Source organism: Callospermophilus lateralis, chromosome 16 (assembly GCF_048772815.1).
Source record: "Callospermophilus lateralis isolate mCalLat2 chromosome 16, mCalLat2.hap1, whole genome shotgun sequence".
Lineage (NCBI taxonomy): Eukaryota > Metazoa > Chordata > Mammalia > Rodentia > Sciuridae > Callospermophilus > Callospermophilus lateralis.
This window is the reverse complement of record NC_135320.1, coordinates 24,223,544-24,367,722: the sequence shown is the minus strand read 5'-3', so window position 1 is coordinate 24,367,722 and position 144,179 is coordinate 24,223,544. Positions and strand designations below refer to the sequence as shown.

The window sequence follows — 144,179 nt, the reverse complement described above, 5'->3', positions numbered from 1 at the left end:
AGAAAGGTTTATTTTGGCTCATGGTCTCAGAAGTTTCAGTCCATGGTTAGCTGGCTGAGCTGCTTTTGGACCTGTGGCAACCACACCTTCAACACATGGGCTTTTGGAAGACATTCAAGATTCAAACTATGGTAGAAAGGAAACAGCAATTCTAATTTTGGGCAACCTAAATCTTTCAAATTATTTACTCTCCCTTTTGGGAAAAAAAAGCAAGCTTAGAATATGTAAGAAATCAAAGAAAGTTGTTACTAACTGGATGGTTAATAATTGCTTCTTTGAAGTAACATATTAAACATAAGTAAAATGTTTGGCATAATAAAGGTCTATTTTATGTAGGCTTTAGGGACAATTTGAAGTAAACCTCTTGAATATAAATCAATATATCTCTATTTCCATTTTTAATAATAATATCTAGTACTTATATCATATGCTATGTTTTTTAAAAATATTTTCAAATGTATAAGCTCTGTAGATCATTCTAAGTAATCAAGTCTAACCTAGACCACAATTTTTCTATATTCAACTATTATAATCAAATTTACTATTACCTTTATTTTTATGATATTACCATAGAAACCCCCAGGTATAATATTGTTCCTATTGAAAAAATATTATGTGATTGATAATAATCTGTCTACAAAACAATTTACAAGAATGCTTTGCTGCAAAAAAATGACAACTGCCTTCAAAAGCCAGCTTTTTAATTCTGAAGCCCTACTGATTTTCATTTACTTGGCTCAAAATAGTATTGATGCATATTAATTAGAATTTCCTCATTTCTACTTTTTGCCTTCATTGCCAAAAGAAAACTAATTATTAGTTATTTAGAAAATTTTCAGTGAAAGAGAATGACAGAAAAGATATTGTACAACACACATACAGATTTCTCAAGAGCATAGCCCTCTGTTCTCATATATTATACCCATATCACTTGGTTCCAAGCTTTCAAGCTGAACAGTCTAATTCCTCTTCAAGACAGTTCAATAGAGACCCAGTCTGAGTTGCTCCCCTAATGACTGAGAGTGGTTAATACCTTTGGCATAGGGGTAATTTCATCTAGGGATATGGGAGCAGTTTCCTTTGCTTCTTCATCTTAATCTTCAATTCTCTCTCAGTGCTATGCCAAACTTTAGCATACATTCAAGAGTCAGAACTGCTGAATTAATTGTCATTGCTCTAAGCACACCGGCAGTCTGGCAGCTGACAGAACCACATGAGCACAAAATGGATAATTTAGAACATCAGCCCATTGTGGTGTGTCCCCAAAGGGAAAATGACCGGAAAAGGCCAGTCTCAATTTATCCTTGGCCTTTTATGACATCCTTATAACACTTGACTCAATACATTTGTATTCTCTTTGTGCCAAATAATACAACTAGTCAGCCCAGAGAGTTAATTGTTCCAATTTACATGAGCTTTATCACTAAGACCCTCGGATGATCACAGATATTGTTTCAGCTCTAAACTCATCCACTCACACTGACATCTTCCTATCCCTATCTGCATAAAGTAAAACAGCCTTGTCTATTTTTCATTGGGGTATCTCTTCCATAATGCCCTGATACCATCAGCCCTGCCCCGAATTAAAGAGGCAGAGAAGATTCTGACAGCTATCCATCTGATTCAGACTAGGAGACCTGAAGACTCATTCACTCACTCACTCACTCATTCATTCATTACAAAGTGTCAGACATTTAATAGTGTGGGACAGCAGAGATGATTCAGAATCAAGATTTATCCTACTCTGAAGGGGTTCAGAAGTAAGGGTTGCCTGCCTACTGGTAGAGATAAAACCTACATCTTTTTTTTAGTTGTAGTTGGACACAATACCTTTATTTTACTAATTTTTTTAAATGTGGTGCTGAGGATTGAACCTAGTGCTCAAATGTGCTAGGCGAGCACTCTACCACTGAGCCACAACCCCAGCCCCAAAACCTACATCTTAAAAACTACTATAATATCAGGAGAGAGTGGGATACAATCCATTGAAAATGAAAGCCTCCATAGAGAGTGAAGACAAACAGTTCTTGAGTGCTAGCTGATGGATCTGACAGAGCTTCATAGAGATGATGGATTTGTGGATAAGTAGGGTTTGTGTTGGTGAAGGAAGGGCACTGAAGCTGAGCTGTGGCCCTACCAAAGGCTCAGTGTTGAGACAAGGCACCAGAGTATATATCATCTCCTGACGGTTTAGAAAGCAACAAGAATCATGGACTCAGAATCAATGCCATGGGTCATGCCCTAGCTTTTCTAGCTTTTGGACCTATAACCTTAGTTGCTTTTTTGTTTCCAGTGCTGGGGAAAGAACCTGGGGCCTCACAAATGCTGACCAAGCATTCTACAGAACTATATCCCCAGCCTTTTTTTTATTTTATCTGAGATGGGTTCTCACTAAATTTCTAAGTTGCTAAGGCTGGCCTCTAATTTACAATCCTCCTGCCTCATTTTCCAAGTTGCTGAGATTACAGCCATGTGCCACCACACTCAGCAACCTTCCTTCACTTCTCTGAGCTTCAGTTTCCTTCTGTAAAATGGGTAAGATAACTAGTGTTCTAACTCACTTGCCATTGTGCATATTGGGCATGATTGTAGTTGAACTCACAAACACTTTTTTCAAGACTGTTCTCCACATTTGCCCTGCATCCCTGCCTGATTTCTTCCCCCAGTTTTCCTTACTTTGCATTCAATAACCCATCTTCTTCCAATAGAAAAATAAAAGAATCTAATTAAGTATTTATCCTACTTCTTCCAAGACTGAGTAGCGGCAGTATTATTTCCCTTTTGAAGATGGCTTCAGATTGACAATCTAGCTAAAACTATCCACTTGCTTTCATAAATTCCAGTGGGAAACACAAGGCTTCCAAATTCCAGAACATTGGATCTGGTATTTTTGGCTTTTCTTCAGTGCAATTTTACTGTGTTAAAAAAGTAAATGAGATGACCTATTTATGGGTCAAAAGTCAAAGACGTAAACATCCTCTAACTATTTCTTCTGATGATTAAGTCAGATTTAAATTATAAATTTAAAGCAATTATACATGATAATGAGACTAACTCTAATACAAACATAATAATCATCATAGTAGAGCTGAAAAATACAAATATCCATGCACACTAAAATAGGCATACTGTTGATCTTGATCATATGGAATTATACATCAACAAAGGTACCTCTTCCTAAGGCAAAGAGCTAAATAGAAAAAAAGGGAATTCTTAGGGGCATGGTTTATGCTTTTAATCTTTGTATTTCCAATACATGATATAATGCCTAGCATATGATAAATAGTCACTAGAAGAATGGATGAAAGAGTGAAAACTGTACCTCTAATCCTTCCTAATCCCAAATTCTATTAGAAACTGGACATTCCATTTTGGGACTTTAAACTCAATAGGTTACAAACCAAATTCATATAACCCTCAAAAACATCCTCTTTTTATGATTTTCTATTAATTATACTGCCATTTTTAGAGTCACACAAGCTCAAATCTGCATTTGGTTCCTTGTCTCAGTCCCTTCCCAGCAGTTTTCAATTCCTGTTGATGGTTTCTCAAGGATAATCCTCATATCTGATTCTCCTTTTTTCATTCATCTCCATTGCAGATCTCTTAAGACCAGAGACCAGTGTTTGTTCTTATGACAGTGCTCTTTTGGCTTCCTGCTGATAGGTTGTCAGACCTATGTTCCTTTGTCAAACAAGTTGTGTAAACTTTTAAAATTTTAGAAAATGCAAATAACCACTAAAAAGAAATCATTGTGACACTGCTAATCTTTGGGTATGTGTCATTTCAGATTTCTATACACTTAAGTTAATATCTGTCTTTATCAATCTCATTTACAAATATCTTCTTTCAGAATTGAGATCTGTAAGGGGATAGGAGTATGAGCTTAGTGGTACAGCACATGCTTAACAGGAACAAAGCCCTGGGATCAATCTCCATCATCCCCCCCCCCCCGCCCGCAAAAAAAAAAGATCTATATCTAAATTCTTTTTTCTAAAAAATATGTTTTGAGTATGTTTCTGTATTAACAAAGATACTGTCACATAATATCTTTAATTATAAAATAGTATTTTATTATTTGAATACAACACTAAATAACTTCTCCTTCTAGGATATTTTGATTGGTTTCTTGGTCCATTTTCTGTTGCTAGTAATACAATGCTAAAGACTAGGTAAGTTATAAAGAAAAGAGCTTTATTTTGACTCACAGTTCTTGTCCAAAGTCAAAGGGCCACATCTGGTGATGGTCTTCTTGTTGGCACAATCCCAAGGTGGCACAGACATCACATGGTAAGAGACAGGGAATGTGAAAGATACCTAGCCAAACTAGATTTTAAGGCAGACCCACTCTTGCAATAACCCTTAATCCATTCATTATTAATCAAGTAATCAAAAGAATGATTAGTCCATTCATAAAGGCAGAGTCCTAATCCCCTCTTACAGATTCTATCTAGTCCAACCTCTTAATATCTTATAATGAGATTAATATTTAACGTAAGTTTCACGGGGACAAATCATATTCAAATGATAGCAATTGGTTTAAATTTTTTAAAGACCATGACATGTGTGTGTGCGTGTGCACATGTGTATATGTTTCTATGTATGTATCACTAATGATGCCTAGATTTTTATAAATTCCTACATAAAAATTACTAGGTTATTTCAATACTTCCAAAACGGGCACCCCTAACAGCAGCCCATGAGAACTGACACCTCAATTTTTAATATGTACTTATTTCCTGACCTTAATGTTCACCACGGTGTTAGGACTATAATTAAGAATTGACCAAATACTTTTTGATGCATGAACCAAATTCCTAATGCTCATATTTTATTCAAAGACTGAATTATCATTCATTCTAAAAACAACCTTTGTAGACTATTATCCCAATAGGGACACCAACATCTTTACAAACAACAGAGACAAGTTGCTGACCTAATATCACCAACAATAGCTGATGCAGGGTTCCTGAAGCTAAAGTTGACAATGGCTCCCAATGTGTGTCCTAATGCCTTCCCAGAGTCATATCCTCTTTAAAAAGTTGGCCAACAGGACAGGTGGTTATGTCTAAAGTAATTTTTCACTCCCTGAACAGCATATTGGGCTCCCACCTCCATTCTTTGATTAACAGAGTTTCAAGGACTGTTCAGTCTCTAAGCCATTTTGCTTTAGGAAGAAGCTTTGATCTGAAAATAAGAAAAGTAGTTTCAGGGCTGTCATCAATAGAAAATTAGGGGATAAAAAGAAATCTATTTAAATGGCTTTTAAATATTCACAAGGAGAGCCATCGGTCTTTGCCCAGTGCTTCTCAGCTGTCTGCCTTGCCCAAAACCCTGTCATATCAGTATAATGACCACAGGCTGTGCCACATCAGCAAATGCTGAATCCAGTCACAAAAGTGCAGCGTAGGATGACCTGAGCTCTTGCCTGCAATAGGAACTTGTTTCTTTAGAAAAGGGTCTTTAACTGGCTTCTCTCAAACAACCACAAAACAAGATTCTCTGGAGACCAACAAACACAAAGAAATAAAAATCTTATTTAAAAGAAGCCTGTAATGGTATATAAGTTGGTATAATCTCTTTGCATACAGTTTGTGAAATGCATCAAAATTTAAAATATGGATTCCTTTTTAATCTAGCAGTTTCTCATCTAAGGCACTTATCAGAATAAGTATACAGACATATAAGCAAAGATATTTGTGGACACACTTTGTAACTTGAAAAATGGCAAAGTACGTGCGCATCGATAGAGGAATAGTTAAATAAATTATAGTTAATCTATGCAATGGTACCAATTATTCAGAGAGTGAAAAGAATAGGATACTTGTGTCTTAACAAGGAGAAGGGGCCACAAATACTATTGTGCAAAACAATTGGATGCAAGACAATATATACATTTATATAAAATTTACAGACATATGAATATATTTTCACTTAAAAACCCAGAATGATACACAGCTTGCAGTTAACTCAGGGGAGTAGGATGGGGTTGGAGCTGGAAAAGAATGGTCCATCACTCTTTACTCCACACAGTTCTATTTCATAGAATTTTGACAAGCAAGTGATATTTAAAATTTGTAAACTAAAAAAATTTTACATTTGAGAAAAATTAAGCAAATCAGATATAGACACACTAACAAAATTTTAAGCATATAATTATACCTATCATTTCAGCCCTTTCAACAGAATAAAATTCAATGTAGTAATAGAATTATGAAAACACTACTCTGGAATTCACACTACCCATTCGATCTCAAATCATTTAACTTAATAAATATATACTAGGTGCTCAACCTTATCAACACAACCTTAATTTTATTTTCTAGAATTCCCTCATGAACTGGTGGAACTGCCTGATAGGCATTTTTACCTGGATGTTCCAATGGATTGAAAACTAACACATCTAAAGCCAAATCTATCATCGTCCAAAATATTATGTCTTCTAAGGATGTTCTCATTTTCCCCACCAGCCAGGCTTGAAACTCTTATCCCTGTCGATAATTCCTGTCTGGCTATCAAATATTCTGTTCTTTGTCCACAGTGTCTTACCTGACTTCCTTCTTTGCCATTCCCAAGGCCAGACCTAAATGCAAATTTTCTACCTCAGTGTTACCTTGATCTTTATTACATTATCTATAACACTGTTCTGTGTACACTTGTGTGCCACCAAACTATCCCCACCTTACCCCACCACCTTGACTCCTTATAGAACATAACCTTAAATGAAAATCTATGTTCTTTTAATCTCAGCACCCAGCATCCAGCCTCACACACAGTGAGTGCTGGATCAATACCTTTTCAGTGAATAAACATAAGTATTTAGTCTTATTTCTAGCAGGTTTACCTTTTCCAATCTCATCATCTCCCACCCATTTTCTTTAATATTCCTCCCTAGTTGATCATTCAATAGCTGCAGCAGCAGCAGCAGCAGCATTGATAATTTGCTACTTCTCAGATGAGAGCATAATCCTTTCAAATTCAGTCATGAATGGAATTTAAAGAGTTTGATTTTTATATATTCAGTGGTTTTCAAAGAAAACTTGAAAAATTCAAGGCTATAGAAACTAAAAACATTCCAGAGGGCCTTAAACTTCCATTGAGACTCTTACAAACCGTAGAGATGAGCATTTCTGAATCACTAGTCCCTTAATTATCAATCTTTAAATATTATTTCATGAAGAAAATGCATATGCATTAGGAATGGAACCATGTAATTTACAAATCATTTTGAAATAGCTCTCTATGATTTTAGCCTATTAGGGGTTGTTATTATCCTATTACTCAGGGGTCATTAGCATATTCAGCTAGCAGTATGGATCACATAATATCAAGTGACAAGGGAAGAACATGAAGTATCCCAATTATGATTTCTTTTAAAAAGGGTTGTCATGACCTTCTCCCTAGAATATGAACTTCTTAAGTCTAAAAATGTTACCACCTTTTTCCATTAAAAGGGATACCATGGGGGAAAGGGGAGATTATCTAAATAGAATTAATAGCTAACATTTACTATATGCTTACTATGTGCCCATTTACTACATGCTTACTATGTGCCAGGCACAGTTCTAAAGGTTTTATAATAATTCACAAAATTCATATGAGAAAAGCTTATTTTACACACAAGGAGACTCTGAGTCCCCCATTGAGGTTAAGTAAAATGTCCAAGCTTCTAAAAGACGTAGCTTCTAAAAGACAACCCAGCTGTGGTGGACATGGAAATGCACCACCCAGTTCCCCATTGAGAAAGGACGTGTGTCAGCCCTTAGGAGTGTTGTCAGTTCCTTTGGGCTCAGCCTCAGCTGCAGAGGGAGACTTGCCTAAGAGTACACCTTTCACAGGGCAACCTGAACAAATGGCTAACAACAGAGGTAGAAGAATCTGCCCTTTTCCATTCTCAGGAACAGCTGTAATGCATAACATATACTCCAGAGTCCCCAATGGGGCTGGCCAAGGCTTTGCTGGATCTACCCTACAGTTCCACTCCTCCCTGGGCCCAAGTCTGCTTCTCATTCCTCTCCTCTTCACAGGGGTTGTTCTCTATTGAGTTTTTTTTGTTTTGTTTTGTTTTGTTTTGTTGTTTTTTTGCATGTCAAACTGTCCAGAGCCTCAGCCCATGACATAGGGATTGAAACCAAGTTGTCTGACCCCACAGCCCTCACTCTTAACTCTCTATAGCCTTCCCAGATCAAATGACAGACAGAAGAAATCCATACATCATTCCAAAGCCTCAGTCTTAGCTAATCATATCTATCTCTGTTTATACCATTTTTTTAGAACTGTTAAGCATAAGTCACATAGTGCCACACTTTGGCCCAAATTCTAGAAGTTGGAGGGGGAAAAAAACTTGAAATACTTGCTATTCTCTAAGACAATATCAGATTCCAAAATATAGTTTTATGCACTTTTAATACCCTGTTATAGACCTGTTTATTATTCTTAATTCTATAGTCATCTCCCCAATCTGTGTCCTGCTCTCTCCTTCTCTTCACTGTATACCACCCATTATTTAAATGTGGACTAAAGGTAGCCATGCTGACAAACTGTAAGGTTTCCATGCACTCTAAATGCTGACTGTACACTCACTGTCCTTATTCAAGTAACTTTAAACTTTTCAACTTTTTGTAGGAAAATTCTAATATGCAAAGGAAACTACAGTGAATTTACCTGCTTTTCTCCTAAATATTAATGGGACATCTTAGAAACAAAAGGTAAAAGAACAAGCAGAGCCTAGAAGTTCCTGGAGAATTTTGCTAATATCACAAGCTCCTGGGTAGAACACAAATATACCTCCCAAATTCTCGTGGAAGGTCAAATAGGCAGTGATTCATGTTAAGGTGAAGTATATTGTTGAAAACCCCCCAAAATACTCATCCTTTAATACACATTCATTTTTTGGATTTCGTATTTATAATATTTATAATAATGCAAATAGAGAAGAAATTGCTAAAAGTGCTAGTACCTATTCTTCATGGTTCACCAGGAGAGTTCACATAAGTCATTTCTGATTTCTGTTTCCTCACTGCTGAGGACCCACAGACAGCTCTGTTCACTCTCAGGAAAGAATCAGTCAATGCCCACAGAAGGTGGGCATTTTTTGATGAGAAACAAGCCAGTGTTTTTCAACCTCATGGGTCAAAAATCAAATTATTAACACTAGAGACAATGCACCAAGATAAAGAACATAAATAACTTAAAAATTTTTTAAACAATTAAAAGAATACATAATCAGAAGGAAAGAGACTGGGAGAGAAGACAATAGCAGATGAGATGTCCCAACACATTTTTAGAAGATGGAAATCAGGTGAAAGCTAACTGTCTTAAAAGAGTGGACAAAATTCTAACTTCTTACTTTCAGAAAGTGAATTCAGGACAGACCAAAGCTCTGCATAGTCACTGAGAAGCTCAGTGGGGATGAGGCTAAAAACAGGCAGACACCTTAAAAAACCTGGACCGATGGGCTCATTTCCAGCTTCCTTCCTCTATACAGCACAGCAAGAAAGCAGAGAGAGGACTGTGGGAGAGGCAGGGAAAAATGGAACTAACATATACTGTCTGATATGTTGAAGATCTTAGAAAAAATATAAGGCTACTGCCAGCATAATATAGCACCCAGTTTTATACTAAACTATTTTTATAAGTAGGAGTACACTCTAAAATAACAATAGATGTATAGTACAGTAAATACCTAAGTCAGTAACATAGTCATTTTTACCATGATCAAGTATTAGATACCATCAATAATTATATATGCTATACTTTATCCAGCTGACAGTGCAGTAAGTTTACTTACCCCAGCATCACCACAAACACCAGCGGAGCACACAACACTAGAAAATTACAATGGTGAGTTTAAGCCACTAATATTCAGGGTTATTATTGAAACTTGATTTGTATTCCCAGCCATTTTTGTTTATTTTTGGTATTTAACTTGATTTGGTTTTGCTTTGATTATTTTTTCCTTTAGTGTAATACCTCACCCTGCTGATTTTCATCAGTATTTTTCATTTCCTCTTCATGGGATATTTTGCCGAGGATGTTCTGTGGTGCAGTCTTTCTAGTTGTAAATTCTTTTAACTTTTGTTTATCATGGAAGATTTTTATTTCATCATCAAACCTAAAGTTTAATTTTGCTGAATATAAGATTCTTGATTGGCATCCATTTTCTTTCAGAGTGTGGTATATGTTGTTCCACGACCTCCTGGCTTTGAGGGTCTGGGTTGAATAATCTGCTGAGATACGAAATGATCTCCCCCTATATGTGATCTGATTCCTCTCTCTCGTGGCTCTTAAGATTCTATCCTTATTCTGTATGCTAGGCATTTTATTATATTATAATGTGCCTTGGTGTAGATCTTTTGTAATTTTGTGCATTTGGTGTCCTGTAAGCCTCTTGTATTTGGTTTTCCAATTCATTCTCCATGCTTGGGAAATTTTCTGATATTATCTCATTGAAGAGATTGTGCATTCCTTTGGTTTGAAACTCTGCCTTTCTCTATCCAAATAACTCTTAGATTTGGTCTTTAGAGGCTGTCCCATAATCCTTGGATATTCTGTTTATGGTTTCTTACTATCTTCACTGTGTGAGCAACTTTATTTTCCAGATTGTATACTTTGTCTTCATTATCTGATATACTTTCTTCCAAGTGATCTAGTCTGTTGGTTATGCTTTCTATTGAGTTTTTTATTTGGTTTATTGTTTCCCACTACTCTAAGATTTCATCTCACTCCAGTCAGAATGACAGCTATTAAGAATACAAACAACAACAAGTATTGGCAAGGATGTGGGGGGAAAGGCACCCTCACACATTGCTGGTAGGACTGCAAATTGATGCAGCCAATATGGAAAGCAGCATGGACAATCCTTGGAAAACTGGGAATGGAACACCATTTGATCCAGCTATCCCACTCCTCGGTCTCTACCCAAAGGATTTAAAAACAGCATACTACAGGAACACAGCCACATTAATGTTTCTATCAGCACAATTCACAACAGCTAAACTGTGGAAGCAAACCAGATGCCCTTCAGTAGGTGAATGGATAAAGAAAATGTGGTATACATATATACACAATGGAATGTTATTTAGTATTAAAAGAATAAAATCATGACATTTGCAGGTAAATGGATGAAGATGGAGAATATAATGTTAAGTGGAATTAGCTAATCCCCAAAACCAAATACCAAATGACTTCTCTGATTTAAGGATGTTGATCCATTATATGCTGGGGGGGATGGGAGAAATAAATGAACTCTAGATAAGGCAAAGGGGAAAAGGGAATGGAATAGAAAAGTTGGTGGAATTCGATGGTCATCATTACCCTAAGTACATGTAAGAAGACACAAAGGATGTGACTCTACTTTGTGTACAACCAGAAATATGAAAAATTGTGCTCTATATGTGTAATATGAATTGTAATGCATTCTTTTGTCATATATAACAAATCAAAAAAATTTTTAAAAGATGTTTCTCACACCTCAAACTACCTGTGAATATTATGTTTGTTTAAAATCAATGCACTCTGTATTTGCAGGTTATTAATACATTCTTTCATGTTAAAAAGAAAAAGAAAATTACAATGGCTATGACATAATTAGGCAATAAGAGTTTTTCAGCTCTATTATTATCATATGGGACCACTGCTGCAAATGCAGTGTGTCGTTAACCAAATGTTGTTATGCAATGCATGACCAAATATGCTAGTCTCAGGCAGCTTAGAGCCTGGTGAGTAAAATGCAGTCTTTTCCAGTCCCCTTCTCCCCAGTGTGACCCCCATTACTGACTTCCACTCAAATCACACACTAAGCTCTGCTTATCATAGAGAGATTTTCATAAAATATACCTTGACAACGTTTATCAAATATATGTAATTACTTCTTTTGAAAAAATAAAGGTATTTTTAATGCCTAAGTGAAAATAAAATTTTTATCATATATTACTTAGATATCAACAAATAAAAACTTTTGAAGCAATAAAAACAAAATAAATTTACAAAATAAATAAAGTAGAAGAGCTAAGAAATTGGTCTCTAAAATCAAAATGCCTGAGTTCAAACTCTAGTTCTACCATTTATTAAACTGTGTCTTTCTGAATTCTACTTAAACTCTCCAAAGTTTAGTTTCCTAATCTGTAAAACAAAGATGATATTAATCCCTATTATATAAATCACTTCAGGATTAATTTAAATAATCTATATAAAATACTGAGTAGTCACTTAATGTTAATCATACAGTAACATTACTTATATTACTATAAAACCAAATGAAATGCACATTGAATTATATAATATAACACTTGATATGAATATGATACTGAGCTATGACATAGGGTTCTTTAAGTCCCAAACTCATGAATAAACCACCTGTATGATGATTCAGTTTATCCACTATATTCGTACTACTGGGAAAAGTGCATTTGCTGAGTGCCCCATAATGACATATGACATTTCTAGAATGAAATACATCATTTGTGCATTGTATTTCTCCATTCTATTTTTATCAGCTTATAACAAGGTAGCATCACAAAGGTAGGCTCTAAAATTGTGCATTTATATTGGAAATAAGATGGTCATACAGATAAGGCAGAAAATGCTTATATCAGATTTATTAAATGTCATCAAAATGAAAACATAATCAAGAACCTACCAGCAAAACTTCTGAGAAACACTAGCCTGTGGTTGTCAGCTAGGAAGAAAGCTAGTGGTGTTGGGTGCCCAGATTTAGATATTAATTGAATAACCAGCTATTATAAGATGAAACTTAATAAATATAATGGCAAACTCCTATACTCATATCCAAAAAAAATAAATCATACAAGTACAATTAGAAAGAAATATCCTGATAAGAGTACACACATATATTAAGAACCAAGAAGTCAGGCAGGCATGGTGATGCACACCTATAATTTCAGTGACTCAGGAGGCTGAGGTATAAGGATCACAATTTAAGGCCAGCCTCAGTAATTTAGCAAGGTCTAAATAACTTAGTGAGATCCTGTCTCAAAAAAAAAAAAAAAAAAAAAAAGAAAAGAAAAAGGGCTGAAGATATATCTCAGTGGTAAAAGCACCCTTAGGTTTAAACCCTAATAGGGAAAAATAAATAGAATCAAGGAATTGTTTGATGAGCAATAGTGTAATGTACTTGCCAGAGAAGAAGTAAGAACTCAGACACAATATCAAAAGCAAAATCTTCAACACAAAGGGAGTTCTACTCTGCTCCACATGGTTGGGATCATACCTAAAGTCATCTATTTGCCTCCAGATAAGGCCCTTTAATGGGCTCCTAGACAACTTAGAATGAATGTATTTTGATCATTAAAATCATAGAATTTAAAATCAAAAAAATAGAAATTGAAATTATCAGTTCCAGCAACACAGGCATATTGGCCCACTGCTCTGGGCTTTAGTTTATCTGCCAAATGAAGATATTAATAACACATCTCATGAGATTGTTGTGAGAAATAAAAAATACCTGGTAATATTTACTAAAATCTGAAGGTAAAGTGCTAATAAACACAATGCCTAGCAAAAGTCTCAAAAAATAGTTGAAACATTTTTAAGTACAAGGAAAACCCCAGGACAATGAATTTTCTTTGAATTTGTTTCACATAAGTATTAATAGAACTTGGAAGAGATAGCTGTGAGAAGAGTTATATTGAAAAGAACAGAGGGTTGCTACATTCAAATATTTGAAGATTGTTACAAAGATGAAAGAAGTAGGATTAACAAGTCAAAGTCACAGGGAGCCTTTTTAAAACTCAACCTAAGAAAAACTATTCAATGATGAGTTCAAAATCTAAACTGCTGCCATAGGAAGAAGTGTTTTTCACAGTAAAGAGAAATTCCACAATTACCTGAGATCCCCTAATACTCCTCTAGTACAAATATCTCTGTGAATGTATCAATAAATTTAGCAGTCATTTCAAGACTACAGAAGTCTAAAGACCAAAATTCTGTATCTGCAAGTCCTAAACCCTTTCCATTGTTCCCTTGGGTCATAGTATTTGTTTTTACAAACTAAATTCACCAAAAATCATACATTCATTTGGACAAAAATTGGGAAGATGTTAGGAACCTAAAACAAAATTATCACCTCCTTCAGTGTGTATAGCCCAAACTAAGCCCAGTTCTCTTTCAGATTAGTCTCACCCCACTCAGTACAAACTTTTAACTTCAGGCTCAGTGGCATTTAAACAGTCAATCGAAGGTCTACCATTTTTGCTGCTGTTGGCACACTATACTTTTGTTAATCCAGACAGTAAAGAAAGAATCTATCTATAGAAATTCAGTTATAGCAGCTTTTAGTTCCTTTTTTAAAAGAAAAAAAAACTTCTTATTTATTTTTTATTTATGGTGTTAGGGATTAAACACAGGTGCTCAACCACTGAGCTATAGGCCAGCTTCAAAAGAAAGAATTTTTTAGGCTTTAGTGTTATCCAGTGGAATAGGCTGCATCAGGGAGAGTAATGGCATTGCCAGTGCAAGTATTAGAATTGAGGCTGGTTGGATGTGGAAGGTTCATACTTATTACCTTTAAAGTCTCTTCCAAACAAAATAAATCTATCCTTCTAAGTGTATCATAGCTTTCCATGGAATCAAGGGAAAACCTTACCTGAACGCATAAATAAATGAATCCACACTGAAATGATACTCACCTGAACACTTTATAAACACTTTAATTTAGAAAATACAAACAAAACTTCAGTTTCAAGTAATGTTTCAATTTTCTCCACCAAGTATTAGTGTATTTTAATGATAACTTCTTTTAGCACATTACAAGGAAAGAGGATTTTTCTTAGGATACACAAATAGATGGCAAAGAAAAGTCTTTGTTTAAGCTTCAAGTGAAATCCTAGGATGTGAATTATATAACATCCTCCAAAAAACTGTGACAAACTTGACTTTGATCCCTGCTTCCACTTTCAGACCATGAAAAAAATTACCCAGTAGGACATGAAATTCAATGCATAGAGCATATGTGGACACCAGAATGTATATTAAAAACAAGCTTATTGCCAGATCATCCCAAAACTATACTCATCGTAAAACTTTGCCTTTCTGACTTTCTTGTACAAAGAGCAATGGATATCTGTCAATGTCACCAAGCACTTATATAAAGATGCACATGGCGGCTTTTAACACACTTGCTTCATATTTTTAAGAGTACACACCCACTCCTCAGAGAATGTTCATTCTCTTCCTTTACAAAGAGCATGATAGTCTCAACCCCTGGCATTTCCTCTTTAACAAACAGCAACTTGCACATAAGCTGAAAAAGTCATTAAATGCACTTTCTTTAGTCACACAGTAATTTAGTTGCCATGGTAATCTTTGGCAAACTTGAAAAATACTTTGAATGGGTCATTTCTAATGCTTATTTCTAAAATTCTAGAACTTTAAAAAGTCCTGGAGGACAAAGAGACTTAAAAATGCTTTCCTCTTCAATGCCTAACCACAGACTCAGTGAATATAGCACAGTTCTTCACAATATGATATCCATTACACTTCTGACAATGATCACTTCATTATATCCCACCTCAAGATCATTCTTATAGCTATCCATGTCTTCCCAACTGAGTAAAAGCACTAACTTGGGTCTCCATAGCAGAGAAGGAAATTAATTCATGAAATAAGCACTTTCCTATAATAGCCCACAAAGCTTTTCACAATGAACATTGTCATTTTGACCTACCATCAATAATAGAGAGACAAAGTACACTCTGAGGCAGTTTAACAAAGGAACAGCCTACAACTCAGGATTTGAACACATTCAGGCTGTTACCCAAGGAAGCCAATGTTCAACAGGAGGCTCTAATGATTCACAGCTCTACCTCACTCTGTTCATCAACCATGTCAGGACTCAAAAGGTTTCAGAAAATACTGTCGGGAAGACTTTTTGGCTAATAGCTACATTTGACAACTGACCTTTAATCTTTATTTCACATTATCATCCTATCATTAGCCAAGGATAATACATGAGCAATTTTTCAAATATGACTTCATGGCCCAAAGATATTCTAAAGACTTTTCTTCTGAAGAAAGCATTATTATTGGCTTTACCAGATTCGGGTGACTCTACCCTGGATTTTTAAAAAGAACTTAATTAATTAAAATCAATGGTTTCACTGGAATTAAATAATCAGTCACACACTATGTGTTTCCTTCTTTTCTAAAGAGCTCTGTTAGCCATATTAGAAAAGCCTAACATGAGTTAAATACCCAGGCTATGTGGTATAAAAAGCACTAACCTGGAAGAAAAGAGACTTCTCTGACCTTCAACAGACTATTTCATTTCATCCATTTCATATCCTTTGGTCTGTTGCCTAATCTGTAATATAAGAGAATAGAACTAAATAGAAAAGTATGTGGCTCCAGTTAGTGTAGCTGTAACAGAGGAAGAAGTGAAAGACAAGGGAAGATGAGACTTGGCCAAGTAAGCACAGGTCACATGATGCATTAAAGATTCTGATATTTACCCTAAGAGAACCAGAATTTAATCCACTGAAGGATTTAAGCAAGTGGATGATATGATCAGAGATGTTTTGGAAAACTCATTATTTGGAGTTTGGATTGGCAATCAGAACAGAGACATGAGAACAGTCAGTAGACCACTATTGTAGCCCAAATGACATACTGTAAATGCTAGAGTCATGGCAATGAAGATGAAAATAAAAGGATAAATTTAAGAGGTATTTATGTAATGCTTTAGTCCATTTTTGTTGTTACAACATAATACCTGAAGCTGAGTCATTTATAAAGAACAAAAAAATTATTTCTCAAATTCTGGAGGCTGAGTCCAAGATAGAAGTACCTATCAGGTTTGGTGTCTGGTAATGGCCTGGTGCATGTCCAAAATAGCGTCTTATTGCCCTATTCTCCAGAAGGGAGGATAGCTCTGTCCTCATTTAGAGGAAGGGGTGGAAGAACAAGACAGCAGTAAACTCACTCTGTAAAGTCCTCTCACAAGAGCGCCTAATTCCATTTATGAGGGTAGAAACCCCATATATAAATCCCTTCCTAACACCACACCTCTTAATACTATTGCATTGAGAATAATTTCAACATGAATCTTGGAGGGGAGACCATCATTCATGCCATTCACAGATGATGATAAAAATGACAGAACTTGGTGATAGAAGGTAGAAAAAAATGACTTATCAAGAGCATCTCCAAAGTTGAGGGCTGGTTGGTAATGCCATTGACTAGACTAGATACTGATATTTATCCTAAGAGAACCAGAATTTAGTCCACTGAAGGATTTAAGCAAGTGGATGATATGATCAGAGATGTTTGGAAAACTCATTATTTGGAAGAGAATCAGTTTGGGATAGGTCTAGGAGAAAGGTTACAAGTTCAACTTTGGACAAATTAGTCAGAGGAGTTTCTAAAATATCCAAATGGGGATGCCAAGGCAGTAGATGAGTCTGGAACTTAGAGAAGGGAACTGAGCTAGAGTCGTAATTAAAAATTCATTGGTGTAGGAGGAAGACCAGGAAAGTAGAAGAAGGGGAAGGAAGGGGGACTGGGAAGGAAAATGGGATATTCTGGGGAATGATATTGACCAAATTATAATGTTACATTGTGTGCATGCACAAATGTCACAACAAATCCCATATAATGTATAAATGCACTTCACCAATAAAAAACATGGGAAAAAAATATTTAGTTTGGGGGTATATTCTTCCATGTTACAGTAGAAACTGCTATAAAAATGATGTGTAAGTGAACTTTTGTTACTAGTAATCAACTGAATCTATTGATTGTTTTTAAAAATTCATTGTAGTCAGGTGTGGTGCTGCACCCCTGTAATCCCAGTGGCTTGGGAGGCTAACGCAGGAGAATTGCAAATTTGAAACCAGCCTCAGTAACTTAGTGAGGTTGTAAGCAACCTAGTGCAATCCTGTCTCAAAATTTTAAAAACTTGAAAGGGCTGGGATGTGGCTCAGTGGTTAAGCACCTATGAGTTCAATCCCTTGGCCTACTGCCTAATCTGTTACCAAAAAAGATTTTTTTTTTCATTGTTATAGGAAGACAATTGAAGCCTGAGTATGGAGCAAGTAGAGAACAAAAAAAGAAGCCCTGGAGTCAAGCTCTTAGGAACTCTGACATTTAACCACTAAAGGAACTGAGAAAGGAAAAGCCACATAAGCAAGAGGAAAACCAGAATACACTGGTATAGAAACTAAAAGGGAAAGTATTTTCTTGGATGGAGAATTCAACAGTGAAATAAGTGTCTAAAGGTCACTTATGATCTTGACTTTTTCAGTGAAGGGATGAATTTATAAGCAAGATTAGAATTAGTTGTTTGATTATTTTAAAATTCCACAAATTTGCACACAGTAATTTATCCTAAAAGGATCTTAGATAAAGGGAAGTTACAAAAAGAACCTCAAATGAAATGATGTCTTTAAAAAAATTTTTTTGAATGATTGGATTCTGAGCAGTGTTCTTTTAAAGACCCAAAAACAAAAACTACAGTGGATTTTTACATCCTCATAGGCAGTACCCCTTGTTAGAGAATTTAAACTCCAATCAAGTATAGGATAGTCTTCATGATTCACAATCTCAACAAATCTTAGGGCTTTATCATATCATGTTGGCAGGATCTATGACAGATAATCATGAATACATGAAATTGACTTACCAAATGAAATTTGGATACTTAGACATCACAGACATCTGAAAAGCACATTCCATAACTGAAACGATGTTAGGTGCTAGAGCAGGAAGAAAAGATATGTAATTGGTTCAACCAATGGAGGAGTCTGGAGCGCCCTGCCTAGATGTGACACCATACTTACTCTCTTCCAGTTCATAACCTGGGCCAAATGGGAGATAACTGGTTTTTGGAGGCACCGGAGCTGGTTTAAGCACCTCCTTAATTGGATGAAATGATCTTGGAAACAACAAACACCTCCTTCCTCCCCCAAGTCTTCTTTCACAATTTTGCTTATTACTTATTCACCCACTTTTTCTTTCATTCATTTTTTCTATCAATCTCTAGTCTTTCAACTATATACCAGGCTCTGGGAATTCAATGGTGAGCAGGACAGACACGGTCCTTGACCTTTAGAAAATTACCAATGGGAGGCTATCTGTTCCAACAGTTCAGGACATATTTGCTTGCACAAAGTTAAGAGATCAGAAGCTTTGATTGTCAGAGCGGTCCAATCAGCCAACCCTTCACAGACTGCTGTGTTTAGGATCAGTCCATCTGAGGCCATTATGGGAATTGGTTGGGGAAATAGTGAGAAAGCCTCTGAGGAACCATGAGGTGGGTGAGACAGGAAGGGAATGTTGAGGGATATGACGAGGTACCTTGCAGGTACCAAATAAACCCGCTGATAAAGAAATGAAATTATACCAGCAGCACTTTACTTTTAGGATTATAGATGTTGCAATTTGGAAGGGACCTATAATGTCATGTCATCTCCTTTTCTTCCCCATCTAGGGCTCTAGCCCCATCTTTGCTGTAGCTCCTGCATTCATCCTGTTTTTCAAAACAACTGTTTTCACACTGAACAGTGGTGCTATGACATTTAGACTTTATCCTACCCCTCTGCTTGGTCCTGGACCATCTGCTTATACTCCTTCCCCTGTGGCAAGAGCAATTCACTACAACCCACAATAGACCCAACTCTGCCGTAGTCCTGAACTAATATTTTTTTAAACAAAGGTCATAATCTTGCCTTCACTGGATTGTTAAAAAGTACTCAGCATGATGCTTTTATCAGTCTGCTTCTAGATTCCCATTCTTCCTAACTTGGCCCCAGGTTCTTCTGCTTTATGTGGTCCTGGGATAATTATTTGCCACTAGAGGTCCTTCTAAACAAAACATCTACCAACAAGTTCCAGCACCTGTTTAGTCTTAAGAATTGGGAGTCTTGAGTTCCAGTCTCCATTTTGACACTTTCCAGCTATGTGAGCACAGGCTCACATATTGCTAACTACAGCCTAGGAGTCCTCAACCACAAAAAGAGGGTGCTGTGTATTAGGGTTCTCTAGAGTAACAGTATCATTAGGTATAATTATAAAAAGGGGGACTTATTAGGTTGGCTTATGCAACCAGAAGCTGGATAGCCCACAATGGCCATCTGCAGGTTGCAGAGCTGGAAGAACCAGTAGCTGTGCAGTTCAAGAGTATGAAGCCCCAGAATAAAAAGGATCAACGGTGCTACCCTAATCTGAGATGGAAGGCTTCTGGAGAATCATTGTCAGAGTCTGCTTTGGAGGAGTGAAGAAGTGAGAGTCTGATATCCTCAAAACAGCAGGAGCAATCAAGAACCGGTTCAAGAATCGAGCTTGCATCTGCTGCTGCTTCCTTGTTCTTCCAGCTTTTACTCCATCCAAGCCATCATCCTATTGGACAGTGCTGCCCACACTTAGGGAAGATCTCCATTTCAGTTGGCTATCCCACATGCCAACTCTCCCTCATTGACATACCCATAAGCCTCTTAATCCTAGGTATCTATTAACCTAATCAAGTTGACAATCAAATTAACCATTTCAGGTGATAACACCTATCTATTTCATGGTGGGGTCAGGATTATCAAATGCGATGATAAATGGAGAACATGTTGGAAATCATGGAACACAAAGTGTATACTAGATTTCCCTCATCCCCTGTCCCCAGAGTCAGTCACACCATGGGCCATGGACATTTTAGCCCCTCTTCCACTGTGATAACATCTACACTGCAGGCTCTACTGTGTCCTCCTGAGCAGTACTAAAAACATCATTCCTTTCTTCAAATACATGAAACCAGCCATCACATCAGATGATGGCCCTTCCTCAAGGTGCTCCTTTGGCTCACTCCTATTTAGTAATACCACTCTTAAATATTCCTTCTTTCCAGCAATGGCACATTCTCTCATAATTAGCTTCTGTTTTCATCAGATTGCTCCTTCTATCCTCCTCTACCAGCTTCCAGTTAAAGAGACTAAACTAAAGTCTTCTTTTATGGGAAGTGAGGGAAGGAAGTCAAGCAGAAGCTATAACATCCAGTGAAAGTGCCTGATATACATGTGCCACAAAGAGGGTGCTGCTGCCTGAACAAACCTCATTAGCTTTCCAGCTGCCACTACATGTTTATCTTTCTATTGACGGTGATTATGCAAATGTGATATTTGTTTTAACGAGCATGTCAGGTGTGTTTTGCTGTAACATTATATATGATTGATTGTGGTATTAAAGTAACAACTTGTTGACAACTGCATAGGAATAGCTAGCTAGAGCTGGAAAACTAAAGGTCTAGCAAACTTCTTTCTTCTAACAGTAGCCCAACCCATGCTGGACAACCGAAGTCCAAATTTCTGCAAGGAATTCCCATGACGTGAAAAAAATCCAGACACTCAGAATCCATAGCTAGTCATTTTTGCCAAACTCCTTTGGAGGCATGAGAGTAGTCTGGTACTCTAGCCATTTGTCTAATCTAAGAGAGGTTGTCTAGAGGTGGGGGCTTTCTCCAGAAAGTCCTGGGGTTGAGAAAGGGGTATACTTTATTTTTGAAAAACAGAATGACAGAGTGGTTGGGGAAAAAAATTTAAAAGAAGAATGGCAGAGTGGTTTTGAGTCAGACCACACCTGGGTTTAAATTCTGGTTTCTGCCCTTTCTTGCTATGACATCCTAGAAAAGTCATTTACTCTCTATGGATCTTGGTTTCATAAGTGTTGTAATGAATTTAATGAAAAGCACTTAACATAGCACATGAGCCAAAAAGTCATTTATTACAGACTAGAATTACCAAAGAAGCTTGCTTTCTGTTCAGTGTCTTAGTTAATTGGGAAAATATTTTAGCTTTGACTTCCCATATTCTCCTCCAGCTTCAGTTCTCCCTCCCACATTTTACATGGATTCTCCATGTAAAATTCAAAATGGCCAGCTCTCTTTTGAAGGATACTGTTGGGGAATTGCTGAGCTGTCCTCTCACAGGCTCTGATAGTTGCATGGCAGATTCAAGGGAGGAGCTTACTACAAGGAAGGGTCTCTTGCTCGCTCATTACCTGTAGTTGAGTACAGAGGCAGAATGGTAGGCTGCAGGAAGAGACCCAATCATTCTCTAAAACACAGGGGAAACAACAAATCAAGACTGAGTCAATTGCCAAGACAATTTTGACCAAATTCCATATCAATGTCTTTGATTTTACCATATGACCCCTGCTTATTGCTCTGATCCTTCCTACTACAACACATACCTGTTAATATTTCATCAAAATCATGTAAGGTTGGGTAGTGAAGACGTAACATTACAGGCCACCAGTTGGCCATTTCAACTTTTTACTCATGACTCTGGAAAAGAGTACAATAGGAAATGAACAAAAACAACAAAATTGATAAAATATCTACATTCTTTTGACAAATACAGTAAGTGTGAAGGCTTCTGAGCATTTCATAGAGCCAAAAATATTATCAAGAAAGCCTAAGCATCAACAGGAGCAACAAGTCTGACTTTCAATCTTATTTTATTTTCAACAGTCTCCAAATCTTTTATAACTCTGGGATCCATACTAGGAGAACTGGGAAGAGTTCACCCTGATTTCTTTATGCTCTTCTGGAGAATTTCTGCTCAATTTCCTCTTCTAACAATGTCAAATACCTTGTATCTATACACAAAATCATCTGCCTTTTGAACTAAGGTCATCTACTCTTTGTACCATTAGTGGACTGTTGATAGTTTCAGGACTTGATCAGCTAAGATTAGGCATGAGTTTAGTCTATACTCTCCTGGGAATTCCAATCTGTGTTATACTCAGTTTTATTATAAAATGAATTTACACAATTAAAATACTGAAGGTGTTCTTGAAACTGAAATATGTGAAATTTTTAAAAATAGTTTACCTTTAAGATACACAAATAATCCAAACACTTTTTAATAATTAAAGGTCTCAACTTCTCCCTCATAAAAAATTTAGCCAGAATTTCTAATGAAATAAAGTGATTAAACTTCAACTTATATAGCACAGGATTAAATGTTTACAATCCAAGTTGCTCAAAAATATACAAACAGAGGCTAGGGGTATGGCTCAGTAGAGGAATATTTGCCTGGCATGAGTAAGGCCCTGGGCTCTATCCCCAGCACTGCAAAATTAAACATATACTCGTGCATGTGTGTGTGTGCATGTACACACACACACACACACACACACACACACACACAAGAACTAAATAATTTATTGACAGTCAACATTTTGGAATCGTTTCCAAATCCCAAGAATGGAGTTGAGCTGAAGGAGCACTGAAAGAGTCAGACTGGTGAAGCCCTCCCAAGCAGCAGCTCAGTTACACCCCATCTCTCACAGCAAAAAAAGCAACTTATCATCATAGGCTACTATCTTTTTAATTTAAGAATAGCATTTAACAAGCTTATTTTAGAATCTGATTCATTATCATTTTTAGGAAATTCAATGGCCCTAAACCTTCTCCATACCATGTGTGATTACACCTAAAGTTCACATCTTTCGCAGAAAGGTGAGACATCAGTTCTAATTTTATGCACTAGTGTGATCGAGGACACAAAGCATCAGATTGCAGAGCAAGAGGCCCAGGTTCTATTCCTGACTAGGTCACTACTTTTCTGGCTTTTCTTCAATGCCTCAATTTTTCCATTCATAATATATAGGTATTAATGCCTGGCTGTTGTCAGATTTCTTATGTCATCATTCCTCATTTAAAAATTACTGAGCCCATATGTATGTGCTAGGCATCATCCTGTTTGCAACAAATACAATAGTGAACAAGAAAGGCATAATTCATAATCTGACAACCTTTATATTTGTTCAAAGTGTGTTTACTGCTATCCAATAATTGATCATTGATATGACACTTTCAGGAACAACTGAGGATACATTAAGTCACAAAGTCAACAAATATATCAACAAATATTTGTTGAGTATTTACAATGTATAAGACATTATACTATATAAAATAACAAAAATGTTCCTCACTAGACACATGCAGCAAGAAGGTAGATATCATGTTCATCATTGCACCTTGTCTCCCCAAAGCCTAGCATAGTCTCAGCACTCAGCCGTGTTCAGCATACACTTGTTGAATGATCAAATGTATGAGAATGTTATGTGACAATGCATAATCACAGGCCCTGATCTCAAGAGGTTAGAATATAATACTAAATTAAGCCATCTAGGTACCCAATAAATGACAATATATCATAAAAAGATGAGAAGGACACAGAAGAATTTGAAGCAAGAATTAAAACAGATACTTGTATGTTCACAAAAGCATTCTTCACAATACTCAAAATAGGAAACAATCCACATGGCCATCAATGGATAAATGGATAACCAACCTTTAAAAGGAAGGAAATTTCGAGACATGCTACAACACTGATGAACCTTGAGGACATTATACTAAGTGAAATAAATCAGACATAAAAGAACAAATACTGTATGATCCACTTGTTTTTCTTTTAATATTTTTTCACTGTAGATGGACACAACACCTCTTTTCTTATTTATTTTTATGTGGTGCTGAGGATTGAAACCAGAGACAGAAAACAGAATGGCAGTTTCCAAGAGTTGGAAGAAGAAAGAAATAGGGACTTTTTTGTTTAATGAATACAGAGACTCAATTTAAGTTAATTGAAAAGTTCTAGAAAAGGACAATGATAATGGTTGTACAACATGACTGTACTTAATACCACTGAACCATACACTTAAAAATGGTTAAAATGGCAATTTATTTTTCAAAGCCACAAAAGAGTTTGGAAGACAGAAAGAATATCTGCCTCAGATACTAAAGAAGGAGCTCCTAGAAGTAGTCTTATTAGAGCTTATTCTTCCAATGAAATTTGCCTACAAACTAAGTTTTCATTGTTAACAATAAGCAAGCATTCATTTTCTTATGGCTCAACAGCTTCAAATGACTACTTATACAAGAAGCTAATAAGACAGATTACTCTGGATAGAGGCATTAGAAATCTAGAGGTTTAGGGATCTGATAGCTTGGATAAAAAAGAACTTGCTTTTCATTGTACACTAATTTTTTTTCTAAAAGTACAACCATGAAAATAATTTTAAAATAAATGACTTCTGATCTTTTTCACAAAAATTTCCAAAATTCAATCTGAAAAATAGATCAATATTATCTCAGTTTCCTTATTTAAAGACAAGTTTATTTAAAAAGACATAAAGACAATTAATGTTCTATATCAGAATTATTCATCAGATAACTAAAAAAGCACTTTTCCCATTTAAGACTCTACCGACCCTTCTGGAGACATCAATTTTGTAACTAAGAAATTTGCTTCCCTGTTAATCACCCCTCAACACACCAATATTTATTTCCCATCAGTCCAAGGACCAGATTTAGGTATTGCTACAAGTTTTTCAAGTCCTTTTCTATTTCTATTTCAAGCCTAAATATAAGAATACCAGTCAGGCTAGGCTGGTGTCTGCAAGCCTCTTTTTTTTTTTTTTTTTTTTTTAGAGAGAGAGAGAAAATTTTAATATTTATTTTTTAGTTTTCGGCGGACACAACATCTTTCTTTGTATATGGTGCTGAGGATCGAAGCCGGGCCGCACTCATGCCAGGCGAGCGCGCTACCACTTGAGCCACATCCCCGGCCTCTGCAAGTCTCTCTTGCCTTTTACTTACTAGATGCCTGCTGCATCTTTGGCTGCTATGGTTGCTTTATCACAAAATGTTTCTCACCACACCATTCTGCTGTATTATAGTTAGTTCCCACCAGGATTGTCAACTCTAAGACAGGAATGGTTTAGTTTATAGCAAATATTTCTAGAATTTATAATAGTACCTGACATTTAGTAACTATTTCACAAATATTTTATGCACTCAGCAAATATTTGTTGAGCATCTAGTATGTGCTAAGCACCTTTATAATACTAGAGACATATGGGTGAAAAAATAGATAAAAATGACTTCCCTGTGGTGCTCACATTCTACTGTGGTAGAAAAACAATAAACACTACGTTGATCTATTCATTAATGAAAAAATTGAATAAATAATTCAATATGTTAACAGAGGAAAGATGCTACAGAAAACAAGAGTGAGGAAAAAGAATTGGGAATCACAGTAAAGAATGGTGGGAAGGGAAGGGGGTCACATTTTTAAAAAGGAGTAAAGGCTGCCCTTAGAGAAAGCAATGTTTAAGAAAGACTCAATGGTGGTAAGGGAGGGAGCCATTCAGAAATCCCTGGAAAGAGCACTCTAGGCAGCCAGTACAAGAAGGGAGCAGCTACTATAAAGGCTCTGTGACTTCAAGGAATAGTGAGAAGGACACTAGGCCTAGAGAGAGTGAGCAGGTGGGAGAAAGATGTAAGAAGAGGTCAGAGAAATCTTGAACCTTGTACGTCTTTAGCTATGACTGAGTGATATGAAGAATCACTGCAGGACTTGGAGCAGAGAGGGTCAGATTGTGGTTTTAACTTTAGAAAGACACTCGAGCCGCTGTATTGGTAACATATTATAAAGGGACAAGAATGGAAATAGAGAGACACACTAGAATAACTACAATAATCTTGGTAAGAGAGAATTAAAGCTAGGATCAGGATGTAGCAAAAGGTGGGGGGAAATGATCAGATTCTAGAAGCAAAGGAATTTACTGGTCATTTGGATATTAGGCAAGAAAAAGAAAGAATCAAGGATGACACCAAGTGTTTTGGCCTAAGCAGCTAGAATAACAGTCATGCCATTAACAGAAATAGAGAAAACTGCAGGCTCAGAGGGAGGATTTCAGTGTGGCTATGTGAAGTAGGAGACATCTATTAGACATTCCAACAAAAGTGTCCAGCAGGCACCTGGACATACACACTTGGAGCCCAAAAAGAAGTTTTAGGTTAAAAGTACAAACTTTGTAATTATGAAAAGATGAATATAGACTCTAAGCAATGATAAAACATATTTTCCTTTCTTCAAGTAATCCTAACATTTTGTAGCTGAAGGAATGGCTTCCAAAGAGTGTGAACAAAATCATTTTTCAAGGTAACAAATCAAAACCTCACTCTCTGATCCTTCCCATTATTTTGTTTTTAAAGTAATGTCTCTTCAAATGTGGCCTACAGACCCTCTGAATCAGAATAAGGCTACCTTTTGTAACAAGCACCTGAGGTAATTTCATGCATATTCAGATCTGAAAACCACACATTCTGTGTGTAGAACTCTAGGGCATAGAATGTTGTTTGGAAGTTCCAATGTTTATACCTATCATGGCAATTAAGTGTGGATCAAAAATAATGAGCACATGCTAAGGACAAGATCACTAGGAATCCCTGATAACCAAATTATCTAATAATATCCACAGACTGGTACATGTGAATGGAATTTATTTAATAAATTATTAAGAGGCTCAGGTTCTATTCAAAGAAATATTCAAAGAAATGATTTCTGGGCAACCCTTTGATCCATATCCTGCATTATCTCCTTAACAACCCTTATTATTTGTCTTTAAAATGGATCTCTCTTGCTCTGAGTTGTAACAAGTTTGGTTTGGATGAGCATGATGTTTCAGAAATACACTACAGTTCTGCTGTGGTCATATTTAATTCTCTGCTGTCAACATTTAGAAACCAAAAAAAAAAAAGCTTTCTAGTTCTGTATAACCTTGATTTTTTTCTTTTATTATTTTTTTGGTTGCTCAGTACATTATTTTGGTTACTTAAAAAAAAAAAAAAAAAAAAAAAAAAAACACCAGATACTTGCAAGGATTCTCAAGTTCCCTTGCAGCTAGTTCCAGGAGGTTGTGTGCAAACATATTAACAGTTTCTTCCGATAATTATTTAAGGCCCAGGTTAAACAATAGTTACTAACTAGAGTTTCCAAATTTTCCAGAACAGGGAAGCTATAAACCCAAAGACTACTACAAACAAAACTTGAGGTACCTAAGAGTTGGCATCCAGTGTGGCAGGAACCAATTGTGCTGAGTGGAGTCGCCTGAACATTCCTGTTGGCTGTGGCTCATCAGACTTTGTTCATGCACATTTCCTGCCTGGCCCTTTTAATATTGGAGTTATCATTCTTACAGAAATTAAACATTTCACTGATCTAATACTGTGAAACAACACTTTCAATTTACTAGATCACAAAAGAAAAGTCACCTGGTATGCTATGCCAGGGAGAATCTAGTGTTAAAGGACACTTAGAAAAAAATCTCTATAATTTTTAAATCATAAATCCTAAACTTCTGGAATCTCTAGGGCTGTTTTCCAAAATACTAAGTATTTCTGACTTTAGCTCTACCGAACAGATTTACATTTAAATTATAGTGGTCACTTTTCATTTGTCTCAAATCCTAAAATAATACATTACATTTTTATAATTTAGTCATACAAAACATTAGTATGTTTGATTTATAGGTTGCACCTAAATTCAGCAAGAGTGCACAAGGACTCAGAGTCCAAAACAGAAATAAGAGATCATAAGGAACTGTGATTAAGTGGTTTTAAGGGAATCTGCAATCACTGGCTCAGAGCATCATCAAAATGGGCTCAGACTTGACTTTCATAACCTAAAGAGAACAGAACCCATGAGGAGGAAGGGCAGACTGTGGAGTTATAAAGTGCCAACTCTGACCCCTTTCTGGGAACATTCCAGGCCCCATTCTGGCCTTGTCTCTGGTATTGGTAGAAAGAGAATACAGTCCAGGTCCCAGCCAGCCACTGTAATTGGAAGGCATAATTTCCAAAAAGAGGTCCATCAATTCTACTGTATGCAAAAAAGAAGGCCACAGCATCACCAAATGAGGAGACATTAACATCTGCTAAACTCTTAAACTTAAGACTCTTTCTTGGCGAGTAACAAATTTGTAAATTGTTATGATTTGGATGTGCTTTGAGGGTGACCCCAAAGAATTCAGGTGTTAGAAGTATGGTCCCTAAAGTGGCAATGTTGAAAGTATATTGGACCTTTAATAGGTGAAGCCTAGCTATTGGGTCAGTGGGACACCGCCTGTCTCACCATTTGATCTCTTCTTATACATGCTACTGCCATGATGCCACCTGCCATGATGTGACATAGCTGGAAGATCTTTATAAGAGCCAAGAAGATGTCAGGACAATGCTCTTGAACCTCCAAAACTGTAAACTACATAAATCTCTTTATGATGATTGCCCTTCTTGTTTTACACATGATGTGTGGGCCATACATTGACAATAACGATCATTGGGGTATGTTGGGGTATTATGGGTAGGGATTAAATACGTACGCCAAAGTATATTACAGTGTCTGGGATGCTCTGCCAAACTTTTCATAATAGATGCCTTCCCGTGGTGGCATTTTATTTTCAGTTATATTAACAGTCCCTACAATGCAGGTGTCTTATTTCTCTTCAAATGTGAAAGTAAGGGCCCCGAATGTGGTATTCTGTTGCATAAGACATTCACCAAGTATTTGTTGGCTCGTGACTGATACAAGATAGAAAAGGGGAAAAAAAACAAAGATAACCTATTATATGTCCATTTTCAAGACTGCAAGTAGCACAAGATGCTGTCATGGAGAGGCTTAGTAGAAAAGCTGTACCATGAAGTTTATATATGGCTAATCTGGGAGCTATAAACAGGGAGAAAATTTATGAAATGTAAAAAATGTTCTTAACAGTTATTTGCTTAAAAAATGGAGAAATTGAGATTTGGAAGGTATTGGTAGTGTCTGCTAAATTGTCTGTTATTAAATATATTATCAAGGGAATAGACTCTTTTGTTGAATATTGCAAGAAAATAGCTTTAAACATAATATCAAGAGTAGGGAAAGACAGAAAAAAAGTTATTTGTTAAAATATCTTTGTTAAAACTGTAGTTGCCATTTCCCTTTTATTTCTATAGCTATTGAAATACAATGACGGCAACAAAAACAAATAGTCTTTAACTATTTCAAGCTACATTTTTTTTTAATTCAAGGATACAATATTATCTTATTCAGTAATTTTTTACAACAGCTATATGAGATAATTTACTGTATTGCCTCAAATGATCTGTTTTAGTAAAAACCTAGAAAATAATTTAACTCTTCTACAAGAGCATTTCCAGTTAGTCAATTATGATAAATCATAACCTTGCTGAGCAGAGGACAACAGCCTCCTGCCACACCTGATTTAAGGAAATATTGATGTGACGCTGCAAGCCATGGGAAACAAGTTGGGACTGTGTGTATGTATGGGTGTGTGTGTGTGTGTGTGTGTGTGTGTGTGTCTCCAAGAACCCACAAGAAGCACAAACAAGAGCTGCAAAGCAACATTACAACCTTTATCTTTAGGCCAGACCATGAAGAATGCAGCTAGAGGTGACTGGCTCTCCTTCCTCTCTAGGTCCAGTCACCTCAATCTTCTCCCATCTCACACATGTCTATTATATCTGCTCTGCCAGCTGCCATCCCTCTCCATAGTCCAGGCTTGCATCATTACTCCCTTAAGTAAGGCAGTTGTCTCCTATCTGGACATCCTACTGACTGCTACAAGAGTAAACTTTTCAACAATTTATACACTTAAATTACCTCATTCTATTACAGACTCCTTAAAGCCTGTAGTTCCAGGAGATCAGGAACACTGCCTTTCTCACTCCTGCATCCCCAGTGCCCAGCACAGAGTACTAGCACACAATAGATTCTTAATAAATGTTGTAGAATAAATATAGAGCAAAGCATGGCATTCACACCCTTCACAATCTGGCCCCACCTACTCTTGGTAGCCTCATTTCCTGCTGACTCTTCAAATAATTCAGAAGTTCTGAATTACTGTGTGTTCCAAACACATGACACACTTTTACATTTCTGATCTTTAATGAGGATACTTGCTGTTTAAAATACTCCTCACCTGGGCAGAGGTTATAGCTCAGTGGTAAAGTGCTTGCCTAGCATGTGTGAGGCCCTGGGTTTGATCCCCAGCACCACATAAAGGTAAATAAATAAGATAGATATTGTATCCATCTACAACAACAACAAAAATTAAAAAAAAAAAAAAAATATTCCTCACCCATGATGAAAGGACTAGGGATGTGGCCCAGTGGTAGTTCTTGTCTAAGCATGCACAAGGTCCAGGCTCGGTTCCTAGCACTGAAAAAAATAATAATAATAAATTAAAATATTCCTCATTCATTTTTATTCTGTCACCTCCCAAATCATCTTGTGAAGTTCATATTCATACACATTTCAAGAATGAATGATGGCTGGGCACGGTGGTGCATGCTCAGAAGGCTGAGGCAGGAGGATCGTGAGTTCAAAGCCAGCCTCAGCAAAAAGTGATGCCCTAAGCAACTCAGTGAGACTCTGTCTCTAAATAACATAGGGCTAGTGTTATGACTCAGTGGTCAAGTGCCCCCAAATTCAATCCCTGTACGCAAAAAAAGAATGAATGATGAATGAACAAATGAACTAACAATTCTCCTGAAGTACTTTCTCTATTCCTACATCTCACTGGCATGAATTCCCCATTCCCACAATTCTAGTCTCTTTCTGTTTGAGATTTATATTACATCACATGCTAATAATAATTATAACTAACTGATAGGAAATAAAACTGAGTTTCCTTGTTTGCTTTAAAAATTATAGTTGGTGGACAGATTCTAGGGTGTTAACCTGGGCCTACTCTTCTAATACTCTTGTTCTGATTTCTTCCACTTTCTGATAGAAAATACAGAAATGAGATAATATGTCATGTGTTCAGGAAACAAGAAAAATTCAAAATTTATAAAATACTATGGGTAAGGCACAGTGGTGCATGCCTGTAAGCCCAATGACTCAGGAGGCTGATGCAGGAGGATATAAAGAGTTGACTTTAAAGGCAAAAAATATACACACACACACACACACACACACACACACACACGCTTGTATATGTGTATATTTTTTTTCCAGGAAAATACAGAGAACTGAGTGAAAATCAAAATACCATATTAAAATATTTAAGAAGTCTTGAAAGAGGGAAGGAATTCTTATATATTAAAAAAACAAAGTCAGAAAATTAGTGAACTTAAGTTGAGCATGCACACATTCTTTAAAAAAGAATTTAAAAATTTAAGTTGAAAGAAAAATTAATAAGAACATAAATTAATGTTAGAAATTTATTTTCAAAAGGGTACCAACTAAACCAGAAAAATGGATCTTTGCAAAAACTAATAAGATAGAATATCCTTTGATAAAATTGATCAAGAAATAAATAGAAATGTCTAATAATATTAGCACTGAAATAACAGACATAACTACAGTTGAAGAGGAGAATTGATAAAAATTTTAAGCCAAAAACTTGAAAATTAGAAGAAATAGAATTTGTAGAAATTATAGGAAACAGAATTGTAAAATTTTGTAGGAAAAAATCTTATCAAGAATTATTAAAATTGAATTATTAAAATGAAGTCAAAGACATAATTTTTTAAAATAAGAACAAAACTGTAATCTCTTCACAAAGTAAATATCAAGCCCAAAAGATTTTACATGTGAATCCTACCAAATTTTCAAACAATCACATATTCCAATCTTATAAATACTCCACCAGAGATCAGAAGAAAAAGAACACTCCCCTATTTACCCAATGATATTACTGCAGAATTAATATCCAAACTGCACAAGGATAGTACAAAAAAGAAAAATTATAAGCCCACATACCCATGAACAGGAAATGCAAAAATACAAACAAAATGTAAGCAAGCCAAATCAAATACTTCATGAGCAAGCTGGATTTATCCCAGAATGCATACTCTATGAAATGTATAATTTATCATATCAACAGATTTTAAAAGAACTATATAATAATTATAATTTATGTGAAACAGATTTAATAGTATTTTACCCTAACATATTATTTTTTAAATCTCTGAAAATTAGGACTTGAGTAGACTTTTCTCACCTTATACAGGGCATGTACCACAAACCTACAGAAAACATTATTTTCTATGGTGAAGCATTATAGAAGATTTCCTCTGGGACTTGGGATGTAATTCAGTGATAGAGCATTTTCCTAGTATGATCAAGGCCCTGGATTCAATCCCCAGAAACACAAAACAAAACAAGCCAAAAAAAAGGATTCCTCTAAATGTCAGAAACAAGACAAGGACACTTACAAGTACCCATCCATTCAACATTATACTCAGGGCCTAACAAGTGCAGTAAAATAAGAAAATTAAAAGGTATTAAGTTTCAAAAGGAAGAAACAAAAAGAAAACATTATTTACAAATCATTTTATACATGGCAAATAAAAATTTTAAAATAAAATTATGCACAAACACATATATGTACATATATGTGCTATATATGTACATAAACACACATACCTACATATTCATAAAACCTCCTATAAATGAATAGGAAAAAGAAGGAAACATAGAGTCAATATAGACAGAAAGATAAAGGACGTTGATTTCACTAGTGAACAAAAAAAAAAGTAAAAACAAATGAGATTTGAGATGGCTTTTTTTGTTTTGTTTTGTTTTGTTTTTGGCCACAGCACTGGCAAGAAATAAAAAGATCGATATTATTGGTACAATCCTTTGGGATAAATAATTTTGGAATGTGCATCAAAACTAAATATACAAGTACCCTTTGATCCAGGTGTTTTATTACTCAGAATCTATCCCACATGTGTACAAAGAAATATACGTAAATATGCTCATTGCAACTGTGTAAGGATGAGAATGACTCTAATGTCCATCTATAGGAATGCATTCACATTATGAAATGCTATGCAGTTATTGAAAAACTTGATAGATTTTTATCTACTTATACTGAACTAGCTATAAGACATTATCAGAGATTGTAATATTCACCTTATATCATATATACGCCTATTTCTAATATCCCTTACAGTTAAATGAGGCCATGGGATTAGTTCTGGCCAATGGACTTGAAGTGAAAGTGACGTGTCATGTTTGGACTGGGAGAGCAAAAAGCTCATGTTCTTCTCTCTTCTTGCACTTCTATGAAAACAACAAAGGATGGTGCAGTTGTAAGATGTGAAACCTCCAAATGCATTCATTTTTGGAGAAGCTGATTATTCCCACTGATCCTTTTAACAATTTATAGCATAAGTCCCTGCATAAGAGATTCTACCAACACATGAAATAAGTATGAAAAATACACTTTTGTATATGTAAGCCACTGGAATTATGGCATCAATTTGTTACTCTGGTACAACCTAGCCAATCCTAATTAATATGTATCATCATAATAGGAAAACAGCCATGCACAGTGGTAGACACCTATAATCCCAGCGGCTCAGAAGGCTGAGATAGGAGGATTGCGATGTAGTGACATCACCTCCCTCCACTACAATAATTGTTCTTAGACTCTCAGCAAAAACTCTGCAAAAGAATTTTCAGGCGGGGGGATATGTCTGCAGAAGCAGAGCATGATAAAAAAGACTAACCCAAGGTCTTCACAGAGACCTTTACGTTTCAAAGTTAGGCCCTTGAAAGCCAGCTGGTGGAAAGGGGAGGAAAACTCTCTTTCCCAGGCACTGATTTTTACAGAGAGCTTCCTTGGAGGTTATTTTTGTAAAACCTGGTCCGAGTTGGGAGCTGAAAAGAGTAGAAGAAAATCTACTGTTATATGGACTTCTGTAGACTGTGAACCTCTGAGCCCCTCCCCCTATACACTTGGTATAAAGAACTTGGCATTCAGGGGGACTGATTGATTGTAATGAAAGCTTTTCCCTTCTGAACTGGCTACAGCCAATAAATCTGCTTTCTGCTACTTCCTTGGTGTCTAGGCTCATCTGTCTTACAAAAGCAAGTTCAAAGGCAGCCTCAGCAAAAAGTAAGGTGCTAAGCAACTCAGTGAGACCCAGTCTCTAAATAAAATACAAAATAGGGCTGGGGATCTGGCTCAGTACTCAAGTACCCCTGAGTTCAATCCCCAGTACCCGCCCCCCCGCCCAAAAAAAAAGAAATAGGAAAACAAAGGCAAATCAAAACTTCAGAGTATTCTCCTATAAATGTTTTTTAAATTATGTGTGTGTTTATATATAGAATGTAAATTTATCAAGAGTAAATTTTTATCTTGAGAAGGGGACATAAGAATCTCAGGAAAAGGAGAGGAAGATGAGGGATCCTATGCTTTTTATTGCTTGAGTTTTTCAAAAGCATATATTCATGTATCACTTGTGCAATTAAATGTTTTAAGGAAAAAATCAGATGGTTTCTTAAATATAATCTAGGATTTATTACAAATCTTCTGACATTTCACATGTATCAACCCCACTAACACCTCCTTTCTACCTCTCCTCCCTTCCTCAAAGTAGAGTTGAAGGGCTCCTGATTAAGAGGAAAGCTCTTTAATATAAGCAACTTTGGAAAGGGAAACAATACATTAGTTTTGTTACCTTACAGCAAGTTTATGGTTTGTATCACTCTTCTGACAATGCCTGAGATCAACAAATTAATTAGACTGAGAGAATCCAATTTTGTTGTGTTAAGAACACACTATCAGAACACTACCAGAAACGAGTCATCTAGTCTAACCTCCAACTCTCATGATTAAAAAAAAGTCTAATAAGACCTCTACTGAAAGATATCTGGTACAGTTAGAATAAACTGGGGAAAGGAGAATGTGATTCTTTCAAATGCATTCATTTTGGGAGAAGCTGATTATTCCCACTGATCCTTTTAACAATTTATTCTAAAATACTTTTTCACTAGGTTTTTCTACTATATTTTGCTACACTTTTATAGATTAAAAAGTCTATGACATTATCGACTACTTCAAAGAAAGCTTTGTACAAAGTAAATGGAGATGACTTTTTATCTCTAAAAGGTATATGACTAAGCAAGTTCAATATTTTGCCTCAAAATTAATATAGTACATGAGATTTGCAATTTACTTATGTATTACATGTGAATCATTTACAACCATTTTTGCCTCTTTTAAGTTCCTTCTTTAATATTTAGAATATAAGTCACATTTGACTTCAGATCTTCTTCTCTATGTGGACTTCCATGGAGCTGAGATAATAATCTTTTACTACTTTTAAAAACCACACTCTTGTTGTAATTACTTACATATATTTTTAGAGAATAATTTGAACCATAATAAGAAAGAAAAAAAAACAACTCTGGTTTTATTAAGCTCAGATTTGGGTACCTTCAAATGAAAGGAAATGTGAATGCCTGAAGACACTTCCAAAATAGTAAAAAATAAACCAGTCTTCTATTTAAAAGATGTAGCAAACACAATGAATACTGTGTTCAATACTAGTAATAAACATTCACCAAATATGTTCTAGTCAGCAGACACTGTACATACACTATCATACTTAATCTTCATATAATGATGAGAAAGATGCTGTAATTTTCCTTCATTTTACAGGTGAGAAAATTAAAATTTACAGAAGTTAAGTATAAGGATAGGAAAATAAAAGAACAGTAGAAGGGATCTGACCTAACTTTCCAAGGAACACATATGAATGTCCCACAGTGAATCTCACCTTCATATACATCTACAAGGTATTAATTCTTTTAAAACAAAACTATAACTAGAAAAAAGATCAGTAAATTAGAGGTAAGAAAACAGGAGAGAGAAGAAGGGAAGGAAAGAGAAGTTCTGGGGACTGAATTAAGCAAATTATATGCTATGCTTGTATAATTATGTCATAATGGACACTAATATTGAAGTAATGAATAAAAAATTTTAATAAATAAAAAAAGAATTTAAGTATATAGAGTCAGTGTAAGTAGTTTTCTAGGGCTACCACAACAAAGTACCACAAACTGGATGGCTTAAATAACAGAAATTTATTTTCTCATAATTCTGGAATCTAAATGCCAAAAATCAAGGTGTCAGTAGGGTTGGTTCTTTATGAGGACTGTGAGGGGAGGATCAGGCTTCTCTCCTTGGCTTATAGATGAAGTCTTCTCTGTGCCTTCATAACATCTGTCCTCTGCGTGTATGTGTAAAGTTCCTCTTAAAACAGCACCAGTCAAATTGGGTTAGGGACCACACCAATGACCCTATAAAGGAATTATCTTCGTAACAACCCTATACAAATAGTCACATTCTAATATACTGGGGAATAGGACTTCAACATAAGAGTGGAAGGATGGGGAGACACAATACAGCCCATAAAAGCTAGTTCAAAATGAGGACTTGAACCAAAGTCTGCAACTTCAGAGCCTAAACTCATAACCACTCTACTCTACTGCTTTATGGTAGTTGGTTACTCATATTTTTTCCTGAATGCTATGTATTTCGTTTGATTTCTCTACTAGACCAAAAATTCCTTGAGGGTAAGGACTGTATCTTATTCACTCAAAAGGCCATTTATTGAGCATCAGTCAACAACCATTCTGACACTATTCTAAAATGTTCTAGGCACTACAGTGACTGCATGAACATGACAGAGTTGGTATTCTCAAAGAGTTTACTTTCAAAAAGTGTCAGAGGACAAAAAAATAAAATAAATAAAACAAAATAAAGTGTCAAAGGACAATGAAAAATAAATAAATGTTATAAAGACAATAAAATAATGTGATGAGGGTGGTAGCTTCTTCAGACAGTGCGCTAACACACAAGAGCTAATTTTCAAATTAAATTTCCATTAGCCAGGAATCTTATACAGTATCAGGCTTCATTAGTAATTTGAAGGATACAGGCAATGAGGAAGCTCATAAGAAAAAGTCTGAAACATTCAGTGAAGTCCCTCAGGTTCTTCCATGTCAGACATGCACTCTCTAGCCTAGAAAAATAGCCAAGGTTTCTAAATGGAGATTCACAGATCACCTCACACCTCAGGAGAAATGTTTGTATGACAACTTAAGAAGAGGTTCGTTAAAAAGGGAATACTCATCAAAAACTTTAATGCAGAAAGAACACACTCTGTTAAAAAAAATAATATTGGGGTACTTGAAGAACATAGGCTTTTAATAAATGGAATTCTAAAAGTTATCTATGGAAAACAAAACTCTTCATTTTTCAGATGAATAAGCTAAAGTCTGAGACATAAAATATTTCCATTGAAATCCACAGGCTCTCCAGAGAAGGAAAGGCAGGACCTATCACAAGGAGTCAGTTTTCTGAGCTGAAAATTTATACTATCTTAAATAATGGGGCAAGAGAAATAAATATTGAGAAATGCCAAGATCATTATTTAGATAATAAGTCCAGATAAAAAGTCCTATCCAGGTCTTGGGGGAAAGGACACACTCCACAGTCACCAGGTCTTCTGTATCACCAAGTGGGCTCAGTGAGCTGGATAAGATTTGCAGTGCATTCCTCAGATGCTGACATGGATACAGTGACACCTACCTGCCACTAAGGTAACATAATTTTTACTATGTAAGATTCCAAAGTTCTTCATAGGCAAATGTACAGTGTTTGGTAGTTATCTTATCCACTTCTACACTAATTATACAAAATCTTTATTTTCTTTGTTCCTTTTGAAAATCAAATAATGAATTTTTAGTATAGATTTCTGACTAAAACTGAGGCACTTGAACACAAATTTTCTCCATGATTAAGAATTTTTCTAAATTAAATTTTTCTTTAAAGTACTTCCAAAATAAAATTACAAATCAGTAAAATTGAACAATGTGAAGATCAGTAAGAGTTTTAAGGGCCCTTTTCTGCTATTTTATCAAATTACTGGCACATTGAATTTCCTAGACAAAAATACTCCAAAAAATAAAAGAAAATCTTGCAGGATTAAAGAACGGCTGACTCATCCTTAACAATTTCCATTGTCACAAGGAGACAACTAAGAAACATCTAGAAAATAAATCTAAGGTAATATGCTAACAAAGAATGAAGAAACTGCTTAAGAAAAAGAAGAAGAGAAAGAAGTTTCACTGACCAAAGTAACTACATACTAAAGGAAAATTAAAGATATTACTTTAATGTCTTTAAACTTTCATACCCTTGTTGTGGAGGAAAGGGGGAACTCTCTCTACAGGTTCACTTTTGTTAATGAAAAATTTCACAATATTTGCTACCAAAATATAATTGCTGACTTTTTGCTCTGCATCTCAAGTTTTTATTTCTGATGAAGAACACCTTAAAGCTGTGGAGAAACAGCTAAAATGAAAAATAAGAGTGGGATTAGAAATATTGGGAAAACAAGCAGAAGAAGGATTATTATGACATGTATTTTTAAAAAAGAAAAAGTTATTTGGGGCCAGATCATGAACATCCAAAGCCAAAAATAATTTTACTCTGTTAAGTAGAGAGGAAAGTTCAATTTGGACAGATGAATGAAAGATAAATCTTCAGGAATGTCCATAAAAGATGCAGGAAACTGTTAATACGCTCCTAGGATCGTTCCCAAGATATCAATCAAGGACCTGGCAGCAAACAGGTAAAAATCAAGCTAGATATTTCAAGAAAGACAAACCAAGGAAATATTTACAAAGATGCAAGCCCAATATAAGGAAACCCATAAAGAACAGTAGCAAAGACAGTGATGCTACAATGACAGAGAACCAAAATCACCCTAGGTTACCTGATAGGAACTGCGGCCTATTGATGCCACAAAAGCTTTTTGATGGCCTTCTGATGGCAATCTGCAGAGGACTGAGGGCATATGTGTACTGACCTAGCTCTCTGAGTACCTTCTGATCTGTCATTGCTTCCAGCTGGTCAAACTCAACTGGAAGCCAAGCGCAGCAAACAGAGTGAAAAGAGGATCTGGAGAAGCAGATGGAAGAGATACAGTATAGGACACTGGTAAGGTCATTATTATGGCTTGGATACTAAACGTTCCCCAAAGACTCTTGTTGAAGACGTGGTCCCCAGTGCAGCAATGTTCAGAGGTAGACTTTGAGGAAGTGATTGGATCATGAGGGTTTTAACCTGATCAATTAATTAATCCACTGAGGAATTCATAGCTGAATAAATTATTGAAAGGTGGCAGAAAATGTAGGAGGATCATTATGTATTCCAAATAACTGTTGGAATTACTAGAGAAAGTTGAAGGGAGTGGGTCCTTGGCAGTATGCTCTTGGGACTTATCTATCTTGTTCCCAGCCTCTGTCTTTCTCTTTGCTTCCTGAGTGTCTTAAGGTGAATAGCATTTTTCTGCCATGCCTGTTTTTTTTTTTCCCCCCTTTGGCAATACTGGAATTGAACCTAGGGCCTCATATAGGCTAGGCAAGCTTTCTATTGGTCTACCACTGAGCTGTATCCCCAGCCCTCTAACAAGATCTTCTTTCATAATGTTCTGCCTCACCTCAGACCCAAAGAAGCCTCCAACTATGGACTAAAATGTCTAAACCATGAAGCCAAAATAAATCTTTCCTCCTTTAAGTTGTTTATGTCAGGTATTTTGGTGACAAAATGCTAACCAATTTAGTCATGGCAGTGGGGCTGGAAAGGGTACAATATAGAGACAAACCTCACAGGATTTTTGAACAGATTGGATTTGGAAACAGGAGATGTCAAGGCTGACTTCATCATTTCAAGCCCAAATCAGTTGACCAGAATGATGATAATATTAACCAGAACTGCTTTTACTAACAATCATTCTCATTGTATTCCTCAGGCATCAAAGGCCTTCTATCAACATTTGCTGGGGGTGGAAATGATGAATGGATAGATGATAAAAGAAGTTAATTTGAGGGGAAATTATATGTTATATAGTTTTATATCTACTGAGTTTAGAGTATGGTGAAACAGTCGAGCAAGTGTTGGAAATTTCAGCCTAAAACTTTGAAAAGGAAAGCAATAAAAATATACTTTTAAGAACTATGTGCACATACACACACACATACTCACACACCAAAAAAAACTGTATGCACAAAAGTGGCAACTGAGACCATATGAATGGATGAAATGGCATAGAGAACAGATATACAGAGAAAAGAAATAAGATCTGATGACCACACTTGGGGTCTCTCTGAATTTATAGGAGTAAATGAAGAAGAGAAATAAAGAGAAAAGACAATGTGTACCACCATTTGCCATACTATTAAAATATATTTACACATATTTATACATTTCTGGTAGGCTTTCTTTTTCTTGACACTGTATAGTCTTGCCTAAAATAAGTATGACAAAAATGCAAGCTAAAGACCACCACCCACCCACTTGTCTCAGTAAGATATTTTTGAGACTTCCACATCTCAGTCTTACTACTTTTACTCCACTCAAATCTAACAGAATGAACATTAATATTATTTTAATTAGAAAGCCTATAATATTTAGTTTTTCAATAGTAATATATTGAATACTGTTATATGCCCAGTGCTATACAGAAGTGAAAGTTTAAGTCTCCAGCCTTCAAGGAAATTAAAATCTATTTGGGCTCTAAGAAACTAGTGAACAAAAAACTATTAAAATTCAATTAAGAGGTGATCTGTATGATCCAGACCAAACAGCATTGCATTCATTGAGAAAGAAACAATCCCTGCTCCTTTTTCCTAATTCAGAAAACTGAAAGAGGAGCTAATCCTAACAGCTGTACTTTCTATTAAAAGTTCAATCACACTATATAGTAAATTTCTCTGTACCTATATTTCTTTTCCCATGTTTCAAAAGGTCTCAATTACTTTTATATCTAATGCCTGGCACATGATAGCCATTCAATTTAATGTTCACTGGGTGAAATAATAAATCAGAGGCAAAGCAAAGCCCAAAGTAGCAATATCTTTACTGTCTCCTAGGCAAATTCCCAAAGTTTTAAGGTTGAAAGTAGTTAACATAATAACTGTTACGGTTCTCCAACATAATCCCCTCTTAAAAGGAAAATGAACCTTGCAAACCACACAATCTGTAATGTCTCCAAAACTTGAAATTACATACTAATCACCTAGATTGATGAAGGTTCTGATAAATTACAGTTAGGAGGAGGCTTGAGAGTCCACATTCAAACAAACTCCCAGGTAATGCTATTTTTCTGGTCAGTGGACTGCACTTTTTTTTTTTTTTTTTTTTTTTTTTTTTTTTTAGTATCAAAAGTTTGGATGGCATTGCAGAAGATATGTATGTAGTCTTAAAGCCAGAGTGAAGATCCTGCTCCCACATGTCCTAATTGTATTACATAAGTCAGCTCACTCCGTAAGCCTTCCTTTTTCATCAGTGGAAATAACAAGAGTTAGTAACAATATATTGTTAATGTTTATTGAGTTCTCACCATGTACCAAGAACTAACATTTCATACTTATGAATAGGGCTTAGGTTAAACAACCTCTCCAAGGAGAACTAGTAAATGATAAACTGAGGTGGATTAACCCAAGAAACCTAATTTTTAAACACTATATGACACTGCATTGTTCACTGGCCATGATGAAGATTAAATAATAATTAATATTTAGCTAACTTATTGAGTATTTATATTCCAGACCCTAGTCTAAGCCTCCCTTGGGGTGTATTTACCTATTTATCTTCATAATAGCCCTAGGATGTGATTACCATCAGTAGCCCCATCTTTTTGTTGTTGTTGTTTTAATTAGTTATATATGACAGTAGAATGCATTTGACACATCATACATAAATGAAGTATAACTTCTCATTCTTCTGGTTGTACATGATGTAGAATTACACCAGTCATGTAGTCATATATGCACAAAGGGTAATAATGTCCAGTTCATTCTACTATTCTTCCTACCTCCGTACCCATCTCCTCCCTCTGTCTAAGCCAAAGTATCTCTATTCTTTCCTAGCTCTCCTCCCTTATTGTGAATTAGCATCTACATATCAGAGAAAACATTCAGCCGTTGGATCTTTGGGATTGGACTATTTCCCTTAACATGATATTCTCCAGCTCCATCCATTTACCTGCAAATGCCATAATTTTGTTCTTCTTTAAGGCTGAGTAATATTCTATTGTGTACCTAGGTTGGGTCCATAGTTTAGCTATTGTGAGGTGAGCTGCTATAAATATTAATGTGGCTAATATTCCTATATTAAAGGGTTTTTTAAAAGGCCTAACCAAGTTAAATAGCCTAGCCCAAGGTCAAACATTCTCACAGCCAGGAACTGGAACCAAGCAGTATAACTGCAGAGCTGGGTGCTCTTTTGTCAGGAAGGCAACAGACCCTCCCGGAGCTCTGAATCAACTCTGGGGTCTTGTGAGGATGGCCTTAGGCCTGAGCCTAACCACCTCCATTTTAAAACTCCAGTTTGAAACCTGCAGTCTCACCAGGCACACCCACAGAGCCCTCCAGTATGGCCTCAAACAAGTTATTTTCCCTCACCCTGGTAAACAGAGTGAAGCCCCTGGCAGGCTGTCCTCACCTGAGAGGGAAAGGCAATAAGATCAGGGTGGAGACCACCAGACCAGATGTTTCTGACCCCGCAGTAAATGATGTCACTGAGAAATCCAGTGGTAGCTGATAAGGATTAAAAGGGGGGTCAAAAGCTCCAAATTTTAGTATAAATAATAGAGCCAATGAACAGGGATTCAGCCAGCTGAAACAAGGATGCACTGGAGCTGGAGAACCTGATGAGGACCTGACATCCCATCACTTGTCATTGTTTCCTGAGCCTCTGCGTGATCCTCACCACTCTCAAACTCTACCATCTCATCTGGACCTTGGTGAGAGCCACAACTTCTCCCTAAGACCCTCTCCTCAATCAGTAGTCCACTCCACGCCAGGAAAAGCCTGCCTTGGTTCCAGACCTGATCACCATAGTCTGAGTGAGTGTGCATCTGCTGGACTTAAAGCCTAAGGCTTAAGACTTAAACTTAGCCTGCAGAGGGAATGTCTGTCATTAGCCTGTCATGATTAAGTGTGTTTTGCAGCGCTTAGAACTAATTAATCTAGAATTGTTTGCTGTGAATTATGTCTATTGCAGTGCCTAGCATTAAGGATTGTGTTTTATTGATTAAGAACCTATAGAGTGAAATTGTATTGAGTAATTTGAGTGACTAAGCATTGAAAGGGGCAGAAGCAGGTGGACATTCTTTATTTCTCCCCTCCATTGCAGACAGTCGCAATTTTGCCCCCTTCAACAGATCTACCCACCGGAGTCGGTGCCCACCTGCACCAGTTCAGGGCTGTGTAACCGCCAGCCCCGCTCACTGGCAAAACCACCTTTATGTATATCTGTGGCATGTGTCTCTCTGCTCACATCTAGGACCCCAAAAGCGGGTTAAAACTATGGTGCAATGATTTGTCTCGCCCAAGAAGGGGTGATTGACTACACATCTTTGATTGAAATGTAAATAGATTTACACGGAAACTTTAACGCTCAGCGGACCAGTAACACACCTTACGCAGCCCCAGGAATTTGACCGGCCCGCGTCCCACTACGACCGCCCCCGGGGACCGCCTTCTGCCTCTGCATCCTGGGAGTCGCAGTCCCAACCAGTCCCCGGAACTTGTAGTCCAGGATCGCGCCAGTTCCGCCTACATCTGGGCCCCAGCCAAAATGGCACTCTTGTAATCCTATCAGCTCTCCAACACCGCCCTCTGCCGGCCTTTCCTTGGGTCGCCGGGATCACAAGCCCGTAACCCGGAAGCGAACCTTCATCTTCCGGGTTGAGCGTTCGGGCTTCCGCACGTGGTTGAGTTGCCGGGACCCTGGGCCCTGCTCTTGAGAAGTGACTTCAACTATTAGCCTCAAACCTAGGGGACCGATCCGGAGTCATGGAGGGCCAGAGCGTGGAGGCGCTGCTGGCAAAGGCGGAGCAGGAAGAGGCAGAGAAATTGCAACGCATCACAGTGCACAAGGAGCTGGAGCTGGAATTTGACCTGGGTAACCTGCTGGCTTCCGACCGCAACCCCCCGACTGTGCTGCGGCAGGCGGGACCCACGCCGGAGGCCGAGCTGCGGGCCTTGGCACGGGACAATACGCAGCTGCTCATCAACCAGCTGTGGCAGCTGCCCACGGAGCGCGTGGAAGAGGCGCTGGTGGCCCGGCTGCCGGAGCCCACCACGCGCCTGCCGCGTGAGAAGCCGCTCCCACGGCCGCGGCCGCTTACACGCTGGCAGCAGTTCGCGCGCCTTAAGGGCATCCGTCCCAAGAAGAAAACCAATCTAGTGTGGGACGAGGTGAGCGGCCAGTGGCGGCGGCGCTGGGGCTACAAACGCGCCCGGGATGACACCAAGGAATGGCTGATCGAGGTTCCCGGTAGCGCCGACCCCCTAGAAGACCAGTTCGCCAAGCGGATTCAGGCCAAGAAGGAACGCGTGGCCAAGAACGAGCTGAACCGGCTGCGTAATCTGGCTCGTGCGCACAAGATGCAGCTGCCCAGCGCGGCCGGCTTGCACCCTACCGGACACCAGAGTAAGGAGGAGCTGGGCCGCGCTATGCAGGTGGCCAAGATCTCCACCGCCTCTGTGGGGCGCTTCCAGGAGCGCCTCCCCAAGGAGAAGGCTCCTCGGGGTTCAGGCAAGAAGAGGAAGTTTCAGCCCCTTTTTGGGGACTTCGTAGCCGAGAAAAAGAACCAGTTGGAGCTACTTCGAGTCATGAACAGCAAAAAGCCTCAGCTGGATGTGACGAGAGCCACCAACAAGCAGATGAGAGAAGAGGACCAGGAGGAGGCCGCCAAGAGGAGAAAAATGAGCCAGAAGGGCAAGAGAAAAGGGAACCGGCAGGGTCCTGGAGGCAAGAGGAAAGGTGGCCCGCCCAGCCAGAAAGGGAAGAGGAAAGGAAGTTTGGGAGGCAAGATGCATTCCGGGCCACCTGGCTTGGGTGGCAAGAGAAAAGGCGGACAGCACCAAGGAGGAAAGAGGAGGAAGTAACACTTCATTCACCCTTGGACCTGTTCTGTAAAGAACGAACTGTATGCTAAATATTAAGTTTTTGGTACTGTCGCAGGGCGGGACCACTGTCTTCATTGAGTTTGAGGTTGAAAGGACAAAATTGTCCTTCCCTCAAGAAAGTATGTAAGTGTTCGACTGTACAGATCAAAGTCTTTCCCACAAACGAGACTTTAGCTAGTGATGAAGGGTATATTTGAGGACACAAGGGTTAGAAAAATAATTTGGGCATTTTACTTTGGGGTTATGGGGTGAAGGAGAGTTGGTGACATTTCAGAGACTTATGGTAGATTAATTATATATTTTAGCACTTGTTATTTTTGTAACAAGCTTTTATTATGCTCATCAGATCTGGGAGGGGAGAGGAAAGATGACTTTTTCCTAAGTTGATTTAAAGAAACTGTTCTGGGGCTGGGGCTGTAGCGCAGTGGTAGAGCGCTCACCTAGCATACATGAGGCACTGGGTTCAATCCTCAGCAACACTAGAAATAAATATAAATAAATAAACTGTTGTGAAGGTTATTTAAGAAATGTGTCTGTATCTAGCATTGCTTTTAACTTTTTGATTATTGGTAGAAGTTGTACTTGAAAACAGTGACCTGGATGTCCAGTACAGATTATTGTTTACTTTCTGTAAAAACACAAAAGCAGTTATATTATACTAGTTTCAGCAAAGCTACTTTTATCAGAAAAATTCAAAACTTATTTTGGCATAACATATAGTATTAAAAGTATAATAACTGATGGATGTCTCTTGTAAGGAATGCTTAACATTTGTCAACCAGAACATATTGACATCTATAAATGATAAACTTGGGGTACTCTACAAATAATGGTGATTAACCTTGTTAATCCAGAAAATACTTGCCTTCCTCCACATTGATGACTCCATTTTTTTTTTTTTAAAGCTTGAATTCAAGTAGAGTCTGGGAAAGAGAGAAAGTGACCCACAAAATCCATATTTGGAACATTACTATCTTTTGATTCATTTGTGAAGTTGGCCTGTGCTGGTTTGTTTGGGAGGTGAAATAGTTAAAGCTGTCCAGTTTTATTTTGATCTTAGTAAACTCATCTCTGAAAATGACAGTAGATCCAGAATGAGGGGCATTTTTGCTGCTAGAGCTAAAAAGCTACACTGCTCTTTTTAGTTTTAAATTATGGGATTTTGTTGCTTATTTGGGAATTTGTTTTTAAAGCTTTCTTGATTTTGCAGTAGGGTATGGCACTGGCCCCTGTAATTTAAGGGGGAAAAAAGACCCTCGGGCTTATTTGCAAGATTCAAACTTGAAATCCAGATAATTTTAAAGAATCCAGTCCTCTCCCTTTCGCCCAGTCCCCAACATGTGAGAAAGCCTTTGGAGAGGAGAAACTTAAAGCGGGACTCCAGACCCTGGCTAGCAGTTGTGGTGTAGGGCAGTTTCAAAGGTGAATGGTGAGACTAAGGGCTGGAGTTTTCACGGTCCAGATTCTGACAACCTGCTGGAAAATGGTCCCAGGCCACTGCAGGCTGAAACTTAGCCAGGTGACCCTGCAGGGCCAGTGGGCCGAGTGGGCGGGGGGAGGGCCACGACCCGGATTGGCAGGCAGCTGGGGCGGAGCGGCGCCGGGGAACCAAGAAGACATTCTAGCCGCCATGGCCGCCGCCGCCCGGGCCCGGGTCGCGCACTTGCTGAGGCAACTGCAGCGCGCAGCGTGAGTGCAAGGCCGCCGAGCGGGCGGGCTGGGGCCGGAGGATGCTGCCGCGCCCATGCAGTTCCCGGCCTAAGATCTGCCTGGGCTCGCAGTGTTTTTCCAGTTGCTTTCAAGAATGTAGGGAAGCAGGTACCGCGGTGCTCGGGTCACAACTGCGTTGCCACAGAATAGCACATGCAATCTTGCACCATGCAATGTGGCAGGTTTTACTCAGTTTATCTACCAATAAGAAAACTGAAGCTCGGGGAAGATAAGGCCTCGTCCCATATTGTGGCAGGCAGTGCGTGGTGGCAGGGGTCACAGTGACTACGATAAATTCATATACCAAATTGATAACTTATTAATTGGGTGTATGTTACATCTATGTATATTTAGGTTCTAGGAATAGACAATGGGGCAGTTTAAAGTCTAATGGGGCCCATACGGGTACAGATACTGGGAGAGAGGACAGACTGAGAACTGGCCTACCGATTGCAGCAGAAAGGGTATACAAGGGAAGAAACCACATGGAGTTACACTTCCTAGCATATACAGGGAGTCTGGGTGATAAATGTTATGACAAGTCTGACTCCCAGTCCAGAAATGCCAGGTATATAGTAGTTGTTTGATAAATAGTGTTGAACATACAAGTGCACCTCTGGGCCTGGGAGAACATGGGAAGTTTGAACTAACAAGTAGAGATAAATGGAGGGGAAAGGAGATGTACTAGAGAGGAATTTCAGGCAGATGGAAGGGCAACACCAGAGACCAAGAGATGCAGTTCCAGGATTCAGAAGTAAAGTCTGGTCATACCCTTGTAGGAAGAAGTGAGAATGAAGAAAACAGATGGTGAAATACCACCAAAAAAAAAAAAAAAAATAGCTGACACTGGGCCCTTACCATTGGGGCAAGGCACTGTCCACAAACTTTGCATGTACTATTAATAGCAGTAACGCTAACCCTTAAAACAACACTATGGCATACTGTATTATTAGCCTCTACTGTAGACAAAGAAATAAAGGCATGAAGACTAATAATTTGTCCAGTGTCACAGAGCTAATTTGAGTCCAGATGTTGTGGTTTCATAGGGCCTTGTTCTCAGGCTGATGCAAAAGAATACAAATTGTGTTCTGTAGATAACAGCTACTAAAACAATATTTCTAACCCTGAAACATTAATACCTTGAGATGCCCCATGGTAAAAAATTCCATGACCAAGTAAGATTGGGAAACCACTAACTGCTGTTTGCCCTCTTGGAGACTCAGAATATACATTAGTATATAAAGGGCTCTGAGAAATCCTGTAAGAAGCAAGGGAGGTGGTGTTTAGCTGTGTTAAAATTCTTTGTTCTAAATCTATATCATCATGCAACTCTTTTTTATCACATACCATTCATACCCCTTGGAACCAGTGTCATGCAGAATACATGTTTTTGGAGTGGTTGCATGAGAAAGGACTGTGACATGAGTAGAATCATGTCAGCATATTCTGGTGGCAGTGTGCAGTGAAAAGGGAAGACAAGGTGTGTACTGAGATTTGACAAGAACTCTAATGGGGAAGAAGGCTCAGTACTGCAGCTCACATAGAAAGGGAGTTTACCTGAAACCTGGGGCCTTACAGAAAGATGAGAACTGATGAGAAAGAACAAAAGTTATCCAAAAAGAGGAAAGTATTACCCGGCAGGGAAATAAGAAGGGCAATGTTCTAGAAGGGGAACAGAGAAAGAGAGAAAGAGATGTGGTTCATTCAAGGAAAAGAATGAAGTTAATTTTCCAGAAGCTGAAATCCAGAGGTAGAGAAAGATGAGGTTCTAAGCTGAAGAGATCAATGGGGCCATTCAAGTAGACCAGGTCTGAACTTCACCTGCCATGGAAGTAGCTTTAAACAAGAGAGTGACATTAAAAATGTGTCCCTGACTGACCACATCGTGGGAAACAAAGGTGACAAAGATGCAGCTATGAGAAGCCAGTTAGGAAGTTAGTAGAAATATGGATGAGACATGACAACCCAACCAGAATGGTGAGGACCCTGAGAAAAGTGGGTGGATTCAAGTGGAGATATTAATATTTGAGGCCTTGATGTGTGACAGGTAGTCTATATAGATAGAGTAAGGGAGAAGGAAGGGTCAGAATGGCTGAAGGCAGCCTAGGATCCAACCCAGCATTTAAGGAATGGGTAGAGTGGAGAAGGAGCCAGAGAAAGAACAATGAGAAGAAACCCAGGTGAGAAGGGGGTCCTGGAAGCCAAGGAAAGAGTTTCACCTACCCAAGGGGAGCTGCAGGTGGCTCACAGCATTCAGTGATGCTAGTGCAAATGCTAGGAGGTCTGAGGATCTAGTCTGAAAGCCAGGACTCCTTCCTGCAGCAGCCTGATTTCTGGAGCCAAGGAATGTGCTAGAACCAAGAAAATAGAGGCAGCAAATGTAAGCCAGTCGAGGAGAGCCAGAGGGTGAGCAAGCCTGACAGTTTCAGGCATGAAACTCTTTAAGTATGATGAAAAGAACCCAGTGATGCTGGGAGCACTGCGAAATACAATACACAACAGATGGAAGTTCCCAGAAGGAAAGAGGGGAGACGACAGGAACTTCAAGTAAGGAGTAGAAACAATAAATTGAGATATTGTCAGAGCTTGAAAGAAAGCAGAAAGAAAAGGGGATAGGAGAGAGGAAGTGCGTCGTCCCAGGAGCTGTCGCATTGGAAAGCTCTGGGCGTGGATATTTTTCTTCCCTTTCCTTTGGTGTTCTTGTCTTTGAAGGGTTTAATGCATGACATGTTCTGAAAAGTAAAACTTACTGTCAGAGCGGTCCTCGGTCTGGCCTGCTTTCCTATCCCCCCCGCTAGGTGGCAGCCTTGACTTAAGATGTCTAACTCGCTTCCAGTGTGTATTTTGACTTCGCAGTTCTCAGGAAGTTTTGAGAGCCCAAAGACCATTGAAATCCAACCTTTCCCTTCCTCCATCGTTTTTCCTCTCGGATGTTTTAATTCCAAATTTGAATTTTGGCGGGATGGGAGGAGGAGGAGGAGGTCATGCACTCAAGTATCTGCTGGGAGCTCACTATAACACTGTCCCACCGGCTATAAAAATAAACAAAACTCAGCAGGAGAAAGAAGCCAGAGAAGGAACCGTGCAGGACAGGGAAGGGAGGGACAGTTTCCAAAAAGAAGGACATGGAAAATCTGCAGAGAAGCCGACTGAGATGTGAGACGAGATGATGGGTTTAGGGGAGCACAACGCACCCAAGACCGGGACAAATGCATAGAACCTGAAGCTGCAACTGGGCAAAGAGTGGGGACACCCAGAGGTGACAAGGACGCTTGTGGGTCCTGGGAGAGCAAAGAGTTGGCACGGGTCCAGGGCCTGTTTGAAGAAAAACTTTGAACAGCTTGAAGACAGGAAAGTTCCATCGTGGCAGGTGGGTGGTGGGGGGAGCAAGAAGAGGAGCACATGAACCCTAGATGGCTTTGATCAAAGCTCCGAACTTACATGAGCTGAGAGCTTGAAGGGAAACCGAGGACCCCACCTTAGATCTCGCATACTCCCGGAATGCTTATCTCAGCTGCCTGTAGGCTGCTAGAATAGCTGAATTTAAAAAAAAAAAAAAAAAGATCTTTATATATATATATATATATATATATATATATATATATATATATATATATATATATATATATATATCTTTATTTTATTTTATGTTAAAATAAAAATGTGCTGAGAATCTTCCAACTCTAGAAAAACTCTGGATTGACTGTGCATCCTGATCACTGAATTGTTTGTTTCCTATTGTAAAATGCCTGCCAATTATTACCAACCTGATTATCTCTTAGGATTATAATGCAATGTGAGAATTACTTTAAGTATTCTTATTTGTTGGTTTTCAAGTTACTGTTTTTCTTTTCCCTAGATGCAAGTGTCCAGCACATTCTCATACTTACTCCCAAGGTAATACATTTTGTGTTTTTACACTAGCCACAACTTTGGTTTCTACAGTTGGCATTTATAGTACATTTGGGCCACGTATAAAGACAAGAAATCAAGGAGTGTGTGAGAGAGGAAGGCTGATAAAAACAACCATTTCTCTATTTAATATATATCTCTAGCTATGGAGAGGAGCTGATTGTATGCTACTGATGATGATATTGGCCTGAATATAGGTTCGATGATATTTAAATAGATAAAATATTTGTCAGTGCTAAAAATTCACTGATAGGATTTTAAGAATGTCTAGGTTTGGGCTGGGGATTAGGCACGGTGGTGGAGTTGCTTGCCTAGCATACACTAGACCCTGGATTGGAAATTTTGAAAAGAACATCGAGTCATCCTACAGAATAAATCAAGATGAAGCCATGGTAAGGTTGTAAGACATCTCTAAAACAAGAAGGCTAAAAAATAAAGTGGTTCCTAGAAGGAAAAATCTTATTTATATCCATTTTTAAATGACATTCTGCTTCTTAAAAATTAAAAATAATGACAAAAGTTTTTAGTTCCCACCAATGTCTTAATCCTTACCAAACTCCATTGTCCACAGAGCAGCAGGAAGCTGACCAAAGTTTCAGCGTGTCCTCAGAGTGTCACATGAATTACTGACACAAAAACTGATTTTGCCTCTTGGAAGAAAAGGTCAAATCTAAACAACTGAGGGTGGGATGGGGAGGTTAGAACAGACCAAGGCCTTTTTTCCTGCCTGAGGCGTGGCTCACCTTTCAGCCACCAGGCCTTCTAATACCATGAGGCCCCTGTGAGGCAGAGGCATGCTGGTCTATGAGGCCTTTGGGAGCTTAGGCAGACTTTGGCTTCAAGCAGTTTGCTCTAATCCTTGGTTTTAACAAAGAATTAGTCATTTGCTATTTTAGGAATAAAATCAATAACTTGGAGAAAAATAATCTCAACAATTATCTAGGACCCAAATTATTGTTTTACCTAAACTTTAGTAACAGGAATAATAGTAATAATAATTTCTTTAAAGTCTATAAGGAGCAAAGAAATTTAAATTTTGATAAGGGTATCTTTGCCCTAAGGGAGCCAATATGATTCTGGGGTTTAAAAAAAAAGTGAAAATTATTGTGTAGACTTTTATTTATTGACCAGGACTGATATAAACAAATAAAAATAAAACTCATTGATGAGGCTTGATGGGACTCTCTTGTTGTCCAATATCACAGAAAAAAATTTGTATTTGCTTTAATGAAAACTGATGTTAGCAAATAAATATCAGCTTATAATTTTTTAATTAAATTTTATCAAGGAAACTAGAAATTTTTAATATAAATAAGCTTGAGACATATATTACATTTGTGAAAAAAATTGTAATTCAAACAAATTATTACAATGGCTGTAATAGACTTACTTATAGTTGTTCTCAGAGAATTTTTTTTATATACTATGTTTTCAAATATTTTTTAAATTTCAGTGAGGAAATTTTAACTCTCTTTATTTTCACATAATCAGCATCAAGTTAACATTAAATTCTATCTTAATATATAGATATTAATTTAATTTGATATGCAAACATGAAACCTGATATATTGTAGGCAAGACTTCAAGGAAGATGCTAATGTTCACTGCTAGGTTATTCTGTCGAAAAAATATTTATGCTTTATTTTTGAGGCCTACTCTGATACCTATTTCTACATTTTCAGCTCCTGGATTTTCATCTTCTGAGAAAACAACAGATTATGCCTTTGAGGTAGATTTTATCAACCCATTCTTTCTTTTATGAATGACCTGGAAAAATACAACTATAGTGTTTTGTTAACATATTAGCATTTCATTTGAAATCTCTTATTAATTAATGTTCCATAATCACTATTTGATCAAGCCCTATTTAGCAAAGCACCTTGTGAGGATAACCGAGTATAATTCTTCTGAGACATAAGTAATGTCTGAAATTCTGTCTTCTATATAGCCATTAAAATAGAATAAGGGTTGGGAATTAGCTCAGTGGTGGAGCACTTGCCTAGTGCATCAGGCCCTGGGTTTGATCCCCAGACCACATAAATAAAAAAATAAATACTCCCCATTCTACACATTCTCTGAATTATATATACTATCTGTTAAATCTTTTGTAGTTATAATAATCCTCAAAGAAGTCAAAGTAATTTGTTGAAGCAAGAATAAAGGAATGATTAACTTGAGTGCATTTTTATCACATTGTACATAATTAGTTGTAAGTATTTGTTTAGTCCCTCCCTCCTCCTAATGCAGAAGTCATAAATTGAAATATCACCAGATGCTCACAGAGCACAAACCCTATGTAAAGATCTCCACTCAACCCAACAAGTTTTCTGCCCCCTGAGGATATAGCTCCAGTGTTACCAGATTATTCAAGAGAGATAGAAACTGAGGTGGTCAAATTGGATCATTTTAATACTGATTTTAACAATTATTAGCCAATTTTTTAAAAAGAAAGAGAAGAAAAAAATGAAATACAACATGGATCAAATAAAACATCTCTGGGCCAAAAAATGACCCATTATTCATCAGTATGAAAGCTCTTTTCTCACCTGTAAACTTTGAGACCATGTTTCTCTTACTCATAGTTGTGTTATGTGAACCTAGCACACAGTGCCTGGAACATAGCACACAGTAATGCTGGTTGAGTGGGAAGATAGTTGGATACATACAGATATACATGTGCATAGAAGAGTGGATAGAAGAATGAATAGATGGATGAAGGAGCAAAAAATATACACAGGAGGTAATATTTAAATGGGAAAGTAAGAAATTAGAGTGTTAATTTAGATGTGGAGGTTGGGGAAGGCAGACATTTGAAGCTGAAGGAACAATTGCGAGTTTATGATGATCTTGGGAAAACTCAAATATATAATTACAATGTAACTGGAGTCAAGGTTCCCTTAAAGAAGTGTGAGGCCATATGACCTAGGAGAACATACTAAGAAATATATACTTCATTCGCTAGGTAAGGAGGAACATTTCAGGTTTTCAGAAATGGAGTGGCCAACTCTCTGTTATAATCTACAGCCAAAATCTTCTTTTCTTTGTTTTAGATGGCTGTTTCCAATATTAGATATGGAGCAGGAGTTACAAAAGAAGTAGGCATGGCAAGTATTCGGGGGATACCTAATAATCTTTTACGATAAATGTTACATATCTTGTAAAACAAGGGCTAATGGACAAACATGTCATTCATGTTTAAAGATGTACAATGTTAAGTTTGCCCAAAGAGACTATTACAGTTACAGTGCAATCAAACCTAACATAATTTTTTTTTTTTTAACTGTAGGATCTGCAGAACATGGGAGCTAAAAATGTTTGCCTGATGACAGATAAAAACCTCTCCCGGCTCCCTCCAGTACAAGTAGTTATGGATTCCTTAGTGAAGAATGGCATCAGCTTTCACGTTTATGAGGATGTGAGGGTAGAACCAACAGATACAAGGTAAATTTGTTGAGTTGTTTTTATTTATTTACTTTAAGCATAAGCCATCACTGTTTGTGAAAACTTACCCAAGGCCTTATTTAATGGCATGAGAATGATTTTCAAAAAAAATATAATAGTGATTTCTGTTTCCACTTCTCCAAGCTTCAAGGATGCAATTGAGTTTGCCAGAAAGGAATCTTTTGATGCCTATGTCGCTGTGGGTGGTGGCTCTACCATAGATACCTGCAAAGCTGCCAATCTGTATGCCTCCAGCCCTCACTCAGAGTTTCTGGATTATGTCAACGCCCCTATTGGGAAAGGAAAGCCCGTGTCTGAGCCTCTTAAGCCTCTGATTGCAGGTAAAAATGTTGGCTGTTTTGCTTCATTTTTACAATTGGCAAAAGGACTTAGGAAAGACGCCAGCTAGTAATTTTAGGGTTTAGTTTCTAAAAGTTTCTGATCTGTTCCTTTCAAATCAATGCTCCATTTGGACAAAAAATTAAAAAACAGATGGCAGTTCATTCATTTTGAAAATTCTGATCTTCATTATTGCACAGATAGAGACAATTTGGGTCAGTGGGAGGAAGTTTGCAGATTTAGGCTATGAAGTCACTATGCGGAGGAGGGGGAAGGTCTTCATTGACATTTGATTAGATCCCTCTGTTGGCAGGCTTGTCCTCTAAACCCATCTGTTTTGTCCCATTTTGCCAGCCACCGTGGAGTTTAAGGAGAACATTTGCTGTTATTTTTTCAGTGACTCAATCCTTTCTTCCACATAATGGCTCTTCAGCTGACCTCAGGCTTTGTCTCTTCCCAGGGACATGTGGCCAGCATGGCCACATCATTCTGGATGACATCTGCTCCATGGCTTCTCAGGGCACAAACACACAAATCTGAAGCAAAAAAGAAAAAAAAAAAAAGTGTGTGTTCCACAGAAGACCTTGATATTTTCCAGTCTTTTCTTCCCTCCCATCTTTATGGCTGTTGGCATATTACTATTTAAAGTTTTATAGCTAAATGCACTAACTGGTAACTGAGAAATGTCCTCAGTTCAAGTTTTGTCCTCTGTTCTCTCCCTCTCCGGACCCTATTGTGAACAGTCCCTGTGATGGGACACAAGGGAGTCAGTGGCAGATGAACTGCATTGATAGGAATGAGGAACCAGCAGGGAGCAGCATAATTGGGGTCTGGCAAATGGAACCCTCTAGTGAAACTGTGTCAGCATCACACAGAGGGGTGATTAGTAAAGTTTAGAAACTTGACAGAACTACAAAACCATGAAGCCTAGCAAAGGCAGAGCGTTCCTGTGCTTGCTGCCAACAGGGAATAAAGATGTCTTTTAGAGACAGCAAATATGAGTGTTCTTACAGAGGTACAGTGCAGCCTGCATTTGAATACCCAGCTACAGCTGCTTGAGCTCTGGTGCTGGAGGAACCCAAGGTTCCCAGGGTGGATCACCGTTAATACAGACATACTTCACACACAAATGATTAGCACACATGCATATTAGTGCAGACAAAGACATCATGCATGCACAGATACACAGAAACATACATGCATGTCACTGCAGGCAGACGCCATATATATTAAGTACTCTTGTTTGTACAGATATAGACAGGATACATATTAAACATTCATGCGGGCTAAACATACATGCATTTTTTATTTTTATTTTTTAGTTGTAGTTGAACATAATACCTTTATTTTATTTTTATGTGGTGCTGACGATCAAACCCAGGGCCTCGCACATGGTAGGCAAGCACTTCACTGCTGAGCCACAACTCCAGCCCCCATACATGCATTTTAATGCATGAAATGCATAATATACATCATGTCTGTATATTCACAGACACAGAGATCACACAGGCATATTAGATACAGATGTTAGTAATTTAGGCTTTATGTTTCTAAAACATGCATATTAACATGCATGTTAATACAGACACAGACACTTGCTTATTAAACATACATTCATGCAGCAGGCACAGACATGATACATGTTAAACATGTATGTGCAGTAATACAGACATCAACATACTTGTTAAACATACACAGTACAGATAAACACCCCATACATGCCTGTCAATGCAGGCACAGACATCATGCATATTAGGCTGACATATATGTTATATAAATACAGATATCAAGCAAAGCAGCAGTGTCAGCAAAGCTTCCTTCTCAAACTTGCTTCTTTATTTCTAAGGCTGAATTAAATATTTCCACTGATCTTTATTTAGGTGCTTTATTAAAAATAATATTATTTTGTTCAAGTTCCAACTACCTCAGGAACCGGGAGTGAAACTACTGGGGTTGCCATTTTTGACTATGAATGCTTGAAAGTAAAAACTGGTAAGAATTTTGACCATAATTCTTTTTTTTTTAAATTTTTATTATTGGTTGTTCAAAACATTACATAGTTCTTGACATATCATATTTCACACTTTGATTCAAGTGGGTTTTTCCCCCGTATACAGATTGCAGAATCACATCGGTTACACATCCACTGATTTACATATTGCCATACTAGTGTCTGTTGTATTCTGCTGCCTTTCCTATCCTCTACTATCCCCCCTCCCCTCCCCTCCCCTCCCCCTTCTCTCTCTACCCCCTCTACTGTAATTCATTTCTCCCCCTTGTTCTTTTTTTTTCCCTTTCCCCTCACTTCCTCTTGTATGTAATTTTGTATAACCCTGAGGGTCTCCTTCCATTTCCATGCAATTTCCCTTCTCTCTCCCTTTCCCTCCCACCGACCATAATTCTTTTAATGAATTCTCTCTTTCAGCCCCAGTCCCTTTTCTTTCACCCCACTTTTTAGAAACCAAGGAGTTGTGGAATTAAGGAAAGAATATATGCACATACACATTTTATTTTTTTCTCCAAGTATATATAAAAAATAAATTTGTTTTTTGAGAATTACCTACAAAAGCATATTGAGATGCCCTGGGTCTTACTTGACCTTTTTTCTGCTCATGTTAGTGACTATGTTTCAATAATAAGTGGGTGTTCCCTTTCTGTTATCTTTTTTTAATTTTTTTACATTTTAAATCAATTTTATTGCAATGCAATGCTTATATAATACAGTCCACACATTTATGTTTCTGGCTTGGTGAGTTTTGGCAAGTATACATACCATGTTACCCACCACAACCCCTGATCAAGATATTAAACATTGCCATTACTCCAGAAAGTTTCCTCAGGTCCTTGTAGCTTGTCCCTCCCACCCCGTTTCCAAGTCACCTCTGCTCTGTTTTTGTCTTAGTGATTTTCATCTCATCTTCTTAATTTGTCCTTGACTCTGGGCTAATGTGTTAGGAATGCCTCTCTCCTTGAATTTGGTTCAGTATCCTGCTTCCAGGCCTTTGCAGCAAAATATGTTGACATTCAACTGCAAACTTAGGGTAACTTATCCTTTGACATTGTTAAAGATAACAATAATTGCCAACACTTAGTTCTGAAATTTACGTTATATTATCCCATTTGATCTCTGCAAGAGCTCTGGGAGGGATGAAAGGTCTATGTTATTTTAGTCTCATTATATAGAGAACTGAGAAAGGTTAAGTGACTTGCCCAAAGACACAGAGTTGTAAAGCAAATATCATTGGTCTGCTAGTAAACCAGTTCTCTGCAATTTAACAATAAACAAATAAAACATGATTTGTAGTGTTATTTCAATTTCAGTGATATAAATATTTCCACCCTGGCCAGTGATGTCGCTCTTCCAGGAACTGGGATGAGGTGTGTGCACTTAGCTCCTGGAACACAGTAGGAGCAGCGCTACCCCATTATTGAAAAAAAAAAAAAAAAAACAAGTTTCTGATTCCAAATATTTCTGCTGCTCCTTGCTATCTCCCTACATGAGAATGAACCTTTTCTCATAGTGTTTTTAGAGACTGTATCATCCTAAAGTTATTTAGTTGTTTTTTTTTTTTAATGGTGCCCAAGCCTTTCACCTTAATTAAAAATCCTATTTTAGGCATTGCTTCACGAGCCATCAAACCCACACTGGGACTCGTTGACCCTCTGCACACCCTCCACATGCCTAGCCAGGTGGTCGCTAACAGTGGCTTCGATGTGCTCTGGTAGGTACTGGTGCCACCTGGAGGGACATTTTTTTTTCCACCATATTTTTATTGATGCATTACAGTTGTACACAATGGTGGGATTTGTTGTTACATAGGCATACATGCACACAGTATGACCATATAATTTGGCTATTATCATTTCCTTTCCCTCTCCTCCTCTAGGGGACTTTTTTAGTCCCAGATCTGTGGACAGTATCTTATTGCCTAAGTGCCCATTTGCAGATACCTCTTGCATTGGTATCATTATCCCCTTTCCTAGATGACAGTGTTGATGGTAAAGGTGATCACTAGGTGTGCTGGTGTGAGCTACAAATCTGCTGTTCAGGATGGACCACCCCAGCCAGAGCCAGAGCCACAGAAAAAGGAACAGTGTGAGATGGCATGCAGTGTTTCAGGACCACACTACCTGCCTTTAGGGCCACACACATTAGGGAAAGTCCAGGGCTGCACCACAAAAGAGGGCAGAAATAGGAGCTAGCATCTCTGGAAGTCAGCCCAAAAGTATACACTGTCAGCAGTTAACACACATCATTGCTTCCTTGAAGCATTGTGCAATGTGAGACTTTCATGGAAAGAAAAAGAAAACTAGATTTTTGGATGGTTAGTGACTTGCCCGGAGTCTCACAGTGTGATCCCTTGGCTTCAGCTTCCATATGCCAAAGGCTGTCAATCAGGGTTGCTTTTTGCTTGTTTGTTTATTTGTTTCCTGTGTATTGAACCCAGGGGCACTGTACCACTGAGCTACATCCCCAGGCCTTTTCTATATTTTATTTAGAAATAGGGTCTTGCTGACTTGCTTAGGGTCTCACTGAGTTGCTGAAGCTGGCTTTGAACTTGGGATCTTCCTGCCTCTCAAATTGCTGGGATTACAGGCATGAGCCCAATCATGGTTTCTACCACACACCTCACTCCAAACTCTAGGCCATTAGTTCCAGTGGCCTCACAAGACCCCACAGGTGCTTCCCATTCAACGTGACCCAAACCACCCTAATTCATCCATCTACATGTGCACATTTTGTCACTTGTTCACATCTCTGAAATTAAGACATATCTTAAAATCTATGACCTGGTGCTATGGTTTTTACCCTTAGCAGCACATTAAAAAAAAAATGGCCCATCTCTTAATGCATGGCATCCTGAATTCATATGATGTGGTATTCTCTTAACCAACCCATACTTCACAGTTTCTCCAGAGTCCTCTAGCTCAGCAAGTAGCAGGACTTCAATATGAACGCCTCCCTTCTTTCATGACCATGCTCTATCAGCAGAGCCTGTCTCTTGTCCTACTTGGATTTCTTAGATCTGCTCTGTCTTCTCAAGCTTCATGGTTCCTACTTGGTTCTGGTCTGCCTCAACTCTTGCCTGAGTTATTGCAGCAGTCTCCTCATTGATTTTCCTAATTTCATCCCATAGTTCTTCCATTTTTCCTCCATTTTTGGCCTGAACAAACTTCCATATTGCAATATGAGCATCATGCACAAAGGAACGCGCATACATGTACCTCTCCACCTTACAAGTCTTTCAGGAGCATTCCATCCCTATGATCTGAAAACCAAATTCCTGGCCCTGACATGTCCCCAGTGCTCAGCTGTTTGTCTGCTTGGAGAGCTTGTTTTTTAATTACACATGAGCATCTGTTTGGAGCCCTTGCTGGCCCTTTCCTCTTCTCTCAACTACAACTGACCACTCATCCTTTGCTGCTCCCCTGGGTGGCTGGTTCATTGCTTCTGAGGTACCATCTCTTCACTTGCCTGTATCCACACTGTATTGTGAGTTTGGTGAGGACAGGGCCATCTTACCCTCTTCTCTAGGTCTTCCCAGGGCACAGTGATGATTACATGTCAAGTATCGAATTGATTGCTGTTAAATGACAATCACACAAAACATTGTTAGGATCCATGCTAGGTCTATCCATGTCCCTGGTCTGCTTTTCCCACTATATTCTGCTGCTTACCAAGAGACTATAAAAAATTGTCTCCAATTCCATTCTAGTCAATATTGTCAGAACTTTGATGAGTTGTCTCCTATTTACTTAGGAATAAGGGAAATAAGATTGTTTTCCTTGACTATAAAATGCATAATAAATACATCATGGCCCAAAGCAGTCAGCTTTAAAGGAATAATTCCCAGGCCCAAATAATTCACTATGAACCAATGCAGAAAGCAGGATAGAAGGAAGGAGAATGAGGGTAATTTCTTGTGTTAGTCAATCATTTGTCACTATAACAAAGTGCTTGAGATAGTCAATTTAAAAAGAGAAAAGGTTTATTTTAGCTCACCAATTCCAAGATTTTAGTCCATAATCACTTGGTCCTGTTGCTTTGGGTCTGTGGCTACACAGTACATGATGGTGGGAGTACACAACAGAGAAGGCTTGTTCTCCAAATGGCAGCCAGGAAGCAAAGAGAGGAAGTAGATGAGATCCCAATCTCCTTCAAGAGCATGCCCCTAATGGCCTAACTCCCTTCCAATAAGCCCCATCTCTTAAAGATTCTATCACCTTTCAATAAGGCCAAGAGCTGGAGACCAAGCCTTCAACACATGGGTCACTGAGGAACATTAGAGATCCAAACCATAATGCTGCTCATCTGAACAAGAAAACATTTGGCCCAAGGAATCTGCCCCTAAGACCCCGTGGACACAGCTATGGATTAAACCTTGAGGTTAATACCCCTTGAGAGGACTTGTGGGGCCTCTGATCATAAGTCAACCATCACAAGGCTTGTCTAAAGGGAAAGAAGGGCTAGGAGACTCAGATGCCTGTCCCCTTCAGAAGTGCCATTTCTCATTGTGAATCAGTAATGTGACTTCCAAGTTTCATACATAGTTTCTGGGAGCTAGGCTTGGTTAGGGAATCTGCTCCTGAGAAACAGGGATTCAGATTCTTGGATTCAGAATCTAGATGCAAGTGAGGCATGCTGTGAGGCCCCTGTTAGAGTCTGGGCCCTGGTGGACTCACCACCAACCCATAGGTATATGTCATTCTTGCATTTCTCACACATCCCCTACTTAGAACCACATGTCATCCATCTAGTCACTGATTTTTTTTTTTATTTCTAGCACTTTATTCAAAAGTGTTCTCTGCTTCTCACATTAAAAAAAAAGAGTAAACCCTCATAACACTGAAACTATCATTCATGGAAAACATAGTTCATGTTACATGGTATCCCAGCATCATTGATCTAGATGGCTTTGTCTAGTGTCCTCTTCTGCAATAAGGAGCTAGACTTCAGGGCAAGCCAGCAGGAAAAGTAGTTCTGAAGTCTAGTTCTTAAAATAGCCAATCCTCAGTTTGAAACACATAAGAAAAAATAATCAGATTTTTCAGACCAGGAATTAATAATAATAGTTAATAATAAGTTTCAGAATATTCCAGGCCTATTCTAAGGGCTTTATAAAGGTCAACTCATTTAGTTTTTGCAGCTGCCCTGTGAAGCGGTACTATTAGTTATCCATGTCATAGGATGGGTAGTGCCTCACACCTGGTCTATAGCAGGAAGATCTGGTGCCAGGATTTACAGCTGCACAGCTGACCCAAAGCCTGCTGTACTGTACTCTTTATTCTCTCTTTTATTCTCTCTCCCTCTCTCTCTCTCTCTCTCTCTCTCTCTCTCTCTGTGGTGGTGGTGGTACTGGGGATTGAACCCAGTTGAGCTATATTCCTCACCCTTCTTATTTTTTATTTCAATACTGGGTCTTGCTAAATTGCCCAGACTAGCCTTGAACTTGCAGTCCTCCTTCCTCAGCCTCCCAAGTTGCTAGCTGTAGGCGTGTGCCACCATACTCAGGTATTATACTGTAATTTTTTTTTCTGGTACTAGAGATTGAACTCAGAAATACTTTTACCACTGAGCTAATCCCCAGCCCTTGTTATTTACTTATTTTTATTTTGAGACCTGTCTTACTGAACTGCTGAGGCAATCCTCCTGCCTCAGCCTCTGAGTTCCTGGGATTAAAGGTGAGCACCACCACTACACCTGGCTGCATTGCACTCCTAATAGAAGTCTGTATAACTATGACCCTCCTTTGGTAATATGATACTTGACCTATGCTAGGTATAAGATGGTGACTATCTTCTATGAAGAAGTCATTTTTTAGATTCAGTGTTTTTTTAATGACTCAATTATTCAATAATTTAGCACTTTAAAGATATATTTATACTGGAAAAGAGTCATGTAATCTTTTTAAATTAAATTTATAATTTTTAGATATTTTATTGGTGCATTATATTTGTACATAATAGTGGACTTCATTGTACATATTCATATATGCAATAACATAATTTAGTCAATTTTATTTTGAGTTTATTTTTAATTGAAACACAAAAATTGCACATATTAATGAAGTACCATATCATGTTTTGTTACATGTACATACTGTGTAATCAGGTTAAACAAATCTAGCTCCTCAAGCATTTATCAATTTTTTATGGCAAAAAAATGTTCAAAACCCTTTCTTCTAGCTTTTTGAGATGTATAATACACAATTATTATCTATAGTTACCCCACTGTGCAATAGCACACAAGAACTTCTTACTCCCTCTTACTCCTCAATGCGATTTAGTACCCACTGATCAATCAACCTTATACATACTGGTCAAAAACATGTAGGGCTGCCAATGTAAATCTGTCTATGTTAATTTCTGTGCTATGCAATGACTGTCATGGACAGGAGGCTAACTGGTGGAATATGTTGTGATCTCAGTGCTAATGAACATATCCACAGTGGAGAGATTGCTGGTTTGTGATTGAATGTGGGAAAGGAGGAAGAAAGATAATGTGTTCATTCTTGTGTATTTTAAATATTTGTCTTTAGCCATGCACTGGAGTCATACACTGCCCTTCCCTACCACATGCGGAGCCCCTGCCCTTCCAATCCCATCACGCGGCCAGCGTACCAGGGCAGCAACCCAATCAGTGACATTTGGGCAGTCCACGCACTGAGAATCGTTGCTAAGTACCTGAAAAGGTATGTCACCCTGAGGGAATAGAGATAGAGCATAAAAACTACACTCCACCTTCACATGAAACATGGTGTACCAGATATTGAAATATCCAGAGCTTATCTGTTTACCCTTTTAGCCCACAGATGTGGAGAAGCACCAGACACTAGTGACCTCTGAAGAAATCCAGGTGATAACAGGTGAAAACTGGATGCTTCAATCTGAAAATGCAAAGGTTGCCAGGGGACAAATGGAAGCCCCTAATTTATGAAGATGCAGATAGAATAAATGGAGGTTTATTCTTCAAAGCCTCAAAACTGAAATTAGGATGAGGGGAGATGTCCTTGAAATTTGGCTCTCCAGGCAGAAATGAGAGCCTGCAGGTAGATGTTGGCTGAGCCCAATCCAGGGCAGAAGCTACCCATTGAGTAAACTCTCATGAACTAAATTTAAGAAATATATATTTAGAGATTGCTGATCCAGGAGATATAAAAGACTGAAAATGTAAAAGGATTCCTAAAAAATTTTTGCAAGATTTGAGAATACAAATATAGTCCAGTGCAGTGGCATACTTGTAGGCCCAGTTATTGTGGAAACTGAGGCAGAAGGATCACCTGAGCCCAGAAGTTCAAGGCCAGCCTAGGCAAGACAGAGACACCCCATCTCTAAAAAAAAAAAAAAATTAATAACTTTTAAAGAATACAAAAGCATTTATAGTCATAATCTATAAGATAACAAATAGCAAAAGACTCCTGAGAGGAGCTGGGATTGTGACTCAGTGACTGAGCGCTTGCCTCATACATGTGAGGCCCTGGGTTCGATCCTCAGCATCACATAAAAAATGAAATAATAAAATAAAAATAAAAAAATAAAAATAAAAACAATGCCCTCATTTGCTTAAAAAAAAAAAAAGGCTCCTGAGAGAGCATAGATCTACAGTCATCCCTCTGAACCCTTGGGACATTGGTTTCAGGACCTTCTGGAACACCAAAATCTTCAGATGGTCAACTTCCTTTTATAAAATGGCTTAGTATTTGCATAGAACTGACACTCAACCCCATATATACTTTAACTCTTTCTCTATTACTCAAAATACTTGATATAATGCAAATGCTATGTAAATAATTATCATACTATATTGCTTAGGGAGTAACAAGGAAAAAATCCATGTGAGTTCAGTTCAGATGCCGTTGTTTTTTTCCTCAATATTTTCAATGAGTGTTTGGTTGAATCTATGAATGTGGAACCCACAGAAGACTGACTCTACTTAAAAAATGAAAAATGACAACTGAGACATTAAGATATGCAAAGTCACACTCATTTTTGTACTTACACATAATGGTGGGTAAGGAAACAGGCAGGTAAGGCCTAGATATGGATGTGGTGCCCCCTCTGGCCTTGATCTTAGAAGCTCCACTTAGAAAAAAGGGCGACTTTTTTTTTTTTTTTTTTTTTTTGTAATAGGGGTTGAACCCAGGGTCACTTAATCACTAAGCCACATCCTCAGCCCTTTTTATTTTTTATTTTGAGACAGGGTCTTGCTAAGTTGCCAAGGCTAGCTTTGAACTTGCAGTCCTCCTGCCTCATCCTCCTCAGTCACTGGAATTACAGGCTTTGGAATGCATTTTGTAGTAGGCCCTCAGATGCAGAAAGGGTCATAGAGCTGTTTCAAGCTCATGAGAGAACCACAGAGAAGCACAGCAGCATTGGTCTAGGTAGATAACTAGAGAGCCAGTTTGTTTGACAGAGACTGAAGGGTCAAGGGTCAACAGGGTCACAGATGGACAGAGGAAAGGCTGAAAGCCCCATCATCAGCTACTTCACCTTGTTGTTTGGGAAATAAGGAAGTTACACTGGGTTTGGGGAAGGAGGCACAAGTACCCAACTATTCCAAATAAAAGGAAAAAAGAAAGACTGGCACTTTTTTTGTTATAATAGGAACCCTCACTTAAGGCAAAATTGAGAAACACCAAGTAGAAGTGGTTCACTTGCCAGTCTTCCGGCTTCCTCCCTCGGGCAGGGTTTCCAAGCAATGTGTGCAGGAAGGCTGAGCTGAATCCCAAAGGGCCTTTGAGAATTTGCTTTTCCACAATGGCACCAGGGACACCCAGAGCAAGCAAAGGCTTGGCCTACAATAACATCCCACATCCACAATAACAATATGAGGGCTGATGTGCAGTTTCCACAGGTACCAAAAGAGGTCCCCAGTGGGTCCAACTTGGGTCAGTGTCACAAGAAGAAAGATGTCTGGGTGGGCTGGGGTTGGACTGCAGGCAGCCCAGGGCGACAGGCTCAAGGTGCATTCTGAGAATATGTTTAAATCCATTCAGGGCTGCTGTCAAGGTCATTGACAAATGAAGAAGAAGAATGAGTCTTAAGGGCACTTTCCTAGAGCAACTCTCACAGTCCAAGTATCAGGGCTTGGCTTCCCCTGGCACTTTTATATCACATGAGCAGCTGACAGCATATTTATTATGCTTTTGGTAAAACCATTGATGAGAAAATATGTTTCCCTTTGGTTTTCCTTTGAAAGACGAGATGTCGTTTGAATAACTTTCCTAATTTTTCTTCCTACCAAGTAGCATTTCTAGCCCCCACCTCCATCTTTTCCTAAGGCAGCTCTTTATTCAGTAGGAAATGCCAATGTTGATGTGTTGTTGTTCAATATTTATATAATTCACAGGGCTGTCAGAAATCCTGATGATCTTGAAGCAAGGTCTAATATGCACTTGGCAAGCACTTTTGCTGGCATTGGCTTTGGAAATGCTGGTGTTCATCTGTGGTGAGTGAATATGAGATTGTATTTCTTTACTCAAGCCATTTCTTCTAAAAACAAATATTTATAATTTAGAACTACTGGTAAAATTTAAATATGCTATAGAATGAAGAAATTTAATTTAAAGCCCCTAAGTAGTCTTTTCATTTGAAAGCAATTTTACTGGATCACAGGGTTTTTAAATAATAGTTTTTAAAGATATAACACATACACCATATAATTCATCCATTTAGAGTGTACAATTCAATGATTTTTTAGTATGTAAACAAAGTTCTGCAACCATCAATTTTAGAACATCTTGTCCCCAAAAGAAATCCCAGACCCCTCATCTTTCACCCAACAATCCCCCTACCTCCCTATTATTAAGAGGATACTAATCTACTTTTTCTATATAGAGGTTTATCTATTCTCTATTTAATATGAGTCTACTTTCTATATCTATAGATTTCTCTATTCTATATGATTTAATTTATATGGCCTTTTGTATCCAGCTTGTTTTAATTAGCATAATGTTCCAAGGTTCAGCCGTGTATCAGCATTTCATTCTTTTTATTGCCAAATAACATTCCGTTGGGCAGATATACCACATTTTATTTATCCATTCACCAGATGATGGACTTTGGATTGTTATGATTTGGGGCTATGATAAATAATGTTGCTGTGAGCATTCCTGTACCAGTTTTTGTGTATACATATTTTCATTTCTCTTATTTTATACATGGGAATGCAATTGTGGGATCGTATGGTAATTCTGTGTTTCAATTTATGAGAAACTTCCAGACTGCACTGTTTTACATCCCCACCAAAAGTGGATCAGGGTTCTGATTTCTCCATAGCTTTGCCATGAGATTTTTGAAATCTCAAATGCAGGATGCTTCCCCTAATCACTTATAAAAATAAAAGAGAGAGAAAGAGAGAGATCAGAATCTTGTCAATAGCCCAGAATTGATCTGTTTTATAGGAACTTTATTGATATGTTGCTTTAAAATTGAAAAACAGTGAACACTGAGAACAAAAAATGGACCTTTGCTAGGGTAAGTGTAAGGAAATAGTCATCATCAAACTCTGTTGCTAATGAGAACATAACCTTGGTGTACCATAACTTGGTTCAAACCTTTTCAAAAATCAAGTGAACTTTTGTACCCAGAGCCAGAAAAATATTTATACCTCTTAACCAACTAAATCACTACTAGGAATCTAGCCTAAAGAAATATCCATGATATGAGCCACAAATTTCTTTGTAAGAATGTTCACCTAGGTGTTATTTTTTTTAAATTTCACATCTGCTGTATAATAAATTTCATAACAATTGCTTATGGATACAGAAAGGATATTAAGTGTTATTTATAATTGAAAATTTTTAGTGCAACCTAATTCCAATAATTAATGGTTAACTAAAGTATAATACTTTAAGCATAAAATCAGGCCCAAAAAAAGAAAGAAAGAATAAAATAAAACCATTAAAAATAATGTTTTTGAACATATTTATATGGGAAATGTTTAAAAAGACTATTAAGTAGCAAAAGCAATGCATAAAACTATATGCACAATAAAATTATAATTAAACATATGCATAAAATGACTAAAAGGAAATAAGACTACATAGGACTACTAATAGTTTTTGTCTTCTACAAAGAACATAGGCAACTGTTAAAATAAAAGCAACATTTTGAATATTGATAAAAAGTTACCTTTGAGAACTACATGAATCTTATTATATCACAAAAACACACCAGGCAATCATTTTCTGAGCCTATGTCAGGTAAAACACATTTCAAAGTACCTAACAACTCAGATAATCAATAACTTCTGGTTGTTTCATGAAGGATGGGCTAGGAGCACTCTTTTCCCTTTCATAAATATTCGTATAGTTCACCAAAATAATTCTTGCCGTGAAATGTAAATAAGTGAAAAGTCACCCAGTAATCCATTTTTTAAAAAATATTTATTTTTTAGTTGTAGTTGGACACAATATCTTTATTTTATTCACTTATTTTTATGTGGTACTGAAGATGGAACCCAGGGTCTCACACGTGCGAGGCAAGCATTCTACCGCTGAGCCACAATCCAGCTCCCAATAATCCATTAAAAAAAAAAAAAAAAAAACTACAGATCATTTTACTCATGAAAACATTTCATTTTTACCAAATTAATTGTAAATATACTAACTTGTCACAATATTTATCTTCTGAATCATTTAGTATACTATAACATCTTCCTATTTGTTCACTAAGAATCCAAAAGGATATAAAGATTTTCAGTAAAAACAAAAACTATGATGGTTTTTCTTGATGATAAACTAAGTCTAAACAAATCCTTAAGTTACAGTTTAAGCAAGAGAGATCAGTTGTACTAACAACTTCTCAGACTAGCCTAACACATTATGATTCAATGCCCTTAGAAAGGAATGGCATTGAAAGGATCTATCAGTTACTGGAGGGATGAATCCCTGGTGGTCCAGCTTGTCTATTGTTGAATGGCCTACAATTCTATGATCGTAGAATTTGAATTTGATTGTCGAATTTGAACATGTCACATGTTTTATTAATGAATATACTGAACCTGGAGTGAATCCTAGTGGTCCTTACATCCAAGAAAAAAAGAATATATATCTCTGTGTAAAGGGCCCCCCTGCCTAAGAGTGTCTTTGTGCAGTTGATACGAATTCTGATATTTGTATGTCAACGTAAGCATTTTTTTTTTCTTTTCTAGCCATGGAATGTCCTACCCAATTTCAGGTTTAGTGAAGACATATAAAGCAAAGGATTACAATGTGGATCACCCACTGGTGGTAAAAAATAATTAATAATAAATTATTTAATTAATTAAATCTTATATTCCTCACAATTTCCTGGAGGTGGAATCCAGAGCATCATGCATACAACCCCCTGAGACCTCTAACACTGAGCTACACCCCCAACCCATATTTGTCCATTCTTGACTGCATGGAATATAGGGTAAAGTAATACCCAGAGAATGCAAGAGGAAGAACGGTTTCACTCTGTCTCTCCACAGCCCCATGGCCTTTCTGTGGTGCTCACATCCCCGGCAGTGTTCACGTTCACAGCCCAGATGTTTCCAGAGCGGCACCTGGAGACAGCAGAGATATTAGGTATGAACCATTACTCATAAATCTGTGACCCACACAGGTAGAGCATTTCCTAGGATTGCTTCTGAAGGTAACCATAAAAAAAATGCCAAAATATGTTGCTTTGGAGTGGCTTAAAAAAATATCAGTGACTTGTTCAAAGCCCTATCTAAGCACTAAAATACCATAATTTTTTTTGTTTCTAAGAGTCTGATAAGAATGAAACAGAACCAAATATTGATTATTTTAAATTTGTAGTAATATTATTTTCTCTGCTTTCATACTCAAGGAAAGTTTAACTCTGTACCTAACTATTAATTTATAGTTGGTTTTTGCCAAGTGGAATTGATAGTAAAATGAATCTAAATCTGGAAGCAAGAGTAAATTCCCAATCACAGTGAATCTGAATGAGAAACTTTATTAAAAAGATCCCGAATGAACTGTTCGCCATACTTTAGAATAAATCAGATCTATTATAAGACATTCACAGTCCCTTCTTAATCTTACCAGAAATAAAAATTATATTCCGATAGCTGTAGCAGAAAGGAAAATGTCGGTGTTTTTCTGACATGAGAACTCTTTTAAGCAGACTCGAGTATTTGATTAATTTGCAAACCACCTTATTCCCCTGCTCAGGTTTAGGGTGGGGAAGGAAAGGCTAAAAAGAAAACTTCATTATGCTGCTGGAGCTCCAGCCGTTGGAGAGAGACTGTTTCCAAGGAGGTGGGAATGACCGCAGACATCCTCTACAAGCTCGGCTTCCCCTTCACTCCCCTCACACACTTACCCATTTGTGCTCAGAGTTCCAGGGGCTGTGCTGAGCATATTAATGTCTGCCTCCTAGGACCCAGAGCCAGCCCCAGGCTTGATTTCCAGCAAATGCTGTGAGAACATGCCACCAACTTTATGAAGATCTTGTGTCCCCTTTCCCTTTTAGAAGGGAGATGTCGTTCAGCCTCAGGATGGGACACCGTTGCCTTTGTAAATATGCAAACAGTACAAATGGTTGAAATAAGGGAGCAAATCACAGATTGCATTCATGGAAAATGGGAAAAATATTAGAGAACTTAAAGTGCACATTCCACATAACCACCACCATTACTGAGAAAGTCCTTCCTCTGTTAGACAAGATCCAGGCTAGAAGAACCCATGGGTTTTTCTCCTCCTTACACAGGAAATTTTCATATTAGTCCCATATTTGGCCATTAAATATTTTGATTTTCTATGTAATCTCAGATTTTCTTAGGTCTAGGACAATGGATTATCTTTCTTACCCCCTCTTTGCCCCCCACCTCTTTCTCTCCTCTCTCTTTTTCCTAAAAATACTTCATAGGAAAACCCAGAGATTTTGATGGTGTGTTTTATGGCAGCCATCCTAGAACATAAAAACATCACAAATGGGGTGGGGCTGGGGTTGTGGCTCAGTGGTAGAGCATATGCCTTGCATGTGTGAGGCACTGGGTTTGATCCTCAGCACCACATAAAAATAAAATAAAGGTATTGTGTCCATCTACAACTTAAAAATGTTTTTTTTTTTTAAATCACAAACCCTTTATTGAATGTCACCTCTCCCTAATCCATGTTTTAGCTGCTGCTGGGTATTACAGATTGGTCATGTCAGGCAAGGTTACCTTTCATCAAGCTGCTCTCCTGGTTCAATTTACCCCTTTCCCTAGATTAATAAAACTGTTCTCACTTCATAGAAAGGAAAGCTTAAACTGATTTAATAATATGCTTCAACATGTAGGTGAACAGAACGTTCTAGTCTCCTTCAGAGGCACTTTGGATAAACTTCATGCAGTGCTGCCTTCTGGTCACAGAGTGCTTTGCTTCTTGACAGTGAAGGTGTCCATTCAAAAGATGGGGAACAAGGCAGGTGCTTCCTCTGGGAATTTTCACCCTCCAGGTGGACGGAACCCCATGGCTCTAGGATTATGTGTATTAATTATTAATTATGCAAAAATTCTGTCCTTACAAATCTCCAAACCTTGGCAACCTTCTTACCTCTTCACTGTTATCATTAATACCTATACATGAAGCAGGGTTTTCTGAGAGGCTTCATGTTCTTGCTTCTGCCCAGCTGGCACTGTAATATTTATTAAGAGGAAACTTCCCTGCCCTTTGGCAACAAAGACAAAAATAAAAAAGTTTCTAGCTATAAAAAGGAAATATTTCCCTCCCTGGTCACAGTTACACATTTTTGTTATACTATTTTCTTTCTTTTTGGCAATTAACGTGGGAGTTTTGGTACTTTTATATCCTTGTCTCACAAGGCTTTTACAAAGGGTCCCTTCCTCCTCCTTCTCCTCCTCCTTCTCCCCCCCTCTTTTCCCCCCTCTTTCTACTCCCCCCACCCCATGGTGTGTGTGTGTGTGTGTGTGTGTGTGTGTGTGTTACTAGCAATTTAACCCAGGGCCCTGCACATGCTAGGCAAGTGCTCAACCACTGAGCCACATCCCCAGTTCCAGGTCTTGTCTTTTTTTAAGATGTTGCATGAGAAAAGACATGAAACATGCACACCTCTAGATGTCAGCAAATTCCAAGCCTTGAAAATCATATAAGCTGTGTTTCACCTACAAATGCTCCTTCCTCCTCCCCGAGTACCAGACTTCTTTTCTGGTTTCCTTTCTGTGGCTTTCTTTATTGCTTCTGTACCTCTTTCCCACCACCCAAAGGCTGAGCAGGTAGGAATTGGCAGTTTCTTAGAAATGTGAGAGTCAATTTAAGAGCCCTGGCAGACTTTTTTTTCTTGCAGAGGGCCTGGGCTTCTCAGTCTTGTCTTGCCAACATGTTTTCTGTGGGGTTGATCATTGACCATTGGGCCACCTTGAGGGAGGCACAGTGGTGCCCTCATCCTTGGCATTTGGAAACAGACAAGAGTACACATGTTGTATCTGACTGATCTTGTGCCTTCCTCTCCGCCTACACCCTCTCTCCCCAGTGTGCATTTCGTGTCTCTCCCCAGTGTGCATTTCGTGTCTTCTAGGAGCGGACATTCGCACTGCCAAGATCCAAGATGCTGGGCCTGTACTGGCAGACGCACTCCGGAAATTCTTATTTGATTTAAATGTTGATGATGGCCTCGCTGCCATTGGTTACTCCAAAGCCGACATCCCTGCATTAGTGAAAGGCACGTTGCCCCAGGTAAGAAGCACAGCATGGCCCTCACTCCTGCTAAGAAGCACAGAGCTTCCAGAAAAATATGTTCCATCTGGGGTGGGTTAGGGGGAGATAGAGACACAGGGTTCTCCAGCTGGTCTCAGGTTTCCTCCACAGCAGTTCTCCCTTGGGAAGACGCCCAGGCTCCTTTGCCTTTATGTTATTCCATAGAACTGTGGCTTAGGTGAGGATTTTATGGTAAAACTGAAAGGATTCTTTATGGAAATTTGAGGGGAAAAACAACCCCAAATCAACCTTGAGCTATGGCAAAATTTCCCTATTCCTGTTCTTTTAAGATTCCCCTGTAAAATTGCACAAAGCTGTTTCAAAAGGACCGCTGATGTTATTTTCCATTAGAAAGAATGACAAATTCCTACTATTTTGTGACAAATGGGCACGCCCTTTAAATTGAAACTATTACAAAATTGCTTTGGAATGAATTTGGAAGATTGTATATTTTATACAAATGTTATTTTCTCTGGGTCTTATTTCATGTACTTAAAATTTTGCTAAAGAATATAAAATGAGCTGCCGTTCTTTATTTGGCAGAATCATATAGATGTATTAACTTCCCTCTCCCAAGAATCTCATGAAGAGAGTTGACCCTTTGTTGGAACTCTCATGCTGATACATCAGATGCTAATGGGCCAAGACTCTGTTCACTGCAATTCATCACCAAGTAGAGAGCTCAGAGCCATGAGAGCTTGGTTGGTGGGCCACACAGTGTTCACCATGCAGGGAATTATATGGCAAGGCAGGGATCATTTTAATATTATGGGGCTCTTCTGTTCAAAGTTAAGGCATTTGTGGGCCTCTCCCTGACCTTGAAACAAAGCTAAATCTGGAATATCCTGCATGGCATACTGCATACTATAAGTAGCAGTGCTCTTTTCCCTCTTACTCCAGGTAGTAAAGACTTTAAACTAACTGCTTCATCCCCATGTATCAGTGTGTAGAATGTTGACAGTCTCACCACTCACGTAAGATATTTGTATAGATAAGGCTCACTGGCTCATATTTCCACCAGGAGCCATGTAGGCAATCAACAAAGTCATTTAATATAACAGTAAGTAGTGGGGACTTTGGTAAACTGTAAAGCATGTGACCCATCTAATTAGGTAAATAGCTATTCTGCAACTCTTATCACCAAGCAGAAATTCAGGTCCTCCTATTGGTAGAACTTCCAATTTCAAGAAAAATAAGCAATCCAGATGTTCCTACTGAGTTTGCCCTGGTTTCCCTATGTACAAATGAATCATAGACCATGAGCCACCAGTTTCCCAGATTTAGATTAAAGTCCAGTGAATCCAGTTGTATCTAAAAATGTAAATGATGGGCTGCGGTTGTGGCTCAGTGGCAGAGTGCTTGCCTCACATGTGTGGGGCACTGGGTTTGATTCTCAGCACCGAATATAAATTTAAAAAGATAAAGATCCATCAACAACCAAAAAATAGTTTAAAATAATGAAAAAAATAAAAATATAATTGAATGTAAAAAAAAAAGTGTAGCACAGCCCTGAGCCATCCTACAAATTCTTAGTTCTAACTCATAAGTCCAAGAGACAAAATAGCCAAAAGATAAGACCTTGTGAGGCCATCACAATTACTTTATCCAAACTTACTAGACTATAAGTTCCATGAGAGCAGGACTTTGGCTCCTAGCACAACCTAAAAAACATGCTAAATAAACCCACACCTGCAGACCCCTCCTCTTACAGCCTCTGTCCAGATGAGCTAAGTGGCTAGATGGTAGTAACTTTTTGAGATGTTTCCTCAGATTGACTGACTAAGACTCAGCCAAAGTCAGGGGTACCATGAAGGCCTGTCCTGGGACGCCAAAGACTGAGTGGTCTTCCTGATTTTAATAGCACAGTCTCAGTAACACTATCTATTCTGCAAGGGCCCTCTATAAAGTTGTGCTTGTTTAACCCAGGACAGTATTCAAAAATGTGTGTTTGTCTGCTTCCAAGAATGGTATCTATGATTTTTTCAGATGAAACTGTATGGTATTCTTAGCCATTTAATAGCTGGTGACAGAGCACCTCCCAGCCATCAGCACACATTGGCAGGTGTTCACTGTTCTAATTCTACTGTGCTCAGACCTTCACTTTCAAGAGCTATTCCAGACTATAACATTTAGTCTGGAAACACTGGAGACCATCCACTAAAATAGTAAGTTAATTAGGTATTATTCTGGATGCCTTCATGTGCATGTCATAGAGAGAAATCATAGAAGCAAAACCTTAATTAGACAAAATGAATTTCTTAGTTTCACAAAAGATGGGAGGTAAATGCAATCTTTCGAATGTAAGCCATGTCACAAAGTAGGAAGCCAGATTTCCCTTGATCTGTTTTCATAAAGCAGCCCCAAGGTGTATACTGCCTTTCCCCGCTTTGATCATGTTTGCGTGATTAGGAGAAACAGTTGAAGTTAATTAACTAGCACTGGTTCCATTTTGGAGTCAATGTGATAGATATATGCACATATTCATAGACTCCTAGGACTTTAAAGGGGATCTTAGAAATGAGCTTGTCTATTCTGCAGATGAAGAATGACTGTGGGTTTTTGTTTTATTTTGCATTTTGGCAGCAGTGAACATTTTACAGGGAGGCTATTGCAACTTCAGAATTTTACACGCCTAGTAAACCGATCTTCACTTTTTAGTGTCTACGGGATTTAAGGCAGTGAGGAGGATATACTAGTCCCTTAAAGGACATTGCCAGAAAGTTTATTTCATAGAGTCGATGTTTGATAAAGGTTCTTTTATGTTCAGCAACCAGGGGCCAGTTTTCTCTGGAAGGAACAACCAGGCCAGTATTCTTGACCAAACACCACAGCCCATACTGGTGGCAGCAAATAGCGGCCCTGTGTACAGAGGCTTCCAACTGCCGTAGCTAGGCTGCAAGGAGAGCAGGCAAAAATAAATTAATCTTCCAAGATGAATTTCTGAAACCCCTGGAAAGAAACATTTACATTTCAAATCAAAACATTTCATTACTGAGGAGAGCTGCCTACCCGAATGAGCACTTCCACTCCCTGGTAGACAGGGCAGCTGAAATGTTGTTATTTTATGAATGTGCTAAAAGTAGAAGTCTGAATTTACTTCGGTGCCCATGTTAATCAGTTGTTCTTGGTCTTACGTGTCTATAAATAACCACACGTTGCTTAACACGTCTTCATTCTGAGCTTAGCTTTCATATGGCAGAGCTGATTTGTCTAGCGAGACATCACAAACTTTGTCTTTGCCCGCATTTAACCACTCTCTGGGAGCTAGAGATATGAAAGAGCAACTCTGTTTAGGCATGGCCCCAGGTCCTTCTGAGAGTCCTGAACTGTGTGACTAAAGATAAACCAGGATTGTGTAAAGGGACTTTGAGCTCATCAGATAAGACTCATTATAACAGAGTAATGTGGAGATAATCATCATATGTGGCCATAGAAAATGCTGAACTTCTGCTTGTCAACCCTGCTGTAAACATAGATAGATGATAGATAGACAGAACCATGAACAAGCCTTTGCCGTGCTGTGAATTTTCAAAATTCCTTAGGGTCTCTGGAGGATCTGCTGGGATGTGAAATTTTGCTTTTGCCTCACTCATATTCATCAATATTGTCCCTCACCTTTTTCCAAATATCCATCCATTCATCCATCCTTTTTTTTCCAATTATTTTTAATTGTGAACACATGTACATAAAACATAAAATTTACCATTCTAATCAATTTTACACATATAACTCAGTACTATTAAGTGTATTCAGTGTTATACAGCCAACCATTTCCAGAACTTTCTTTTATCATCCCAAATAGCTATACATCCCTTAAACAACAATTCCCCCTTCTCCCAGCCTTTGGTAACTTCTATTCTACCTTCTATCTCTGAATTTGCCTATTCTAGGTACCTCATTTAAGTAGAATCTCACAATATGTGTCCTTTGTGACTGACTTATTTCATTTATCATAATGTCTTCACTGTTCATGCATGTTATAGCATGTGTCAGAATTTCATTCCTGATCATGTCTGAATAATATTTCATTGTATAGGTACATCCCATTTTGTTTATCCATTCACATGTTGATGGACATGGGTTGTGTCCACCTTTTGGCCATTATGAATAATGCTATGAACATTGATGTATAGTTGTCTATTTGAGTCCCTGCTTTCTTTTGAGTATAAACCTAGGAGTAGAATTAGACCATATGGTAATTCTACGTTTAACTTTTTGAGGAATTGATAAACTGTTTTCCATGGTGGCTGAATCATTTTATATTTTCATTAACAATACATGAAGTTCCAGTTTCTCCACCTCTCCACCAACACTCCTTATTTTCCATTTTTTATAATAGTTCATCTCAAATAGGTGTGAAGTGGTATCTAGTTGACACTTTGATTTGTGTTTCCCTGATGATTAATAATACTGAGCATGTTGTCATGCATTTACTGGCCATTTATTTTCTTTGGAGAAATATTTATTCAAGTTATTTGCTCATTTTTGAATTGAGTTGTTTAGGGTTTTGTTGTTGTTACTGTTGTTGAATTGTAGAAATCATTTTAAAATTCTGGACATTTATCCCTGATCAGATATATGATTGCAAATATTTTCTCCTATTTTGTGAGTTATCTTTATCCCTCTTGTTAGTATCTTGATGCACAAAAGTTTTAAATTTTTATCTAGTCCAGATTATCAGGTTTTTCCCTTATTGCCTGTGTTTTTCATCTCATATCCAAAATATCTTTGCCAACTCCAACATCATGAAGTTCTCCCCCTTTGTATTCTTCTAAGAGTTTTAAGGTTTGGACTCTTATTTCTAGGGGTTTAGATCCATTGGAGTTGATATTTAAAAAAAAAAAATTTAGTTGTAGAGGGACACAATACCTTTATTTTATTTATTTATTTTTATGTGGTGATACTCAGATCAAACCCAGTGCCTCACACACACTAGGTAAGCGTTCTACCACTGAGTCACAACCCCAGTCCTGAGTTGATTTTTTAACGTGTCCTTCTTTTTCTTTTTTAAAATTTTTTTTAGTTGTAGATGGACCCACAATATCTTTATTTATTTTTATGTGGAGCTGAGGATGGAACCCAGTGTCCCACATATTCGAGGCAAGTACTTTACCACTGAGCTGTAGCCCCAGCCCTCCTTCTTTCTTTTTATCTTTCTTTTCTTTTTTTAAAATATTTTTTTAGTTGTAGTTGGACACAATACCTATATTCTATTTATTTATTTTTATGTGGTGCTGAGGATAGAACCCAGCGCCTCAAACATGCTAGGCGAGCGCTCTACCGCTGAGCCACAGCCACAGCCCCTCATCTTTCTTTTAACTGAAAAATACTGTTTGATATCTACCATATATCATGCATTGTTTGGGATACAGCAAAGAGGAAAATAAAGTCCCTTTCTACCTTCCTGGATCTTATGTTCTAGTGAGGGGGGAGACAGGCAATGAACATCTATAAATAAGATATAAACAAAATAATTTCAGATAGTGATTAATGATGTGAAGGAAAACCTGGATGATGAAACAGAGAGTAACCTTGCAGGGATGATGTGGTGGGAACCCCAGCAAGGTGATGAAGTCTTTTGTGAGAAGTCCTCTGCTTGAATGTGGCAGCTACATGAAGCTCTGCAGGCAGAGGGGAAAGCCAAACATTTAAAAGGAACAGTGGGACCAAGTGAGATGAGACAATGGGAGAGGAGAGAGCTGGGGTGAGAAGCAAGATTTAAAAGGGGGCGGGGAGGGGGGGGCGCGGGCATCATTAGGGCTGCTTTGGAGAAAATTACCTCTAGGGGGCGATAGTGGAGCAAAAGTGGAAAAGGCTGTCAGGCAGCACAGGGGCATGATGGTGTCTGCAACAGGAGGTGAGAGTGCTCTAGATTGGGGATTCATTTTGGACTTAGGTCAAACAGATTTGCTGATGGGTTGAACTTGCAGAGCAAGGAAAAGAGAACTCATGGATAGCTCCTAAGTTTTTATCTGAGCTACTGGGTGTCATTTCTGAGTTGAAAAATGGGAGGGGTAGGCAGACTCCGGTCTTGTACATGTAACCTTTTGAGATGTCAATATCTCCCCTCCACACCATCTTCATTAACTCAACAAGTAACTCTTGAGCATCTACTTTCTGTGTGTCAAGTGTTCTGGTCACCACTAGGGTGTAGAGCAGTGAACACAACTTAGCTCTCCCCATAATGAGCCTCCCTGTTTACCAGGTATGCTCCCATGAAAGTGGGAGCCCCTTACTCATTTAGACCACATAGTAGTCATCATACCTTCTAGTCCCCTATCCCAGAGGGATAAATACCACTGAAGGAGTAAAAATAGCCATAGGATATGCAGGCTCTTTGCTGACTTGACTCATAATAATCATTGAAAAACTGGGCAAATCACTAAACTAGTTTGGGAAAGGAGAGGTAAAACGTTAGTTTATAGGAATAAAGAAATCACTTGTTGCATACAGCCTGATGGCTCATGTCCTACAGAATTTCTTTCGAATATACCTTAAGTCCATGTTGCAAAATATATGGTTTTAGAAGTCAAGGACAAATAGTTTTGTTTTCTTTGGCAGCACTCTCTGTGCCTGGGACAGGACTCTCTGCCCTTGGAGAATTGGCAGAGGTTGTTGACAGACCCAGTTTGGTTGTTAGAGAAGGTGTTTTCTGTATGGCTGGTTTGATTTTATACATTTGTCCAGGGCAGAAGGCAAGGGGCAATAGCTTTTGAAAGCTCCTTGGGTAAGAGGCATGACTTGATAAGCCTCTGAGTTGGTAATTAGCTAATACACAGCATACAAGAAATGGTTTTAAAGATATGACTATTATCAAATCATTCTTTCTTAAGACTACGTTAATGTACATAACAAGTAACTTTTACAGTCTTTTGCAAGCCCTGAGTAACTCCTTTTATTTACTGTTTCAGGAAAGGGTCACCAAGCTTGCACCCCGTCCCCAGTCAGAAGAGGATCTGTCTGCTCTGTTTGAAGCATCAATGAAACTGTACTAGTTGCCATTTTAATTGAAAGAATTGCCATCATCCACTGTAGTTCTGAGAACAGAAGTTGACCTGGCTAGAGAATTGTCTTTTCATCTCCACACATAATTTACTTGCTACAGTTTGAATGTAATAGATATAAATTTATCCTAGGAGATTCCCTGATGTTCAAGCTATTTCCATAAAATAAGCTAGACAAATGCTCACTATGTCAGACCCGTGGGCCAGACTTCAGGTGTTAGTGTTCTTGTGCCAAACTCCACAGAATACTCTGCCTCTATTCCATGTGTCAAATGGGCAAAAACTCAGTAATTTTTAAATATGTAAATGTACTTATGCTCTGCCCAGTAACTGCATGCCTAGAAATTTATCCTATAGAAAGACTAGCACAAGGGGCAGGGGCTATAGCTCAGTGGTAGAGCACTTACCTAGTATATGTGAGGCACTGGGTTCAATCCTTAGCACCACATAAAAATAAAATAAAGGCATTCTGTCCATCTACAACTACAAAAAAATTTTTTTTTAAATACTAGCACAAGACTGTAAAGAAATATGATGAAGTGTTTCTGGAAAGATTTTTTAAAATATATTAATTTATTTTTACATGGTGCTGAGGATCGAACCCAGTTCCTCACACATGTGAGGCAGATGCTCTACCACTAAGATACAGGCCCAGCCCCTGGAAAGATTTTTTTTTTTAATAACAAAAACCGAAACAATCTATATATTCATTAAGCTACATGGTAGTCATCACATCTTCTAGTCCCCTACCCCAGAAGGATAACAGACCACTAAGGAAGTATAAATAGCCACAGGAAGTGCAGGCTGTCTTTGCTGACTTGACTCACAACATTTTTTTAAAAAATCAAGCAAATCACTAAATTGGTCTAGAAAATGAGAGATAATTAATAGTATATTAGATTAATAAATCATTAATTATATATATATATATATATATATATATATATATATATATAATCAACCAATAAATCATTAATAGTATACAGATGAATAAACCAGAATGTATTTAAGCAGTGGAGTATTATGGTATTATTATAAGAATGAAGTAAATCTGTTGGAAATATGTCTATTATATATTGAATGTTGGAAAAAACAAGTTGTAGAAAAATTAAACTTTGGTATAATGTGATTTGTACTTTTTCAACTATATGTAAACATATGTCTACATGTAGAAAAGATGCACATGAAAATATTAAAAGTTATCATTGGAGAAATGGAATTTGGGGTATAGAGAAAATGTTTACTTTTTATTTTATAAGCATCTATATTGTTTGGATTTGTTAAAACAAGAGATTTTCTAATTTTTAAAAAAGGAGAAAGAGGGGATAGAGGTGTAACTCAATGATAGTGCCCAAAGGTAAGCATAAGACTTTACCAACAAATTTCATCTACACCTTGCAGAACAAATCTAGCTAAAGTCCTTTCTAGCTTTTTGAGAAACTCATTGAGTATGACATGAGAAGTTGTATGTGAATGAGGCAGAAAATAGAAAACTCTTTGCTAATCTGAGACCCTTAGGAAACTTTAGTAAAGGTTGTTAATGAATGTCTCAAAATATATGTGGCATAGCAAAAATATATGTATGTATATGTATAGTGCATATTATATACATATACACATATATAACTTTATATATACATAGATATATACATGGTTTTTTTCCCTCCCCTGCCAAAAAAAAAAGGATCTAGATAAATTAAAGAACTCCTACAATACAGTTATCCCACTATATCCTTAAAAGATTGGTTCCAGAACTCCACACAGATATCAAATTCTGCAAATATTCAAGTCCCTTATATAAAACGACACAGTACTTGCATATATCCTATGCACATCCTCCCATATACTTTACATAATCTCTAGATTACTCATAACACCTAACACAATGTAAATTTGCTATGTAAGTGCCTGATCTGCTGTATTGTTCAGGGAATAATGACAAGGGGATAATGTGTATTGATGTTCAGCACAATCATTATAGGCCTAACTTCATAGTACACAAACAAGACTCAGAAAAAATTCCAACAACTAGTGCAGGAGAGAGACTGAGAATCTATGAACCAGAAGGAGGCTACAGAAGGGTATGTCTGCATACCATTCACTAGATTCAGTATATGGTTCAGTATGCAGCAAATTCAAGTTTTTCTCTTTATAATTTTCTGAAATATTTCCCCTCAATATTTTCAATCTGCAGTTGGTCAAATTATGGATGTGGAACCCCCAGAAAAAGAGAGCTGACTGTATATTCTGCAATGTGATATGACATCATTAGGAAAATATTAGACTAGGGGTCAATGGCCTGAGTTTTGCTCCAGTCTTATCTGAGTCTTACTTTATCCAATCAAAGCTTCTTCCAGCTTGAAAATGCTATGACTAGATCTTCTAGAGTACCTATTCCTAAAGGTGAGATTTTGAATTGAGGGAATTTAATGTAAAATAATTCGAGATATACAAATGAATTCTATGTCTCACTGAATGTTTGATTCGTTTCCTAACATTTGCCAGATGTCTAAATGTGACTCACCAAAAGGAGTGTTTGGTATTCATATTGACGATGACTCTGTAGAGGAAGAATTTAAAGGTCAAGCATGAAGAAACAGATTTAGGAGGCCTTAATGTTTTTTTCTCTTGATACCCATCATTTTGGTCCTTACAGTTTGAAAATATTTGTTCTTTTCTTTTTTTTGGTACTGGAGATTGAACCCAGAGCTTTAGCACATGCTAGGCAGGCACTTTACCGCTGAGCTATATCCTCAGCCTATAATTTAAAAATATGGAAAGTGTGTTTTGTGACTTACCATTTATTTTTAGTGTGAGATAGGCTACTAGGCCTATTTATGTAAACCAAACATTTTCATGTTGTACAGTCAACAATTAAGTGCATTTTCCTAGTTTCAAATCCCATTTTTCTATTGATTTCCTTTTTTAAAAAAAAATACTTCTTTTTTAGTTGTAGTTGGACACAATACCTTTATTTTACTTACTTATTTTTATGTCATGCTGAGAATCAAACCCAGCACCTCACACATGCTAGGCAAGTACTCTACCTCTGAGCCAAAACCCCAACCCTACTGATTTCCTTTTTAAAAAATTCTTAACAAGTCACAACTCCACTTGTATGAATTAATTCAAGGCAAGAAAAAATTTTAAAATTATATTCAGAGTTTTATGATACTACTTTCATAGAACTATCAAACATGGCAGCATTTTCACTTAATATGTGTACACATTCAGCCAGATGTGGTGGCAATGCCTGTAATCCCAGCAACTCCAGAGGCTGAGCCAGGAGGAACACAAGTTTGAAGCCAGCCTCAGCAACTCAGCGAGGCCCTAAGTAACTTAGCAAGACCAAATATATACACACATACATCTCTGATTTATTTTGTGATATGAAACACTAATTTGTTTCAAGTAGGCCATGTTTCTATGATTTATTGTCAAGTGTCACAATAAATAGCTGTCACATTATTTTGCCCTCCTGTCTCTTCTCCCTGCATAGGAAGGGCTGTGTTGGACTTGGCATTGTTTGAGTAGCTGTGGACACAGCTGTGGGGTATTTTCAAGTGGTCAATGAAGTAAGGCTGCTCTTGTAAAAGACAGACAAGTACAGTATCAAAATAGAGCGCACGCGCACAAAAAAATTGCTTTTCTGGCCTTTTAACCCCGAGAAAGATTAATGGTTGTTTGGATTAGAAACTGTACCCTAATGAGGCACTATTGCCTCTGGGGAGTGAGTATGAGAAAGAGGACTGTTCACCCCTGGGGTCAACACTGCACAGGCTGCCAGTCTCTGATGACCAACAATCCCAAGCCAGACAGCTGCTATGGCTCCACCATTAAGTGCCCGCTCCTCTTGGGAGCTATTGGGGGACTAAGGCCATCACCATCACAATGGCCTGGGGGAGGCAGTCTCCAGAGCCACGCCACAATGAATGGACAGAAATCAGTTCTTGAGCCCTAAGTTGAATTGCTGGCAGCTGGAGATGGGAGGGTCTCCTTTCTCCTGTTATTATTCCACTGTTTTTCCAACTACCCCAATCACTCTCAGCATAAATGCAACTCCACCACCACCCCATCCCATCCCCCGCTACTGCAATAACTATGTGAACTCCCTTGTGAAGCTACATTCAGGACAGTTAACTTGAAAGTAACCCATTTCATTCTTTCTGGCTTTACATATTTGCTTTTTAATTTGGGTGCTCTAAATTGCTTTTCAATTTACAATGATTAAAATAATCATGAGAAAAAAGAAAGAAAAAAAACTACCCATCATCCCATTACCCAAACACAGCTGTTAACATTTGATAGATTTTCTTTCTGTTTTTTTTCTATTTGAATGGGATAGTCTTTAGCTTTTTTTCTCGCAAGGCAGGACATTTTAAGCATGTTCCACGTTGCCACATAATCTTCATAATCATTATTTTAAAAGGTACATGAGAATTAATAGAATAGATCTTAATAATTTATTCTTATTATACACAATCAAGATTGCTTCCAAATTTTTACTCCCACCATAGCATAGCAATGAATAAATGAATAATGTATACGTGACATTTTCATATTTTAAACTGAAATTGTTTAATTCTCCCTGAATTGAATTTTTACATGCTTATGGGTCTTGATTCATATTTTCAAATTATTTTGCAGTACTTCACCATTGTTTTAAGTGTTGCTTCTCCTGTCTTTCAATCTTATTTATCTTCTATATAAACACTAGAACAGAGTGACAAGAAATGAGACAAAGTTCATTCACATGAACAGACCAGGCTAGACTACATGTGCTGACCCACAAAGGTCAACTATGGTTTTCCTTTTGTAGTGCAGTTAAACAGGATGCTAAAGTTCCTTATATAAAATGGCATAATCATTTTCACATAACCTATGTGTATCCTCCCATATAGTTTAAATCGTCTTTAGATTATTTGTAATACTCAAGACAGTGTAAATACTACGTAAATAGTTGTTATATTGTTTAGGAAATGATAAGAAAAAAAAATGTCCAGAAAACACTGCAAATCACCAATAGCTGCACTCGGGAATCTAAAAAATGTGTTACAGTCCTACACAATTTCTCACACTGGATAGTGAGGGAAGCATTTGAAAATTAATAATTCCGTGGACTTCTGACAATGTCTGATTTCAAAGAGTGTCACACTACCAGAGCTGGGTAAGGCTTCTTCACAAGCTGGTTGATTTGCAGATAGACAGCCTGGAATGAGCCATGCTATAAAACATTTCTTCCCTACCACCCCCGTTGCTGTTAGCCTGGCATTCAGTGAGCTGGGGGTGGCACTGGTGCTAAAGATGGCTGCAGCAGAGTTCTGGGGGTGCACAATCTAGGGGCTGCATCTGGTAATAGCCTTCTTGTTGCCAGAGTTCCAAGGAGAAACCGGGTACTACGTGGTGAGACAGGCTGCACCCATGTGTTGGACACAATTTTTTTCCTTCCTGAAGACTTTTGATCTGCAGCTGGCTGAATTCACAGATATAGAATGCACGGATATGGAGGGCCAACTCTGTAACTTAACAGTTCATATGGACAGATTAAAATTTTTATATAAACTTGCGAGTTTATTTTTGGTGTTATATCATTATCTCTTAAAGCAAATTATAAATCACTAAGTTTACTTTTTTTTTTTTTTTTAATAAGTTCCTGAACCCTCTGTGAGTCCCTAAGCTTATAGGCCTGTATCATTACATTCATAGTATTCAACTTTGCAGGCCAAGGAAAAAGGGGACCAACAAATAAATGTTCTCCTTTTTAAAAAATGTTCTTTTTCATAAACCCTCTAGGCTGCATTCTGAGAGAGGGAGGAAGACCAAGAAACCAACCTTCCAAGAGTATAAGTCACTCCTCTCATCAGAAACCTCTGGAAGTTTTGCAGTTTTGCACATAGGCCTCATGATAGCTCTGACAACATTTTCTAGAGACCAGTAAGAGCTTTATACCATGCATTGAATATAAGAAAACAATGTTAGTAAGGCAAACCACTAATTTTTTTTATTTTAGTCATTCTGTTAGGTTTGTAAGTAAGCTCTTTTTGTGTATTTAATTCATATTTCTGTAATAATGTGTGACGTTGAACATCTTTTCATATGATTTGCCATTTGTATGTGCTTTTCAGTGAAATATCTGTTCATATCTCTCACTGATTTTCTAATTGGTTTGTTTTTTAACTGTTGAGTTTAAAAGATGCTTCATAGATTCTCTAATAGGAGCTTCCACAGAGCAAAAGTTCTTAATTTGATGAGGCACTTTCTTTCTTTTTCTTTTTATGCATCGTACCTTTAGTGTCAAGTCAAAGAATTCTCCTTAGCTGTAGATCTCTAAAAGATTCTCTTTAAGTTTTCTCCTGTTTTAGTTCCACATGTAATCCATTTTTAGTTCATTTTTGCAAAAGGTCATTGTATGGACGTGCATCTATGGATAGTTCCAGCACCATTTGTTCATTTGTTGAAAAGACAACCTTTCCCCCACTGAATTTTTTTTTCAACTTTGTAAAAATCAGTTGGACAGGGACTGGAGTGTGGCATTAGCCTAGCACAGGGTTCCATCCTCAACACCACATAAAAATAAATGAATAAAATAAAGTTATTGTGTCCACCTATAACTAAAAAAAAAAAAAAAAGTCACTTTAAAAAATCAGCTGGGCATGTTTGTGTAGATCTACTTCCAGATTTTCTGTTCTTTTCTATCAATCCAAGTGTCTATTCCTCTGCCCAAACTCTACTGTTTTGATCACTATAGCTATATAGTAAGCCTTAATATTAAGTCCTTCTACTTATTCTTATTTTTTAAACTTGTTGTAACTGTTCTAGATCCTGCACCTTTCAATATAAATTTTAGAATAAGCTTACCTATGTGAGAAAAAAAAAGGCTTTCTGGGATTCAATAGAAATTGCATTAAACCTATTGATAATTTGGGAAGAACTGACATTTTTAATATGTTGAGTCTGCTGATTCACAACACAGTATATCTCTCCATTTAGGTCTACTTTAACTGATTTTATCAGCTTCTTTCAATTTTTAAGATAGAGTTCCTATATGTTTTATTATATTTATACCTAAGTATTTCATTTTCTTAGGACCAACAGTGAATTGTATTGTCATTTAAATTTTTGTCCCCGCACGTTCATGTTAGTGTTATAAAATGTTATTCATTTTTGTATGGTGATCTTGTATCCCACAACCTTGAGGCACTCAATTATTAATTCTAAAAGTCCTGTTGATGATTCCTTGGGATTTTCTACAGAGATAATCACATCACCCATGAATAGGAATAACTTTTATTCTCTCATTTCCAGTTCATATGCCTTTTCTTGCCTTTGCCCTGGCATAATGTTGAGTAAGAGGGGTAAGAGTAGACATCCTTGTTTTGTTCCTAATCCTAAGGGAAAGTATTCAGTCTTTCACATTAAGTCTGATTCTAACTGTAGGTCTTTTGTAGATGCTTTTTACCAAGTTAAGGAATTTATATCATAGTTTTAAAATGTTAAAACTCAGTAGCTTTTATTACTCCCTGATACTTATGCTTAGATAATTTACTAGAGTTAGGTTATTTTTGTAATCAAGGGACATTTCCATTAAAATTCCCTTTAGGTGTTCATGCAGGTATTTATGTTTGACAGATAAACTTTTTAAATAGAGAGTCCCAAAGGTAAAATCCATTGCTCAAATTTACTCCAAAATCGGCTTTGTCAGACCAGATCCCAAGATGCTAGTTCGATAACATTTATTATAAACCTAATGTCAATAGTCTGTATGAGCCCTTATGTGCTAGACACTATAAGTATTTTACATTTATGTTATTTAATTCTCAAAACAGCTTAATGAGGCAGATGTTACTATTACCCCCATTTTGTGAAATATAAAACCAAGTCTTAGTTGATATAACTTGACCATGGTCACACTGCTAGCAAGTAGTAGCAACTGACTCCATCTTGCTCTTGACAACAACCCACTTGCGAGTTCTGGGACTATGAAGATGAATAAGGCAAAATCTGTCCTCTTAAAGAGCTCACAATCCATCAGAAGAAACAGTCTGCACAGTCCCAATTTGATTTCTGAAGAAGCAACTGCCTCAGTTGATAAGCTGATGGTTAAGTGGAAGGAAAGAAGATAGGAAGGAAAGAACCCATTATCCTGATTTCTGGGACAAATCTAAAGTTTGTCTTATCTTATGTAGAAGTGAGTTTCTTCTCGTAGAAAGTACTTTCTATTTTCTAAAAGTAACATGAGTTCTGAAACCAATCATCCACCTGCCTGGGGACATCCTGATCAGTTGGCACACTTATGCTGGGCAATGATGCCTGACACCTACCAAATATAAAGGAAGTGTATTAGCCAACTTTTTTTTTTTTTGTCGCTGTGACAAAAATACCTGACAAGTACTGCTTTAGAGAAGTAAAAATCTATTTTGGCTTGTGGTTTCAGAGGTTCAGTCCATGTTTGGCTCACTTCACTGTTCGGACCCAAGATGAGGCAGAACATTATGGTTAAAGAGTGTAGCAGAGGAGCACTGATCTATGCATGTTGACCAGGAAACAGGGAGAAGATGGAGAAAGGAGCTTCAAGGGAGAGAAACCTTGTCACAGCACAACCCCAGTGACCCGTCTCCTCCAGCCATACCACACCTGCCTATAGTTACCATCCACTTAGTCTGTTCAAACTAGGGTGACACGATTAGGTTACAGCTCTCGCAAGTTAATCATTTCACCTCTGAATATTCCTGCATTAAAACAGGAGCTTTGGGGGGACACCTCCTATCCAAACCATAACAGGAGGGGACTACCACATATGGAACACCAAGATAAAAAAAGATGTCAGATGGTCTGGGGTTGTGGCTCAGCAGTAGAGCACTCACCTTGCACGTGCGAGACCCTGGGTTCGATCCTCAGCACCACATACAAAAATAAACAAGTGAAATAAAGGTGTTGTGTCCAACTACAACTAAAAAATAAATATTAAAAAAAAGATGTCAGAGCTAGTCATCCATAAGAATGAGCAAATCTTCCCCCATAGCACCATGGAATTTTAAGGTTCAGCCACATCTACCAACCAGGGCAGGGTTTGCTGTTTGAGTATCTGCGACCTTTCTGTTCCCCAGATTCCCACCATCTCATTAGACCTCCCAATACTGAGCTTATTCTTTTGCAAAGATTCTTCTCTTAGCCCTATCATATCCCCACCTTTCTTTTCCCTGGGGAAACCAAGGAACTTTAATTGGGGTTCCCTCTGCACTCCTGTAACACCCTCAGTGTGCCCCCACTTAACCTATGTGCAATCGTTTATTTTCTTGTTCATCTCCCCTTCTAATCTGTTGACAAGGAGTAAAAGGCCTTGTCTCAATCACAGCCCATCTTATAATCTAGCATAAAAACGGGTCTATACAGTAGTAAGTCATTAATATGTGTTTGAAGAATAGAATGGAAAAGAAAGAATGAAACAACCAGTCTAATTTTTCTAATTTTTCTCACTCAGATAACTTTTCATTGACCAAAGTCTCAAACTTTCTGTTGAGTAAATATAAAGTCCGTGTTCCCCAGATCCTCAGCAATCACAAATGAATGGCAGAACCATCATCTCTTGCCTGTAATATCCTGATATCGAAACAACCTGGCAAAAAGCAAGTAGTGTTTTAGAATTCACTTTTTAAAGTCCTGGTCCATGGCCCAAGAGAATGCTGGGGGCAGCCTGGGGGATCTTCTCCTCTTACAGATCAGTGTACAGAGAACTTGTGCGCTAAGCCAAGGAGGAACAACTTTATAAAGAATAGACAACTATTTATCCACACCAAAGAAACTAGTCCTACTAGAAGTAACACCATTAACATCTTGGCAGTTTTTCTATTATGAATCTGACATTTCCTCCTTCTTCAAAGCCCAATTTGAGTGCTTGTGATCTTTTTCAAATAAAATAATAAAGCCATCAACACACAGTAAAAGCTAAGCAACATTTATAATCAGGCATCTCTAGAGTATATTTTAGGTTAAAGAAAATATTGAAATACTAGGCCTTCCCTTTCAAATCCCTTAAAACCTTCCGCTTTCAAATGAGACTCAAATTCTTCTCTGGGATCTTAATTTTTATGTGGCTTCTTATTACTTTTTTTATCCCTTCTAAAACTCTAAATCCCTTCAACATAGCTTCAGCTCCTTCCACAGCTGAACTGGCAGCAGGCTGATCTTTTTATTGGTGGGTAATGGATTTAGTTTGATTGCTGACATGGGAACAATGAGAGGATCAACAATTCCATTTGCAGCCATGAAATTCCCCATCTGTTGAGTGCATTCATGACTGAAGAGCACTGGGCAGAGACAGATGAATGAGCCCGTCATGCCTGATGTTAATGACATCCATCATACAAGCTGAACATGCAGCTTCATAAATCAAAGGCCAATAGCAACTCTGGTTGCTCATGTCATTAACAAGTCATCCCAAGTTATCCATTTAAATACCTGGGAGTTTACCATAACCTTGAGCCTGGAGACCTGCCTTGCAGTTCTGATCACCTCAAAAAAAAAAAAAAAAAATGGTATTGAAGCAAAAAAATCATTCTAGGTTAAAGAAATAAAAATAACTTTTTCAGCTATGCACTCAAATATTCGCAGATGAAACCATTTATTGTTTAGCACTGGTTTCAAATTAAAATCAGATGGGAGTGGAGGGAGGGAAAGGTGGAAAAAAAAAAAATTGGCCATGAGTTGATCACATTGTTAAAGCTAAGTGGTGGGTGCGTAAGAGTTCATTGTATTAGATTTTCCACTCCTGCATATGTTTAACATTATTCACAAACAAAAGTACAAAATTAAAAATATTTTGTAACTGGAAAATGGAAGTTTCCATTATTTCATAAACATTTTTGTCCAGTTTTGTCTTTTCTCAAAAAAAAAAAAAAAAAAGTTCCTATACAGTTCAAACATTTATCAAGACCAAGAAGCCATTACCAGCAAACACTTCAGAGGGAGACCAAGCAGTACCCACTGCAGTTTTTCAGGGACCCATTCACCACCCCCAGCCCCAGTTCTAAGATCAGAATTTGAGTGTGCTCAGGAAGCCTAGAGTCACATCCAACCCTTCTTCTTTTTTATTTTTTGGTATGTCACTCATTGATTGTTGCCATCAATTCTACATTTCTTGGTTTTGTTTTTTTTGTTTGTTTGTTTGTTTTAACATGGATGCTTTTTTAGGTGTTTTAATTTATGGGTTCTTGTCAAAGAAGTGAAAAATGAAAGAACAATGGGCAAAGAGAACAACAGGGAAGTGACAATGGCTTGAGCAAGGGCCTGTTCAGTTAGTTTCTGTTAAGCAGATCCTCTGAACGCCAGCCGGGGCACCTTGTTCAAGTTCAACTGGATTCCCTAGAGGATGTTGTAGGTATGTCTTCATTAATCCTGATATTGTTGGAAAGCCTGAAGGGGAAAAGGAAAGAAATCTGTGTCTCTAGGCATCCCTCACCCACAAATTATAGATAAATAGTTGCTATCATTTAGTCAAGATAAAATCACCAAGTATTCTGCCCAACACTGTGCAGGACATGGAAATTCCCATACCAAATAGAGCACACAGCATTTTGCAGGGCAGACATTCAATTCTATAAGCAATTGCTACTCATTGTGAGGGTTCAATGAAATACAGTCCTCTAACTTGACTTTGGGAATGATGCTGGCACTGAGAATGTCAAGTGCAAAATCTAGGCGCCAATGGAGAAATTTGGCAGGCTGAAGAATCTCTAGAATTTTACTCTACAATACGATAGCCATTAGAGACGTACAAAGCTGTTGAGCTTTTGAACTATGACTAGTATAAATTGAAATGTGTTCTCAATGAAAAACACACATCAGGTTTTCAAAATAGCATAAATTTTTTTTTCGTGAGCCAAAAAAGTCTTTTCATTAAAACTTTTTTTAAAAAAATTCTACTATCTCATTAATGATTTTTCCATAAAGATTGAATGTTAAAATGATAATATTTGGGCTATATTCAATTAAATAAAATGTCTACTTCTTCACTTGAGCTTCCAGATTTTTGTTGATTGATTGTTTTTGCTGTTCTGGGGAGCAAAACCAGGGCTTTGCACATGCTAAACAAGTACTCTACCAGTGAGCTATACTTCCTTCTCCTAGAATTCCAGTTTTTAAAATTTATAATTGCCTATTATGTACTTTACATATTGTGTGTGTGTGTGTGTGTTTGTGTGCTGGGGATTGAAAACAGGGTTTTGCTTATGCTATCAAGGACTCAAACACTGAGCTGCATCTCTAGCCTTTGTACAAACTTCTTAAAATTTTTTTACTTAATGCTTCAAGTTTTTAATTCTACACACTGTATATGTTTCCATTTTAATCCCTTCTTTCTTTAAATAAAATTTATTCACTTATTTTTTAAAAAGAATATACATAGATTATCCATTTGCCAAATTTCCTGCCCTGAAAGCAACCATTTCACAAGTACTTTGTATTTCCAGATAATACTATATTTGGAATTATATTGAATTAAAAATAGACTTATGCCTAGAACTTTTCCGAAGCTCTCCAATTTGACTTCTAAGAATTTATCCTACTGATACAGTTGAACATATGTGGGAAGATACATATTAAGGGTACTTGTTGCAATGTGGTTAGCACTAGAAACAACTAGAATAATCTAAGTGTATCATAATGTATTCATATTACTCATTAATGTAGAATTCATTGCAGTGGCTCAAGCCTGTAGTTCCAGCTACTCAGGAAGATGAGGCAGAAAGATTGCTTGAGCCCATGAACTCAATATTTGCAACATGATCTCCTCACCCGCAAATCTCTTCATACCCAAAGAACATCACTTTGCATAAGATTGAAACTATCTCTCTTTCTGAGGAACTGAGAGAATAATGTTATACAAATGCTAAAATTACAAATGTGTTTCTGGTTTCACAGTATGAGCCACAGAAGATTAAACAGAAACTTCTCAGAGACACACAATCTGGTGTCCTGCAAGTCTACAAAGATTGATGTCTGAGTGCTGGGTAGTTCAGAATTTGGGCATCCTGACTAAGCCAGGTCGAGACTCTATTTTGTAGACCCACTATGCAGGGTTGTGGGGCTCATGTCTAAAGTGACTGGCTATAATAATTGTTCAACAGTAACATCATCTGCACAGTGTATGGCACATGATGGGGTTTGAGACATGCAAAGTGAATGGATGAACACTTTAAAGTGTACAAGCCAGAAGGCATAACATAGGCTTCCATTCAAGAGTTGCCGCCCCTCCATTTGGCAACTGAATCAGCATCCTCTGGTTGCTTTCAAAGCCACATATGCATAGGAACAACTCCAGATCTTCAGAATCAGAAAGACTGTCCAGGCATGTGGAAGTTTACTGAGATGCTTAGTGGATCTGATGGGCAGCCAGGCAACCACAGAAACAAATCTTAGATGAGGACCCCATGAACAATTCTCTTCTTTACTCTGTTCACAGAAGGTTCTCAAACTTTAGTGAGGATCAGAATCCCCTGGAAAATCCTTCCCACCCTGGAGTTTTTGATTTGGCAGGCAGGATGGGGTCTGAGAATTTGAAAGTCTAATAAGTTCCCCAGAGATGCTGATACTGTTATCTGGTAACAATATGAGGACCACTGTGCCACATCCAGAGCTCTTGACCTTAGCATATTTTAACACCAGTGTGCTTTTAAACACCTATGCCTGTGGCCTAGATAATTGATTTGATTGATTAAGTGAACTAATTGGATTTAAATAGTCTAGGGGAAGAACTGAGCTCCTTATAATTTTAATGTCTTTAGATCAGGACTTCTGTTCTCCTTAAGTAAACTATTTTCTAATTCCAAAGTGTGCCTTGGTACCAGCAACACCCCAACCTAGACTGTTGGAACCAGAATCTGCATTTTAGTAAGCTCTTCAAGTGATTTTCGCACATGCTAGAGTTTGAGCACAGCCTAAGTTTCAACTTACATGTAATTTTCTCAGAAAGAACTTATTTTAGCTGGGCATGGTGATGCACACCTGTAATCCCAGGGGCTTGAAAAGCTGAGGCAGAAAGATCACAAGTTCAAACCCAGCTTCAGCAATTTAGCAAGGCCCTAAGTAACTTAGCAAGAATCTGTCTCAAGGGAAAAAAAAAAAAAATTCAGAAGGGCTGAGGATGTGGCTCACTGATTAAACCCCCAGGAAAGAAAGGAAGGAAGGAAGAAAAGTTTTCTTCTTGTTTCTTTGGTAGGGTAGATAGCTGGAGCTGTCAGGTTGGAGAAACACAAACCATTCAGTGCTTCCCAGTAGCCACTCAAACAAATAGGAAGCCTTTTGCAGAGTCTGTGGGAAAGAAAGTTGTGTATTGAAACCGATCTGCTTTTTGAACAAGTACAGAAGCCAAATGTAGAAATTGCCATAAATGGGCACCCACATGCAACCAGCTTGGAACCCTCAGCAGCGAATCCTGGAAACTTAGGGGTAGATCCCAGACCAGATCAGACCAAACTCGACCTTAGGTTTAGCCTCATCCTGGACCTGGGTTGTCATGTGGTATATAATCACTATTGTATGTGGATTATACAGTTTGCATTCTAAATGAGGACTCAGCCTTTACCCCTCCAGGGATTATCAAGTACCAGGGCAAGAAGGGGGCTATCTAACATGGCATAAAAGCCAAACAGTATTATTTTGGCAAATATAAAAATGAATTAATATAAAGTATTGCCAAGAGTGAGGGGAATAAGCATTTCATATTCTAGTTGGTGAAAGTGTTCACTCAGAGTTGAGGACTTAGCTCAAGGGTAGATCACTTATGTAGCATGCACGAGGCCCCAGGTTTGAAACTCTGAAGGAAGGAAGGGAAGAAGGGAGGCAGGAAGAAAGGGTTAACTGATATGGAATTTTTAGAAAGAAATTTGGGGAACTCCCTCATAACTTAAACGTGTATAAGTTATAACCTACATGTCATAATGTAGCCTTCAGGACTGTTAGGAGATGTGTGTAAAGACACATACTCAAAGATGCACTTTGCAGCATGTTTCAAATTTTTTTAAATGGAAATAAACTAGATCTAACAAGAAAGGAGTGCATAAGTTCCTTTAATTCAGAGGTCTCCTACTTTATTAAAAGAATGACAGTTATATATGTTGTACACATGTATGTGTAGTACAACTCCATTTCTGATTTCCCAAAATCACGTATGTATATATCTATATATATTTACGAATAAGCATGAAAAAAACTGCAAATAGACCCTCCAACCTCCAACAGTAGTTGCTTTTAGGGAGCGGGACTATATTGAGGGAAGTAAGCTTCACTCTTTCAGTATATCTTTCTATAACTTTTGAATTTGGTATAATTGGTATTAATTTTATTATTTAAAAAATATTTCAAACAGGTAAAAATTATTTCTTAAGACTATTTTTCTCCAAGTGTTTCCTTACATCAACCCATTTAATTATATATATTTCAGGCTCATTAATTAGACATAACATAATATACTATCATTGATTAGGTTTCAATTTTTTTTTTTTTAATGTGGTGCTGAGGATTGAACCCAGTTGCACACATGAGAGGCAAGCACTCTACCTTTCTTTCTTTCTTTCTTTTTCTTTTTCTTTTTTTTTTTTTTTTTTTTTTGGTACCAGGGATTGAACTCAGGGGCACTCAACCACTGAGTCACATTCCTGGTCCTATTTTGTATTTTCTTTATAAACAGGGTCTCACTGAGTTGCTTAGCACTTCGCTTTTGCTGAGACTGGCTTTGAACTCAGTGATCCTCCTGCCTCAGCCTCCCAAGCTGCTGGGATTAAAGGCATGCACCACCACACCCGCCCTAGGTTTCAGTTTTGTTAGATAAAACCTAAACCAATCTGGACTCCTTGAAAATAAATCCAGGTAAACCGAATTGGCTTTTGGATTTCCCAAAGCATTCGTAGTTTCAGTTTAGTCCCAGGTCCTGGGAACTCTATTTGTGTCTTTTAACCCCTGCACTTTAATATTGCCTCTTATAGAGAATCATGTTTAAAAAAAAAAAAACATAGATTCCTTTTTAATAAATTGTCACTAACCAGGTCTCCCAGATTCTGTACCTGATTGTATATTTTTATAAATGTAAAGACAGATGTTCACATTTCATTTTGCTAAATTTTACCCTGTAGATTTCAGTACTCCATTCTGATGCGTTAACATAATTTTGGGTCTTCACTTTTATTACACTAGATACTCCCCAAGTATGACATGGCCTAAAATTTTAACCATTGTGAATATAAAATATTCAGACAACAGACACAAAGAAATCTTTTAGACAGTAGAAACCTACTAAAATTTAACCCAAAGGAAATTTGTCGGATGGAGACAGATATCTCACTAACCCCAAGATGGGAATGAAGCTTAGCCTGGGAGAAGCAACGCAGGAGACAGGCCATACTTTCTCCATCTTATCTCTGTCTCAGTCCCCCCACACCTACCTCTCATTCCTCCCAATACTTCTCTCACCCCCCCACCCCCACCCCCTCACACTGCTTGAATGTCTGCAGGACTACAGACCCACTAAGTATGGGCCTTGGTGTAGTTAAAACTCTTTACCCTGAATTTTTATTCAGGACCCAGGCACCTTCCTGATCACCAATCCCAGGCACAGTATTTCTACTGGCTTCTCCTCGACTTTACCCCAATCAGCCAGAAGACACACCCTGATATTCAGAGTTTACACCTTTCCTTTGGCCCCAAACCAAAGCCCAAGGTCAGTTTCCAGAAAGCAGTACATTGAGTTTGATGTCCACTCTGGGCCAATCGAATCCAAGGGGACAAGTCCAAGCAGAATAAACATGGCTTCCCAGACTGTACTCTGTGGCTGGATGCAGTCCTCAGAGAAAGAGATGTATTATTGATAACCCCCTGATGAACAGTAAATGGCCCAAATTTGTTAACTATAGAAATATCAGTGGACATTAACTCCACGTCTAAGATGTGTATGAGGTCCGTCTAAATTCTAAATAAGGGCAAGGCTTCAGAGGTACAGGGCAGAGTATAATTTAGTGGTTAAGCATATTAACTTTAGAGTCAAGCTAGTTATGTATTCCTAATTCTGCACAAACTAGCTTTTATTTTTTAATTTTTAATTTTCATTTTTTGGTACTAGAGATTGAACTCAGGGGAACTCAACCACTGAGTCACATCCCCAGCCCTTTTTGTATTTTATTTAGAGACAGGGTCTCACTGAGTTGCTTAGTGCCTCACTTTTGCTGAGGTTGGCTTTGAACTCTCAGTCCTTCTGTCTCAGCCTCCCAAGCCATTGGGGTTACAGGCCTGTGCCACCTTGCCCAGCCTTCAAACTAGCTCTTTTAATCTCAGGAAAGTTAATCTCTTTATGCCTCAGTTTTCTCACCTATAGTATGGCAAAAATAATAGGTCAATTTATGGGGTAGCTTTAGATATTAAATGAGATTCTATATTAGGCTACGTAGCTCAAAGAAAACATTTCATTAAATGGTAACTCTCATTATTAATATCATTATATCACCATCAGTATTATTAAGAAGTAAAGTTGTAAGGATGTAATAAACGGCTTTGGTTTGGCATGATACATTTATTAACCATAAGCTTGTTTTTCATGTGTACAGATACAGATATTAGGGAATGTCTAGGGAACATATAGAGCATGCATAGGATATATAGGACAGTATATAGCATATATGTGATCATACAATATAAAAATAAATATGTAGGGTAAATATAGTAGGATATATAGGATAATAACAATATGCCCTTCCTGTAACTGGGTTCCTTGAGTGGGAGGGGACACTGCCTGTTCCACATCTCTGTAAGCACCTGAAGCATTGCTCAAGGAGACACCAAACGCATGATTCATAGAAATGTCACCCTTGTCATGTAATGGCATGAGGAGAAAATACCCTAGAGAAACAGTCCTTTTGTTTAAAATAGAAACTTTGAAGGGAGCCAACTTAACACATGACAACTGAACGTCTAGTTCCCCTGGGGTGGGAGTGGTGGGAAACAAGTCCCTTCGTTTCTGGAAACGAGAAGGGGAATTACAGGTATCCAAAAAAAGCCACCTTTCTTTTTTGGTGGAAACAAATTCTCCAGCCAAGCCAGGCACCGACCGAGTAGGCGATTTCACTTCACCGTCACTTCACAAAAGACTTCCAAATTCACTGCGGCAGACACCGCAAAATATTAAAAAAAAAAAAAAAAAAAAAAAAAAAACACGTTAAATACATCCTAGCTGGGAGGAGACGGAAGCCTCCACGCTCAATCAAAGGTTTGCAATAATAGGATTCATAAAAAAAAAAAAAAAAAAAAAAAAAAAAAAAAAAAGACAGATGGGATTAGAAAATGTTGCCGTGAAGACAGGAATGAGATGAGCTCACAGCCCCAGCCTGTCTTTTGTGGACCTACACAATGATCCGAGAGCCAGACTGGATTAGGAAACCTCGCGACTAGGGGACCAGAGACAGGCTGCCGGTTCCCAGACACTTGGGCGAGAGAAGGCTGGAAGGATGCATCAGATCTACAGCTGCAGCGATGAAAATATAGAAGTTTTCACCACCGTGATTCCTTCCAAGGGTGAGTACGATTGCCCTTGACTGTCCCTCACTTAGCGTGGCATCTGATGCGGGAGGGTGAGGACCCTCACGTGCGGTTTTACTACAGGGGACCCTCGGGGCCCTGAGGTCGGATGATGGGTCCTCAGTTTGGATGGTATTGGGTTTTTGTTTTTTTGTTTTTTTTTTCCTTGTTAAAAGGAGACACAAGGATAAACATCAATCATTGACAAACAATCATCTATCAAGGGGGAGGGACATGAGGGCTGTTCCATACCCGTTTCGCAGGAACTCAGTCCCGGCACCCCAACAGGCTGAATGGAAGTGACAGCCAGTCAGGGTTAAGGAAACAGGTACGAAAACCAAATCCCCAGGACAGTTAGACAGATTCATTTTCTTCAGGGAGCAACTGGCTTCTGAAAAGAGAACCCAGCTGGCTCAAAAGTATGATTTCTAACTATGCCATCAAAGGCTCCCAGCAGCCATCTGAAGTCCAGCGAAGCAGTTGAAGAGTGCCCGGACCCCATGCTGGCCTCCCCGCAGAACCCCCCGGGGTCACCCTGCCTAACCCGACCTGGCCCTGCATGCCCAAAGGTGCATGACCTTATCGGCCCTTTATCAGCCTTAAGTCCCGGGAAGGGCTTTGTGTGAGCTTAGTGGATCCAGAAGGTCCCTCCTGGGCAGCTCCCTCACCCCTCCAAAGCAGGAGGCCCACTGTCCTATCGCCTCTGCTCCGGCCCTGCAGACCCTGTTATGCCCCTGGCTCAGGCTCAGCCCCGGTCTCATTGTCAGACGTGAATGAAGAGGGCTGGATGTTTGCTGGTAGTGTGAGACCTCATTCAAACAATTCCTTTCTTCCTCTTCTTCCTCCTGTATCAGCCTCCGACAGGGCCAGGGCTCAGGGGTGGGGGGAAGGGCGAGCCTCAGCCTGGCCACAAAGAGACAGCCCACAGAACAAATCAAGCCTGAGACATCTACTTCCAGAGAGACAGAGACTGAGAGACAGAGAGAGAGAGAGGAATAAAGATCTGGGAGTCTGCCCACGTGTAGGAGTTGAAATTTTCTCTGCAGATTCTGAAAGTCAAAGCTGACCCTCTGACCCAGCAGTTCCATTTTTAGGGTAAAAAGCCCAGGGGTGCTCTCACTTGTGAATGCTCACAGTGGCATGCGTACTAAGAGGATAAAAATGGAGAATAACCTAAATGTCCATGAAAAGGGGAATGGATAACTGAGTGCCATCAAAATATGGAATTCTCCACAGTGGTCCACAAAAAATGAAATAGATTTACGTAGCCATGGATGGACATAAATATATAATTTTATTTTATATTTTGCGATGCTGGGGAAGCAACCCGCTAGGCAAGCATTCTGCCACCGAGCTCTGCCACTAGCCCCATAAATGCAAGTTGAGTAAGGAGGTGAAAGAAGCAGGTTGAGAAATTATACATGAATGAGAGCATTTCTGTAAACTTGGAAATACAAAATATTGTTTCTGGATACATATCTGGAGAAAAGTATGAAAACAGACCAGAAAGATATGGATAAAATTGGTGATCTCTGTAGCCCCGAGGAAAGAGAGAAGTAGAATCATGAGATGTTTAGAAAGGGAACCTAAATTTTCCTCTGAATTTTGCTTCTTTTATGAGGAGAAAGCAAATTGGAAGCAAAGAGGAAAACAATGTCTTTCTTCTGTAATTAAAAAATGTTTAAAGGGAGAAAAAGTCAGAGACAGAGTGGTTAAGAGACTGCCACCACTTCTGTGCTGTGTGATCTTGACTAAGCTACTTGACCTCTCTGAGTTTCCACTTCTGTAAAAGTGAGCAACAGAACTCTAGCTCCCAGGATTATTAGCATGGGGAATAAATGAGTTAATAATAATAAGTGTCTAGAACAGTAGCTGACATGTAGTAAGTACTGGTGAATACATCACGTACAAAGTGATTTCTATTTTTACTGTAAGTAGAGCAATGAATATATGCAAAGATAAATATTTAATACTGTATTCCTTCCTTGACTTTTCATTCATGACCTCTTCCCAGTACTAAACCCAGTATTCATCCGTATTCACAGACATTTCACAGCTCAGAAAGTTCCTCTCCTAGAAAAGGAGTATTTGCAGTTTTCCACTGGATCATAAATGGGAGTCCCCCCCCTCCCCCCCTACCCCTTCCCACTTCTCTGCCTCCTGTGGCTTCTCAATGCCTTCAAGCAGAAGGCTCTGGGTGAGGGAAGCTGGTGCCCACGACCTTGAGTCACTGCTGATGAGAGAGGTTGTGACCCTTCCTCACATCCCCACATGTCCTAACTGCAGAAATGAAAGTTGTCTTGACTTTACCTAACAGGAGTCGTTCTCCCAGATGGGCCCTTTCGCAAAGGCAATGGATCAGCCATGATTATCAATGTGCAATAACCCAAACTTGCCAGGCACAAGCTGGGCAGTGCAGCCTAGTGGTTACAAAGGTGGGCTTTGTTCTTAACCGAGTGGCCCCTCAGTGCCCTCAGGATCCCCATCCCTACAGTGGAGTTATTGAAGAGTACGAATCTCCATGTGAGCCAATATTACATCTACCACGTATTACATTCCTTTTTCCAAGGCACACATGTTGGGCTTGGTCTAATATCTACATATTCAAAACTGATCCATCTTGATACCTTGCCAAAATACAGCTCTAGAAAATGCTGTGGTGTTTCTTAAGTATTTTAAAGACACAGGACACGGACCAAATCTTTAACTGAGAGCATGTGTGTATGATCACTTTGTAGACAAAAAAAAGAGAGCCCTTTAAGGAAAAGATTTTTTACAGACACAATTCACAGTAAATACAAAAGATAAAGGTTGTGGTTTTACTAAGAAGTTGCACCAGAAGTTACTTCCTGAGCTACACCAGAGTGGATTCATTGCTGGGTGGGACAGTACTGTGGCTTCAAAAACAATTCTTTTGGAGATAAGCAACAATAGGGAGGGAGAGGTGAGGGGAATCAGGGAAAAGCAGGAGGAAATGGGAAAGTTTTGGGAGAAGCAGAATGTCTAGCAGAATGCTACACTCTCCAGACATTGACCTGTCCTTATCATGTTGGCAAAATGCTAATAATCACCACTAATTTGTGGGAACTTGCTCTTTGCCAGGTCTGGGCAAAGGTTTATGAAGTTCAGTTCATTTAATCCTTGACAGAACATTCTAAATTAGATGCCATTGTTATTCCTGACATGATTATTTCCTGTCTTACACAGGAGAATAGTGAGGCTTCCAGAGGGTGAGTAATTTGCCCATCACACAACTGGCAAGTGGCCAAGTTCAAATTCACACCCAAGTGAAGGGAATCTGGAGCCTGGGCCATTAACCAGCACACTGTCCTGCAGGCTGCAGGCTGTAAGGGCTTTGCAGAAGATAATAAGGATAGCACTCCACTCATGTCACTTAACGGATATGTGACTATGTGATAAGAAGTCCAAGTCGTTTCAGTTCTAAGCAAGACAGGGACTTGGTGGGATTTCAGTCCCAGTAAATTGCCCTAGCAGTAATGTAGAAAATAGATGCCTAGATGTCTCCATTTCCAATAAAATTCACACTTTTTTCCCAACAAATTAATATAAATTTTTATGGTTAATTGATTTCTTTAAACTTTTTTTTAAAATTGTGGTGAAATATACATGTCATGGAATTTACCACTTTAACCATTCTAATGGTGTCGTCAGTAGCATTATATGCATTCAGTGTTGTATGACCTTCATTGCCATCTATCTTCAGAAAATTTTCATTGTCCTAAACTGAAAACCATGTTCTCACTAAACATAACTCATCATTTCCCCCATTCTCCCAGTTCCTTGTAACTTCCATTCTACTTTATACCTCTGTGAATTAGACTACTCTAGGTACCTTGTGTAAGAGAACAATAACAGTATTTGTCCTTTTGTGTCTCACTCATTTCCCCCAGCACTTTTCAAGAGTCATATGTAGCACATTTCAAAATTTCATTCCTTTTCAAGGCTGAATAATATTCCATTGTATGGCTATACCACAATTTGTTTATCCATTTATCTGTTGATGAGCTGAGCATTTGCATTGAGTTTTAGCTGTTGTGAACAACACTGCAGTTAACTTTGGTGTAGTCAAGCCAAGTAATATTTTAAATTGAATGAAACCCTGCCTTTTCCCATCCCCTCCTCTATGACCCTGTTCTGAATCCAAACCGCCTCAATGTTTTTAGGGTCATTCTCTAAAACTTTTTTTTTAAATCTCTCTTTGCAGTGTCCAGTCCATCCAGGAGAAGAGTCAAAAGCTCTCAACACCTCTTGACCAAGAATGTAAGGAAACCTTAATTTTGTTCCTCTTTGGCTACCTTTCATTACAAAAGCAATGCTGGCTTCTTTACCCCTCTGCTGTCAACAACAGGAGTGCTCTCCATGCCCCGTGTGCTATTGCTGCATTCTGTCCTCCACTTAGCTGAGTAACTGACAAATGTCAACCAGATACTAAACAGCCCTGAAGTGGACTCCCCTGCTCTGTTTTCCCCAGACACAAAGTGTAAACCCTGCTTTACATGCACATTTTGTTCTTGGTTAAAAAACCGAGTCCATGGCATGGACATAGCATCCCTGACCTAAGGGTTCTCCTATTGCTGGCATTACAGTTCCATTTATCACTATTAGAAATAGCACAGCAATGAACTTACCTCTGAAATATACGATTCTTTTGGATTAATTCCTTGGTGCATAGATCTCAAAGTAGCATTAACGAGTAAAGTTCCATTCCAAGAACATGCATACAAATATACCTGCACACGTTCATCAAATATTTGCATTTCTACTATGTGAAAGATATTGCACTAGATGCAGGGATTCGTATTTTTGAAATATGACTTCTGCTTATAGTTTTGCCACATCCTTCCAGAAATCCTGAACAACTTTTGGGCTTCTAGCAATGCTTTCCATTTACCTCCAACTTTACCAACATTGGCTTTCATTTTTTATAATGTCTTGCTTCTCTAATATGTATATGTAGTAACTTGAAATTAGTTTTCAGCTCTTTAGAGCCTAATAATGTTATGTGTTTTGCATTTTATATATCCATTTCTTTGAGTAAAAACTGTCCATATACCTTTGTACTTTAAGAGGGAAACTTATTGCTTCTTAGTTATACTAGATTCTATTTCTATCACAATTTTTCATAAAATATTATTTTGATTTATTAAATATGTCAAATTTTCAAAGCCTATTCTCTATTCAGAAAAAAATTAAATACTGAGAATGATATCAGGTTTTACTTTAAATATAATGCTTTTAATTTTAAAAAGCAGTATGTGACCATTATAAAATGTCAAACATTACAAGATATAAAATATAGGATCACGAAATCCTGAGATGCTATAGAACATAATGGTTAGATATGTGAACTCTAGAGTCAAATTGCCCAGTTTTAAATCCCAGTTCTAAAACAGGCATGGTAGTGCATGCCTATAATCCCAAAGGTTTGGGAGGCTGAAGAAGGAAGATTGAAATTTCAAAGCTAGTCTCAGCAACTTGGTGAGGCCCTAAGCAACTTTGTGATACCTTATCTCTAATTTTTTAAAAAACTTGTGACTTAGTGGTTAAGCGCCTCTGGGTTCATTCCCTGGGTTAAAAAAAAAAAAAAAGAAATCCCAGTTCTATCAATATGTAGTTATGTGACCGTGAACAAGTTGCTAGGATTAAAGTGGGGATAATAAGCATACATATCTCAAGAACCATGGAAAGGAGCAAGTGACTTAATATATACAAAATGTTGAGTTCGGAGACTGACACATTCAGTAAGCACTGGTGGTTTTTTAAGGGACATTTTCCCATATATTATAATTATACTTTATCATCTGATAATATATTGTTTTGCAGTTGCTTTTTTATTTCACTTAACAAGAGATCTTGCATATCTTTCCATGCCAATTAATAACCTGTAGATCAACCAGGTCCTGTGGCACACGTCTGTAATCCCAGTGGCTCAGGAGGTTGAGGCAGGAGGATCAGGAGTCCAAAGCTAGCTTCAGCAACTTAGCAAGGTGCTTAGCAACTCAGTGAGACCCTGTCTCTAAATAAAATACAAAAAAAAAAAAAAAAAAAAAAGGGCTGGGGATGTGGCTCAGTGGTTTAGCGCCCCAGTACCAAAAAAAATAAAAGGCAGATCTACCCATTCTTAGTGGCTACAGAGTATTCCAATGTATAAAATGAATGTAATATTATTTACCAAACCAAATCTGGATGCTTTTAGTTTCATTATTTGACCATGTCATCCATAGATAGCATTCCTCCGTTTTTTCTATTAAGAAATGCCAAAGGGGCTAGGGTGGTGGCTCAGTGGTAGAGTACTTGCCTAGCATGTGTGAGGCACTGGGTTCAGTTCTCAGCACCACATAAAAATAAATAAAAGATCCATTGACAACTAAAAAAATGTTGTAAAAAAAAGAAAATGCCACAAGAAATATTACTGAAAATATTTTTATTTATTTATCTTCAAAATGTTTTTTTAAGAATTTTCATTTGTTCGTTTTAGTTATACATGACAGTAGAATGCATTTTGATATATATATACATATATACATGGAGTATAACTTCCCATTCTTGTGGTTCTACATGATGTGGAGTTACACTGGTCATGTATTCATACATGAACATAGGAAAGTTATGTCTGGTTCATTCTACTGTCTTTCCTATTCCCATGCACCCTCCCTTCTCCCCCATTCCCCCTGTCTAATCCAGTGACTTCCACTCTCCCCCTCCCCCATTGTGAATCAGCATCTGTATATCAGAGAAAACATTTGGTCTTTGGTTTTTTGAGATTGGCTTATTTCACTTAGCATGGTAGTCTCCATCCATTTACTGGCAAATGCCATCATTTCATTCTTCTTTGTGGCTGAATAATATTCCATTGTGTATATGTACCACATTTTCTTTATCCATTGACCTGTTGAAGGGCACCTAGATTGATTCCACAGCTTAGTTATTGTGAATTGAGCTGCTAAGAACATTGCTGTGGCTATTTCACTATAGTATGCTTGTTGCTGAAAGCTCGGTCCTTGTCCCCGATGCCAATCCAATCATGAGGACACAAGTTTTGAGAAAAAGGAAAAAGATAGTTTATTGCTTTGCTAGCAAAGGAGAAACGCAGGGGATTCCTGTCCCAAAGGCTGTGATTCTGTCCATCAACAGGAACAGGGTTTTTTTTTAAAAGAGGTAATTCAGAGAAAATGAGATTAGGGAGGAGAGATCAGGAAGGAGAAGGTTAGGGTAAAGAAGATCAGGGAGGAGAAGATTAGGGAAAAGAAGATCAGGGAGGAGAAGGTCAGGGAGAAGAAGGTTGGGAGGGAAAAAGAAAAAGACATGTAAGTTTCAAAGCCACAAGAGATATACTCAAAGCATCAAGTGAACCCCTGTTACATGCTGATTTTAAGTCCTTTGGGTATATGCAGAGGAGTGAGATAACTGGGTCAAATGGTGGTGGTTCCATTCCAAGTTTACTAAGTAATATCCGTACTGCTTTCCAGAGTAATTGCACCAATTGGCAGTCCCACCAGCAATGTAGGAGCGTTATCTTTTCCCCTACATCCTCACCAACATTTACTGCTACTTGTATTCTTTTTTTTTTTTAAAGAATTATTTTTTAGTTGTACACATACCTTTATTTATTTATTTGTTTTTATGTGGTGCTGAGGATGGAACCCGGGGTCTCGCACGTGCGAGGCGAGCGCTCTACCTCTGAGCCACAAACCCCAGCACTCCCACCACTTGTATTCTTGATGATTGCCATTCTGATTAAAGTGAGATGAAATCTCAGTGTAGTTCTAATTTGCATTTTTCTAATTGCTAGTGACGTCGAACATTTTTTTCATATGTTTGTTGACCATTTGTATTTCTTCTTCTGTTAAGTGTTTTTTCTTCCAAATGTCTCTGAAGACAAATTTATAGCTATGGAAATGCTGGGCCAGAGAATATGAATGCTGAAAACAAATTATAGCCATTGCTGAGTGCCTAACAACTTTGTTTTAAAGTGCCTTTTCCAGAAGAGCATACCAATACTGCATGGTATCAATGCTGTTAAACTTTGACAATTTGATAGGTGATGAAAATGTCCCAGGGTTTTAATTTGTGTTTCTTTATTTTTAATGTGATTCTTCTTCTTTTCATAGATTTATGGATCATGTCAATATTTTCCCTCTATGGGTTTCTTATTCATGTCTTTTTTTTGGGGGGGGGGTGGTCAATTGCATGCCTTTTTGTAAAGACTTTGAGAATATTTTACACATTAAGAAAGAGAGGGCTGGGGTTGTGGCTCAGGGGTAGAGCGCTTGCCTAACATGCATGAGGCATTGGGGTCCATCTTCATCAACACATAAAAATAAAAGTAAGATACTTTGTCCAAAAGAAAAATATATTGTGTCCACCCAAATACTAAAAAATAAATGTGTTTTTTTTTTGTTTTGTTTTCAAGAAAGAAAGAGAAGGGCTTTTAACAGGTAGAAAATTTGACTGTAGGGCACAAGATTCTATCTATTTCATGCTCCCAAAGTCTAGAAGGAAAGTTCTTCTGATCTTCTAGAAACAGTGGGTTTTATTTTATTTATTTATTTTTATGTGGTGCTGAGGATGGAACCCAGGGAAAGAAATGTTTGAAGGTAATTTAGACCTTAAGGCAATTTCACAGATCTTTTGGTCTTTGGGTGGAGAAGCTTCTGGTTTTCAAATATTCATTCTCCCTCAGGGCGGGGCGGCTCAGTGATGCCCTCTGCCTCTGAACTCTCCTCTGAATCTCTAATTTCTCCTAACAGTTGCCCAATCCCTCCTCTGCTTTTAAAATACAATCCCCAGTCACACAGCACAGGCAAATTAAAAAGAGACAGGCCTCTTATTCCACCTCCACCTCCATCTTTTACAGGTAGGGATAGTGAGTCCCAAGAGGAAAGAACTGTCTCTGGTCTCATTTCCCCAACCAACTGGCTCTTGGTCCTTTTTTTCCTCTGAGTTCTTTTTGTCTTCTCCAACTTGGTGGTCTGGGAGCAATTTTGATTGATTATCTTGCCTGGGAAAATTAATCTTATTTTGCAACCCTACCAATCAATATTTACAACTTTCTTTGGCTGGGAATTCTTGTTTGTATCTCCTCCCACCCCTTGGGCTACTGTGTGGATGGATGACAGTTTTTTCCTATACAAATATCTATTTCCTCTCTGAGCTATCTTAACGCCAGGGCTTCCTTCTTCTGACTCTTCTTGAGTTACATCTTTCCTTAAATCTAGGGCACAGTCACATGTTTCCCTACACAGTCTGATCTGTGTCTGTTTGTCTGCCTGTGTATCTGACTTCTTTTATTCCTCCCTCCTTCCTTCCTTCCTCCGTTCTTCCTCTTTTTGATTCTTTGGCTACTTTATTTACATCTTTATCATACTGATGTCCAGGGATGTCACAGGAGTAGCTCAAGGGAATAGACTTATACAAAGGAATGGTTCAGTTAAGCCTTTTGGCATGATGGAGCCACTCATTTCCTCTGTGATTCACAGCCTCTTCACAGTGAGCAGAATGGCTGTCATCAGGAAAGATGGAAAAACGAGATTGCAAATGTTACATTGTCCCCAGATTTCAAGCTTGTGGGGGAGGGACTTGTGCTGTGAGCTCCTGATTTTTTTGAAATGCACTGAGCAATCAATTACACTTGAAAATTCTTATCTGGATGTAGGCACTTGTGTGGGTTTATGCAGAGCATTCACTTAGGAGGCATGAAACCATGGTTCACATTGGCTCTGTTCCTTACAGTCCTGTGACCTTGGTAAGGCACATGACCCATCTTGGCCTCATTTTTCCTCTGTATAAAATCAGAGAATTGGATTAGAACATTTCTGTGGATCTTTTCAGCCCCAAATCATGATGAATCTCCACCATCTAGGTATTGACTGTCTTTCTAACTCCATACCAGCTCTCCAGACTGGCAGATAAGCAGAAGTGTAGATCTCAGATGTCAGAGGAGGAAATGAATCCTGAGGCTTCTGGGTTAGCCTGCACCTTTGCTCTTCCTATTTCTGACCTCTCCAAGATCAGCAGGGATGCATCAGTTTATTATAGTAATGCTTGTGGCTCCAACATATTCCCCTATTTCAGTAAGCATTTTAATGACCTAGGAAAGGAAAATTCTAGCATTAAGCCCTTTCCCCTTCTCTTTCCTCCCCATTGACATCTGTCAATCCCACCCTAGCTCTCCAATCTTACCCCTATTCTCAGGGTACTAAAGAGCCTGCTCTCAGGCTACTTTGTTCTAAGATCACCAGTAACAAGCCCAGACTGTGTGCTATAGACCAGAACATGAACCAGGCTATCAGGAGATTGCTCTTGGCACTTGGGGGAGGGGCTGGAGAAGATACCCTAAAGAGGTGCTTGGCCATAAGTGGTGACCTGGGAAGTTGCTGGCCTCACCTCCACCCCAGGAAACTTCCTCAATCCAACCGGCTGCTGGGTAAGCAGCTTATGCTCCTTCCCTCTCTCTCCTCCTGTTCTCCCACCTCACCGTGCAGGGAAGGGATGGGAAAGTGGTATTTCTTGTTCCTACAAGGGAACGTTTGCCTCTCCTTCAAAGGAGGAAATAACGGAAAGCAGTAGTGCCTTCTCATAGACTCCCCGGGCTTTCCCATCCTGCCTCACTTTTTCCTTCTACAGGGTGGGTATGAAAACACCAACCAGGTCCTCACCCCTCCTCCCAGAGGAATGCTGGGCGTGTGGAAATAAAATCAGGCACCCCTGTCATGAACGGTTGACAGTGAAGAGCCCTGACAGTGCCAATGTATTCCAATAGTATTAAAGATTTAATTTTTCTCGACTCATTGAAATGCTACCCTGTTCTCATATTTAAAAAAAAAAAATTCATTCATTTTTGCTTCATCATCCCATAAAAGCAACAGCATTTTTCATGTGTGGACAACAGAAAGGGATCCTCATTCTGTCCTGGAGATTCACATTCCCAGGGATTCCTGATGCCACATAGTACACATGTCCAGGGGATAGGGCTCAGAACTACCACCATTAATCCAGGAAATTCCAGAATCCTGGGTGACATCATGGCAGAGATCAGTACTACAAGGAAGGAAGGAGAGTGGAGTTGAGCAGCTCACTCAGAATGTGAGTGTGGCACACTTACACACACACATGAGCTTACCCAGGGTGGACCAGTGCCACCCTCAGCTGCACTGAAGGCTTGCTGGAAACCCAACACGATCACCACTTTCTGCACTGCTTCAAGGGAAAAATAAAAGGGATTTTCAATGCCAGGGAAGAATCCTAAATGCTCCTGAATTTTCTTCAGCTTTTTCCAAGGCACAGAATGAGAGAGTCTGGGTCCCAAAATGGACCCAAGATGATTGAGTAACCCATTTAAGACCAAATGTGAGCTACGTCCATTTTTTTTTTTTAAGCAAAAGACTATTTGTGGTAAAGTAAAGCAAAGAGTGACAGCTTCTCTTATTTTCCTCTGTGGGTGACATAAAAATCTGGCCTTCAGAAGACTTAAAACCACTCTCAGTGCTGTAGATAAATATATGGCATGAAAAAAAGAGCAAAATGTGCTACTAAAAATCCTACTAATGATGGGCTTTTACTATGCCTCAGTTCAGCAAGGGTCAGCACTAATATCCCCTTTCCACATAATTATAAAGTGTCAGAATTGAAGTATGAACTCAGGTTGCCCTGACCCCAAGTGGAGTTTTTATCTTCATTAATAATCTGATAGCAGGGGGGAAATAATTATTGTCTTAATTTACATTTAATTATTAATGGTGTTCAGTATCTTTTCATGCTTATTGACCATTTATATTTCTACTGTCAATTACCAGATCATACCTTTGCCTCATTTTTCTATATCTTCCAAATCTAATTGATTTGTAGGAGTTCTATGAATATAGAGGTAATTCTCCATCATATGTAACGAATGTTATATTGAGCTATATTCTACTCTAGTGTTAGTTGCTGTTTAATATATGGTTTTGATCTGCTGGTATTCATTTCCAGAAATGAACAGAGATCTATTTTCCCTACAGGTCTGATATTCATTCCAATAATATTAAAGATTTAATTTTTCTCCACTGAGTTTAAATGCTACCCTATTCTCATATTTTTAAAAAGCCATTCATTTTTGCTTCAGCATCCCCCAAAAGCAACAGAATTGTTTATGTGTGGACAACTGAAGGGGATCTGCCAGAGGCTAGACTGTAAAGAGATGAAACTGTCTGCCTCACTCACAAATGCACAGTGAGTCCAATATCTGGTACAGACCGTGCCCTTGCAGGACAGCTGTGGAAGGAAGAAGCGAGTGAATGGGTTTATGCAGACCTCGAAAAGCTGCAGAATATTGGAGGTTCTAATGAGGTTCAAGGAGTGAGGACATTCAGAATGAATGACCCCAGTGTCCTGGATATGGATAAAATATGCAGGATCTGAGCCCAGACTCTAAGACTCCCTTCATGACTCCCTGTATTAAGATAAAATGGCTGCTATTATTTGTCTCTGGTTTTTACATGTAAATTATTTCAATGTCTTAAGTATATTTGTCCTTTGGTATCCTCAGTATGGGTACCCCCTGGGGTACCCAAAATTTACAATGTTCAAGTTCCTTATATGAAATGATGTAGTATTTCCATGCTCCATAAGCTTCCTATACTCTAAAGCATCTGTAAATTACTTGTTACATAAAACAATGAAATGCTACGTAAAAAGGCGTTCTACTTATTATTTAGGGAATAATAAGAAAAAAAGACTGTATGTGTTCAGTAATACGCAATTTTTTTTTTCTTGGATGGAACCCAGGGGCACTCTACTGCTGAGCTACATCCCACAGCCCTTTTTATTTTGAGATAGTGCCTCAATAAATTGCTGAGGCTGGCCTTAAACTTGTGATCCTCCTTCCTCAGCCTCCGGAGTCTTTGGGATTACAGGCTTGTGTTAATGCTCCTGTTTTGCCAGCAATTTTTGTTTGCTTGCTTGTTTTCTTTTTTAAAACCTAAGAATCAGTTGGGCCTCAAGTCTCTTCCTAGTTCTTCCTTCCTCTAGAGCATCCAAAAACCTTTCCTCTGCATAATCAAGGATGTTGGCCACTTAGCTACAAAGACCATAAGACCCTGGTTTCCAGACCATCTTCCCTTCAAATAGCCTGTCCTGTTATCAAAACTCCTCAGGCCATGGGGCAGTTGTCTCCATGGCCCAGGCTTGCAAGTGTAGAGGGACCTCCAGAACTCCCACTTTCTTGCACCATGACACTATTTGACAGTCTGAAGTCAAGTTTTGTACCCAATCTTTCTTGCTGCTCCTAGCATGCACTGGAATGAGGAAGTCTGCAAAAGACCTTGTCCACACAAGGTCCATCTTGCAAAGCTGTAAGGGCTGCAGGTCTTGAGCCCGGAGAGGAATAAGCTGACTGTCCCTTTTCTGCCCGGCAGGTGGTGATCGAGTCGGACCTCTACACTCCCAGGCCGTTGGAGCTGCTGCCTCACCGCAGCGACCGTCGGGATGCAGTTGATGGCCGCAGGTTCGGCCGGCTGCAGAACGCGAGGCCTCCAGGGACGCATCCCACCAAAACCCCCGCCAGACCTGGTAAGCGAGTCCCAACCCGGTTCCTAAACCGCGCTGCGCGCAGTGACCTCCATAGAGCAGGTTGCACGCCTATGCGTCCTGTCTGGTGTTTTCCAAAGGACCATGTGTTCCTCTGGCAGCCTCAGGCAGGCCAGGTGAGCAGAGCACCTTGGGCGTGGGGCGCCAGGTGAGCCAACACCTGCGCCTTTCCCACACAAATGCTGTTTCCACTAGGAAAGCACCTGCTCTCAGGCCTCACCCACAGCAGCCCTACATAACACCTGTCTATAAAACACTGGCTTCTGCGTGTGCACACAGTGAAGATGCTCTTGTCTACCATCTTGCTCCTCAGGGAGCAGTGCTATACGCAGGGGATGCAAATCATTACGCTCAGGGACATGAAAATCTTGACCCATGAAGCATGAAGAAGTGAAGGAAGCTCACATTATTTATTTAACTCGTGTGTGTGTGTGTGTGTGTGTGTGTGTGTTTGCCAATTTACCAAATTTGACTTAATCTATAAAAAGAATTTAGGGGCAAATCTGTTTTGGAAACTGGAAACTTAACAATCTTACCTTAGTGGGTTGTTTTTTTTTGTTTGTTTTTTTTTTAATAGCTTCCACCCAAGCAGTGAAATAGGATTCTGCCTGTGGCCCACTCAAGTCTATGATGACATTTAGCCTTTAATTTTTTGCAGGTTTAGGATATTTCTGTTATGCCTACAACCTGAAGTTATTCATATTTTAATTCCAAAAATTCTAAGTAGAAAGTTCAGGGGGTCTCTCTCAAAACTTTTGTGCATTAACAATGTTATATTTTATAAGAACTGCAATAAGACTCCCTTGAGCGTGTCCCTTCACCCATCTTCTCTTCCCATCCATTTATGCTGCCCCTCTTGTTTTGTCTTATTTTGTTTTCATTTTCCCTGGTTGGGTGCTAGGCTAGACCTCTAAAGTTTCTTTGGTCACTAAGAACCTGATCCTGCCCTTATAACTCTATGTATAAAAACACTCAAATTGAGCTCCTGTTAAGTGATTGTATATATGTATATGTATGTGAAGTGAAGGCATTAGGAAAACCACAATCTGCCTTGCAAATTAAGAGGAGATGATAAGATTTTTCTCTGTGTCTATGTATAGGTGAGTGGGTGGATGCATGTGCGTGGAAAGAGAAAAAGAGGCAGAATATTTCTATTTGCTACCAAATTGAAGTGAATTTAGAGCCATGCTTCTCAAAAATTAGTGTGCAAAAGAATCACCTGGGAGTCTTGTTTTTAATGCTGGATTCTAATTTAGGAGAACTAGGTGGGCTCAGAGATTTTATGTTTCTAACACTCTCTATAATGTTGATGATGCTGCTCCAGAGACAACAGATTGAATAGCAAGGATTTAGAGATGATCTAATGCAATGGTTCTCCAAGTGGGCCCTGGGAGCTGGAAGTTTGTTGGAAATGAAAATTTTATGGAATCAGAAACCTCCAGGTTATGACACATCAATCTGTGTTTTAATGCGTGCGCGCGGCACACACACACACACACACACACACACACACACGATTCTTGTGCGTGCTAGAGGCAGAGAACCTCTGATTTACTGCAGCTGCCCCTCTACCAATTTATAGAAGAGGAAACTGAAACCATAGAAGCTGTTTGACTTACCCAAGGTCACACTGCTTGTTTGCCTCAGCCAAGGTGAAATCTCAGGTCTCTGGATTCCCTAGCTAGTGTCCCTTCCCCCAGGGAATAATGTCTCCCCAACCACCTAGTTTAAGGGTCACTTTCAATACCTTTCTAAGTAATTTGTGTCAGCTTGGACTGCCCGAGTCAGTCTTGAAAGACAAGAGCAACACGTGATGAAATGGAAAGAATCTGCCCAGCACGTGACAGTCAGCTCATGCAGGGATGTGCTAGTCAGATGTAAAAAAAAAAAAGAGAGAGAGATTGAACTGGGCATTGATTCAATTCCTTCAGCCCCCAGTCTGATAGATTCCAGAGAGGATGGAAAGGAGGGAGCTTTTTTGAGGCAAAGCCTGATGCTCTTCAAATAAAGGCTAGACACCAATCAATAGGTGTTGAGTCTCACTCCCTCCTCTCAGAAAGCTGTATATCTCTGAGGATCTTGGATCTAGGGACTTAGCTGTATATCTCTGAGGATCTTGGATCTAGGGACTTGCTTTTTTTGTCTGAGCCATAGGAGAAGGCTCTTGGATGCTGTGGCCTTTTTACTTGGGAGAGAGATGCTTTGAAGAGAGTTGGGAACCTCAAGGACTCTGAAGTCAGAAGACTAGGCAGGGAGCTCTCAGCAGGAGACCTCAGGTGCTTGGAAAAGAGATAGTTCTCACCTCCCAGGACTGGAAAAATCAGCTGTCTGTGGGACTGAATGAAATAAACCAGAGTACCTCAGAACCAACTTGTTTAGACAAGTGGAAAGCTGCTTTCTCAGCAGGAGCTGCTATTCATCATGCCAGCAAGTCTGGAGCCAGTGAGGCCCTTAACACCCTCTTGTTCTGCCCCACTCCTTTATACGCTGAACACAGACCCTGTCAGCTACTAGGTGGTTCTCAGCTTGCCCTGTTGTACTTACCTCAAGGTGCAGGATGAGATTCCCTGAATCTCAAGTATGTGGAGAACACTGTCCGTGAGGGGCCTCCAAATCTAGTCCCCCTCCCTCTACAAGGCTACCAATGGGGTCCTCCTGAAGCAGAAATCTGCCCCCATCATCCATGTGCTTTAAGCACCTCTCTGCTTCCCTCTAGGCCAACCTGGCCTCTCCCAGTTCACCTCTAGTGACACTCCTGTCCCCACCTTTCTATCAGTTAGGTAGATAGACTGAGCTGCAGTGTAATTCTGTGACACTTCTTATATTCCGCCTATCTGGACTTTCACTGGCACTTTTCACTTTATGGCTTACCTTTCCTGTCTCTCCCCACCTGGAAAATGCCTTCTCTGGGTGGGGGTTGTAGCTCCAGGCAGAGCGCTCACCTAGCACATGTGAGGCACTGGGTTCGATCCTCAGCACCACATAAAAATAGAATAAAAATATTGTGTCCACCTAAAACAAAACAAAACAATGCCATCTCCTCCTACTAGGCTGGGCCCTTTGGCCAAGCCTCCCCTAGGCCTGCAGGACCACCAAAGAGATCTCTTGACTACTCCATAATGACTTCCTTAGAATTGTTATGGATCTCTCTAGTTTCAGTTTCCTCAACTAGAAAGTGCCAACTATTGTATTTGCCTCTTAGTGTTGCAGTAAGGATTAATGAGATACAGCTGTCCCTCGGTATCCATGAGGCATCAATTTTGAGGTCCATTCACCTTGGATGCCAACATCCACAGTTACTCAAGCCCCTTAAATAAAATGGTGTCATATTTGCAGATAATCTATACTCCTCCAGCATACTTTAAATCATCTCTAGATTACTTTTAATAATATAAGTGCTATGTAAGTTGCTTTACTATATGTTATAGGGAATGACAAGAAAATAAGTCTACTCAGCTGGGCACTGTAATCCCAGCAGTTCGGGAGGCTGAGACAGGAGGATCACAAGTTTGAAGTCAGCCTCAGCAACTTAGTGAGGCCCTAAGCAACTTAGCAAGATTCTGTTTCAAAAATAAATAAATAAATAAATAAATAAAATGGCCTGAGGATGTGGCTCAGTAGTTAAGTGTCCCTTCAATCCCTGATACAGAAAGAAAGGGGAAAAAATCTATTTATAGTCAGTACAGAAACATTTTTAAAAATATTTTCAATCTGTAGATATTTGAATCCACAGATGAAGAACCTGTGACTATGGAGGGTTCACTGTATTAATGATTCATGCTCATCACAGTGCCTGGCACACACAGACAAAGCTATGAGCTACTGTTATTAATGGCCAAGCACCATTCGTTAAGTTTGGTATCAGTAGTGTTAAAAGGTAACCCCCTGGGCTGGGGTTGTGGCTCAGTGGTAGAGCACTCACCTGGCATGTGTGAGGCCCTGGGTTCCATCCTCAGCACCACATAAAAATAAAATAAAGGTATTGTGTCAACTACAACTAAAATATATATATATATATATATATATATGATAATCCTCTTAGATCAATTAAGTTTCGTGGAGTTGGGGCTGGGGCCGTAGCTTAGTGATAGAGTGCTTGATTAGGTGTATAAGGCCTGGTTTGATCTCCAGAACAGCAAAATAAATAAATAAGAATTCTGTAGAGTTTATTTAGGCAAAGTGAAATAAAAAATAATTCAAGAATTGGTAGTTCTGAGAATTCCAAGCAACAACATGGTCATCTAAAATTTATAGTTACTCAGGAAGCTCAGGAAGGAGGATTGCTATGTTGCGGCCAGCCTCAGCAATTTAGCAAGGTCCTCAGCAACTTGGTGACCCTCTCTCAAAATAAAATTTAAAAGGCTAGGGAATGTAGCTTACTAGCACAGTAAGTGCCACCAGGTTAATCCCCAGTAATGTAAAAGAAGAAGAAAAAGGAAAAAAGAAGCAGCTGTTGCAGGCTTCATGGTAGAAATTACAAGTAGATTAGGGCATCTAGAATAGACATATTAGAAGAGTCTCTGCACATTCATCTTATGTAGCCAATATCTCAGAATTCTGAACCAGTGAACTCCAGTTCTTCCACCAAATGGGCTGAACTTCCTATTGCAGACACAACTTCTCTTGCTCATTTCTAGAGAGGTGTCCAGAAGTTCCATGTTACCAAATTGATCCCAGGTATACAGACCTGATAATCTCTACCTTCTTGTGACCTGAGGTGACACCTTAGAAAAGAAGGAGGAGCTGAGGGCACATTTTCTGACCACTTTCTGCAGGCAGACATAGTGCCAAGTGCTTCCACATGTGTGATTTTCAGAAACTGACTATTTTTTAGAACAGTTTTAGGTTCATAGCAAAATTCAGCGGAAGGTGTACAGATTTCCCATATGTCCCCCTCCCGCCTCCACACATGCACCCCTCCCCCAGCTATCAGCATCCCCCACCAAGTGATATGATTGTTACAATTGATGAACCTTCATTGACACCTGGATGGTATGTAGATCTTAGTTCCAGCCCATGTCCCCCACCTCCGGAAGAGTATCAGGGATGCAGGTGACTCCACTTGGCAGGGATCATAACCTGATCTTACTCTCTGGTTTTGCTGCTTGAGAAATTCCCTTCTGTGATTGATTGGCTAAAAAAAAAAAAAAAATAATTAATGCAGAACCAGGGGGATGCAGAACTCTGAGTACCACTGAGTAATATCTTCTCTGTTCATCTTTGCAGTGGGGATTTCTGAACCCAAAGCATCAAATCTGTGTGGGAATCGAGCATATGGAAAATCGCTGGTAAGTAAAAAAGTAAGTTAGTTAGAGCTGCTGTGTTTTAAACTTCTCACTATCTCTGTTTCTCCTGAGCCATGAAGAGAGACTGAGTGTCCTTTGCCCAGGCCTGAGGATTATTAGAAAAGCGGAACTTCGGTCTTTGCTCCTAAAAGCTGTTAATTGACTTTGCTTTGTGTGCCTGTGGCACATCACTGACTGCTTCCCTTTTCATCAAGAAATTCAGTTCTTAGGGAATCAGAAGCTGTGACCCAGCAGACAGCTCACATATGGGGGTAGGGGACAGAAACTGGCTTTTAGCATAAGCCCCACCAGGTGAACATAGATAAGTGGCAGGTGCAGCAAGACCGATAAAGAGATGTAAGGTTCTCAAACACCACAAAAAACAAACCTAGTGTCTTAGTCAGTTTGTGTTGCTATAACAAAATAGCATGGACTTGGAGGCTGAAACAACTCTTCCTCACATTTTTGGAGGCTGGGAAATCCAAGATCAGGTGTCAGCTGATTCACATTGTGGTGAGGGCCCTCTTGCCAGAGTAAAGATGGCTGCCTTCTGGCTATGTGCTCACACAGCCTTTCCTCTGTGAGTGTTTGGAGACAGATCTCTGGAATCTCCTTTTCTTCTTATAAGTGTTCTAATCCTACCACCGGCACTCTGCCCCAATGATTTCATGTAAGCCTGATCATCCCTCACACTCCCCACCTTCCCATATCATCACATTGGGGTTTAGGCTTCAGTTTGAAAGAAACAGCCCACAACAACCAGCCATCTCAGTATAGAGACTTCTGAGGCATCTGCTAAAGGTCAAGTTCTCTCAAAGCACACTCTGGGATTTGGAGTTTGAAGTGCAAGATGCATATTAGGAATGAGTAACAGGAGTAAGGAGGCAGGGTTTGGTGGAGGGAGTGGCTGAACCATGATGCAAATCCAACATCTCCTGTCCGGGAACTCTAGGATAAGTATTCCCCAACCAGGTAAATCTGAATTGAGCCAAAATGGTCAAGCTTTTATGGCCCCTCTTCCCTCCACCTCAGCATAGCATGCGGGTTGCCCCTTGGGCGAGGTGACCCTCTGCAGCTGAGGCACACTTAAAGAAGCCAAGAGCCTTCATATTCACCCTCTGTCCTTCCTTGAACAGGAATCAGGTGGTACATCTCCACATCTCTCTCTTCTCCTATGTCACCTTCTGGGCTTGAATGTTGGGTTCTCTCTGGTTTTGCAGGGTCAGCAGTGACTGGGGTTGAGGTCAGATCTGGCACCCCAGGCCCTTTCAGTGTCAGCTCCCAAGATGTATAGATAGTACAATGTGAGAATTCAAAGAGATCCCAGAGGTTGTCTGGCCAGCCCCTCCTCTCTATGGAACAAATTAGACAGAGATGTGGGTGCATGGCTCTTGGTCTGGGCAGGATACCTAATCCAGGGATCTGATTCAAGTCATCAGTGTACTAGGAAAAGCACACAAAGGAGAGGAGGGGGAAAGTTGTTGTCAGGTTGTGGGAGGGCTTCTCCAAACTTAAACTCAGGGAAAAGAGGGGTGACCCGGCAGTTGATGCCTTAGGTTGTGACAGAACAGCTACCCTTGGCTGAGCCAGAGAAGGATCAAGGTTAAGGGGAAGAGAGTAGCTCATGACCTTGGATTACCTGCCCCCAGGCCTTCAGGTGGGCTCAGACAGCACCCTTGGCAGAGAAGCAGCTGCAGTAACTGACCAGAGGGAGCTGGGGTGGTATAGGGTTGTGATAGGTATGAGGTGATAGTGATGAGGAGGAGGAAAAGGCAGCATTCCCTACAGGCCTGGAAACAGTGAGGCTGAGTCCCACGGTTCATTACCCTAGGGCAGGAGAGCAATCCAGAACCCACACAACTAAATCTGATTCAATACAGACATGCACTGGGTGAGATGGGAACAAGGAAAGAGGGGGAAAGGAGTGAAAACAAGGGCCTTTCCTCCAAAGCTAAGGAGCCATGGGTGAACATTCGCAGGGCCACTGGCACCATGGGGAGGATGTGCTTGGGAGGGACCACAAGGTGGCACAGTAACTCTGCCTACAACCTTTGGCCAGCTCAGGCGAGAAGGAGGTGGCAAACAGCAGTGCCCTTGACCTGGAATTTCCCAGTGATTTCAGGAATGTGATGACTTGAAGCCTTTGATCTGGCTTGGGGTGGAAGAACAAAGCATAATGTGTGTCCTTGGACAAGCAACCTCTGGACTTAGCTCTGGTTAGGCCATCAGTTAATTTTCAATTCAGTACATGCTCCTTGAGTCCTTACCACCTCCTGTAGAAGGGCTGAGAGGGGCTACCAAATAGGTTAAGTCCCAGACTCTGCCACTCACCTGTCAATCTTTCTATAGACCAAGAGACTGGACAAACATATGAAGCAAATGGAGACTCTTAAAACCAGAGTGGGTGGGATGCCATAATGTGTCACATAGACAGTGCTCTGGAGACTTGGAGACAGAGAAAGAGCCGCTTGGTCCACTAAGCTGAAAGAAGGCTTCCTGGAAAAAGTTGCCTTGAAGGACAGGCAGAGATAAGACCTTGATCCAGAGAGTGAAGGAAAAGATGCAGAGCTGTGAATAGCATTAAGGAATGCAGGTACACTCCTGCTGGAACAGGAAGTGGATCTAATGACACACGGGGAATAGCAGAAGGCTGAGCTGCCATAGATAGGGTTGAATCCAGTGTTGTGGAACCTTCCAGAAATGGCTTCAGAGTTGGCCTCAGTCTGCCCTGCTGTGGAAAGTCCTGGCAATTCCAGGATGTAGGGAAGGTCTGTTAACAAACAAGGAGATCTGAGGTAACTGTCCCTTGAAGGCTGCAGCAGAGCAATTGGAGAGGCTGACTGTAGTGTAGGCAGCTTGTTCCAAGCCAGAATCTGAAGGACTTGACAACCGACACAGATGATGTTGGTGGGAGGGTGACAGCTCTCATGTAAGATTGAGCGACACTCAATTGAGAGACACTCAAATGTCTCTAGGCCAGTGGTTCTGAAAGTGGGATCCCAGGACCAGCAGTACCTGGGACACTGTTTGCAATGCTGATGCTCAGGCACCCATCAGATCTGCTGAATCAGACTTTAGAGGTAGAGCCCAGCTCAGTTATCACAAGGCTTTTTAGGGCTAATACTGGACAAGGGTAAAACTATTGCCCAGGTAGGTGGTAGTCCCTCCAGTCATACCCCTTTCACATGACTCCCAGGGTGGGAACATGGACACTACTCAATTCCCTCTCCTTTCCTCACAATACAGATTCCTCCAGTGGCCCGGATCTCAGTGAAATCTCCGGCTACAGCAGAGGTGGCAGCCACAGGCTCAGAGAACGGAGCTGTTCTGGGGAGAGGGTAAGTACGGTGCCTATCAGCCCTGCCAGGTGCAGGGCTCTCCACCCAGTCTTGGTCTTGTGCAGGAGAGTACCAGGTGGCCTGGTTTTCAGATTCTCAAAATACTAAAACAAAACATGCCAGCTGTAGATTACCTTGTAATGAGGGACATAATCCTGGGTTTGGATAGCGCCTCATCAACTGTTTCCCTGAGATTAAGCCGAAATGTTTTTCATGGTTTCCACTTCATTAACACCAGTCTTTAGGCTTAAAGAATTGTCACTTGGGAGGGTTTTTGGTTAATTAGATGAATGTAATTGCAAGCCATACTCAGAACCTCCTGTTTACCCAATGATGTCAGAAATGCCTCATGAATTAATTTAGGGGCCCCTGCCCACAGGTAAAGAAATGTATAAAATACAGTGGTTTCAAACCAAACTATAACCCCAGTGCTCCTGTTAACTCTAATTCAGAGCCAGCAGCTAGGGTAATAGGAGTGGCTATTCCTTCAATGCCTCCTCACTGCCTTCAATGCATGAAGACAGCAAGAATCTGCAATTCATCTGCTTTCTAGCCTAGCAGTTCCACCCACTCCGACTTCAGGCAAGTTATTCTGCCCTCTACACCCTCATCTATTTAAAAACAAGCAGAAAAACAGGAAAGACAGGAGTTCCCATCTACAGTGCTTATTGTGAGAGCTAAATGAAATCATGTGCTGAGAGTTTAGCTCAAACTGCTGTTAACATTGTTCAAGAAACTTCCAACCAGTAGTTGGGAAGCCATGTTCTTGGGAAAGTGTTCAGCACACATCCAAAAGACCACGTGTGAAAATATTGTCTTAGTCCATTTATTATTATTGTTATTATTTCTGCTACTAATAACATAATATTGCAGACTGGTTAAGTTATAAAGAAAATAGCCATTTGGTTCATGGCACTGGCCAAGGTCAAGGGGGCTGCTGATGGCCTTTTGGCTGGCAGAGCCCCTGGCAATAAGATAGCACATGGCTTGAGATAGAACGTAGAGGAGACATAGCCAAATTTTTTTAAAAATATTTTTTTAGTTGCTGATGGACCTTTATTTTACTTATTTGTATGTGGTGCTGAGAATTGAACCCAGTGCCTCACAAATACTAGGCAAGTGCTTTTCCACTGAGCCCAGCCCATCAGATTGTTTTTCTGGCACACCTAATTTAGAGATAACCCATTAATTGCACGAATGAATTAATCCTGAAGTCAGAGCCTTAATTACCTCTTGAAAGTATTGCCTGACCCCATCTCTTAATGTCTTTTTTTTCCTTGTGCTTTTTTAATTAAATTATTTATTCTAGTTTGTTATACATGATGGTAGAATGTAATTCATTTCATATTACACATATAGAGCACAATTTTTCAAGTCACTGGTTGTACACAAAGTATTTTCACACCATTCGAAGTTTCCCTATCCATTCATCTACTGAAGGCATCTTGGTTGGTTCCACAATTTAGCTATTGTGAATTGTGCTGCTATAACCATTGATATGGCTGTGTCCCTGTAATATGCTGTTTTTAAATCCTTTGGGTATAAACTGAGGAATGGGCTAGCTGGGTCAAATGATGGTTCCATTCCAAGGTTTCCAAGGAATCTCCATACTGTTTTCCAGATTGGCTGCACCAATTTGCAGTCTCACCAGCAGTGTATGAGTGTGCCTTTTTCCCCACACATCCTCACCAACACTTGTTGTTTGTCTTCATAATAGCTGCCATTCTGACTGGAGTGAGATGAAATGTTAGAGTAGTTTTAGTTTGCATTTCTCTAATTGCTAGAGATGTTGAACATTTTTTCATATGCTTGTTGATTGATTGTATATCCTCTTCTGAGAAGTGTCTTACTGTCTAATAATGGGGATTAAATTTTAACATGATTTTTGGGAGGAAACAACACATATTTAAACTAAATCATAAAAGTCAAATCATAGCCAGGCACACGCCTGTAATCCCAGCAAGTTGGAAGGATGAGGCAGAAAGATCACAAGTTTGAGGCCAGCCTCCACAATTTTGTGAGACCCTGTCTCAAAATATAAATAAATAAATAAATAAATAAATAAAAAAGGGCTGAGGGTGTGACTCAGTGGTAGAGCACCATGGATTCAATCCTTAGTTTAAAAAAAAATAAAATAAAAGCTATGTGTCATTCAATGTATTGGGACTTAACTGGAGAAAAGTTAAAAAAAAATCATCATTTGGCTTGTATTACATTCTTTGTTTACAAATCCTTCTAAGTGTGATAGCTGTTGCTGACAGCTGAGTTCGAGTAGACCAGCACAAACTTCACTGTGCCTTAACAGAGGTCAATTTTCAGGTCCACATAGCTGCATGGCAAAGGGTTCTCAAATGACTCTTTCTCTCAATTCAGTTATTCTCATTCCTGGACCCCAGTGTTGAAAAGACCTTTATTTTTTGCCTAAAAGGAGCACCTCAGGAGATGCACATTTATTGAAGGTCTACAACATGCATGCACAGGGATGCTTAATTACCTCATTTTCCTCTCCACAAACGCCTTAGGAATTAGGTGAAATCATCCCCACTTTGCATAAGAGGAAACAGGCTGATAAAGGTTAAATCACTTGCTGGAGTCCCCTAGTAAGTGGAAAGTAGGATTCAACCCCGAGGCAAACACTCTTTCAGTGGCTGATGCTTTGGGGAATTTGCCCTTTTCTCAAGATTTCTCATGTGGAGGTGGGAAGGATGGGAAAATGGAGGTTTTTACAAGGTCAGGCCCCAAAGATGGGGACAGGAGCAGAACATGAGATCCCATGACTCACTGTGCCCAGAGTCATGTCCTCCCCATACCCTATAGGAGCCTCCTCCAGGGGGATATTTTCTTATGGGTTTCCACAAAAAAAAAAAAAAAACCCTTCAGCTCTGCAGAGCCTAATCACAGGATGGAGAAGCAGAGGAGGAGAGTGTCTGGTTCAGGGAAGTGATTACCTTACCCATCCCTGGCTTTTCTTTAGATCCAGACATCTCAAGAAGATGATGGAAGAGTATCCAACTCTCCCCCAGGGTGCAGAGGCTTCCCTGCCATTGACAGGCAGTGCCTCCTGCGGTGTCCCTGGCATCCTCCGGAAAATGTGGACCAGGCACAAGAAGAAGTCTGAATACGTGGGAGCCACCAACAGCGCCTTCGAGGCTGACTAGAGGTGACCCTTCCCAGGTGCCTTGCGTTGGCCGAGGTTCACAGGACAGAGAAGAAAACTTGAGGATTGGGACTGAGCCACACTCACCTGTGCTGGTAGCTGGTCCAAACATCATCCTCCCTCACTGGCCAATCACCCGGCTTAGGGTGTGGAAAAGGAACGGTCCCTTGAAGGCAAAATAAAACTGTTGGTCTGAAAGTTACTTTGGGAGGTCATAAAGTTTATATCTCTATCTTTAGGCATAACTATACCAAAAGCAAACTTTGCCAGCCCATTTTAAAAATCTACAGGGGAGAACAAAGGCAATCCCTCTGTCTGCCTTGTGGGTTTTTCCAAAATGTATAATTTCTGGCATGAATGTAAAAGCTTGACCTTTGAGGGGTTTGTAAACCCCAGGGTTCTCACTCTCCCCATTTCATGTTTATATCACCTTGATGAAGTACAAATTCTAAGGACAAAGCACTATGTATCTACTTAATACTTCTAATGTCTACCTGACAGTATCATCAAGATCATTTCTGATGGTCATTTGGCATGATTGCATGACTTCTCTGTTCTTTTATGTGCAGTTTTTTTCTATAGAAAAACATTAAAATTAAATGTTAATGTTTTCTTAAGTGGCATAATCTAGTAGAATTGATAATACCTTGCTTTGGTCCAATGATTGTAACTTTTGAAAGTGCTTTCCCATCCGTTATCTATTCTTATCACAAAGCCCCAGTTGGGAAAAAAAAAAATGATTCCCAGTCTACAGATGGGGAAATCAAGGCCTCCCCAGGTTATGTGAATAGACATATGAAGTGGTAGGATCATCCACCACATCCTCAAATTCCCTCAGCAGATTCCCTGCTGTGCTTACTCTAGCAAATGATTCGAGGAACTTTTTAAATGATAGGCACATGTCTCTGGGGACAACCATGAAGCAAAGAGTCTGATAAAGTTAGAACATGTAAGTGATCTGAATGAATTAGACCATTGCATATTGAACTGAACCAGGGGACATTGCCATTTCTATTGGTCAAAACTATTGAATATCCATATGGTTTAACCTAATATATAATATTATGCTTTCCTCTATCAATGGAAATGTCATCACCAATTCCATTTTCAATATCAATAGCCTTAAAATGATCACATAATAGCAATGGTAATAATAATTATCATTTATTAAATGCCTACAATGTGCCAGGCATGATACTGAGCACTTTATATAAATTATCCTAATCTTTCTAACAACCAAATTAGATGGCTTTATCCATTTCATATGTAGATGCCAGTTCAAAAAGGTTCAATGATTATTCTGAAGGCACCTAACATACATGGGTGTCCAGCTTCAATGCTTATATTATACATACTCCTTCACATGAAAGAGTTCAGAACATAGAGAAGGACTAGGGTTAGTAATGAGTTTTTGTCTCAAGCATTAAAGCTAATGGATTGGTAGTGGCTGCCTAGAGTGTTGTGTGGAGAAGGAATCTGAATTGAAAGAGTCAGTGATGGATGGGTGACGCCTTGCCCGTGGAGGGGATTAGTGACAGGCCTTGAATAGTCCTCATCTGTGACCTGAACTCTGCCTCCAGAAGGCTTGTTTTCTAATTAAGAGGTTTAAATTAACTCAACCTATTTAATGAAATCAGAAATTCTGTAGTTAAAATTTAGCCTATGACTGTGTTGGGAATTGCTATGTCTTTTGTACAAACTAGAGTGTGACCATTCTACATCTCAGACTCAATGGATATTTCTGACTGTTGCACTATGGTAACATCTTGCTTTGTGCTCTTTGAATTTCCTGTTTCTGTATCTCCAGGTAAATTCCCAGAGGTGTGGTGGTGGGTAAGAGGCCTGGGCTTCTGGGCTTTCACCTTGCTGATCTCTGCCTTCAGCCATTGTGCTAGACTCTGCGAATCTGATCCTGGCACCGAAACATGATTTGGAAACTTGTGCTCAAGGGCTTTTTCACCAAGGGGCTAATCCCAATGAACTGTCCAATGTCTTATACAGCGTAGAAATTGGGGTCCAGAACAAAGTTAGGGAACAAACAGGTGATCTTGCTGGACCACATAGAGTTTCTTATGACTATTTATTTTAACTTATTTAATTTATAACTGATGTCTTTTATTTGTATGTGGCAGCTGAAGATCTATGTAGGATGGAATTAACTTATTTATTTTTAATTTAAATATTTCATGGTGAAGTGTTTGCCTTGTATAGAACATTTGGCGAGTTCAAATAAAAATAAAGTGTGCTTTGTGACATTAATAAACCACCAGAAGAGTGTGTCTGAGGCTCCCTCATTGAACAGGAGGAAGATTTTTCACAAAGGAAAATAATTATATATCTAGACGTCACGGGCTCTTTGAAATGAGAGGGATCATTTTTTTTATATAAAATACAAATAAATGAAAGGGATGGTAAGAAAGAATCTAGCATGTTCTTTCCATCCTAAAGCAATGTCTGGTTTTGATATTACAGGCCATGCCCAGCAGTTAACACCAGGGCCTCTATTGATGAGACCCTAACTAGATGACCTAACCTCTTGGGGACTCTCTGTCCTTCCTGTAAAGATGATCCCTCAGTTCCCACCACAAACATTAGGGGATCCAGTGGCTATCCCCAGCCTGCTGGCCTCTCACCCCTGATAAGGGAAGATACTGTGTGCCCACCACGTTCAGCCTCACTGGAGACTACCCCCATGACTCATATCACAGCCACTTGCAGAAGGACGCCAAGCCTTGCTGCAGACGGCTGTCCGGGAATGACCAAGCCTGGAGTCTTCTCATGCCAGAGGCAACAGGGTTTCCAGGACATTTAGGGTAATAACATTGCCTCTGTTAGGATCCGGGCCAGTCAAATATTTCAGTTCTTACTTAAGAGCTCTCTGGCGATTTCCCCCACCCTACCCAGCACCAAGGTTGCCTGTAGAACCAGCAGATGGGCAGTGGGTAGGAAAAGCGGCACCAGCCAGAGCCCAATTTTAAAAGGAATCTTGTGACACGTTGTCTCTGACACTAAATTGGCAGAGACCGAAGGACAAGCAAGGAAAAATACAGGCAAAGATGACTCTCCAAAGGATTAGAATTTGCATTTTGTTTTTTAATTTCTTATCACAAAGTCAGCCTGCTCCGTGAGGTGTGTGGCAAATGCATCACTATGATGCACAGGGGAAAAGATCTTGCTCTGCAGGACAGGCCACTTGCCTCAACACTTAATTTTTCATTTTGTCACATTGGACCTGGGACAAGGCTCACGCCTGTTATTTCCTTTTGTTGGGAGGAAGCACGAAGATTGGGTAATGGCAGCCAAAGAAACTTGACACTTGGTGCTATCATGGACATGGTAGCTGAACCTGTGCCAGCCTCATTCCTGTTCCCTTTGGGGGACTGTAGAGAAACCAAGCTGAGAGGCTTGTAGAGTCCCACATCACAGACACTCCCCATAACCCTCCCGGAGACCCAAATGTCTCCAGTTCTGGGCTGACCCACAGAAGAACAGTTGCCACGAGTCTAATCCTCCTTTCCCAAGTGATCAGAGGTTTGTTTTTTTTGTTTTGTTTTTTTTTTGTGTGTGTGTGTGTGTGTGTGTGTGAACCTGAGGGGCCTGGGCTTTCCCAGAAGGACAGGTGATCTGGATCTTGCCTGGCCTCTATTAGGCAGGGGTACCCAAAGTTAAGAGCAAATGCTGGCCAACATTTGGGGTTCCATCCACACAGAAGCAAATTGAAATTCCTATTTAGCCCCAGGAACCCCTGGCATTCTTCTGGAAAAGACCCCACTTCAATGTCAACCCACTTTGCTGATGTCAGACTCTACTGAGCTAAGGATTTTACCTAGCCAGGCAACTGAGTGATTGGCAGGTGGGTGGGGGAACAACAGTTCAGCAGCAGCTCCTGATGAGTAAGCACAGCCATTTCGAAAATCACAGATGCCACATGGAGTGCTCCAAGGGTAACAATGTTCAGATAAAGGGCAAGAGGCAATGTGAATTATGAAAATCATCTCTTGGTGTCATTCAGGACACTAGCTCTGGCCACAGCAAAACTGTGGGTGAGGGCCAGCTTACCCTCAGTTTCTCAGTGCCCCCCCCTGCCAATCCCCCCACCCACCCACCATCTTCCTAGTCACACACACACATACACACATCCCTACCTCTTCTGTTCCTTTTTCTATTTTTCCCCACACTCTGTACCTTGAACTCTGGTGGGATCTGAGCCCTTACATTGTCCTCTGGCCACCAGGAATCCCACATCCTCCCTCCACTTAGGGCCTTTTGTCTTGGGTGCACCATGATCTAACGCCCTGATTGCCAGAAACACTGGCTCTGAGGGCTTGAGATGCTGTGGAACCTCACAGAGACTTAGTTTCCCCAGCACTTGAAAAAGAAAACGTCATACCTTCCTCCAAAATCCTAGAGAAGATTGAAGATATCAGCTGACATGTAGCTGATAGGCACCAGTGTGGCTGCACAGTTATGAAAGCGCAGGGGTATTCCACACTGGTGAGCAATGGCCAATGCCCAGAGCACCTTGAAGCACATCCTCCCCCCACTTCAGCCCCGTGTTGGCCCTGGTTGCCCCACCCCTCCCTTGAGCCTCTCACCAACCTCCCCATGGACCAGCAGTTGTGGGTAATGCCTGGCACAGTGGAAGGGAGGGGGGCCAGGACCTGCTCCGCGTGATGGCCTGCAATTATCCTCACTGGTCCTTTGCCTATACTCTGCCAGTTGTTAAAAATCTCGACTATCCTCTTGAAGACATGTTTGAACGTGCCTGTCATGTAAGCTGAAGTAGAGAGCACATAAATGGAAGGTGGCCAGATTATCAGTCATTTAAACCTTAGTGGAAGTAGATGGAGAATGGAAATGAGGTTTCCTCATGTGTTGGAAGGTAGGGTGAATGGAAGGGTGAAAGACCCCCTGGTAGGACACTGCAGCCTACTTCCTCCACTTAGTCTAGAGATTGACTTCTCCCCAGCATTTAAATTCTTTGGATTCAAAGTACAACACTCCCAGAAGCAAATGTCCTCTGTAAAGAAGATAGAAAATAGCCCTGACAGGTGGTCCTACAGGTGTCTGCACTCCTCAGTCCAATAACCATGAGCCCCCTGGAGAGTATAGAGGTGGGGGAAGCCTGGGAAAGAGACCCAGCCCCATATTTATTGTACAGAGAGTTTCATTGGTCAATCTGCTTGAAGTTCTTTGAGCCTCTATTTTGCCTCATCTGTGGACATGAATTAAATTACCTGCCCAGTCAAACTCACAGGCTGATGAAAGATCTCAGGAGAGCTAGTACATAACAGGGCTTTGTAAATTGTGAATTGCTCTTCTAACATATGGTGTTATGATTACCCACTCCATTCAGAAAGAAGCAGAACTGGGCGTGGGGAGAAGTGACTCAGGCAGCTCAAGTCAGGAGTGAGGGCTGAAGAGCTAGTCAGGAACTGAAAATAGAACCATCTTCAGAGCTCAGGGACCAGTCTCCTCAGTGACTGTCAGGCAGACCCTCCAGGCTACGGGTGTGGCATGTGGAGCTGATGCCTGAAGCCTGAGGTGGCCACATACCCTGCCAGGTTGGTTCAGGTCAGTGACCCTCAGCTCACAAGCATCAAGTGGAGGGTGGTAACTGCTCATTTGAATTCAAAAAACTCTCTCTCCAGGAGCTGCCTGCTTGCTGCCAAGGACTGCCCTTGGCATCTTGCCTGCATTCCCTACTGGCAAAATTAGCCCTCAGATGAAACCGACAAAGTACATTAGCCCAGGAGACCAGAAGCCCTGCTTGCATGCTCCAAGCCCAAAAGAAGGAAGCCAGCTCCTGCCCCTCTTGCCTCACCCATGCTCCAGGCCCTCCATTCCAAGGCAGGTGACGGAGCCAGGTACCCACAGGACTGAAGCACTGCTGAGGGATAGGGTCTGCTTGGGTGTAACTAGGCAGATATCGGCTGTTTCACAAACAAACACTCCTCCAAGGCATTCTTGCTGCTTGCTCAGGCCAAGGAAAGCAAGGTAATAACTCAAGGAACAGTGACCTCACCAGGAAAGCAGGCTTTGCAGTCTCATACCCAAGTCCCACATCCCCAAATAACCCAGGAGAAGTCATGTGTCATGAAAAAGAAAAAAGAAAAAAAAAAAAAATCCCCAGGAAGCACTTCCCTGCAGGAGGAGCAGGTGCCAAAGTAGAAGCAGACTGGTAGCAGGCACAGAGCTCCCTACCCCCTGCAAGTCTAGAAAGAACACCCTCCCAGGAGTGAGGGATAGGAGGTGGAGGGGCTTTCAGCCTCAGGGATCTGCCCTCCGCCACCACATAAAGAAACCAGAACAAAAGCAGAACTGTTTGTTATCTGGGCTCTCCAGGGCCTGACCAGGCTCTAGTTCCAGCAGACTGCCTCACAGCCCCTGGGAGTTGGGTGCTGCCACAGAACCACATTTCCCCATCTGCTCTTGTTCTTCCTCAGGATGTGGTGGAAGCTGGAGATTAGGAAGGAAGTAGGAAGTAGGGAGGAGAACAGATGCCTGAATGTTCTGCCTATTTATTCCTTGTCTCTCTAGCCCAAGAAGCAGGAGGGTAGAAAGCTATCCCCAGGCTCTGAATGGATAGATTGACCCCCTTCCCCCCACCCCCAGGCATCCAGGGCTGGGTGCCAGGGTCTGCCTGAACTCTCAGCTTAACCCTACATGTCTTCCTGGGTCCGACAGTTGGCGTGTGTGGCAGCCTGCTATACTTTAAGACGAATGTTAATAGGGACTAACGTTCATTTTTTGCTGTGCCGGGCACCGTGCTAAGTGTCTCAAAGACACTAGCTCATAAAAACCTCTGAACAACACCATGAGATTGGTTCTTCCATTTCCCCTACTGATGATTGGAAGGGTGGAAACTCCTTCAGTGTTCCTGACCAGAACCACAGCTCAATTTCAGAGACAAAATATTGCCTGTGGCTCCAGGGAGGCAGGAGACCAAAGCAGGCCCTCAGCCAGCCCATTACTCAGCAGGTGAGCTGATTGCGAAAGACAGCGGCTCAGTTGTCTTCCCAGTGTCCAGGGTAACAGCACAAACATTGTGCAGCCGCACAGGTCAATGCCCTGGTCTCCCTCATGTAAAATCCCCTGTGGCATGTGTAGTGGGAGGGGGCAAGGCACAGGAAAAACAGATAGTATTTTTGATGTGAGAACATTTCTCCAGCCTAGAGATGTTTCTAGTCTCCTTACTCTGCCTGCAATGCAATAAATAAAACCACAGGCTTAATTCCCACCCACATGATTCTTTTAGGGCTGGGGACCTCCAGAAGAAGAGATCCTCCTCCAGCACAAAACCTGAATTTCAGAAACACACCTTCCACCCCAATTTAATGCTGAGTTTTGAAAAGTACACTTGCTTTCCCTGCAAAACAACAAAAAGTAAAAGTCATCCTAAGGAAACACAGAATTAACAGTACCTAACTTGGGCCCAGTATGGTTAGTGCACTCCTGTAATTCCAGCAATTTAGGAAGCCGAGGTAAGAGGATCACAAGTTTGAGGCCAGCCTTAGCAACTTAGCAAGGCCCTAAGCAACTTAGCAACACCCTGCCTCTGGGTTCATTACCCAGTACTAAAAATTAAAATTAAAAAATTTTAGAAGTACCTAAGTTGGAACTATTGGGCAGGCAAGAAGAGGTTAGGAAATATGTTGTAGAAGAAGTGAGATAGAAATTAGTTTGTGGGAATTTGAGGTAACAGAAAATAAGAAAAAGAGAAAAAAGAAAGAGTAATTTCAGACAGGAGCAACTCATAATTCAGTAAACAGTGCTGGACACTGGGATTGCAAAATAAAATGCTCTTGCTCTTGGACAGTGCACTGGTTTAATTTGTCAACATAAACAAATTACATAACCATATAGCCTGTGTTAGGCATTTGTATGTTGCTTAAAGAAAATAAAAGAGCAGGCATCTCACAGGAAGTGTCAGGGACACCTGAGCTGGGTATTAAAAGGTGAGTACTGTTTTGCCAAGAAAAGAAAGGATAGAGGCCCACCAGCTTTTCCAAGGGAAGTCAGTTAGACAGGACTTGAAGGAAAGGTGCCAAAAAACTGGTTTGGGGAAGTTTTTCTAATGTGAGAGCAGGAAGCATTTCTAGGCAAGATGTTTGAACACTTTGGCAAGAGGTTTGGGGAATGGCAGCACAAGTCAGCCTGAACTCAAGGGGATATGAGTAGGAGAAGAAAAAGAGATAAGGAGAAAGAGAGAGGAGGAAGAGAATAGTTCTGACTGTACTTTGCATATAGGCTCTCATCCCAGATTGCTTACCTATAAAATGGAGTCAAAACTTACTCCTCTGCAAAGTTAGGGTAAGAATATACATATGGCCGAGTTATCCAAAGTAGTCCAATTCATAGAAACAGAAAATAGAATGGTGGTTGCCAGGGGCTGGAGAAAAAGATAAATAGGGAATTGTTGTTCAACATGTGCAGACTTTCAGTTTTACAAGATAAAGAAGTTCTAGAGATTTGAAATGATATGAAATACTTAACATAACTGAACTGTACCCCTAAAAACAGTTAATATGATAAACTTTGTTATGTTTTTTTTTTAACCAAAATTGTGTCTACTTCCTAGCAGATTTACACACTTGGTTTAGGAAAATAAAGGAATAGATAATTAAGTAGACAATTTAAAATAATTCTGAACACCCTGTGCATAGATTCTCTCTCTCCAGGACAGCATCCCACCATATACTATTTCTTCATGGTCCAGTGGATGACTGGGACCCAGCAGAGAGCAACACACTGGCTGCTTCAGTAGATGTTGAAATCAGGATTGGATATTTGTGGAAATATCTTATTTTTAATATATTTTAGTAAACATTTATTTTTTTTAGAAGTAGTTGGATACAATACCTTTATTTTATTTTATTTTTTTATATGTGGAGCTGAGGATCAAACCCAGGGCCTCGCTCATGCTAGACAAGCACTCTACTGCTGAGCCACAATCCCAGCCCAAGGAAATATCTTCTTTCTACCAAATTGTAGTTCCTTATAGGCCAGGACTGTGCTGCATTTTGCTGTGAGCAAGAGCATATAGGGGTCTCTCAATAAGCATTTGCTAGATATATGAAAGAAAAGTAACAAGAGAAGGTGACGTAATTTTATATTTAGAAATGCATAAACACTATACACCAAAATATTTATAGAGATTACCTTTGAAAGTGGGATTATGTGAATTTTTTGTTGTTGTTGTTGTTATTTTTATAGCAGGGATTTCTTTATTTCTTATAATAAATGGTATTATAATAAGATAAAAACAAGAGAGGAGTATTTTGTTCTAACTTGTTTGTTGTGTTTGAATATCCAGAGCTGGTAGTCACTGAGAGGCTGAGACTGGAATTTAAGCTCATTCCTTTACTGATCATACCTGTAGAAAAATCAGGCCCCTGGGGAAGACCTACAGTAATCTGTCTCTCTGAGTCCAAGGGATAATAGGTTCTTGTGTCAAAGAATCATCTTGTCAGTCCTACGTCCTGCAATGTAGAAGAAGGCCCAGTACTCAGGAAGGGATTAGCAGCAGGCCATGAGATAGCAGGAATTCTACCCAAAGGCCAGAGTGGTACCTATGCTGGTGGCAACAGAAGAGTCTTCCAGACAACTATGTTGGGTGGGCCAGAGAAGTGAGGCCCATGTCTACTCAGGGAGCTTCCCAAGGCCATGGTTACCCTGTTTTTACAAAGTATGCCAGAGTTTTGCACAAAACACAGCTCCATCTTGGGCAAATTCAGCATCCACTGTGGAACTAATGACCTCTTACTGTATGGGACAAAAAGGCCTCACATCCCCACTGCCAGAAGGATCCAAGGGTAACAGCACATTAACCCATTAGCACATCAGCAAAAACAGAGTCTCAAGGGATTGAGAGGCAGGCCTTGTGTATTTTTTTTTTTTTTCAACTTTTCAATTTTTTTTTTTTTTTCAAATTTAACAAAATTTGGGCTGGGGTTGTGGCTCAGTGGTAGGGCACTTGCCTAGCATGTGTGAGGCACTGGGTTTGATTCTCAGCACCGCATATAAATAAATGAATTAAATAAAAGTTCATCACATCTAAAAAAATTTTTTAAATAAAGTAAAAATTCAACAAAATCGCTTAATTGTGATAGATGCACTCATGCAATTTCAAATGACTATAAAAATGAGATTATTACTTAATGTTTTTGGCAAAAACTGAATGGCAGACAGTAATGCTAGGCACACAATTTTGCATTTTAGCCACCCATTATTCTTTCTGACTCAGAACAACGATAGCTTCGTTCTACCTGGGAGACCAAATCTGCTTTCTTCATCCGGGTACTTCAATGACCAAACCACTGTTGCCTATCCTCCCCTGTCCACGCAGGACTCTGGACTTCCTTTCTGGGATTGGCCAGTCCCACCTCTCATTGGATGGGGAGCTTCCCTTGCACTGAGTGTCTCGGTTCTCCAAGGCCCAACCTGGAGTTTCCTTCTTGGTACTCCAGTCAACGAGGCTACCCTCCCCTTTCTGAATACCATCATGGCCCTGCATTTTCCTCAGATCCCCTTTCTCTCTGTATATGAGTTCTCTGGGGTCCCTGAGCATGAAGCTCTCCCAGGGACTTTCATCCCACCGTCTCCCATTCAGTCACAAGCTACAGGTCTTGTGTTTTTTTTTTTAATTTATTTTTTGATTGTAGTTGGACACAATACCTTTATCTCACTTATTTCTTTTTATGTGGTGCTGAGGATGGAATTCAGGGTCTCGAACAGGCCAGGCGAGCACTCTACCGCTGAGCCACAACCCCAGCCCCAGGCCTTGTGTATTTTGATAGAAGGTAGAAATTGAACAGTATCGACAATAGTTTTTCTCAAACATGAGTGATACACAGACTTCTTGGATAAGAAGAAAATCACTTGTTTTCCCATTACTGACTCAATTTATTACTGTGTGCAGATTATAGTTAGGTAGAGAAAAACAAGCTTATAAAAATATGGACAAAACTTCAATAGCAACAAAATCCAAATTACATGATGACTTAAACGTAACAGCTTGAATTGTTTTGCAGAATCTAACCCACTGTACACAAAGCTAGCTAGTGAGAGAAATGCAAGCATACAGTCCACCCCCACCCCCCACTCCCAGTTCTATTTAAGTACCAGGAAGCCTCTTTGTACCAGGCACTGTCTCATCACATGAACTTCTCTGGGCTCCTCCATTCTTTTCCTATTAGCCTGGAACAATTAGAGGAATTCTCACCTACTTGACACCTGTGCCAGTGTAAGTACAGACACAATCCAGGACCTGAAAGAAATGGCTGTTATTTCAGTAACAAGGTGATTTTATTATCTGGATAATCCAGAACACTATAATTCTTGCTGATACCTCTGTGGATTTCCAGTTGGGTAGACTCAGGTGGAGAACCAAGTTTAAGGAATCCCAATATTTAGTTGTTCAAATTCTCTTTTGCTTTTCTAGATATAAATTCTAATATCTTCCTGTTTGAGATTTTGTTTCCAGATAGCTACAATTTATTAAAAAATTTCCAATACTAAAATTTTTTGGCTCTTCACTCATTGAACACTTTGATGAAACACTTGCAATTGATTTCCATCTAAATGCAGCCAGATCATTTGTTAACAACAAAAAGGCCCTCAAATTTATATCCATTGCTTCACTTCTGTATGTATACAAGGAAACTTGGCAGAGAAAGTGAAGGAAATTAATTTAGAAGAAATAGCATTTGATCTAAATGAAAAGGCATGTTATACTGAGTGATATGTAAATATTCCTTCTGCACCTGTTAGCAGGAAGGAAGTTTTTACTGCTCTTCTTGGCTCTCAGAGGTTGGTAAAGGGAAACAGGTTTATTCAAAGCTAGCCTGACCAAGATAGAGGAGACCTTTTCTGTCTCAAATGTCTATCTTCAGAGGGCTCAGGAGTATAATAGGACACAAGGCAGAAGGTATACATAAGTAGGTTTAGCCACACTGTGCTAGTAAAAAATATATATATATATATATCACTTTCAGGTTTTGGGAGGTTTTGGAAATTCAGATGCAGAAAAGCAATTATCAGGAAGCTGGGAAGCAACTTTTAATTTCAAGGAGGCCCTGTTACACAGCTGACCATTTTTCTGCTCAGTTTCCTCAAAAAATATAATGAATTTTTGAAGTAGAAGCCAATGGGTGCCTTCTGTTCTGCTTCTCCTGAATAATATGTTGCCAACCCCACTCTATTGTGGGTAATAAATGTTGACAAAATTTTCTGCAATATATGTATTAATTATGGATTATCCTGAGACACAGAAATCTGATACCTAATTTTTCTTTTCCAAACCCAGAACCTCAAACATCCTAAGCAAGCACTCTACCTCTAAGCCATACCCCAACTTTTAATTTGTCATTAAACACAAATTTTGTCATTAAACTCATTTTTAATTGATCAGTGGCAGAAAAATTTATTGCAAAATTTAAAAAACATTGTTAAGTATATTCGTTTCCCATTACTGTTATAACTAATTACCCCAAAGTTAGTGACTTAAAACTACATGAGATTATTATCTTATAGCTTTGGAGGTCAGAAAGCTAAAATCAGTCTTACTGGACTAAATTCAAAGTGTTAGCCAACCTGGTTCCTCTGGGTTCCTCTTGAAGACTTTGAGGGAAGCATGTTTCTTTGCCTTGTTCATACTCCAAAGTCCAGTTGCACTCCTTGGCTCATATCATCCCACCCTCTTTCTTTGATTGCCGCCTCCACTACTAACTACACTCCTGTCTCGCTCATAAAAGGGCCCTTATGTTTATGATTCAGATTTGAAAAGTTCTCTAAAGTTTCTTTCATATGTTGAAGGCTTGGTCCCCAATGCAGCAATGTTCAGAGGTGGGGCTTTAGGAAATGGGGGTGGATCATGAGGGCTCTAACTTTGTCAGCAGATTAATTCCTTTATGGGTTCATAATTTGAATAGACTATTGGGAGAAGGTGGAAACTAGGAGATGAGACCTAGTTGAAGGAATTGGGTCCTTTTGTTATATAAAAAGTCCCTTGGGGACTGTATCTTATCCTCTGCCTCTGCCCCCATCCCCTTCCCTGACACCTTGAGGTAAGCAGTTGTGCTCCATCATGCCTGAATGTCATGATTGTTCTGACTCACTTCAAGAAGACCTGGGAGTGAGACCTCTGAAACTGTGAGCCAAAATAAGTCTTTCTTCCTTCAATTTATTTTTATCTGGTATTTCATCACGGTGATGGAAAGCTAATACAAACCTTACTTACATCAAGCCATGTGGATAAATCAGAATAATCTCAAGATACTTAAATTAGTCACATTAGCAATTTTTTATTTTTTATTTTTCCATGTGAAGTAAGATATTCACAGGTTCCTGGGATTAGGGGACATGGATATCTTTGGACACTGGAGGAGACAGGAGGGGGATTTATTCATCTGACTGCATTAAGAAATATAAAAACTTTTAAATGTATAATTATACAATACAATAAATGATATAAAAATGCAGCAAGATCTTTCCAGCTGCTGGGAGCCATCAGCCAAGTAGGTATGACAAATTCCTTGCCAGCTTACTCCCATGCTGTCTAGTGGAAGGACTTCTGAAAGGTGACCTTGCTCAAGGACCAGGGCAGGATCCGTGTTTAGGGTGTTCCCCCTTTAGAATAGGGCAGTTTAGCATAATAGGAGAGTAGGGTGTTTCCCCTTTAGAATAGGGCGGTTTAGTAATAGGAGATTAGGGTGTTCCTCTTTTGGAATAGGGCGTATCCTGCTGCTGAGTTCCTCTTGAGTGCTTAGGGTCAGACAGTATTTTTTTGAGAGACAGAAGCCCATGCGGTGTGGATTTAGGCAGGAGAGGATTTGGGCAGAGAACGGAGTGGATTTGGGAAGAGAACGTGGATTCCCCCAGAACGTGTTTGTAGACGGCCGGTGTGAGTTCGGGAATAAAGAATTGCTGTTTGAATCTACAAGCTGTGTGGAGACTCGTGATTTGTGCCCAGCCAGAGACTGCGGCATCTGGTGGCCCGTACGGGGAACGTCTGAAACTTGAAGGTAAGTGAAATTGCTCGCCCCTGAGGGAAGGCGAGAGAATGGGTGACCATTTCAGAAAACACTGTGTTCTTCTTTTGATTTATTTTGTTTTTCTTTCAAGCTGCCTATCCCTAGAAATTTCTCAGGCAAACTGGAAAAAATGGTTGACTAAAGGTTTGAAGTTTGTCGGCCCTGAGGAAGAGAAAATTGATACAACGATTTTTTATTCTGTTTTTGCTTCATTCAGTTTCGGTTTTGTTTTGTGTTATCTTATTGGGTTGCGTTATCTTTATAGTAGATTAAAACAAACTGAAAAGATGTTAAGTAAATTGTTAGAGGTTCAGAATATGGTGAAAGACATTTTAGATCAAGCAAAAGAGAAGGTCTCTCCAGCTAGTCAGACAGAGGAAGAAAATTTAAAGGAAAAGGGGTTGTTAGAAAAAAGGCCACAACAGGAGGCTGTTACTAACTCCGTTTTATCACAAGAGGCTTTAATTCAACCAACAGCCCCACCGATAGAGACAGCTGAGTGGCCCTCAAACCCCGTAGTTGATCATTGGGATCCTGAGACAGGACCTCGAAGATTAGCATGCCCTGTACTTGAGCAGGCAGGAGGGCAGCGAATTCACCGTGCTTTAGATTTTAAAACAGTGAAGCAGTTAAAGGAGGCTGTAACAACCTATGGTCCCCAAGCTCCCTTCACGGTGAGCATGGTCGAGTCCATTACTAACTTGGACATGACGCCAGCAGATTGGGCTAGCATGTGTAAATCTGTGCTAAATGGAGGACAATATTTGTTATGGAAGGTTGCCAATGAGGAATTTTGTGCAGAGACAGCTAGGAGAAATGCAGCAGCCGGTTACCCTCAAAGAAATTTAGAAATGTTGCTAGGAAAAGGACCTTATGAGGGTCAGCGGCAACAAATTGAATATGATCCTGCTATATATGCACAAATTGCTGCAGACGCAGTTAGGGCATGGAAGACTTTACAAGGACATGGAGATTTACAAGGTCAGCTATCTAAGGTAATACAGAGAGCTAATGAACCTTACGCTGACTTTGTAGATAGGCTAATTCAAACGGCTGCCAAAATTTTTGGGGATACGGAACAAGCAATGCCATTAATAAAACAACTGGCTTATGACCAAGCAAATCGTTGCTGCAGAGAGGTTATTAGACCATGGAGACATGAAGATTTAAACACATATATTAAATTATGTAGAGATATTAATGAACAAGGGCAAGTCTTGGCAGCTGCAGTACAACAGGCTTTAGATACCAGGCCAAAAACATGCTATGATTGTGAACAAACAGGACATTTTAAAAGGAGTTGCCCCATAGGAGGAGGATTTAACAAAACTAGGTATCAAAGAAATAGAATACCGGGTATTTGCCCACGATGCCGTAGAGGGAGACATTGGGCTAATGAATGCCGTTCTCAAACTACCATAGAGGGTACTCCCTTACCAAAAAACGGAAAAGGACCAGGTATTTACCCACGATACCGTGGAGAAAGGCATCAGGCTCCGTTGCCAAAAAACGGACAGCCGGGCCCAATGCTCCGGGGCCCACAACCACAAATATACGGGGCAGTGGAGGAACCCAGCAACACCATCAGAGTAGTGCCCAGGACACATTGTCCATTAAATCCCTCATCAGACAAACCCGAGGGAGCGCAGGGTTGGACATCTGCGCCTCTGCCAGAGCAGTACTAACTCCAGAGATGGGAATTCAAATCATTCCCACAGGAATAAAAGGACCTCTTCCCCAAGGGACAGTAGGCTTATTATTGGGACGTAGTTCATCTACATTAAAAGGACTTATGATAAGTCCCGGGGTAATTGATCCCGATTATGTAGGTGAAATAAAAATTATAGCTAGTTCTCCAAGAGGTATATCAGTAATTTCACCTGGAGACAGAATAGCACAGTTGTTAATAATACCCAGCCTACATAATAAATTTCCTAGTCATAGTGTAAAAAGAGGTTCCAGGGGATTAGGCTCCACAGGTGTAGATTGGGCTATGTTGTCTTTAAATTTAGATTCTCGCCCAATGTTAAAACTAAATATTCAAGGACACGACTTTAATGGGCTACTGGACACAGGTGCAGACCTTAGCATCATATCTAGTAAGGAATGGCCAAAACATTGGCCATTACAACAAGCCACTCAAACGCTTCGAGGCCTAGGAGTGGCTTCTAATCCCCATAGAAGTGCAATGATATTAGATTGGAAGGATCCTGAAGGTTGTGAGGGAACTATACAGCCCTATGTATTGGATCATCTTCCTATAAATTTATGGGGACGAGATGTCCTAGATCAATTAGGTTTGACATTAACAAATAACATCAATCCTAATGCGCCCACTACTAGGGCTAGACAAGGTTTTAGGAAAGAAAAAAGATTAGGAAAACAAGGACAAGGTATAGCAGCACCAATTCAAATAGATCAAGGAACAGACAGACATGGGTTGGATTTTCAGAAAGGGCCACTGAGACAATCAAAATTACTTGGAAATCAGAAAGACCAGTGTGGGTTCCTCAGTGGCCCCTGACTAAAGAAAAGATACAAGTAGCCCATGATCTGGTCAAACAACAATTAGCGGAAGGACATATACAACCTTCCATATCTCCCCATAATACTCCCATTTTTGTCATTAAAAAGAAATCTGGTAAATGGAGATTATTGCAAGATTTAAGAGCCATTAATAATGAAATGGTTATTATGGGACCTGCTCAATCAGGGATTCCTCAATTGTCTGCTTTGCCAAAAACCTGGCATGTTTTAGCCATAGATATTAAAGATTGTTTTTTTTCAATTCCAATTCATCCCGAGGATAGTCCACGTTTTGCATTTACTATCCCTGCATTAAATCATGAAGGTCCTGATCAGAGATATGAATGGAAAGTACTCCCTCAAGGGATGGCTAACAGTCCAACTATGTGTCAAATATATGTTAATAAAGCAATCCAGCCACTTAGAAATCAAAATCCTGAACTACAAATATTTCACTATATGGATGATGTATTATTGGCACATAAAGATAAAAACATATTGCTGGAATGTTATGCCACACTTACAAACTTATTAAAAAATTATAATCTAGAAATAGCAATAGATAAAGTACAATTAAATTTTCCAATTAATTATTTAGGAGTTCTATTATCCTCAACCATGGTCCGTCCACCAAAAATTCAAATACGAGTAGATCAACTCAAGTCACTTAACGACTTTCAAAAGTTATTGGGAGACATAAATTGGATAAGGCCTTATCTAGGCATACCAACAGGAGAGTTGGGACCTTTATTTGATATTCTAAAAGGTCCATCAGATCCAAACTCACCTCGCATGTTAACTCCTGAAGCAAGAAAGGCATTGAAAATTATTGAAACATATATGGAAAATATACATTTGGATAGAATTGATATAAGTTTGCCTTTATTATTTATTGTACTACCAACAAAAAATATTCCTACAGGAGTATTTTGGCAAGAAGGTCCATTATTGTGGATACATTTATCTTATTCTCCTAACACTATTCTTACTAGGTATCCTGAGGCTGTAGGACAATTAATACTCAAAGGAATAAAAGCAGCGAAGGGAGTGTTTGGAATTTCTCCCAATAAAATTATTACTCCATATACTATGGATCAAATTGATGAGTTAGCTAATGAGTTAAATACTTGGGCAATAATCATGTGTAAATCTAATGTTTCATTTGATAATCACTTACCATCTAATCCTTTGTTGTCTTTTTGGTCTAAGCATCCTGTAGTTTTTCCAAAAATGACAAGAAAAACCCCTATCATGAATGCTCCAAATATATTCACTGATGGGTCAAATAATGGTACAGCAGCAGTAGTTACCCCTGATCAAACTTTTACATTTTTAGTACCCAAACAATCAGCTCAAAAGGTAGAGCTTAATGCAGTATTACAAGCCTTTTTAATGTTTAAAGATTCTGTATTTAATTTATTTTCTGATAGTCAGTATGTAGTTAATGCTATAGTATCTCTTGAAGATGCTGGTAGGATTTCCCCTTCTTCTACTGTTTTCTCTTTGTTTTCCACTATACAAAGTCTAATCTGGGACAGAAAAGATCCATTCTTTATAGGACATATTAGAGCACATACAGGATTGCCTGGAGCCCTTAGTTTGGGCAATGATTTAGCAGATAAAACTACACATGACATACATATTTTCTCTACACTAGAAGAAGCTACGAATTTTCATAAAAAATTCCATGTTAATGCTAATACTTTACAAAAGCGTTTTAAAATAACTAAGGAACAAGCCAGACATATAATAAAACAATGTCAAAATTGTGTGACCTTTTTACCACAAGTTAATCTTGGAGTCAATCCTAGAGGACTGATACCTAACCATATTTGGCAGATGGACGTCACACACTTGCCAGAATTTGGAAAATTAAAATATTTACATGTTACAGTTGATACCTCTTCCGGATTTTTGATGGGCTCCCTTCATGCCGGAGAAAAAACTAAAGATGTTATAGCTCATTGCTTACAAAATTTTGCCACTGTGGGCGTTCCTAAACAGTTAAAAACTGATAACGGTCCTGGCTATACCTCTACCTCTTTTAAACAATTTTGCTCATCATTTGGTATTACTCATATAACAGGAATTCCATACAATCCACAGGGACAAGGCATAGTTGAAAGAGCTCATCAAACTATTAAAACGTACTTACTAAAACAAAAAGAGGGAATTGGAAAGGGGTATATATCCCCCAAAGATAAACTTAAAATAACACTTTTTACCCTAAACTTTTTAAATTTGGATTCATCAGGACTTAGTGCTGCAGAAAGGCATATGTATCCAAAAAATGTGCATAAGCCTAAAGTTCTTTGGAAAGATATTCTAACAGGACAATGGAAAGGTCCAGACCCAGTGATTGTCTGGAGTCGGGGCTCTGTTTGTGTGTTTCCACAGGGAGAACAGCAGCCGATTTGGATTCCAGAAAGACTAACTAAAGCAATTTCTACGAATCGAAAAGAAGATGATTTGACTCAAATCCATAACAGCTGATATCCAGAACTCCAGCTTGGCCATTCTTACATCTGCAACAGTGATTAACAAGGATGCTTTTTTCAATATCTATTTTATTATTGCATTTTTCCCACATCATAAGGTTCTATTTTTATTTTTTGAGCTCATACAAACCTAGGTTAATGTTTTTCTGATCAGTTTTATTTTTTGACTGTGGAGTTTTTAAACATTGCAATGGAGATTTCACCTAGGTAAAGCTACAAGGCCTTTATTATTATCTTATGTGTTGTACGTTTGTTTGCACATTTGTGTTTTGTGTTGTATGTCTGTGTGTGCGTATTTCATATATGAGGAGCGCTCATGAGAAAATGGATCCAAATTATTATTATTATTTTTTTTTATTCACGTGATTTAAATGGCTTAATTTAAATTAGGTAAACAGCTGTTAAAGATTGTTTTTAAAGGTGGTTAACATATCTGCTTGTTTACTAATTTAAATCAGGTAAACAGCTGTTAAGGATTGTTTTTTAAGTAGGTTAACAGATCTGTTTGTTTACTTTCACCTTTCCTTTTCATTATATTTAATAATTCTTTTCAGGTTAATGTCTTTTTAGCATCATTGCCAGAATTCCTATCTTCATCCCAATGAATATAACTCAACAAGTATGCTCAATCAAGGAGTCAACTTACTTTGGGAGGAAACGGACTTTGGGAGGAGACGGACAGATTGATAGATTCCTCCCCTTTGAACTGCTTACAGAACTTGCCTGGACTATGTAACTACGTTTAGTGCAGCAAATTGTGGTAATGCTGGCATATCTTTGCTGATGGTGTCACCAGTGATCTTTGCTGATGGTGTCACCAATGATGCAATTTTTCCAAAGGAACTGTCAATTGGCTTGGTGTCGTGGCATTTCTGTATCCTCCTCCCTTCTGCTAGTGATGGTCTAAATTTGGGGGCCAATGGCTATATGCTGGACCGGCAGTCAGTGACGGGTATGATCCAATTGCAATGGTATCAACCTAAGACAGGAGGCTGACGCCTAAAGGTCAGTTGCCTAAAGGTCAGTTTTCCCATGACGGGTAAGAACCATATGTTGAATTGGACAACCTACCAGGCGCGGTCCTTAAGCCACATTAACCTCACTCCCCCACTGGCACCAAGGCCAAATTTGGGGGCCAACAGAGGTGAGGCAAAGAACCTCACCCCCCCACTGGTGCATAGACCTATCCACAAGTATGGCTGTATGCTGGACCGGTAGTCAGTGACGGGTATGATCCAGTTGCATTGGTATCAACCTAAGACAGGAGGCTGACGCCTAAAGGTCAGTTTTCCAATGACGGGTAAGAGCCATATGTTGAACTGGACAACCTACCAGGCACGGTCCTTAAGCCACATTACTTGTTGTTTAATTAATCAGAAGGGGGGAGATGCTGGGAGCCATCAGCCAAGTAGGTATGACAAATTCCTTGCCAGCTTACTCCCATGCTGTCTAGTGGAAGGACTTCTGAAAGGTGACCTTGCTCAAGGACCAGGGCAGGATCCGTGTTTAGG

At 39.3% G+C, this 144,179-nt stretch overlaps 3 protein-coding genes across 3 annotated transcripts; all 3 read left to right on the top strand.

The window, feature by feature from the left end:
- The first annotated feature begins 44,369 nt into the window (after positions 1 to 44,369).
- Positions 44,370 to 46,112, top strand: Rrs1 (regulator of ribosome synthesis 1). Its single transcript, XM_076835971.1, has one exon. It carries the CDS (start codon positions 44,466 to 44,468, stop codon positions 45,561 to 45,563), a length of 1,098 nt encoding a protein of 365 aa, XP_076692086.1. The 5' UTR covers positions 44,370 to 44,465; the 3' UTR covers positions 45,564 to 46,112.
- A 1,079-nt stretch (positions 46,113 to 47,191) lies between these two features.
- Adhfe1 (alcohol dehydrogenase iron containing 1) lies at positions 47,192 to 80,905 on the top strand. The gene is made up of 14 exons (XM_076835888.2): positions 47,192 to 47,273; positions 51,154 to 51,191; positions 52,889 to 52,935; positions 54,257 to 54,310; positions 54,493 to 54,647; positions 54,792 to 54,988; positions 56,901 to 56,978; positions 58,603 to 58,708; positions 63,527 to 63,679; positions 66,337 to 66,435; positions 69,142 to 69,220; positions 69,445 to 69,541; positions 72,504 to 72,661; positions 79,594 to 80,905. The coding sequence occupies exons 1-14, from the start codon at positions 47,215 to 47,217 to the stop codon at positions 79,675 to 79,677; spliced, it is 1,404 nt and encodes a 467-aa protein (XP_076692003.1). The 5' UTR covers positions 47,192 to 47,214; the 3' UTR covers positions 79,678 to 80,905.
- Positions 80,906 to 98,174: 17,269 nt separating this feature from the next.
- Vxn (vexin) lies at positions 98,175 to 123,612 on the top strand. The gene is made up of 6 exons (XM_076836433.1): positions 98,175 to 98,241; positions 102,470 to 102,525; positions 111,660 to 111,813; positions 117,058 to 117,119; positions 120,363 to 120,454; positions 123,429 to 123,612. Exons 1-6 carry the CDS (start codon positions 98,175 to 98,177, stop codon positions 123,610 to 123,612), a joined length of 615 nt encoding a protein of 204 aa, XP_076692548.1.
- Positions 123,613 to 144,179: the final 20,567 nt, after the last annotated feature.

Bases quoted from the DNA above. Each gene is read 5' to 3' on its own strand.
- Adhfe1 (XM_076835888.2), top strand. From the start codon at position 47,215: ATGGCCGCCGCCGCCCGGGCCCGGGTCGCGCACTTGCTGAGGCAACTG. The intron at 54,648-54,791 runs GTAAATTTGTTG...CACTTCTCCAAG, and splicing joins GTAGAACCAACAGATACAAG to CTTCAAGGATGCAATTGAGT. The intron at 54,989-56,900 runs GTAAAAATGTTG...ATTTTGTTCAAG, and splicing joins TCTTAAGCCTCTGATTGCAG to TTCCAACTACCTCAGGAACC.
- Vxn (XM_076836433.1), top strand. From the start codon at position 98,175: ATGCATCAGATCTACAGCTGCAGCGATGAAAATATAGAAGTTTTCACC. The intron at 111,814-117,057 runs GTAAGCGAGTCC...TCATCTTTGCAG, and splicing joins CAAAACCCCCGCCAGACCTG to TGGGGATTTCTGAACCCAAA. The intron at 117,120-120,362 runs GTAAGTAAAAAA...CTCACAATACAG, and splicing joins GAGCATATGGAAAATCGCTG to ATTCCTCCAGTGGCCCGGAT.
- Rrs1 (XM_076835971.1), top strand. From the start codon at position 44,466: ATGGAGGGCCAGAGCGTGGAGGCGCTGCTGGCAAAGGCGGAGCAGGAA.